This window comes from Megascapheus bottae, chromosome 15 (assembly GCF_031878675.1).
Source record: "Megascapheus bottae isolate mThoBot1 chromosome 15, mThoBot2.hap1, whole genome shotgun sequence".
In the NCBI taxonomy this organism is placed as follows: domain Eukaryota; kingdom Metazoa; phylum Chordata; class Mammalia; order Rodentia; family Geomyidae; genus Megascapheus; species Megascapheus bottae.
In genome coordinates, this window is record NC_143523.1 from 37,430,607 (window position 1) to 37,574,785 (window position 144,179).

Consider the following 144,179-nt stretch of genomic DNA (forward strand, 5'->3'; position numbering starts at 1 on the left):
GGTCAAATTATTTAACCTTGGTATTTTTTTCATCTGAGACATGAACCTACTCTGTAGTTAGGAGAAAGAACTAAGGGATGAAGGCTAGAGCAGCCTGGTAGACAGCAGGCACTCAGTAATGAGTATTCTTTGACTTTAAGACTCTTCAGAGGCCAGGAGCTTGATCTAGTGGTAGAGTGCTTGCCTAGCATTTATGAAGACCTGGGTCCAATTCCTCAGTACCACATACATAGAAAAAAGCTGGAAGTGGTAGAGCTCTAACCTTGAGAAAACCCAAGAACAATGCTCAGACCCTGAGCCCAAGCCCAGGACTAGCAAAAAAAAAACAAAGACTCTTCAAAAATCTTAAGTGTTAATATGAATTCAGAATAAGAAAGGAGAGAGAGAGAGAGAGAGAGAGAGAGAGAGAGAGAGAGAGAGAGAGAGAGAGAGAGAGAGAGAGAAGGAGAGAGAGAGGTCATATACCCACAGTAACAGAGAGATTATTATTATCCCCTCTCCTTTCTTTTTTTTTTTTAAAACAAATCCTATTTTCTTTAACAGAGTATCTCCAAGGATGGTTCAGGAACATATTTTGAAAACCCTAAAACAGGGAAATAAAAAGCCAAATGGCATGGCTCATGCCTATAATTTCAGGCAAAGTTTGGTGTCATCCAAGGATGGCTCTGGGCCAAATCACAATACTCTGAAAAATAACTAAAATGGAAATGGCTGTGAGTGTGGCTCAAATGGTAGAGCACTTGACTAGGAGTGTGAGACCTGGAGTTCAAACTCCAGTAGCACCACCAAAACAAACAAACAAACATACAAAGAAAAGATAATGAAGGCAGCTGGGTGCCAGTGGCTCACACTTGAAATCCTAGCTACTTAGGAAACTGAGATTTGAGGATCACAGTTCAAAGCCAGCTGGGGCAGGAAAATCCAGGATACTCTTTTCTTAAAAAAAAAAATTGTAAAAGTGATGTACAGAGGAGTTATAGTTACATAATTAAAGCAATCAGTATATTTCTTTCTTTTTTTAAATAAATTATTGTCGGGGTAACATATAGGGGGGTTACAGTTAGATTCATCAGGTAGTAGGTGCATTACTTCTCGCACATTGATACCCCTTCTTGTGTTTTTGTCCCTGTTTCCCTCCCTTTACCCCCTCACAATCATCTTTTTTTCCCCCTCTTCCCTTCCCTATCTTTCTTTCTTTTTAATAATATTTTATTTTATTGTGAAGGTGATGCACAGAGGGGGTACAGTTACACAAAAAAGGTAATGAGTACTTTTATTTTTGAACAATGCTACCCCTCATTTTCTACCTCTTCCCCCAAATTGTGAGGTGCATTTCCTATGTAGTGTCTGGTGAGTATCATGGTTGTGTTGGTTTCTCCTTTGTCTCACTGTTTCTGGCATTTTTCCTTTCCTTCTCCAAATCAGATAAAGTTACATACAAGACAAAGGGTACAGAAACAAAAAGTAATAACAATAGGGAATAAACCAAAGGAGGGAAAAAGAAAGAAAAAAGAAATAACTTATTGCCAATTAACTACCAGAAAACTGAAAGTGGAACTGTGGCTCCAAGTGTAGAGCTCCAGGGACAGCAACGAGATCCTAAGTTCAAGCCCCATAACTGACAAAAAAAAATAAGAAAAGATAATGAAGACCATAATCATGCTGGACCTTAAAAGAGGAGAATGAATTGATCAGATAAAATAGGATACAAAGCAATAACAAAGAGTAAAAGCAAAATGTTATTATAATTGAGAGCCGCAAAAAAAAATACTTTCTAAGGACTTACTTGATCACAGGACAAAAATGGACTTATTGACAAGTAAGTAGGTAGGGCAAAGCTACCATGACATGGACAACTGCTATTGCCACCTGCCAGAGCTGATTTCCTCTTTCCACATTCAGATGCAGATGTCCCTGAGAAAGCCGTAGAGGCAGAAATAACCTTTAAGTTGCTGAGGCTCAAGATTCCAAGTCTCCTCATTACACCAAACCTTTTCTCAGGCTTCAGGAAGGCTATGAACAATGCTGCAAGATTCTAGGCTTTCACACAAGTGAATAACACATTTAATCCCTGTCATTTGATACTTCACCTCAGTTGATTCAGACCACTGTCTTTCCTCATCTGCACTTAGCTGTGGGTCTGAGGTGTCTGCCAGGATTGCTGGCTTATTTATGAAAGATGAAGGGAAGTAGAGTTAGGAAGACACTGAGTTTGAGTTTCTGTAGATGTATTTGTGTGATTCATGGTCGCTTCTGGCCAAGATCAGATTTGGTATCTCTCTAATGTCATTCTGGATGCTAGGAATGCTGCCACTGTTTGTGACAGCTGCAATACTGTGTGACAAAAGACCCCATCAAACTGGTAACTCTTACCATCTTGTCCCTGGACAAGAAAGCTTGAAATAGCTTGAAATCTACCAGCTTATACATAGAAGAAACTGGAATGATCCCCCAAATTTCAAAACATACAGATAGTTAATAATAATTTGTGGAACTGAAATAAAATTTGAAGTTATTGACAACCTAAGGAAAAAAAACTCTGATGAAAATGAAAACTCTGATCACCCTGATCACCCAGAAAGGGCTAAATTATTTCTCTATTTTCCTTTAGCGATGATTCTTTGAAGTTATTATTGCATGAAGATGTGATTGAAGAGTCTTCAGGCATAAAACTAAAAGTAAAAAGTCTTGAAATGAATAAAAGGAGGCTTTTGTCATGATTGTGGTTCTTTCTTCTTTCTTTTTCTCTCTCTCTCTCTTTTTTTTTTTTTTTTTTTTTGTATTGTAAAGGTGATGTACAGAGGGGTTCCAGTTACACAAGTCAGATAAAGAGTGCATTTCTTTTTGAAAAATCTCACCCGTTCCCTCACTCTCTCCCAGTTCTTCCCTCTCATCCCTACACAAGCTGTACAGTACATTTCCAATATGGTGTCTAGTGACTACCCCAGCTGCATTTGTTCACCCTTCGTCCCTTCATTTCTGTGCCCTCTGTACCCTCCCAAAGGCAGATAAGCAAACAAATAAGACAAAAGGGAAGAAAAACTAAAATAGCAGCAAAGGAAAAAGCTTCTTATTTCCATTTCTTGGAGTTCATTTTGATAAATATTATTCTGTATGATCAGATGCACATAGCTATTTTCCTTTGTGATCCTCCCCTAAGAATATTCTCCTTTTATCTCATTCTGTGTGAATGCTTAGAGATCTGTATAATTTATCATGTCCCAGTGGTTATTTTTATTTTTTTAACCATGTAGTGTGTTGACTAGTAGATAGTATAGGCACATTCTAGTTACCACAAATGAGGGAAACCATACAACCTATGATTTTTGGGGTCTAGCTTTGCTTAATATATTTAATATATATATTTTTTTTCAAAACAAGGCCGCACTAAAGCTACCAGAACAACCATGTTCACTATAGCATTGTTTACCATAGCCAAGGTATGGAATCAGCCCAGATGCCCCTCAGTGGACCGATGGATCAAGAAAATGTAGTATATATCACAATGGAATTCTACAGATCCATTAGAAATAATTATATTGTGTCCTGTGTAGGGAAATGGAAAGACTTGTGTCTTATACTTTTGTGGGATTTGTTTGTTTGTTGGTTGGTTGGTTGTTTGTGAACTCTGACCCTACTCCTGGGCCTGGGCGTTGCCCCTGAACTCTTCAGCTCAAGGCTACCTCCATACCCCTACAGCCACAGCACCCCTTTCGGTTTTCTGGTGGTTAATTGGAGATAAGAGTCTCATGGAGTTTAGTTCCCTGGCTGGCTTTGAACCATGATTCTCAGTTCTTAGTCCCCTGAGTAGCTAGCATTACAGGCATGAACTATCATGCCTGGCTTCTACTTTTGTGTTTTTAAAAGCTTTTTTGATATGCAATTTGTTATTTCTTCACTTATCTGAAATGTTTTCTTTTGGTGTCAACTTTCATATTTGTAGTTTTCCTGTCCTTTGTTTGTTATAGTGAGAAAGTTTTTTGGTATTACAAATTTTGAGCTATTGAAATCCTCTGCTAGGAGAATCCTAGACATGTACTCATTATTACAAATGAGGGAAATCATGGCTCCTATGTTTCTTTGGCTTATTTCACTTAATGATTTTTTCCAAGTCTTTCCATTTCCTTACAAATGGGGCAATATCATTCTTTCTTATGGCAGCATAGAATTACATAGTGTATGAATACCACATTTTCTTGATCCATTCATCTACTGTGGGTTTCTAAGGCATTTCTATGCTTTAATATTATGTGTTTTTATATTTTTCCCTATCACCTTCTTTTCCTCCTCCTTCCTCCCATTGGTACCCCATCTTCTTCAATTAATTCCCTTTAGATTTCATATCTTTTCTCTTTTAAAAAAATTTATATTCAGTATGTGAAAAAAGAGAAAATTTTTGTGCTTCTGATTCTGGTGTGCTTCCCTTAATATAAAGAAAACATTTACTCATCCATTTTTCTGCAAATAATATGTTCTCACTCTTGTTTTAGGCTGAATCATTTCCTCTATTTATACGTACCATATTTTCTTTCCTCATTTATTTTACTTTTATGCCAGTCCTGGTGCTTGAACTCAGGGACTGAGAGCTGTCCTTGGGCATTCTCAAGGCTAGAGCTCTACCACTTGAGGCATAGTATCATTTTTGGCATTTTCTATGTATATGGTACTGAGAAATTGAACCTGGGTCTTTGTACATGCTAGGTAAACATTTTACCACTAGGCCAGACTCCCAATCCCCTCATTTTTTTTTTTTTTGATGGATAAGTAGACTGAGATATCTGTCTATCTGGTTATCTGCAGTTAGTTATTTACTGGTATATTGACAGTGAACTGCTTTTATGTTCTTTTTTTAAAAATTAGATTTTTATTATTTTTAAATAGTGGTAAAGGGGTTACAATTCCATATGTAAGTTTATAAGTACAATGCATCATGATCAATATCTCCCTTTTAATCTTTCTCCTAAAAATGAATCATGAAGAATGAAGCCAAGTGTCAATTCGAGGCCCTGAGTTAAAACCAAATACTATCCCCTCATCCCCCACACATGCCCCAACATGTAAAGAAAACAGACTCAAGTGCTATTAGAGATCATGTTTCCTGGGAGAACTCATTCTTATTTCCTCCCTCCCTCCATCCCTCCCTCCCTCTCTCCCTCCCTCCCTCCTTCCCTCTCTCCCTCCCTCCCTCCCTTCCTTCCTGCCTTCCTTGTTTCTTCCTTCCCTCCTTCTTTCCTTTCCTTTCCCTTTTTCTTTCCTTTCATTTCCTTTTTTCTTTCTTTTTCTTTTCCTCTTTTTTTCCCTCCCTCTCTTCCTTCCTGCCTTTCCGCCTGTCCTGGAGCTTGAACTCAGGATCTGGGCACTGCACCTAAGTACAACTTTTACTCAAAGAAAGCATTCTATCACTTCTGACTTTTTGATGGTTTATTGGAGATAGGAGTGTCATAAACTTTCCTGCTCAGGCTAGTTTTGAACCACAATCCTCAGATCTCAAGCCCTATGAGTAGCTGTAATCACAGGCATGCGTCACTGACTTGGGCTCTAGTTTCTCTGATAGAAGTATTTTATTTTACAGGCTGTCTGTCTCCATGTTAAAGTTCTGAACTAAATCAGTGGATATGATTATGAAGGAAAATCCAAGCTGCAAATCCCTCAGGAATCATTTTAAAGGCTGTTCTCATGGAGGGGAAGAAGCGGGACTAGGTCACTCATTCTCCAAGGCTAAATAGTCCCCAGAAACTTGGGGCCTTGAAGCAACTGTCTGCTGGCTCTTCTCTAAAAACTGCTCCTTAGAACATAACCCTGCCTGCCCCTGAATGTCCTGGGCCAGTTGCCTCTTAAGTCAGCCTTTCCGACATGGCTTCCTCTCTGTCCTACCAAGGAAAACTGCTTTTTTGGGGGTAAGAATGGTCTCAGGGTTCGATGGGCCACAAAAGACAAACATGTACTGAGAGTAAAATCTAATTAAGCAAACGATTTCTTATTTTGAAAGAAAATAAAACGTTTAGATTTTCTTGACACATTCTAGCCTGGCTTTAAGGAAAGGGTAAGGCTTCAGAATGGCCTTGGATGGAGAAAGCTGAAGAATGGTCTAGAAGCCTCTGGAAGTGGAGGTAACCAGGGAGAGCCAAGGAGGAGGATAAATTGATACCATCCCCCGGTCATGCTGACCTGTTTGGGAAAGAGAAGTGAGAAGGGAGGTTGGAAGTGCACTGTGACACAAATGCATAAATAAAAATGGCTGAGGCCAGGACTTTGTTGACTTTCACAAGCTCATAAATCACTAGGGATCTTGTGAAAAGTCCTTTCTGACTCAGCAGGACTGAGCGAGCATAAGATCCTGCATTTATTTCTAGCAAGCTCCTGGAATGCAGAGGCAACTGGCCCACAGACCATACTTTAGAAAGTGAGGGTTTAGGAAATAGAAAGGACACTGAAGGAATTCTTGAGGACTCTGAGTAGCTGTGGCTAGCTGAGGAGGGACTGCCTATTGACAGGAGAAAACACTTGATCAAATAAAATAATGGACCATCTGTTGATAGCCCACACAGAATTTGGGAAATCATGAGGATTTTGAGACAAAGCTACAAGGTATGAATCTCAAAGAGATGGATGTTTATCTTGTAAAGAACTAGGGGTTTTGAAGGGTTTCGGTTCTTCTGGGCAGCTCCTTCTTTAGTATGTTGGCCAGGGGCCTCTTTCATGCTTGAGAAGTAACCGAGGTGTCTTTGGAAATGGCTCATTGCCACCTTCCTGGCCAGGCTGAGGGATGCCTCCTATTCAAATTCATTTGCCCAGAAAGGGAGAATGGTTTGTAAGGCCACAGTTCCAGCCTACATTGTATTTCTGGATCCTCAGAGTATGGCTGCAGTGAGATTGACACATCCTTGGTGTCTGCATTGCCTCGTTAGAAATGCCATCTTTGACTCCCATCGCAAAGCTTCTAAATTAAATCTACATTTCAGGAAGATTCCAAGATGATGTGTGTGCATATAAAAGCTTGAGAAACACTGCCTTACATAACTCCTCGCCAACTCCTTTCAAGCTAAAGAAAGGGGATCAATGAATAAATTAAACAAACGCTTACAGGCAGTGTTCTGAGCACCTTTCAAATATTAACTCTGAGCGTTTGCCATCAGACACATCATTGCATATTTCCCTTGTGTAGTTGCTTGTGTTGGAGCCATCTTTCAGTGTGCAGGAGGGTGATAAGAATCACTGACATGTACAGCCTGCCCACTCATTTGTCCATCTGTGACGTTCCTGGAGCCACTATTTGGGGTTCAGTATAAAGCAAAACTTAGTGGGAGGTAGGATTTTTGTGTGAAGTAACTTTTCTGAACTAGCCCTTCCAATGCATCTTGGGAAGCTTTCTGGTTCTAATGGCAAGTCAAAGAAATGGGCTGGTAGGGTAGCTTCCATCCTCTCTCACTTCACTAAACCTGAGTCTATCACTTGCTAGTTGTATGGACCTTGAATTTGCTATGTACCTCATTTTCCTCATCTTCAAAAGTGGGATATAAAATACAAGAAGCACAAGTGGAGCCAAAAATACATAAATGAGGAAATATGAAATAAACAAATATAAGAAGGAATTTTTAAAAACAAAAAGTTTAAATTAATGAATGCATTCACACAGCTCAGCTGATGTGAAGAAGGGTTCAGTGAGTCCCACAGTATCGTTAACTGTGTTGAAAACATTGTGTGATCTGCTGATCATTTCTTTGCCATTCGTTTGGTGAAAACATACCTCCTTCAATGTACTTTGCCAAAGAAATGAAAATGAAAAAGGTCTTTTCAATGGTCAGGAGAGGCAGCAGAAGCTCTTGGTACTTAGAAGATGATAGTTACTATATAGTTGTTTGTGCCTTGTTGTAGGTTCATCCATGGTTTATACCAATTAACACTGCACACTACCCGATTTTCCAAATGGGGATGCAGAGGCTGGGAGAGATGGGGTACTGTGCATCTGGGTATGACATATTGTATTGTCCCTTTCCCAGAAAATAGAGCCCAACTGACTTTCCCATTCTGAACACTCAGTGTCCTCACTGGCATCCATTGTCACAAAGATATCTTGAGGATTCCTAGAGCTGGGAGCGGGACAGAGTGGACTCTAGAAGTGGCTTTTGCAGTGGCACTTACCCATTGTGGGGAGAGCTGTGGGATTATCCGGGAAAGAAGGTCTCCATTTACTATAGGGTCATCTTGAGCTCCATCTCACGACTTCATGGTTTCTAAGGTACTGTGTCCTAGAAACACCATGCCCTGCCCAGTCTGATTCCCAGTCCAACCTAGAATCCTTTCAGATAAGTAAATGAGAGCATCTCAAAATGTGTAAACCATTTTACAAAATCAATTCTGCACTTCTGGCAATAAAGCTCGTGGCATTAAGAAAATTGGAAGAGGTCATGAATAATGGAGATCACACTAAATGGCTGGGGAGAGAGCAACATGGTGTGGTGAGAATGCTGTTTTGTTATCAGAGCTCTTTGGAGTGAAGCATTCAATAATACAAACACACCCGTGGAAAGCCACTCCTGGCGGTGGTGGGGGCAGGGAGGGAGAGGCCCTCAAGGTGGCTCTGGGGACAGTGCTTTTGCACCCAGCAGGGAGCGCTGATCACTTCATAGAAACCAGGCAGTCTCCACATCTGGCTTCTACTGGAGAAGATCTCAGTGATCTTCCAATGGGCTTTCAGGGAAATGAGAAGCAAACTTGTTTAATGTAAGAAACACAGCTCTCCAGATCAGTGCAGAACTTCAACTCAACAGTCCCTCCCTAGGCCTCCTCTTCTTCATCTGAGCACCAGATGAATAATAGGTGGCAGCACTGTACCAAGTTTATTTTAGTTTTCATTTCAGTCTCCTTTGTCTCAAGGTACTACAGGCCAGGAATCTCTGGGTCAGGACTTCAACTGGAAACGTCAGGCTCCCATTCTCTTGTAGGCCTTTCCCTTGTCTGCCAGAAAGAGAGGTGTGAGCCATCTTCTGCCCTTGAGCTGGCTCTGTAGGCAGGGACTTAGGCCTGATTTTGAGCTGACTCAGGAGTCCTTGGCCCCAGCCGATGGAAGCTGGAATTATTGGGCACTTGACAGCAGTTGGAGTTGAAACCTTAACCTTATTTTAGCTGCTTCTATAATCCCCCCCCCACCAATTAGGACCTGAAAAGACTGACTAAACAATTCCTCAAGCATCAAGCAACTTTTGTGACTCACTGAGTCTGACTATCCTCACAAGAATTCTTGCAAGGGAGGCTCCTGCCACCATGGCTGAGAAGTGAATAGAAGTCATGTTCCTAGTGTTATAAGTGCATGTGACAGGACTACAATCCCAGCTATTTGAAATCTCAAATTGACTGTTTTATGCAGCTTCTCAGTTGAGAAAACAAACACTAAATAATTTACTAAGTTTGCACCAGGAGTACTGAAACAGGATTTGTACTTACCTCAGGATTCACCATCACTTCATTTGTACTCTGAATCTATTTGTTAAGACTCTGATGGCCATAAAATGTACGTGACTTACTGCAGGACACAAAGACTTAGGTAGGGGCTATTGAGTCCAAGGTTGGTTTCTATGGCTTATGTCACGTCCCTTACCCTCAGGTATGCTGGGTCGCTATCCATCCTAATCCCCTCTGATTATGAAGAATCCTCTGTCCCCTGCTTGTATCTGTATCTGCACACCATCTCTCTCATCAACAAAGCCATCTTATCACTACGTACACTGAACTTCAGCATCAAGTTTCAGGGTCCTTTAAGTGAAATGTGCATCACATTTCCACTTCACTGATTGGCTAAAGTTTACCCTGGGATGGAATTCTGGAGTCATCCAAAGTTCACTAGTGTAATCTGTGGTTACAGGATGCTAGATAAATGTTGATTCTGGTCTTTGTGGGCTCCAGGGCCTCATCTTTGCCATTTGTGGAGGGGGAAGAGAGAAGGAAGGAGGGAAGGAGAGGGGCAGGGAGGGAAGGAGAGAGAGAGACTGGCTGATGGTAGGTTCATTTTTATTAATCCTCATTTAGAAATAGCCCTTTGGGAGCAATGACAATAGCAGGAGATGCAAAAATTGGATGGAAGATCCTGGAAACTCACCCCTAGTCTTTTGGGAGGCATAAGTATAATCCAGTAGGAAATCCTAGGTCATGACGTTTGCAAGTAGGGCAAAGAACACACTGGAAACTCAGAGAAAGGCATCACAAAAGAAAGGCAAGTTCAAAGTAGAGAGACCTGCACTGAGAGATGCCTGAAGAATTCACAGGCACTGTTCTCTGTCGATTGTGTCCCTTATGACTTCTCCCTGCATACGACACAGTTGCTCTAAAACTTGCTCAACCACAAGACCCTGAGTTTTCACCTATGACACAGTGACAATGGAGAATTGCAGAGAATTGTGGCCACCATAATGGACTTTGTGATGATGAGTTAAGACTGGAGGTGAAATTTTGATCAGTAAGTTCCACAGAGCCACAAACAGACTATACAGTGCCCAGAGCTCCCAGCATTGAGAGTTTCATTACAAGATTCTGTAGGCATACATTGGGGGAAATAAAACTGAGAGAGATGACCCAAGTCTCTCTTCTCTCAGCTCTGGATTCCGTCTGGATTACAGTCATAGTGTAGGTGACAGTACAGTCATAGTGTGGGCGACAGAGTATTCAACCTGTCACTGTCCTTTCTTTCTTTCTTTCTTTTTATTTTGTGGGTCATGGGACTTGAACGTTGGGCCTGGGCATTGTTGTTGAACTCTTCAGTTCAAGGCTATTGCCCTACCCTTTGAGCCACAGTGCCACTTCCAGTTTTCTGGTGATTAATTGGAGATCAGAGTCTCATGGACTTTAGTTTCCAGGCTGGCTTTGAACCACGATCCTCAGATCTCAAACTCCTGAGTAACTAGGATTACAGGGGTGAGCCACCAAACCTGGCTTGTAACCCGTTTATAAGAAGATATAGGAGATCTTGGTTCTTCTCTCATAAAAGCCAAGAATCTAGCATCTGAAAACTTTTAGTAGTGCCAGATGCCCAAGAATGCATATGAGTTAGTGATTTCAATAAAAAGAATTAGGCTGCCTGCTTTTGGAAAGATTATCCCAGGAAAAAGAAGAGTTTTTTTTTTCTCAGCATTCCCTGTGGTACTCACCTCTGAAACAGGTCTTTCTAATCAGTGCCCTTGCCTACCCTTTCTCCCTACCATATCTTCTGCATACCCAATTCATACACCTCAGAAATAAGGAAAAGCAGAATTGCCAGAGAGTAGCTAAGGTGGCAGCCAGGTCAAATAGCTGGCACAAAAGTACAACAATGAGCACTGAAGGCTCACACCTGTAATTTTAGCTACTCAGGAGGTTGAGATCTGAGGATTACCATTCAAAGCCAGCCTGGACAGGAAAGTCCATGAGGCTCGCTTGCTTGCTTGCTTGCTTGCTTGCTTGCTTTCTTTCTTTCTTTCTTTCTTTCTTTCTTCCTTCCTTCCTTCCTTTCTTTCTTTCTTTCTTTCTTTCTTTCTTTCTTTCTTTCTTTCTTTCTTTCTTTCTTCTTTTCTTCCTTTCCTTCTTTTCCTTCCTTTCCTTTCTTTCCCTTCCCTTCCCTTCCCTTCCCTTCTCCTCCCTCCCTCCCTCCCTCCCTCCCTTCCTTCCTTCCTTCCTTCCTTCCTTCCTTCCTTCCTTCCTTCCTTCCTTCCTTCCTTCTTTCCTTCCTTCTTTCTTCCTTCTTAAAGTCCATGAGACTCTTATCATCAATTAATTACCCAGGAGTGGAGCTGTGACTCAAATTGATAGAGTACTAGCCTTGAGCAAAAGAGTTCAGAGGTAGTATCCAGGCCAGTTTAAGACCCACAACTGATCCCCTCCCCCTAAAAAAGGTGGAACAGTGAGCTTACCAAGATGCTATCAGGAAACTGTTTATAGAGCAGACAGGTGGGAGGCCAAGTTGTTGCTTCTTGTTCTGATTGAAACATAGACAAGCAATACTCATGGGGGTCATGAGAGAATGTTAAGGCTCAGATACCATCTCTTAGCAGAGATGGTTGCTTTTCTTCTCATTTCTCACATGAGTGCTTTGGGTGTACTTGGAATAGAAGGCTCTAGACAATAAGATGGTTTTAGCTAGCAACTGAAGCCAGTGGATTGAAATACCCAGGAGGAAGAAGACCACTGCTTAAAGCTTTGTGGTCCTTATGACAAACCTTGGACTAACCATCCATCTACACACTCATGCCTTTAATGTCATTTGGCAAATGAAGGACCTAAGAGTTGGGAGATTATCGTCTGACCAGTTACCCTGTTATTAAGTGGTTTGGAGCTGAACCCAAGCTGGATTCCTAAAACTTTCAAATCAACCCTATTGCCTCTCAGCATTATTAGGTAAAAAAGGGAACTATTTTAAATCCCATGGTTCTTTAACACCTGTTTCAGTTACTGTTGCTGGACATCAGGCAATCCCAACATGAATAAAAGAAACATTTTATTATGTTCACAGAGTCAGAAATCTGAAGAGAATACAGCTGCGTCAGCTTGGGACATTCCTTCATATTTTGGGTCTTCTGAGAGAAGGTTTGTAGCCAGTGGAGAGAGAAAGGCTAAAGTCATATTCCCATTTTGGAGGTGGTCCATGTTGGCTTTGGCTAAGCGAAGTTGGCCATAGGAATCTCTCCGCCATATGTCTCTGTGGTCTCTACTGAGATCACTCAGGGTTTCTTTCATGTTTTCTTTTTGTGCTGGTAGAGGGGTTTGAACTCAGGGCTTAGGTATTGTCCCTTGGCTTTTTTTTTTTTACTCAAGGGTGACATTCTACCACTTGAGTCACAGCTATACTTATGGTTTTCTAGTGGTTAATTGGATTCTTACGGACTTGTTGCCTGAATTGGCTTTAAATTGTGATCCTCAGATCTCAGCCTCCTGAGTAGCTAGGATTACTGTATAAGACACCAGTGCCTTGGTTTTCTTGCAGCATGGTTGATGGGTTCCAAACCTAAGTGGTCCCAGAGAGAAAGTAGAAATGAATGGTATGGATTGTAACCTTAAGTGTCATGTCATGCCACTTCTGCATTTATTGCTTGAGGCAGTCCATAGGTGCAGTTCAAGTTTCCTTTCAAAGGGAAAGAGTGTTCAGTCACCTGGTAAGAATAGCAGAACATGTGGATGAGGATATACTGCATATGTATTTGGTTGTATTACTGCTGTCATCTGCCCCAGAATTTTAGAAGTGAAGAATTTAATGTGTTTCCAGAGCTAACTTTTGATTTGAGAAGGAGAAGAAAAGTGGGTAAGGATCCTCAGGAGATGCTCTATGTTCATACAAGAAAGGAACTCCTGAAGTAGAGTCTGAGCTGAGAGCAAAGAAGGAAAGACCTAGTACTTTATTTCATTATTTGACATTGTTTTCCACATGAACTGCTACTACCAGAGCTTGCTGTCTGATCTTCCTTTCCAAGTCCTGCATTCACTCACATTTAACCAACTGAAGCTCCAATACCTCACTCAGGACTTTGGCTGTCCCAGATGGCTGCTTTTCCAAGTGGGGCAGTCAAGGGTGTTTTAGCATTTCAACAATCTGAAGATTATGGACTTGCTTGGCTGAGGCCTGGATGTTTCCTTAATGGCATTCCACATTTGAAGCAACCTGCTGAAAGCCTTGTCTTCATACTGTCCACACAAACTACTCAGTAGAGGGTTATCCGAATCTAACAGGCTTGGGTTCAACAAAGGCTCAAAAATAAAACCATTCTACAGAAATAACAATAGCAACAATAGCCACAGTCTTCAGAGAGATATTAGAAATCCTAAAAACAACACAATAGCCCTGCTGCCAGGATGTGCTAGTCTTATTGTACATTGGATCTTCTGTGATTTTTTTTTCCTCTCCACCTTTCTCCTTATCGCTCTTTCTCTGGCTATTGGATCCTCTTGACAAGCGTCTACTACACCAGTTGTGTTCTTGTATGTGCACTTCCCTAGAACTTTGGTAGCTGTCTCTCTGGGTGTTTTGCCAGCTTTACTCTCTTTGTTTAACTCATCTGGGGCGAGCTTTAGTCAACATTTTCATCTAGGTGTCCGCTAGTACAAGCCACAGTGTGTGTGTGTGTGTGTGTGTGTGTGTGTGTGTAAATTTTCTAATGTTTCCAGCCCCTAGCTACTGTGTCATCCCTGGCTTTCGGGTCTTAGTGGAGGCAGTGTAGGGATAACTAGCTCTGTTGTGTCTTCTGTAAATATTGAGTCACAATTCTCGTCTCTACTCAAATAGCACTTCCCCCCTAGAAAGAACACCTGTGGCTACCTTTGTCTATGATGGTATCCTTAATTATTTTCTATCTTCTCTTTTTAAAAAAATATGGTGATTATATTATAAAAATACATATTGGTTGGTTTTCACTGCATGCCCTCCACAATGGGAAGCAAATTTCATAGGGGTATTAGAGCTCAGAGAAGTGTCCAGCACGTATTAATGCTTTCTTTCCCATTTACAATGCTAGGGATGGAAACCAGGGTCTTGAATATGCTAGGCAAGTATTTCTACCACTGAACTAGAACCCTAGCTCCAGTGTAATGACTATTTGTGGAATGAATGATTTGGACCTAGATAATTTTCCTACTAGCTCTTTTAAATCCCTTTTCCCATAGCTATGTCCAGTGCTCAGGAATCGGCTCTTGAGTCTGACTGTGACTCAGAATTTCTCTGGACACAAGCATGCATTGCTGATTTGAATTAGCAGATGAGATGGAAACTTTTCCACATCTGATCTATAGTATTAATTTTGGTTTATTTTCTTGCTATTATTTGGGTGCATAAAAACCAGATACTAGATGTCCTCTAAAACCAGAGACTAAGTGTCTTACTATTTTGAGCTCATGGAAGTTCAAAAAGTCCTGGATCAACTGAAATGGTTTGTGGTAATTTTCAGATCAAGCTTTTGGCAAGGAAGGAGGAAGGCTGAGTGAACATCTGATCCCCAGGCTTCCTGAGATAAGAGGTAGATAATTGGCTCCGTGCTGGTAGGAGAGATTTCCAGGACTAAAGAAGCCACCTCCTGGCAAAATACAGTGGCTGACATAGTTCTGGTGCCAGAGATTTGGGGTCATAGAACATTCAGTTTGAACTTCTGTGGTGTTTAAATGTTGGAAGTTTTCTGCCTGCCTTGACAGAAAACTTCTTCATTTGCATCATCTGTTTACATGTGATGTTGGCCAAAAGGAATTTCTACATGATGAGGTCCAGAAATAGACTAGGGTGTGAGGAAGTGAGATGGGGAAAATGATAAACATATTCTCCAGATGTAAGAACCAAAGGGACCTTCAGGTATTCTCATTTAGGAAAAATGGTATCTTGAATTTTCTGGTCTCCTGGTTAAATTTTGGGTCATGGCATTATTTTGTTGTTATTTGGATTTCTGAGATCCTGTACCCTTATACAGTTCAAGTTGGCTTCCAATTTTTATAATCCTCCCTCTTCCTCCTGAGTGCTGGGATTAGAGAAGTGTACCACAATATCTGGCATGTAGCATAGAACCATTTCTTTTCTTCATGTCTGTCATCTGAGGGCTTTGCTTCCACCAAGTATTTTTAAGACAGTAGTGCTATATTCCAACTGGTGTGAATGCCATCATTTCTGCTTTAGGAATTACATAGTCAAGAAGAACATCTCCATTGAAAAAGAGATGAATTTCATTTTTGTAAAGAGCTAGTTCAATACTGGTAATCTTCACACATAGAAACATCATTTATACCTCTATTCAAAGATATCCACCACTCAGAAACAACCCAATCTGTAAAGAAAATAAAATGACACCATACCCACATGAGTTCAGTTATTTACTCTGTCTACTTTTTCTCAGGAAATTTCAAGATGATCCATGGATCAATAAAATGATTTTATCCTGCACAAGAATTTGAATAAAGTCAGAAGAAATAAGAGAAGATCCAAACTGGCCAGGTGTCGCGTCTTATGATTTGGAAAGTTGAAGGAATGCTCTGATTAAAAAATAAGAGTCAGATATAGATTCCAGTAGTCGAACTGGTAACTTAGAATATTAAAGTCTTCTTAAAGCAGACTCTCTGATCACAAGGTCCCTTTGATTCTCACAATATTCCAACCCAGTGGTGATATGACTAATACCTTGGATAGGGTTAGGTGAGACTTCCCGAACTTGGCTTCTTAACCTTCCTAGTCAGCTCCACCTTTGTTGATTGAATCTCAAAGTACTAATTAAATAAACCACTTGCTTATGAGTCTTCATCTAGCCTCTGAGCATCTCACTGCACTCACTGTAAAAAGTTAGTGCTGTGAGAATGGAATGAGATAAAGGCTCATAAAATGCTGCTAGTATTTTAAAATGCATGTTTAAAAATGCTAGATTTTGTTAGTATGGTTTCTTCACTACATTTTTGGGGGGGATGGTGGGTCATGGGGCTTGATCGCTGGGCCTGGGTGCTGTCCCTGAGCTCTTCAGCTCAAGGCTATCGCCCTTCCCCTTGAGCCACAGCCCCATTTTCCATTTTCTAGAGGTTAATTGGAGATAAGAGTCTCAGTTCCTTTTGTGCCCAGGCTGGCTTTGAACCATGATCCTCAGATCTGAGCTTCCTGAGTAGCTAGGATTACAGGCATGAGCCACCGTGCCCCGCTTCTTCACTAGATTTTTGAACTCTAGTCAAGTGGTTGAGACTTGGAAAACTGTCTATTCAGTTAGCGGTGATGGGGGAACATTTGAATGAAACTGAGTGAGCTTGGGATAGTATATCACCACATACTTGAGGTCTGTTTACCCTGGTATTCAATGCAAATCTAAGCAAAACAAGTCACTAGCAGTTACTGGAGATACAGTTTGCATAATAATAGATTGTCGCCATGTTTCACTAAGAGTTAAAAACTTCAAAGAGGTGACCATTTACACTGAACAACATATTTTTTTTTTCTTTTTATAGGCAATTGCTCAGATATATGAAGTGGGATGATGACTTCTTGATGGCAGTGACAGTGGGGCTGAAGCATGCCAGTAGGGGCAAAGTTTGAGAGAGAAATCAGTGGTCTGCAGAAGAGAAGTCCGTGAACATGGATGATGGAGGCATTCACTGTACTCTCAGGGGCAGGAAACTAGAAGAAAAGGAAGCATTATGTTCTATAGTACACCTATTTAGGACTTCTGAGGAACTGTTTGGACAAGCTACAGAATCTGTATTAGCAGGTTGCTTTTTCTTTAGATTTCACATGTGAAAGAATAAAAATAGAAAGCAACCTTCAGCACATGTGTGCAAATTCACTAAGGAGTTTCACCCAGAGTTTGGAAGTATAATTAATAATAAAAACTGTACATATTTATGATTTACCTGCATACATTGGGAAGAATTTGGATCAGCTGGTTCTTTTAACTGTAGAAAAGCAAGAGTCTTAACATTCAAGGAGCTCCTGAGAAGTTGTCTTGGCCTCTTGTCTTTCATGGGGGTCAGAAGATACAAAATACAAAGGAGAGATGGGACAGAACACTAACTCACTCCTATAGGTCACAACTTTCACCATCTTGAAAGCCTCTATGAGCCTCTCAGGTGGCAGAAAGCTAAACTTAGTTTCTCCTCTTGCTGCTATTCAGAGGACAGAAAGTCCTGGGCTAGGTCAGAGCCTGTCAGATCTTTATGACTTTGAATTCTGCTGAATCATCTTGCCTTAATCCTGGGGAAGGAAAGAGTTTTCCTAACAGAACACCTAGTCCAGTGTTCCCACATGGGTCTGTTACCTTAGAAGACTTTGATCCATTCCAGAACAAGAATCCATTTTTAGATCTTGACCCTGGGGCATGTATAAGGAAGTTCACTGTGTGGTCCCAAGGCTGGGAATTGATTAATGGCTCTATCACTAATGGAATGAGAAAAACAAATGTGCTAGATTTAGCTTATTGAACACTAGGCAGCCAGAGAAAGCAAAGGACAGGATGCATCTATTGTAACATAGATTTCCAAGCCACTGTGGAGTCAGGAAAGTAGATAACAGTGTGGAATTTAAATGGGGGCACCATTTGTGTAACTGTATACATATGAAACAAAACTGTATGAAGCATGCTCACATCTTTAAAGATAAATATTGAACATAATGCAGGAGCAGGAATTAGGGAAGAGGAGGAAGCAAGAAAAGGGGTCTTGCAGTGACTAAGGAAGAGAGTGCTAAGGGTTGAAGAGTGTGATGCTATGATTTAAGTGTCCCCCTCTCTACTTAATCTTCAAATTCATATTATTTTAAGTGGAGTCTTTGGAAAATAATTAGATAAGATTGGATATGACCACTGTGATGGGACTGGTGGCTTTGTGAGAAGAGGATGGGAGGACTGAGCTGAGCTACTACATACTGCTCTGTCTACATGTGGTACCCTCCATCATGTTACCCAGAATATGGTTATCTACTTATAGCAACAACAAGAAGAAACAAGCTAAGACAACCATTAACTAGAATTGCTATACCTGATCTTCCAATAAAAAATATCGATTGGAAGCTTTACAAAGGAAGTGTTGTAGGTTCAATCAAATTAGGCCTGATGATAGTCTAGCCTTATTAGAGCAGTGGAATTCTCTTCCTTTCCATGTTCTCATCCACAACTCTTTCTCAGCACCTCTCACTTTTTTCACTTACCTTCACTCCCCTCACCCTCAGCTCTCTTCTCTTCCTCTTTATTGGATTTTTGTTGAAACACTGTTTCACTGTATAGTCCTGACCTTGAAGGCAATTCTCCTACTTCAGCCTTCTCAGTGATCACATGCCTAGCTCTTTGCAAATCTTTTTTTTTACTTCAGTAACTTTCATGAAGCACTAAGGAGAATACTGAAGAGAATGGCAACAGAAGACCAAATTGTTGCATTCTGTAACTTGTCTGGCTGCCATCCTTTTGTTCTTGTCATTTTCATACCATGCTGAATACACAGGTTCAACTTCATTTGTTTTACTTCCTTTTTATTCACTATGGGAAAAAATAGTGTGTCCAGAGAACTCATTTGAAATCAGTTCTCACTTCCTAGAAGAGTAAAACACAGAGAGGTTGTAGATCCTTTCCTCACGATAAACATGTCTTGAGAGTATCAGTGTAATAAGGACCTTCATGAATCATCCAAAGAGTGCATGTCTCATATTGGGATGATATAAAGTATGTTCGTTAGCATTTTCCTTATTCATCACCTGCAAGATCTCATCATTTTTGCCTTTGGGATTTGGAGTGTACTTGGACTCCAAGAACTTAGTACTCCTTCCATGGGCCACATAGCAGTAGTTCCTAATTCATCTTGAGTCTCCTGGGGAATCTATGTTACAAAGATGTACTGTGGAAACAAGGGGCACCAGGAGTGAATCTCTGGCCAGTTCCTTTGTGTCCATTACTCCTGTTTATAGCACGTTCAAGTCTGTGGATGTGCAACTGTGTGATTAATTGGCTCCTACACAGGAATTACCTGTCCATAAATCATTTCCTTGTATTTTAGACAATAACTATAAATAACTGAAGAGCACCTGTACATTAACCCAGTTTAAAAAAAAAGTACCACCATGTATCTAAATGCCTTAAGTAAAAATAGCCAGTTTAGAGGCAATGTCAGCAAAGGATGAATTTGCAACTTCCGCCAAGTAAACTAACTTGCCTGGTCCAGAGCATTGATTTGAAGGACATACAGTGTGCCACACTAGCTCTTTCATTCACCTTTCTAATGCTTTTAATTGAAAATTCAAGAGAGCAGCTTCTTTATGAGAAAATCAGTTAAGTTAGGCTGATCACAACTCAGAGAGATCCGATCCGAAGGGAAAAGCCAGGTACCATGGTACATGTCAATAATCCCAGATACAAAAGAAAACCATAGTCTAATGCCAGCCTGAGCAGAATGCACAAGACCCTAACTGAAAAATAACTAAAGCAAAGAGAACTTGTGTGGTAGGGCAGCTGTTTGAGTTTAAAACCACTATTAAAACTGATATAGCAACTCAGATGCAAGGTTTGGTGATAATTTCATAATTTAGCATTCTGGAAAAGAATACATCTGTGGCTTAATTCTACTCTGTAGTTTGTCAGCATTCAATTAGGAGATCTATATCTATCTTGTCTGTGTGTCTATCTATCTACCTACTTACCTATCATCCATACACCTTAAAAAATCCTGAATTCAAGAAAAGGCTGTTAAACCCTCAACTTGCAGATAAGCATTCACTTAAAAATTACAAAACTTTTCAAGCTCTGGACTCAGTGTCCCCCCTGTCTGGCACAATTTATTCTATTTAGTCAATGCCACAGTGATGAAAACCTGAATTCTGACAAAGGCTATGTCATAAAATCGAGGCAAGTAAGAACAGAAACATCATAGGATTACTGACCTTTGGCATCTGATCATGTATAGTGAAAATATTTCAGTTCTATACCAGTAGGACTTTTGGTTTCCCAAATGTCAGTACAGGGGTGTTGAGTTCCCTGAGGACTGCCAGGGCCTTAGGAGTTACTTAGAACTAGGGATTTCTACAGGTTGACTCCACTGGCATGGACAAGTATCATAACTGAGGACACACACCTTTATAAGGTGTGGGAAACGTGCTACTAACCCATTGTCTTCCTTCTATGTCTTACTTCTTATAGTGGTCAACTCCTTCTGTACAGAGAACTTGTACAGAAAAGCTTTCCCCCATCTCCCCTCCCCAGCCCCCACTAGAGATCTCACAATAGTCTCTTCCTATTACCTCGAGCTTGGCTAGATGCATACCACCAAGAAGCCCAGACATTTTTACAAATCTTCCCAATCTTTCTCAGACTTCCTCTGAGTCCCCTAATCCAGACCTTTTAGAAATGCTCACCCTGCTTGTGCCCATTGCATGAGGATCAGGATGGGAAGATACTCGGACTCCCCCACACCAAGGTGACATCATGTCAAATGGGACTAATTCTACTACCCAAGAGCAAAGAGCCACATGTCTCACTGACTTCATGACACTGAAATCTCTGCTGACAATACAAGATGACTGTTGTCCAAGCTGCTTTGTCATTGAGCACACACAGGCAAGTCCCCATCATAAGAGTGTTGATCATTTTTACAGGTTTTATGAAATTATTCACATGATGTGATGTAGTCTTTGAAACAAAACTGGAGACATTGTATAGCTAAACAATTTTATTGGCTTTCTGTGAAATAAAAAACATGAAAACAAACCACCATGGTTAAAGGCCATAATCAGCATCAACCAAATGAACCAGCCATTTGGTCGCAGTAGCTGATAACAACACTAGTGGATATTATTGCTTATCCCCCATGTTCATTTATATGTCCATTGTATTTTGGCAAGATTACAATCAAATGGAAGCTTTGGTTGTATGAATTCAACTATTACTACTCATTGAAAACTCAACCTCTATCACTTGAACAGTTAGATGTCCATTCTCCCCGAGTCTTGACATTTATCCTCTATTCTGTTTCCTCCTTCCTTTTCTACTGTTCCCTCGCCTTGACATGAGGGGAGGATGAATTTGTGGCCTTCTCTAAGCTCTCATATCGCATTTCCAGTGTCAGGAATAAATGCCCACCTGTAATATAGACAGATTTTCAAATGCATATGACATTTGAAATAGTGTCCTTTTCTTCTTTTGCAAAGTTAGAAAACAAAAAACAAACAAAACAAAAATAGCCCTTAGCATCAGTAAGCTGACCTTCCAACAGAATGAGTTCCAGTGCCAACCCACAACATCCTGTGGCAGGAAGGGGGCTCTGCCCATTACAATGCTTTGTGTGTGTGTGTGTGTGTGTGTGTGTGTGTGTTGTACATTTTAATGGTCAGAGACACAACGATCTAAACTGCCTCCCAAAAGATCACCATTCTATGTTCTACTTTCTATTTTAACACTGAAAATTCAGAAAGACAAAGGGTCAGTACTAACTCACAATAGCACCATTTCCTAGACTCTTGGGATTCAATTTCTTTCTGGGTTGGAGAAGGCAGGGACCCAGCCTCTAGCTCTGGGCTTTCATAGGCCTTGCTGTATTGTCAGCAAAAGTGGGTGGTCTGCTTTGGTCTCTTTCTGCAGTGATGTGAATTTTTCCCTGGAAAGAGTTAAAAATATGCATCTTTATACAGTAAAGTGGACTGCAGGTCAGAGACCAGAGGAAGCCTGTTTCTGGCGGTGAGGGGTGATCAGCCTGTAGGATGGTGGGATGAGTCTGGGGACCTTGTCCTTTGCTCATCGTAGTTCAAGTCAGTGGAAAGTCTGGATGCAGAAGCATGCCAGGACCAAGGAGCTGCAAACCTAACACAGCAATCCAAACACCAATGCTTTAACTCTAGCATTTCTCACCAGTGAGTTTGCCCTGGCAAATGCTGGGATTTTATAAGCCCTTCTAATGATTATAAAGATTATCTTGAATCTACACATGTTAAACAACAGAATATTTGCTATCAGTATATTTTACATGGCACATAGAACCATATAATTACTAGCACTTACACAGCAAATATTGTAAATACACATTCTTGGAGTTGAGTTGGTAATTACGCCAATGTTATCCAGCAGCACAAAGATTAAGCACACTTTTAACTTGCGCTCTGGGGGATTTCAATCCAACCCTTTGCATCACAACAAAAGGATAACCCTCTAATTATCTAATAATGCCTGGCCTTGTGGGCAACTTCATGGTCAATTTGTGGCCTGTAAAATAAAGTAATACATAGTATTCTCATTTCAACAAAATACAAGAGACCATATAAAAATAGTTTCCAATTTGGAATCTGAAACATGAAAGCTGGATTATTTTTTTCTGTATAAAAAGAAACAAAATAACGGACTAAAGTTTATTAAGCCCCCTAAACAGAAAAATATACCTATCAGTTTAAGGAATGCAGTGAGAGTCAGTTTCCCTTTTTTTTTTTTTTTTCTTTCTTTCTCCAGGCTCATTGATGGTGAGCTTGTGCTTTGATCCTATGGAAGAGAAATGCATAAAAGTGGAGGATGTTCAGTGCCTGAAACCTGAACTACTGTCATATCTCTAATCAGAAGACTAATTTTACAGTAGTGCTTTTAAAAGTGGAGTATCACATTTACTGGGTGTCTTCTCTCTTTCTCTTCAGGCCACTGCTGGAGAGGAGTTCCAGAAGCACCACTTTCGTCTGGAGTGATGTTTATTCAATGCAATATCTTCCTTCTCCCTCTCCCTCTTCACTCGCTGGTAGTGGTCTTCCTCCTTTAGGTACCACACTGGAGGCCAGCGGTGCCGTTCGAAGTACTCCTGGTTTTCTGGCAAGGGAAAGACACTGATGGTCACTTCTGCCTGTTCCACGTGGGAGGCCTCAAGCTCTGTGCCAGTCTCACATAGCCTCATATGGTAGGGGGATAAAACTAGGATCACTTGCAGACTGTAACCCTCAAGTTTGGAGAGGCAGAATTCCTTGCCCATAAATCATGCATGAAGCTGGGCCATAGAGACTCAGAACTGTTTGGCCATCCATTCCTAGACCAGAAGGGGCCAAAAAAAAAAAAAAAATCTCTGCATGCTTGGTGGCAGGGCGTGCTTGGCTGATGCTTGGATTCTCCACAAGCTGACTGCTCAGAATGCTGTTCCTCCATGACCTCTCCCCCACCCCGTCAGGGCCACAGGGAGGGAGGGCATCTGTTAGAGAGGAGGAAAACTGGACAAATGTGAACCAAGTGCACATGGTCTTACCTGCGGATTTTGATTTGATTTCCTTGCGGAACTTGGAACACACACTGTTGTAGTTGGTACAGATATGGTGCAAACACCAGGCGGCCAATTGATTAGCATTGTGAAACTGCAGAGAAGGGAACAAAAGAGAGTTAGTGCCTTTCTTTCCCCCTCCCCCCTCTCTCTTTTTCCTTTCCCCTTCTTCTTCTGGTTCTGGGGCTGGAACTCAGGGCCTAAGTGCTGCTGTCCCTTAGCATTTTTTTTTTCTTTTCTCAAGGCTGATTCTCTGCTTACTGCAGTCACACATTTTGGTGTATAATTGGAAATGAGTCTCATGGATTTTCCTTCCCAGGCTGGCTTCAAAATAGGATCTTCAGATCTCAGCCTCCTGAGATGCTAGGATTACAGATAGGAGCCACTGGTGCCCATTTACATTTTTAAAAAATTGAGGCTTAAATCATTACCGGAGTTAAGAGAAAGAGCTATAGAAATCATTCATTAGACATCTTGTTTTGATTTCATGGGTTGACGCTGGCCGTAACTGACAGCCAATTAAGGGTAGTACCTGGCACACCCTCCTTTACTCCTCTCCCTCGTGATAACCCAAAATTATCCCTGTATCTCATCAGGAGTTTAAAGGACGCTTTACCCTACCCACCACTCCCTGCCACCTGGCCTGCTAGTGATAAGCCACGGTGCCCTCTGGAACACTCCAGCCAGCAACAGAAAGCAGCGATGTCATCTCTGTTTAAGGAAGCTTGGGCAATGGAATACTTCGTGTCACATGTCAGAGCTCAATTTGCTGGGGCCAAAGATGGGAAAGAGGAGACTGCAGAACACATGACTGTCCTATACCTGTCCTTTGGTTACATAAAAAGAGCTGGCTTAGGGGCAAGCTGGGAGGCATTCAAACACTTCACCATTTCTTTCTTGACAGATAGAGGCACAAAGACATGATAGCTGAGGTTGCTGTGACCAAAAAAGACTCAATTGCCTCCCAAACTCAAGCTAACACCCCCTTATCTTGTAAGATCTGGCAGAATATGTCTTGTGCCCTTCTCAGATGTTTCTTTGGTTAGGTCAGGTGAAATCCTGGAATGAAATCCTGTGTGGTCCCCCTGTGGTTGGCATCTCTACTGTGAAACCTATTCGAAGGAGTTGGGTCCCAAACATAGAGGCCAGTTTGAAGCTTATACTTCTAATTCTTTGCAATGGTGATCTGGGAAGGCTGGACCAGCTCCACAGAGTTGAGAAATAGCATGCGTTTCTTCCCCACTCTTTTTTTTTTATTGTAATTAGTAAAAGGGTTACATGATATTTGCCAGATAGAAGGTGCATTAATTCACATACATTGATACCCTTTCACATGTCTTGGTACCCGTTTCCCTCCCCCCCCACACCCCCCACCCGTCTTGGTTTTCCCCCCTTCCCTATCATCTTCCCCACTCTTCATTCAGTGAATTCATGTTGTTAAAACTGGCCATGGCAGGAATAGAAAATACAACACGTCAGGTTCCTTTTTCCTCCTAAGCAAGCTGTTAGAGCACATCGCTGGGGGACTAACAAGTGAGTGAGGACTTGAAAGATTACATCTGAGCTCTTCCTGTGAAGGCTTGTTAGGGCTTAAGCAAGTAACCACACTGCTTTGCAGGGTGCGGGTGTGGGCAGTGACAGGGTGAGAGGGTGGGAAAGATGGGAACACAGAGTAAACAAACACAACTGCAAATCTTCACCCCAAGTGAACTGGTACTATGCACAAATATGACTCAGTTTCCTTTTCTCAATGATGATGGATACTTACTGGGTATTGCCCAAGTCAAACTCTCAAATTTCTTGTTTTTAAACTTTATTAAGATAAAATTTCAACAACTGTTTAGAGATTTAGTCTCAGATATTGTAGTTAAAATGCTCACATCTCAGGTCATCGACCACTCAGGTTGGCAGGGCCTTGCTAATGCTTCCAGGTTTCACTGCAACCTGTAGACTAGTTTACACATTGGGTTTTTAATCATTTGTGTTTCTGTCACTGCCTGTGATTGCCTCAAGGGAAGAGAATCTCATTTGCATGAACATGTCTTCTGTCTAGGTGATCACTGATGGTACAGGGGAGAAAGGAACATTAATTGAGTGTGGATTCAGAATGAATAAGCTGCTCCAAGTCCTATTTCACCTTCTTCCTCCTTTGAATCTGGGCCATCTCTTATGGCCACAGTTGGCTGGTATGCCTCACACCTGCTGTGTTGCTACTTTCTCTAAGGAATAATCTCTTCTCCCTTGAGAAATATTGGCTTAAATTGCTTAAGAGTTAACCAAGGCCTTACTACACAGAAAGAATAAAGAAAGCCAAACCCAAAGGCAAAAGAAAAACAGAATGCATCCATTTCCTCAGTATGAACTCACTGGTCATCTGATCTACCAAGGATGGGCTCATTCTGCATGCGAACCTTGGACTATGAGAGGGTCTTCTCTTCGGGGCTCTTTCATGAACGAACTTTCTCCTTCATTTCTCCAAGTGTTCTGTAAGGTCCTAGAGGTTGTGACTCAGTATTCTCATTTCTTATGGGTAGAAACCAAGGCAGAGCTTAGCTGTGCCTTGAGAAAGTTACTTGATTAAAGCAACAACAACAAAAACTGGAGCTGGCTGGAGTTTGGAGCTACTCTAAAAGAAGAGTGTGTTTATGTCTTGGATTTGTTGATATTGATATGAACAAAAGCTAATACAAGAGCCCCAACAACTATTCATTAATATGGGAGTGCATTTTAGGGCTTCATAGAACTCTAGAAATTGTCTGTTCTTGGCCAAATACATGTCAAAGAAGGGAGAGAGAGAGAAAAAAAAAAACCCTGCTTCTCTATTACTGCAATGGTTTTCCTGTGGTTGTAGGCAGTGCCTTTGGAGACAATGGGACTGTTGTGGGGGTGGAGGTCCATGTGTTTTCAAAGGAAGCCCAGCAGGGTAAATGGTGCCTGAAATGTAAAACTCTCAGATCTTCTCAGTATACACAGGGGGCCTCTGTGACTCAGTGGTGACATCTTTATTTGGACAGATGCTACAATGGAATGTTTCATCAGCATTAATAAACTGGTTGAACACATTTCAGAGGTGACGGGAAAACGGCTACAAACCTGGGCCAGTTCCAAGTAGGAAAGCACTTCGCCATCGATGCCCACACCACTCACGGCGGCCTTGGTCAGCTCCTGAACAGCGTGCTGCTCTGGGAAGAGAAGGACAGGGAGGCTGTTAAACGGCACTCCATAACCCAGGCCTCTCACCTGAGGGGATCATCTGCAACTGTCTTCCTGTGCACAGAACTTGCCAAACTACTGCACCATCACCTTTGGGAGCTCTTGTCTGAACTTCTGAAGTAGCCCATATTCTTGCAGATCTGCACTGCCCTGGGACCAAAGGAGACTACTTAAAATAAATATTGAATAAAATTAAAGTTCGGTTCCTCAGTGACAACAGACATGGTTCATTACTCAAAATCCCATGTCTTCTACATTGGGTAAAGAAGGTATAGAACTTCTATATCTAGGCACAACATTTCTACTGGATAGTGTGGCTCCAGGTTGTCGACAGTTTCCTGGAATTCTGTAGACATGTTCATGGTCAATAGTTTTGGCATTCATTGCTTGATGAATTAAACATGTAAACCTATATATCTGTGTCAACAGTGTCAGCTGCACGGTATATTGTTCAACCTCTTAGGCTACAAAGGTTTCAATTGCATGTCACAAAAATCCAGTTGGGAGAACTGGGATTGCTGCTCACGAATCTGTGTCCAAATGTTATGAGCAGAATGCAGATTGTGATTCTTGGTGAAGCTCTTTCTTGCCTCTGTGGGGGTTGTCTTCTGCTTCTGGGATTGGCATGTACGAAGGCACTCTTGGTCCTGCATTTCTCATTCTTTAATGCACAGAACGTGTTCTTCTAATCTGACATTCATGCGCTCAGTTCAGTGCACTTCTTGACGGCACTGGGGATGTAATGGCAAGCCTGTGTCAAGCAAGCCTGTTCTTGCTGTTTTTTAAGCATGCGTTCACTTTATGTCTTAGTTTTACACATTGGTACTTGCTGCACTATTTCAAACACTTTCCTCATGTGTTCTGGTGTCATTCATCTAATTGCTTTGGGGCACCACAGACTGGGTCCATGGAAGATGGTGAACTGCCATAGATGCTGTTTCGCGCGTTCTGAGTGCTCAACTGATGAGCTTCTCCCTTAGTTTCTCTTCTTCTCCTAGTACCTCCTTATGAGATACAGTGTTGGAATTAGGTTAATTAATAAGACTCCTGGATTCTATGACTCTAAATGAAAGGAGGAGTCATATATCTCTTGCTGTCAGTCAAAAGCTAGAAATGATTGCAATTTCATGGGAAAGGTATTGTAAAAAGTCAGGACAAATTTAAGGCAAGGCCTCTTCTACTATCCAGTGTGGTTATGATTATGAAAGATAAGTTCTTGAAATAAAAAGTGCTTCTCCAGTGAACATACAAATGGTAAGAGAAATAGCTGATCTGGAGAAAGTTTTAGTAGTCTGAAACAATGATCAAGCCAGTCACAATATTTCCTTAAGCCAAGGGCTATTCTCATGCAAGGCTGTAATTCCCTTTAGTCCCTTGATGGCTGAGCAAGTTGAGGAACCTGCAGCTGAAAAGGTAGAACCCAGCAGAGGTGGGTTCATAGGGCTTAGGGAAACAGATGTCTCCATAATATAGATAAGTGCTAGTGTAGAAGTTTCAGCAAGTTATCCAAAATATGAAGACAATACCCTTGACAAATTGAAGGTAACTACAAGTAACAGATTTTCACTGTAGACAAAGAGCCTGAAATGATGGGATACCATTGAGGACTAGCTAGAGAGAAGTCTCTTGTTCTAAACCATCAGCAGACAAGCAAACTCTTTTGTCAGGGGGCCAGTGCAGCTGGTAACTTTACGCTGCAGTCAGTGCTCACTTTCCACTTGGAACACTATTGGACCCTCAAAAGATCTACATTGTCTGCTCTGCTTGTGCCCTATGAAAGGAACAGCAAAGATTGGGCATGTCTATTCACAACACAGCTTCCTGAGTATTTTAAGCCTGCGCTTGAGACTTAGTGATCAGAGTAAACTTCCCTTAAAAATATATGTGCTTAATTAGTACACATCTAGGACTCTTCCAGCAAAGTATTACTATAGCTCAAAACCTATTTACATAGGCTATATAGGATGAGAATAAATGAAATGAACTCTAGGATATGGAAACAAGAGGTTTACTTATGTGATTGTTGTTCTTAATGTACTATGTTATTTTTTTGTCCTTATGGTTAATCTCATGTTATTACTGTATCTGACTTTGTTACCTGGTATATTGTATATATGTTTGTTTATTTGAAATAGGGAAGGGAAGAGGGGGAGGGAAATGGGCACAAAAACATGAGAAGGGGTATCAATGTGTGAGAAGGCAGGCACCTACTACCTGATGAATGTAACTGCAACCCCTCTCTACATTATCCCCATAATAAAAAAGTAAAGGAAAGAAAAAAATGTGCTTATTCACTATGTACCCCGCTGTCTAAGGGCTCTAACGGAGGTGTTCAATTTCATAATGTTCATTTTTCATGCCCAACAAAACATCCATTCTGCAGTCATGGACTGAGGGATAATTTTATCTTTCAAGTCCTATGATTTAAGAAATCTATTTAAGTAAGGCTAGTTGCTGTAGGTAGTGGTTCCTCTGATGGAAACCTTCTAGAAAGCAATCACTTGACATGCCATTACCAACATTTGTGAGTCATGGGGAGAGGCTAAAGTATCAACATTAAAGGCATTAGGAAGAAGTTCATTCCAGTCCACCTGGAGGACTTCCAGACGTCAGTGGGGGAAGCAACTGCAAACTTGGTGGAAATAGCAAGAGAGTTCGAATGAGTACGAGAGCCTGAATTGCTCCCATCTTCTGATGCAACATTAACACTAAGGCATTGCTTCAGTCCATCTAGTCAAATTACTCTTGGATAAAATGCTGCAAACTGGTGCAATGAGATCACATTTGAATGTTACATAAGCTAAGTGTTAAGGAGGCAGGGTTAGAGATAAGGACTTTCTTTTTTGTAAAATATATGTTTATTGTAATTAATAGAAGGGTTACATTATATTCGCCAGATAGAAGGTGCATTACTTCACAAACATTGCTACCCTTTCTCATGTTTTCGTCCCCGTTTCCCTTCCCCCACCCCCTCCCCTCATCTTTTTTTAAAAAATGTACTGTGGCGGGGGGCAAGGGCGGGAGTTTGGCCTAGTGGTAGAGTGCTTGCCTAGCACGAAGACCCAGGTTTGATTCCTCGGTACCACATACATAGAAAAAAGCTGGAAGTGGTGCTGAAGCTCAAGTGGTAGAGCTCTAGCCTTGAGAAAGACCAAGGACAGTGCTGAGGCCCTGAGCTCAAGCCCAGGACTGGCAAAAAAAAATGTTCTGTGGGTGAACTACTATCAAACAGATTGACAATCAACAAGTCATATTTTGTGAAAAGTGAGGTCAATGGATGTGGCAAACTTCTAAGAAATTGGCATAGCCATAAGCTTTGCACCACTGCCTTGATCAGCCATTAGTCATAAACAAGACCCTTCATTAGCAAAAAGATTACAACTAATTGAGGGCTCAGACAATTGCTCAGAATTTTTATTTTATTTATTTTTTTATTTTTTAAAATTTTTATTGTAATTAGTAAAAGGGTTGCTCAGCATTTTTAAAAAGCAATTTTTATTTTATAATTGAAGGATATATATGTATTAGACACAATATTTAAGATGATATTACAGTATAAATGTCATTTCAATATTTCCTGTGAAATAAAGAAATCCTGACTCTAATGTGATATTTGCTTTATTGAAAACTGAATACCCTAGTTTGATAAAAGTTATTGTTTATGCAGTATCTCAGAGGTAAGTCTGTATTGTTCAAATCAAGCTTATTTCCTGCTCTGGCTCTATGCACTTGTTAGTCTTAAGTCTTCATCTGATCAGTATGGGAGTTAAAATAGAATGGTTTCTTTGCTGGACTTAAAACTATCTGGAACCCAATTTCCCAGAGAAGATACCAGGTTCTTTATATCAAGTAACTGTAACAGTCGAAATTCATTTTACACTAGCTTCTAAAACATTTTTTTCTCTCCAGAAATTGAAATATTCCATAAAGATGCTTTAAACACTATTCATTTAACAGTGCACCTCAAATAATATAAATGATGCAAGGAATCATTTTGGGAAGCTGCATACTAAATAATCATAATAGTAATAACAACATTTAACAAAAATAATAAAGAAGCCTAGAGTTCACTCAAGAAGTTTTTTCGGGTCAGTTATGATTATTAGTTTTTTTCCCATGGAGAACTCAATCCCATGTTATCCATGCCAGATGTAATATTGAAGCAAAAAAATGGTACAATATCAAGACTGGTCATAAATCCTGTTTGAAACACTTGCCAAAATTACTTTCGGTCATTTCAAATTATCCTCAAAGGACAACTACTTGTAAAATCTGTGGATGGTTAGATAGGCTGGAACTTCTACTTAGTAAAAAAAAAAAAGTGAATTTTTTACTGCAGTCTTCTAGAGTTAGTGTTTAAAACTTTAAGAGGTTTAATCATTTAGATGTAGGGTTCAGGTATATTGATTAAAAAGACCTAAAAGAATCCAGTAGTAATGTATTAAAATTTTCTATTGAGGAAGAAATAAGGTGAAGGACTTTGATTTCCAGTCAGTTTGTGAATAGTAGAAACCAGGAAGACAGGGAATTTCATTCTTAAGTCTTGCCAGGCAGTGAACAGTACATCTGACATGCTGGGCTGTTCTAAGCTTGTTTTTGTTTGTTCAGTTATTCAGTCAGAATTTATGGTGAACACACCTGTATATGTATAGGGAAAGGCCAGGGAAAAAGGCAGGAACCATCTCACTCTGTTTTCATAGTTACTAGGATCATTCAAATAGAGTGAAAATCACCAGTTGACCCAACTGGTAAATGAAGCAAATTTATTTTTTTACTTTTAAAATGATATTTAAGTACCTACATTCTATATAGACTTGCTTCTGCTTAACCAATTGAACACATTTAGGAATTACAGATGAGATTTTTGAAGTTAAGCCAAATCTTCCCTTTTCTCATTTTTCCTCTCCTCCAAAGCTGTAAAATAGCTTTAAGAAAACCACTTACATCATGCTTACTATGTGCCAGACACTGTTCTCAGGTCTTTATATATAACTCATTTAATCTTGCTAAGAACTCTATGGCAGCTAATATTATCCCCACTTTAAAGAGGGGGAAAACTGAGATGCATGGCTCAGATTAGCTAAAGACCAATGTTACCCAGCCAGGTACAGAGAAGGGTCAGGTCTGGAAGCAGGCAACCCGACGCTGTTTGAATCCATGGCATTTCCTACCTTAAACAGCATGCCCATGCAAACATTTTGAGGACACTGTGGATGTATAGTTTTCTTGAAATCTCCCCAGTCCACAAATGATCTCACATGCTATAGCATGTGCCTCTGTGAGGAAGCCTTGCATTACTTACTTTTGTATTTGCTTCACCAAACGGGGCCTGCCCCCACATAGGTGCTTATGAATGTATGCTGGATTAGATTGTCTGATACATCTGATCATCTTGTATCACCTATGTATGATAGTTCTGTTTGGGGTGGGGGGGGATGAAAAACATTTTTTTTTGCCAGTTTTGGGGCTTAAACTTGAGGCCTGGGCACTATCCTTGGGCTTTCTCAAGACTAGTGCTCTATCGTTTGAGTCACAGCACCACTTCTGGCTTTTTCTGTGCATGTGGTACCAAGGAATAGAACCCAGGGCTTGATGCATGCTAGGCAAGCACTCTACTACTAGGCCATGCTCCCAGCCCCCAAATTTTGATTCCTTAGAAATCTTAGTTTTTGTTTAAATGTGTTTTCTTTTCTTCCTGATAAATGTGACAGCCCAAGCCATCAGCCTTACCTGCAAGTGCAACCAAGTGTGGCAGGCAAAATCTGTTTGCCAAGGCAATTAGTTCCAGTGGATCCAGATCCAAGGTGGGGGACAATTGCTTGGTATAGAGATAATCCAACACTGCTTGCATTGACATCTTGTTTATGTTCGGGAGATATACCTGTAATATTGTAAGGAAAACTGAATTCTGCTGGAGAAAGTTTAGACTCTGTTGTTTATAAATATCCTAACCCTGTGAATCCAAGCTGGTGAGTCTCAGATAACTGCTTTGAGACTGAGCATAGAAGTCACCCAATATTTATGGGTGTAAACGCAACAGTTTGATTTGTAGATGAAAATGGTTGCGCAACCTGACAAAGCCTGATTTGGAATTTTTAAATGGCTCTCTGGATCTGTAAATCAGACAAATGGGCTGTAAATGCACCATGACATTGTGAGTCCTCCTTGCCAACTACCTGAGAACTCTCTTTTGTGGAGAAAGAAATTTCCTAGCAACATGACAGGTACTGGGGATGCTGCAAACCATGGGGGTTGCCAACACAGGATGAAACCTGGCTCTTTAAGATGTCCACACAGAGAATGAACAGCTGCCTCGTAGCCATGGTGAGAGGTTTGTTTATGATATCAGAAATACTAGTATCACATATACACTGTGTTATTTTTTTCCTACAACTGCATGGACTCAGAACTCTTGGACTGTGATTTGGTCTCAGTGGATTCATAATATTCCCAAGGACAGCTGGGGTTGGGTCAGTTGGATGGGATGTGTCATTGTTTCTAGTAGGATCCCGCAGGTCTTGTCCCTGAGTAGCTGGGCATTGTCTACATAAAGGCAGTGGTAGGGGTCGGGAATGCCTGGGAGGTTCAGTTCTAGATTGGTGGGCCTGGGTCTGTGGGATGTATGCTCTTTAATAGGCACTCTAGTTCTCTAACTGTGTAGGACAGACCTTGGTGCAGTATAGAATAATACCGCTTGCCCTTCCTACTGGAATGTGATGACTACAAAAGTTAACTACTTACTAGAAGGCCTCTTCCATACCCTAAGCTTCCATGCCAGGCTTCTTCCATACCCTAAGCTTCCACGCCAGGCTTCTTCCACACCAATGGTGCTAAGCTTTCCATACACATGAACTCATTTAGTTCTTGTAGTCTTCTAGGAAGTAGACTATTATTTTGTTATTTCACAGATCAGGACATGGAAGTTTCGGGAACACTAAGTCCTATTTCAGAGCCAGAAAGTGACTGAAATCTAAGCTCCTGAAGTATAATTCTGAGTCTATGTTCTGAGTAGTAGTACAGGAAGTCCTTAACAGCAATGGTTTGACTTATAGAATAATGAAATATTGTTTTAGGAATGGTTTTTAATATTTAGGTTCCTTCCTTCCATCCTTTCCACCCTCCTTCCTTCCTTCCCTCCTTCTCTATTCCTTTCCCTTCTCCCTTCTTTTCTCCTTTCTTTCCTCCCTCATTCCTTCCCTTTCTTCCTCCCTCCTTTTCTTCTTTTCTTCCTTCCTTCCTTCCTTCCTTCCTTCCTTTCTTCCTTCCTTTCTTTCTTCCTTCCTCCCTTTCTCCCTTCCTCCTGTTTCTGGATTTTGAAAATGATCTGAATATTACTTTAGGATTATTTGCTATGAGTGATTTCCAACTCATCCTTCAAAAAATAAATTCCCATTAGAAATAAAGATGTGAACATGGCTATTTTAAGTTAAAAAGAAGTTATTTTTTTTTTTTTGGCAACAGGAGATAACAGATTCCAGTGAATGGTCCTGCTCTAATACTTCCTGTGCCTTCAATGTTCTAATGTGATTTGTCACTACCTGAGAACCGCTGGTACCCTTTTTCTTTCACAATAGCTTTTGAAGCTAAGGCAAATAGTCAGGGACTCTCAACAGCAACCATTATAGGAGAAGAATGGAAATGTCAACCGCGACTGAAATTCTTAAGGTAAAATTAGCTGACAGAATTTGGTGCACAATTTTTGTTACTTGGTCCCATGGTTGGTCTTTTGAATGGTTTGAATATTCACATACATACCAGCCCCAGCTGTAGGTCGAAGTGAGGGACCTGGTCCTTATTAAGTAGGGATGCTGGATTTGGCTGGAGCCATCTTGGCCAGGTAATGGGTAGGGAACTGGGTTTAATGGGCACCGTCTTGTCCCACCTCCCAGTTGATGGATGTGTCTGAATTTGGAGAGGCAGGGCTGGGGATGTGGACAATAGATCATTTTGGTCGGTCAGTCCTGTGCTTTGAACATCAGAAACACTTGGGGTTTACTGTGACCCTGCCCTGACTCTGTTAAAGTCTCAACCAGCTCAGGGCAGGATGCCATGCCTTGTGTGCTGTGTCTTCTGGTTCTCTTGTCTCCGGCTTCTCCTCTGCTCAACATGGCATCTCATTTCAGCTCTCCATTGGAGCTAATCTGATGTGTTGGTATTGCTTTTCTGCTCTTTCTTTCCTCTCTGGCTCTCACGGCTCAGTTTTCTGGCAGTGTTTTAAGTGTATCATGGGGTTGGCAGGTCTTTGTGATGAGAGAGTCCATCTGCAGTTACCAGCTTTCTAATAAAGACTCCCAATTAGACCTCTCAAAATATGAGAAAATGTCTGCATTCTTGAGGTACAATCCTTTCAGGTGGCACACTACACAGGTAGCCACCTTCAGGAGAGTAAAAAAAAAAAAAAAACAAACCAAAACCAAACCAAACCAAACCAAACCACGTGTACATTCATGTTTGTTGCCAAGTTTTTGTTTTGGTCACCTCGAATGCAGAGTTTAATCTGGAGAAGATTACAGTCCATTCTGTGAAGGGATAAAGGGGATTAGTATACGTGAGGTCAGTGCTGACAGTGTCCCTTTGTGCCTGTGTTCCTGACCTTGATCAACTTTGCACAGTCCAGTAGGCTCTCTGCTGCGCCATCAGCAGAGACATTTCAGTATGCTGGAATAAGACCAGGAGCTAGCTTTCTAGATCTTTGTCTCTGACAACTGAAGTCAATCAAATACAATTAGAGGAGGTTTTACTAATCAGTGGTTACCACAAATTTTTCTCTGAAGTAAAAGGAAATAAATATCATCTGCATTAATCATGACTCGTGGCAGACACCATTTACTTAAGGCTTAAAAGTGCTTGATAAGTACTGACTTACACACTGAGGGGTATTACTGGGTCTTCCAGATGGAGATTGGAGCTCAGAAAGGTTAAGTCAGTTATCTGAGGCCACCAGCTTATAAGTGAAGGAGTTGTTATTTAAGCTCCACAGTGGCCACACAGAGCTGGGCCACCTAAGTAATAAAGCCCTCAGTGCCACTGACCATACAAGAAAGACTCATCATAGTTACAAGTGAGAAGCTCCTGATTTATAGAGCTTGTCAGATGTCAGAATTAGTCACTGGGAGAATTCTAACATTTCTCCTTTAAAACAGCAGACAGCCCTGTGATGGGAGCTAGTTTAGGAGAAGCTAAAGTTTGTTCTGGAAGCAGGAGGGTGCCCTGGTGACCTTCTCTACTCCAGCCATCTCAGGCTTGTGATTCTAGGATTGCTTCCCCACTTGGAGATGCAAATGCAGGGTTCCCAGGTCACAATGTAAGAGCTCAGATTTCCCATGAGTACCCACTTTGAAAAGTTAGCTATTGTTTTCTGTATTTCTTTTGAAAGTTCAGAGAGATGCTGAGATAAGCAAAATAAGCCTCTTAGGACAATAAACTTGATGGGGTGTCCCCACGTTTTTTTTTAAGAGGTTAAAAAATAGTTGCAAAAAGTCCTATTGGCTCTTAGACTGAAGTTAGAAGTGCTTGAATAGAATTGTTTTCCAGCAGAGTTTGTAAAAAGATAAGGACAGAGTTTCTGAGATACTGCTTGCTCTGTTCTAAGATCACAAATACTTTTGGAACTTATATGGCTGAAGAATGCTTTACTTTTGTGAATAATGGAAAATAATCTCTGTCCTTTAGTGTTCTGGAATTACATTTTTTTAGTACTAAGGATTGATCTCTGGGCCTCACACTTCTAAGTACTCTGTCTTTTGAGTCGTACCTTTGGTTGTTTTTGAGTTTTGCTTTCTGTTGTCTAGGCAGGGTCTTGAGCATTTGACAAGGCCTTCCTCAGACTGAGATGCTCCTACCTCTGCCTCTCAAGTAGTTGGGATTGGAGGCATGTATTACCATGTCCAGCTCATATGGGATTGTTGATATTATGTTGTGATTCTTTGTGGGCAGTACAGCTGACCATGACTCATGGTTGAAGAGATACGTGAATATAAAAAGACAGGCTGTATGTAAAGCACATATGTGCTCAATATAATAACCAGGAAGAATACATAGCTCCTCAAGCTACAGCATTAAAAAAGCAATCTATTATTCAAACGTGGCTTGAGAAGCTATTCCATGGAAGTAGTTGAGAAACGGGAACATCTGGATAAACACTTCCTAAGTAGACACACACATTAGTAAGGTTGCCACCAGACATTTACCTTACTAATGTACACCTACCTCACTTTTGGCACTTTCCACAAAGGATCCCCCAAACATGGCAGCCATCCACTCACAGCTGCAGATCAGTAGTGGCTTGTGGGCACCGATGGCTCCATCATCCAATGTAAATGTCACATCTGCCAAGAATCAAGGAACCACAGCCATGAGCCAACTTTGATGAGATCTCAAGCCACCACTTTCTGTTCTACACATCCACTAACCTCTTATCTCTCACTCTCTTCTATCTAATGGTGCTAGCCTCCACTTTGGGCACAGACAACTCCCACATTAAGGAGCAGACATTTCAAATTATATAGCGGGTCACAACCAATGTTTTCTGAACCCAAATAGGAACAGAATAGGAAAAACTTAAGACATGAAGAGCAGTGGAAAGACTAATACAGGTTAAGTAGTCCTTTTCTGAAATGCTTGGGATCAGAAGAATTTGGGGATTTTGGATTTGTTCAGACTCAGAACATCTGCATATACATAATGAATATCCTGTTGATGTGAAATGTTTAAATACAAAGTTCACTTATGTGTCATAGCCACATAGCCTCAAGATAATTGAATTAATTAGCTAACTAATTAATTAATTTGACTGTAATAAGTTTGGAAGTTAGGGCCTTGTCCTTGATCAGCAAGCACTCTACCATGTAGATCATCATGTTCCCAGTCCCTCAAGGTAATTTTAGACATTATTTGTGTGTGTGTGTGTGTGTGTGTGTGTGTGTGTGTGTGTGTGTGTGTGTTTATGTGTGTGTGTGTGTATCTGTGTTTGACTGTGACCTGTCACATGAAGACAGGTAGAGAATTTTCCACTCTTTGCCTCTGAGAAGTTCTGGTCTTTGGAACATTTCTGATTTTGGATTTTAAGACTAGGAATATTCAGTCTGTATAAGGACTATTTATCCATTGGTCACATTTTTCAGTGTTTGATTTAGGCATATGTGGATAGATTTTTTTTTTGGCCAGTCATGGGGCTTGAACTCTGGGATGGGAGTTTGGCCTAGTGGTAGAGTGCTTGCCTAGCATGCACGAAGACCCGGGTTGGATTCCTTGGTACCACATACATATAAGAAAGCTGGAAGTGGTTCTGTCTCAAGTGGTAGAGCTCTAGCCTTGAGAAAGCCCAAGGACAATGCTCAGGCCCTGAGTTCAAGCCAGGACTGGCAAAAAATAAAATAAAATAAAATAAAATCCTACTGAGTTTCTAACTCCACATTAGCTTTGTCTGTGCATCCAGGAAAGGATGATATATCCAATTAAATTAGTGGAAGTAAGTGGCTTGATTTCCTATACATTTGTAATATATTCATTTGATTAACTTCCAGGACTGCTTCTATACCCCAGTAGGAAATATTTGGAGTAAGCTTTACTCATAAGCTTTAAAATTAATGAAGGGGTTCACACTAACCACTTACAAAATGTACCATAACAAGGACTGAACTATAAAGACAAAAATGGAAGTGTCTGTAAAAATAGAAGTTAGGAAGTTAATTTTTTTACGGTGATATTCACAATCATCCACACCCAGAGGACAAATTTAGAACAAAAATACAAATGTATAAGACTGTACTGTTTCACAAGCCAGAATCAGTCACCCTGACTTTGTAGAAGAGTATGTAAGTGGTACATGGAATCATTATCAAAGACAAAAGGGCAGAAAAATGATGGAGGAGTTGGGCCAAGGAGTGGAGAACGGAAGAGGAAATGGGTGGAAACAGACAAGGTACCCTTCATAGAAATGGAAGGGCTACCACCATGCCTCCAGCACTTCAGTAGCCTGAGGATCTGAGATCACTGCTAAAGAACCAAAGGAGATGAGAACTGGTCACGAATGGACCCTGGAAGAGAGTTTCAGGGCTCAGTTAGGGTGGGGACAGGCACAGTGACATCTGATCCACAGCCATGATGATTTAGGGGCCCGATTTCTGCAGCCACAAAAGCTTGGGTTCAATGTTCACTCTACTATCTATTGCCTGTGTTATCATGTACAAATTAATGTCTTTGACCCTCAGTTTCTCTATTTGCAAGCTGGAGAGAATAGCCTGAAGTAGGATAAAAATTTGTTAAGATGCTATCGATAGCTAGAAAGGTACATGGGGGAAAAAGGCACTTGTGTTATCAGCAATATCCTTTCCTCTGCTCATTTTGGCAGGGCTTGATAAAATGCCATTGAAGGCCTTGGTGATTCCGCCACAGCTCCTGCTCACCTGAGAAGGTCCCCTTGCTGAGACACTCTTTTATCCGGTTTGCTTTCCTGACATGAAAGGCTTTCGTAATCTCTTGGTTCATAAAGGCTTCCTTGTTCATGATGTTTTCCACCATCATCCTCAAATCAAACATCTCTAGAATCTCTGCAATTTGAGCTAGCCCCACTAAGTCCTTTTCTTTTTCATCCAGTTGCCCTGTATATAGAAACTGGAGCAAGGTCCGGAAAGGGCCTGACTGTACAGATGAGTCCATCCGGACTATTGTCATGGTGCCCACCCGCTTGGAGATGGGATTGACTTGCATTTCCTTGTGTATGCTGAGGAACCCTTTACTCCAGCCTGACAGATTCTGCATCTCAGCAGTGGTGCCTTCTGCTTCTTGTCCCAGACTTTCAGACAGATCTTTGCTTGAGAACATCCCTTCATCAGACTGTGATGTCCTTGGGGGGCCTTCCTGCCCTTCATCACTGGGCTCCAGACTCGGCATCCATTCCTGGAAATCCCTAGTCTGCATCTCTTGCTCATGAACTCCCTCACCCCAGTTTGGGGATTCTCCACATTCCATTAAAAAAAGGTCATAAAACTTGGAAGAAGAGGTAGCAAGGTAAATTCGATGCGCAAAGATGTGCTCCTGGTCCTGAAGAACGAACAGGACATCGGCACACAGAGGATTGTCCAGTAAACAGGCGGCTTCATTAATTCCGGTGGAAGGACAGTCTGGAATTTTGATGACTGGTGGAGGGGCTTTTGGAGGTAGGAAAGGTGCCTGAAGTAAGGGTTTCTGGACTTTCTTTAAGTGAGATTTCCAGAACTGCAGGTGCCGTCGTGATATTAGTGCTGCGCGGATTGCATTGTCAAACACATCCTTGATTCCAAACTGGTCAAATACACTTGTCTCATAATATGGTATACCAAGTTCCTTGGCTACCTCTCGGCCTTTTTCTGGGGGCAAAATATCCTCTCTCTTAATGGGCCTGAAAAAGAATATTAAAAAAAATTATAATCAGCCTTACTTTAGGGAAGAAGAAAACTAAGTGCCTATCCAAGCACCTAATTGAATTATGCATTTAAAGTCTTATTCAGACATTTGATAAGGCTCTTGAAAAGTCTGTTGTGTGAATATAAGCCAATTAAAAAAAAACCCTATTGTGAATCTCCGGTCTTCCAAGTAAAAATTTATAACCACAGGGTAAAAATGATTTCAGTATTAACCACAGGAAGTAAAGTAGCTATTTGTTCTCCAGTAGTTTACTTAGCATCTTTGAGCCTTGCTTTTCCCATTCATAAAATAGGTATAATAATAGTGAGTAGCTGTACCTTATATAACTACAAAAAGATTTAAGTGAGAAAAAAGTCTTGCCTAGTTATTTGGTTACTGTGCTCCAAATATGTTATCATCATTATCACACTATCACCATCATCTCAATCATTATCATCATCATCATCTTGCATTTAAACTATGCTTATAACCTTGAAATCCCATAATTTACATATTTTTATTTTAGCTTCAAGATAACCCTATGAGTTATTATTTTCATTCTATACTCTGCAGGAACTGAGGCAGGAAGTTAGAAGGGTTTGCTTAGAGCCACATTTACAAATCATTGTAGATCTTGATTGGAGTGTTAGACTTTCCTATACTTGATAAATGATCCATATCCAATAGGCTTATTAGGTTTTCTTTAGGCGATTCATGAATTGGCTTTCATGTTTTTTTTCCCTTATTCTCTTCTTTGACTTCCTTCTTTAAGTCTTCATCATCTTTTGGTTAAAACCTTGAAGTTTTGGCTAAGAATACTCTTTGCTACAACAAATGTCCTTAAATAACACAAGTATGTATTAGCAATTCTGAGTTAATTTCCTTTGATTTTACAAAGCCTGTCGCCTTTCATCTGGTATACAATGCCCACTTACAATCGCATCAAAGCTAGTAAAGTCAATTCAATCAATCTGTCTAGGACTGGGATTATAAAATAATCAGGAAAAGGAACAGCTAGATTCCAAAGCATGGAGAAAATGTGATTTGTTGTTATAACTCCTGAAATATACATATGCTTGATTCTGAGACATTGTCCTAGGAACTGATTTTTTTTTTGCCAGTCCTGGGGTTTGAACTCAAGGCCCCAGTGCTGTGCTTTGGGTTTCTCAAGGCTAGAACTTTACCACTTGATCCACAGCACCACTTCTAGCTTTTTCTGTATGTGGTACCAGGGCATCAAACCTAGAGTTTTGTGCATGCTAGGCAAGCACTGTATCACTAGGTCATGCTACCAGCCAGGAACTGATATTCTTACATAAAACTAGCTGAAATAATCCTCAAAGGCTTGGCTTGAATAGACTGCTTCATAAAATTGCCTGAGAATTGCTCTGTAGCAGAGAATATCTCGTCTCCTTTCTTTACTGGTCTGCCATCTTCCTTCAGTCATCTACGTACCCGTGCAGCTTTTACTACAGATTTAAGACTAGAAGGGCTGTGAAAACTGAATCAAAGGGCTTTCAGAAATTTCACCTAAAACATACTGACATACCAGTATGTTCCTTTCCTCTAAGTGCATAGACAAATGGTGTCCCTAGAAAAATTTGTGACAAGGAGGTCAACATCAAAACAAAGTATTAATGTCAAAATGTTTTGAAAAGTTATGTTCTCCAGAAAAAATACACATACACTTGGAAAATGAAAGTCTGTTTTGTACAATGGGAATCTGAGACACAGAGGGTTTCAAAATATACTTATTTCTTCCACAAAATTAATATTCACATTGTATAATAGCAATACAAATCAATCTTCAACTATGTTTTAAAACCATGTACCATTTTATACATAAAATGGCTAAAGACAGTTTAAATGTTTTGTCAGCTTTTTTTGTGCAACTGTAGGTTCAAAATGATTTTTAGATTAGACACTGCCATCTTGCCAATGAAAAACTCTTATAGGTTAGGCTCATGAACATGAGGAAATTTAAAAACACAAGTACCTTGACATTTCTTAGGGATACACAATGCCTGGCCACCTCTGTGAGCATTAATTCACTTTATTATAATTGTGATATCAAAATGACATTACAGACACGTGACATTTCATATACTAGTTTTATACAGCTGAGAGCATTTCTATCATATAATTTCAGATACAGAGGGTTCACTTAAGCACTATCTAACCATATTGCAAAGATGATTCTGATGGAAGAAATCAAGATGAGTGTGAGACAGGGTGAGTGTATTTCTTCAGTTTCAACCACTTGACTGAAAGCATATGACTAGCAGATCTCAGAACCATTGACAGACAGAGTATAGGGTTCCAGAGACGCTTGCTCCCTCGGATTTTAAATTTGAGCAGCAAAGTACTAGCCCTTGGCTTACCTTGCTAATGGGCGTCTGGCTCGATTAACAGCCTCCAGATCAGCATAGCGGAGGTCAAGCTGGCAGCCAACTAAGACAACAGGTGTGCGGGGGCAAAAGTGCTTGATTTCTTGATACCACATGGTTTTCACATGATTTAGGGAATTAGGATTAGCGATGGAAAAACAGAGGACCACAACATCAGACCTAAAAGGAAACCACAAAAGAAGCTCATAATGCCTTTTCTTCTCTCTGTCTCTGTCTCTCTCTTCTCTCTGCCCCCCCCCTCTCTCTTTCATGGTCCTCTCCCTCCTCTACTCATCTATGCCAGCTTATGTCCCAGTCACAAAAAAAAGACTAGATATTAAAACACATTTCTGATTCATGCAAACAGCCTGATAAGCTCCCACATTTCAACACCAACACAGCCTAATGGTCCATTTCCATATCACATGGCAAAATGTATATATGCACTGAGGTTTTTCCAGTGAAGTTACTTCTAGAAGAGATGGTTATACCAACTTAACTCAGTCCTGAAGTCATGATATACTGAACTATTTCTGCTCACAAGAAATAGTTTCAAGAGAAAAGAAAAATGATTTAAAAAAACCTACCTTTTACTCATTTAAACACAAAGGTGGTGATGATTCAACCCAATGAGATAAAGCAAACACTTTCCACATTGCTGAAAATGTAATGAGTATTTGCTGCAAATGGTCAGCAAATACGCAGAAGGATTTCTGCCCTTCTTCTCACATACTCACACGCACAGAGCACAATCACTGAACTGTTTCCATAAAGAAAGGTCCTGAGTTTGCAGGAATTTTGACATTTTACTAGGTTATAAGGCAAGAAAGTATTATTTGAGGAGGGGGTGAGTCGTGGGGCTTGAATTTGACCTGGGCACTGTCCCTGAGCTCTTCAGCTCAAGGCTATCACCCTACCCTTGAGCCAAGCCCCACTTCCCATTTTCTAGAGGTTAATTGGAGATGAGTCTCAGGTCCTCTTGTTCCAGGCTGGCTTTGAACCTTGATTCTCAGATCTCAGCTTCCTGAGTAGCTGAGATTATAGGCGTGAGCCACTGTGTTCAGCAAGAAGGTAGTATTTAATATACAATCAGGAAAAAGAGTGAGGGAGGGCTAAGATGAGAAAATATTGGAAGCAGATGTCCCAAATGTTATATGTGCTATATAGCATGTATAAAGAGTGGAGATACATTGGGCTATAATCACTTTTTATGTTAGGATCTTTTAATATTTACATAACTTGTCATTCTAGAACCCAAAGAATGGCTGCACTAAACAGTTCTTTAAATATGGCATTTGAAGGACAGCTATTAAGTAGGAATTGTAAGCCATGTTTCTAGATTAAACTACACTGCATAATGACTTTCAAAGAGCAGAGGGGCAGATACACAGTAAGAATGGTTATATGCAAGAATTCAAAATGATCCTACAAGCTAAGTTCAGAAATAAACTTCTTTAATTTTATTAGATGTTAATTTATTGCCTTTATTGTTTATGTAATCAGTGGATGAATCAAAATACTTCTTTTTAAATCATTTATGAGCCTTTCCCCCTACATATCAATGAAGACAAACAAATGTAGGCAGGCAACCATAAAATTTCTAAAAATAGCCATTTGCAATGCAGAAAACTGCAGGGTGCTTATATTAAAAGCAATTCCCAAGTCGAATGTTTAAATTTATATGCAAGAAAAATTATATCAGACTTCAGCAAGTAGAGGGGAAAGTCCTGAGCTTAAAATATTTCCAAATTATAAAAGAAAACCGAGGCTCTAAAGTTGATGAATGTATTAGTTTGAATGGTTAAAATCTTCTGGATAAAATGGTATTATCAAAGCTTCTTGGGTGTTGGGGTAATATGTGTAAAAATATGCATAAGTCTATAAATGAAAGGGGAGCATGTCCTGTCTTTAGGATTCTAATGTAGTTGGTGGAATATTCTGTGTTTAGTCTTCCTTTCAATCAGCATAAATAAAAGCATCAAGGAATGGCAAGAAGCTTTGACTTTTACATTATTTTACAGCCTGAGTTTTCTATTATTCATAATTTGATTTATATTTGGTATCAGATGAAACTCTGCTATAGCCTTTGTCCTGATCATAAACTAAAATCATCACAAATTCTGGCACAGTGAAAATAGTATGACAATAGGTGAGGTCCAATTTCACAGACAAAGAATTGGGGAAATACATCCAGTACCTAAATATGGCATAAGATATATTTAAAAAATTTGTTCTTACCTGTGCCTTAATTCTAAAATTTTCGTATTAAGGTACAGGACTGTGAAGAAAGTCTTTTTCAGAGCTTAATTTATATGACAGACATGTAGCTAAATGTCAACTGTGCTATTGAATTTTATGATATAGCATGTGAGGTTTTGAAAGCAGAGCTGGTGTGGTTGCCAAGGTTACTGTGATAACACTCATGTCACTGAACACACTAGTTACTATCTGAATGACCTGTAAACAAGTGCAGACAAGACCCTGGGGGTTGGCAAAGAAGAAATCTTGTGAGGATAGCAATACAATGCCATCACAAGAAAGAGGTGTAAAGAACTTACTACTCAAAATTCTATGTGTATTGTGCAATGAAGTACCTTTTGCTTTCTTTCATAGTCTCATCTCATTCGTAGGAGGATATAGTTCCTTTGTTTTACACAAAGGCAGTTAAAAAAAATAAGATCACACATTTTAACTGACAATTGGTCTCCTGTTTAATTCAGGTAGATCTAAATACAAATGCAAGCTAAAGAAATCAGATTTGTAGATTAAACACAAAATCTGCCATAGGAATACAATATCTGAAACCCAATTTTAACCTAGAGGCTAAAAACAAATGGACAGAGATGGAGCTATAGAAAGGTGCTGCTTTGACCTGGTCCTTTTGTACATTCTTCCTTAACTCGCTGCTTATCAGTATCCTCTGTGATATAAACATCTACACAAAAAGAACCTGTTTTGAGAAGGCAATTTAGCCCCTCAAGATTTTGAGCCACTTTTCTATCTAGTCACAGAAGGAGCAAAAACTACAGCTAAGAATATTTCCAGCTTTAGGCAGAATTCCAAGGATCTAGAGATATTAACTTTTAATCAAAACATCATTCCTGAGTGGAGACTGTTCAGTGACTGAGATAAGCTCTTGTTTTAAAATGCCATTCCTAGGAAAGATAAAAAGGAAAAAGCAAGTTCTTGCAATTCCTAGTTCCAAGGCTTTGTTACCTCCTTGCACATATATTTTAAAGAGTGAGTTTAAGAATTATTGGGGAGGGCATGATGAGGACATTTTCACATATTAGGCAGAAGGAAGAGTCTAGAAATGACCTCAGGGGTCCTATTTCAGCTGTAAAAAGACTCTGATAGGATTGAAATGCAATCCTATAGTTATTGGAGCAGAAAGCACAAGGATGTAAGAAGAGAGCCAGAGCACTGGGTGGAGAAGACTCTGAACTGCAGGACTTGAATATTGAGAAGGGGGAGGAAGGTGTTTAGAATGTTTATTTTACTGGTTTTTATTTAGAAAAATTCATGACTCGGCTGCATGGCTTTATTAGAGAAATACAAAGAACTAACAGAGAGCATGGACCAGTTGCATGAACCAAATAAACATGTATTATTTTTTCCTTAAAGGAAAAACATGATTTCTTGTTCCTAAGGGGAACTATTAGTATAATAGTTTCACTCCAGTACTAACATCAAATAATGCCCATGAAAATAATATTTTGATTGCTTAACAAAAGAATCCAAAATAAATCAATGTGTTGGAACAACTGGGAATCTCCAGTTTCACAGGGGAATTAGGAGGGGGAATCAAAAGAAACTAAGGCATCCAAAAATGCTGGTGCTGGTAAAGCCCAGCTTGGTTATATCTTTTCTTTAGATACATTTTTTTTCTTAGTTATCTTTCAAGGGGGGACACTGGCCTGGCCAGTGTGAATGATTGGCAACAATACTTGGAGAACTTAAGGGATACATGTAAAGTTGGGACTAATCTTTATTGGCAAATTAAAGAAAAAAAACACATTTGAGAAAAATGTCGCTTACCCACGTAGTTTGGCATAAGCCAGACTTTGACTAGCAAGTACCATACATTCTCAAAGCCTGCCTTTACTGTGTGTGCAGTGAAGTATAATAAATTAAAAGTTGGTGGCAAAAGACTGGCAAAAGAAATCAGAAGCTAAACTTTTTCTCTAGTGTGAAGCACTGAATTCATCTTTGAACCACAGCCCCACTCTGAATTCATCTTTTCAAACAAATTGATGGAGAAAAGGAAGTTGTCACAGAGAGGAATGAATTTTCTCATGGCGAGGAATAAATTTTCTAAGTTCTTTCCTAAAATGTTCTCTTTCCTTATCTGTGTCTATCTGTAGTGTCTATCTGTACTGTCTCGATTATCCGGCTGTGGGCCTTGGGATTTCTTAATTAGCTGAAGGGCTATTTCTGAAATTATGCTCTATCTACAAACATCAGATCAAGCTTGTGTGGTAGACAATGCAAAGGGCAGCAGGCTTGATTGGCCCTCCAGAGAGCAAATATGGGAAAAATGCTCTTCACCAATGCATTCAGTTTTGACTGGCTAAAAATAAGATAAAAGGTACATTTGAGTTCTACATGGAATCCTGTTTTTCAATGTATAATTGTACTTTTAAGGCTCTCTTTTCCTCAGCAGGAGAAATTTACTTCTGTCGATAGGTATTAAAGACTTTTATGTGATGTTAGGCTTCATTATTATGCAACATTGCATACTCTTAGGTTTTTAGAAAAGATTCTCATATCCTTTATATTGACAGATATCACAGTTAGTTTTTTTTTTTTTTTAATGGATCCTGGGGCTTGAACTCGGCCTGGGCACTGTCCCTGAGCTCTTCAGCTCAAGGCTAACACCCTACCCTTGAGCCAAGTCCCACTTCTGGTTTTCTAGAGTTTAACTGGAGATAAGAGTCTCAGGTCATTTTATGCCCGAGCTGGCTTTGAACCTTGATCCTCAGATCTCAACTTCCTGAGTAGCTAGGATTACATGTGTGAGCTGCCCTGCCCAGCTACAGTTTACATTTTTAATGGGACATTTTTCTTCGTTGATGGACATTAAAGGTTTTCCTCTGGTCAGAATTCAAGGAGTCCTTACCAACCGACCTCCCCTTTTCAGGGACTTCAAGTTCCTTCTCCTGGCTGATAACTGAGGTAGGTTCTTTTACAGAAACATCTTTAAAGCCATTCATGTGGACAACACACAGTTTCATGCAAATAGTCTCTGACAGTGCTATGCAAACAGACACATCAAACAGCACGGAACAGCTGGGGGCATGGCACAGAAAAGAAATGTATGACATGGGGCTCGGGAAGGTTTTAGTAAGGGAGCAGCCCAGTGTGTATATGAGATGCAGAGGGAGTTGTCAGTGATGGTGTACATGAATGCCTGGAGACGGATGGCTGTGTAAGCTCAAACTCATGGAGGATGGAGCGGCCTGTTGGGGAGCACCTGGCTGGAGCTCTGGGGGAGAGCAGGGCAGAACCATGCAGTGCCCTAGCTTGTGAGCAGAGAAATCAAGTTAATACTTTACCAATAGCAGTGAGGCTTCTTAAGTACAGATGTTATATGGGGAAAACTGTCAAAACACCCTGAAATATATCCAGATTTGGGAGTTGTTAGCATGCGCAACTATTTCTTCCAAGCTTGCAATTGCATTTTTAGTAGGAAGCAACATTGGGTTTGGTTTTTGTGTTGGTCCTGGGGCTTGAACTCAGGACCTTAGACATGTCCCTGAGCTACTTCTTGTTCAAGGATAGCACTCTATTATTTGAGCCACAGCTCCACTTACAGCCTTTTTTTTTTTTAAGTGGTAGTTTACTGGAGTCTTCATAGACTGTCAGGCTGGCTTCAAGCTGCAATCCTCACATCTCAGCTTCCTGAACAGCTAAGATTGTAGGTGTGAGCCCCTGGCACTCAGCAATAGGAAGTAACATTTTAAACCAATATCCCCTCACCCTCCAAAAATAGGGCCAAAGCAATGTGTGCTCTTAAGTACAGGTAAGCTGCATCAATATTCCACCCATCCACCAAACTTGAAGGCAGGCAATACTTGACTCTTAAAAGTAGTTGCTTCTACCACCACATTATGGGGAACACTGTGATTTGTCATCCGATGCTGTTATCATGTAATACCATTACAATCTTCCCATACCTTATATTATCACCAGGACAAGCAGGAAATGAAGTTGGGTGAAGCCCATTCCATTTCTGGAAATACTCTGAACCATCTCATTTAACTTTTGACCAAGGAACACAGGATGTTCACCAAGAGTAAAGAGGCAAAAATTAAGTGGTCTTAAATTCCCTCCCAAATCTACTTTGTTCTTGCTCCTCTAGCTGTTCCTTCCTATGGAGCCAGTGTTCTCTTCTGAAGGCAACACTAACTGAAGACAGAGAAAAATCTCAATGTCAGGTAGAATGCCAGGTAGGAAATCTCCCGAGAGATTTGGTCTCTATCTTATGAGACCACACTGTCAACCAACAAGACCATTTGATCACTATGAGAACAACTTCAGCCAGGCTTTTTAACAATGCCCTTTAAACTGTAAAGGTTCCAGACTTGTCCTATTTCCTATTCAGTATCAGTCGACAGTCACTGAATCACTTCTTCCAGAAATAATGAGTGATAAACCTCTACATATCAGACTATGGGGACAGAGATTTAATAGAAAACACAAATTATGGGTCCTCGTCATGCCTACATTCTAATAGAAGATAGAGACAGTAGATGAGGCACAGAAAACAGGTAATGCATTAGGTGGTGACAGGTAAGAGACAGGAAATAGAGCATAGGAAATGGACAGACAAACTGGGAAGTAGAAGCTGCTGTTGAATATAAGATCACTGGAGGGCCTCATTGAGAAGGTGTCATTTCCACAACGACCTGAGGAAGAAAGAGAGAGGTGACATACTAACATATGGAGAAAAAACAAACAAAAAGCAGTGCAGAGAAGAAACAGCTAGTACTAAGGTTCTGAGGCCAGAGCATGCTTGGGATATTTCTCTGATAGAAGACAAGAGGTCAGGTTGATGGAGTAGAGTGGTGAGAAAGAAAACAGGAAAAGCCAAACTCCTGTAGAGGCAATTGCTGGGCCAGGGCAGGTAGAGACTTGTGGATTTATGGTTTTTTGCTTTGAGTGAACCAGCAGTGTGTTTGGCCAGAATGGCCAAAGCCTCTGGTGAGTGCCTGTGTTTTGTACATATGTTGAAGGGAGAGCAAACCAGGGCTTGCTGAAGGGATGCACAGGATATGGCCAACCAAAGTCAGGAATGACCTAAGACTTTTTTTCTTTTTTTGCCAGTCCTGGGCTTGAGCTCAGGGCCTGAGCACTGTCCTTGGACTTTCTCAAGGCTAGAACTCTACCACTTGAGCCTCAGCACCACTTCCGGCTTTTTCTATATATGTGGTACCAAGGAATCGAACCCGGGTCTTCGTGCATGCTAGGCAAGCACTTTAACCACTAGGCCAAATTCCTGGCCCGACCTAAGACTTTTTACCCCAGTACTTCTTTCCTCCAAGTTCCCGGAACCTGTATCTTTTGCTCAGCATTTTAAACAATGAGTCATGTTGAACTATGTTACAGTCTTCCCCGTTGTACAATGAGTTCATTTCCAGGTACTTTGGTCCTGTACTTATTGGTTTCTTGCCAAGTCAAAACACAATTTGCACCAAAAGACAGCCTCAACAAATACTTATCAAATAAAAGGCCTTTTGAACATTCGAAGGTCAAGCTGCAGACACAAATACGCTTGCAAAGTCAAAGTGTAAAAAAAAAAAAAAACCAAAAATGAATTTAGACTTAAAGTAAGGTGGGCAGGGAGTTAGTGTGGGTTTTCACAAAGAATGAATATAAAAAGTGAGCCATTTTATTTCTTATTGCTGAGAGACTGCCATGTGATCGATCACTCTGGTATCTGACAATGGTTAGCCATTAATGTTAGTTTTTTAGTAATTTGAATTTATCTAAAAATATCCATTTACCCTTTCTAATTGGATATGTTCATTATATCAATGGATTAATGACTTCTTCCAGGAATTAGATTATCTCCGGAAGCTAAGGAAATATAAAGAGACAGGCAAATTACTTTGAGGATTACTTCTAGTAAGTCATACAAAAAATTAAGCCTAAAAGAGGCTCTGGATTTCACCGACCATCTTGCTTCCTAAAACATATACATACCCCAACCAAACAAAGGTTGCTGAAGAGAGCCAGGGTAATAAATTTCAAAGAACATTCACTATTTTCCTTTATCTTCCTGGAATTCATTCTTTTTTATTGGGGGGGGGGGGGGGCAACATGGGGCTTGAACTCTGGCCTGAGCGCTGTCCCTGAGCTCTTCAGCTCAAGGCTACCAACCTACTCTGGAGCTACAGCCCCACTTTCCATTTTCTAGTGATTAACTGGAGATAAGAGTCTCTCATCTTTGTATTGCCTGGGATGGCTTTGAAACTTGATCCTCAGATCTCAGCTTCCTGAATAACTAGGATTACAGGTATGAGCCACTGCACCCAGCTAGGGATTCATTCTTTTAACTACTGGCTAGAGTGGGGAAGAAAGCATTTCTTGGGGAAAAAATAAAGTGTGAGAACTTTGGAAATCTAATAATGAGATAATGCTAGGTGGACTGTTGTGAAGATTTACTAAAACATATTACCTGTGGGGTTTATGTATAAACTTAAACTACCAATTTTTGTCTAATATACCAAGTTCAAATTCACCAAGAATGAATCTTGTATGTTACAATGAATGCAAATGGCAAAATATTTTTTATCAAGAGACCTTTCCCCTCCGAATACCAGAACTAATGAGCTAATGAAAGAGAGCTAACAATTAATTATCCACTGAAGCCTTCTGAATTACTCCCCAGTCTCTTTTTGCCACCTAACTTAAAAGTGAGAACTCCTGTGCTCTTCACCAGAAAGTTCCAGTATAGAAATATAACAAACTGGTGCTATTTTATTTTATTTTATAAAGCCAATGGAGTTAAAATTTAACCCAACTTTTCAAACTTACAATTAAGAAGAAATGGAAAAAATGAGTATAAGACATTAATGTCACGAACCATGTGCACATTCTTCATTCTCTTCACCATGCTAGTGGGCTCTTGTGCTCACTAGCTCCATCAATTCTTTCCCCACTAAAACCCAAATAATGATTTTTCAATTCTCTAGACTATTTCTGAGGTAGAAGTCAAAACCTTCTGGATCTTAGAACATGAGTCAGCTACAGGTGTCTGCCAGGCTCTGATGGTGCTACACCTCACTTGGCACTCCTCTCCCAATGCCCCCCCTCCCCCAAATAGTTCCATCTTGGGCACTGATGCCTGGGTCAGTATATATGTGTATATATATATATATACATATATATATATATATATTTCAAAATTAGACCTGTAAATGTCTTGGAAATTATAGCTTGGAGGGAAGAAGTCCCTATAATTGGTGAAAATTACTAATACTAGTAATTTTCTCTTTAATAATATTCTTTCTGATTATTACTCTCCCCCCTCCCCAAAAATCACAAACCCAAAAACTTGGAGTAGAAAAGTAGGTTTGAAGTTATGGCTGGCTGTAATTTCCTTCCTCTTCTCTCACAACTCATCTTTCTATTTGTTAATGCATTAAGATGTAGCCAGGTACCAGCATTTACCATCATCTCATTCAGATTGGTACAACTGTTATGATTCTTACTATAAAAGTACACCCAGAATTCAGTTTAATAAGAAAAATTGGAATATTTAGTAAGAATACTTCCTTGTTAGTACCTTGGATGATTCTGGTATATACGTGCAGGGGACTGATCAATGGACTCATTCACTCTTTTGATTAGCAATTATTAAGGCTAGACCCATGCAGGACTTGCCAGGCTGCTGTATGGGAATATAAAGGATAGGTACCTCATTTGCATTCTAAAGGTGACAAAAGATGACTAGAGTTCAGAGAGCTCCTGAGAGGATGTGACACTTAACTCTCTTTCTTAGAATGCTAGTAACAGTTTACTGGCTTAAGAGTAGAAAAGGTAGGCCAGGAGTTTGGCCTAGTGGTGGAGTGCTTGTCTAGCCTGCATGAAGACCCTGGTTTGATTCCTCAGTAACACATACATAGAAAAAGGAAGGAAGTGGTGCTGTGGCTCAAGTGGTAGACTGCCTCTAGCTTTGAGAAACCCAAAAGACAGTGCTCACGCCCTGAGTTAAAGCCTCAGGACTGGGAAAAAAATAGACAGGATGGAGCATCATTACTGAATGGACAAGAATGTATGTTTGTGGGCTTTCAGACTTCACTGAACACAGACCTATGAACATTTTGTTGTGTCTGAAGCAAGACCCGAGGCTGGAAAGGGAAGGTAAGACCCAGTCCAGAAACCACAATGTTAGACACACCGGGTCATACAACTATACACACAATTTCCAGCCAGGAGAGCTGGGTACAAAGCGGATGTCATTTGAAAGCTTTATAGAGGTTTCCACCACATGCTAGAGCATTTCAGAGTGCACAACGATGAGAGACAAAATTGATACTATTTGGTGGAGAAACAAAGTGTTCACAGATCTTAGTGTTCTTGTTTGGCTGCCATAGAGTACTTGATGAAATGAATCATCTTAGAAAAAGATACAAACACAGCCACAGACAAAGGGCAGGTCATATGATCTGACAATGACCCACTGAATTGAGGGCTTTTTCTCTGAGAGAAGATTTTTGTGTGACAATATGATAGTGTTTCCTCATCAGCTGTGAGACTGTGTGTGTGTGTGTGTGTGTGTGTGTTTGTGTGTGTATTCCAGTTCTCATATTCAGTAAATAAGGCTTTGCTTCCATTTATTTCCCCTGAGTTCCAGGATGATTTATGTTTTCAGTGAGAATTAATTTAAACTTACATAAATAATTGAGACTTATAAAGTCTTCCATGCAAACATTTCCTCATAATTTATCGATTACATTTTCTATGAAAATATTTCTCATCATAAACTTTTTATTGGGATACTGTTGAAATATATTAAACTTTGCATATTTAATGCCTTTAATTGGATTAGTTTTGACATCTGTATTTCCCCTGAAACTGTCACTGCACTTAAGAAAACAAATGCCGGGCCAGGAATTTGAGAAAACAAATGCCGGGCCAGGAATTTGGCCTAGTGGTTAAAGTGCTTGCCTACCATGCACGAAGACCTGGGTTCGATTCCTTGGTACCACATACATAGAAAAAAGCCAGAAGTGGTGCTGAGGCTCAAGTGGTAGAGCTCTAGCCTTGAGAAAGTCCAAGGACAGTGCTCAGGCCCTGAGCTCAAGCCCAGGACTGGCAAAAAAATTAAAAAAAAAATAAACTTATAAAAAAAAAAAAGAAAACAAATGCCCCAGCCGTTCTCCCGTTTCCACGGGTCCCTCTGTACTTCATCGTTCTCTCCATCATCTTCTCTTACTTCCTGCGTTTGTTCAGTTGTTATAGACTACACTGCATGTTTGTTTGTTTGTTTTTTTCCGGCCAGTCCCTGAGCTTGAATTCAGGGTCTCTGGGTACTGGCCCTGGGCTTTGTGAAGGCTAGCGCTCTACCACTTGAGTCACAGCACCACTTCTGGCTTTTTCTGTTTATGTGGTACTGAAGAATCGAATGCTAGGTGAGCACCCTACCCATAAGTCATGTTCTCGGCCCTATGCTGCATTTTCTAGAACAGTGTGTAAATGACATTGTACAGTGCATTTCCCCTCCCCCACCCCCTTAGTGGCCTTCATTCAGTGGATCTCACTGTATTCTTCAAGGATGCCTCCTTTCTATGTTCAGTTTGGTTAAGAAAACAACAAAAAAAAGGGCATCATGATAATTCTAGGGCATTGTTGACCACTGTGTGGCTGAGTGTCGTCTTCTTCATAATCATCTCAGTACTGGCTAAAATCAGCTGGTTCCTTTCTCTGGAGGTCTTATCACAAAATAAGCACTATGCATGAATGTACTCAGGTATGAGAACTAACTACCTTAATATATCCTCCTAGTGAACAACTATTCCTGTTTCATGGTCCAAGTAATGAGTCCTTTTATGTTTTTCTATTTTCTTTCAGTAACCTGAGCAACTTTTTGTTCTTTTTGTTACTGTAGCCCTCAGGACTGAATCTTTAGGACATGACTTTATTAGCTCTCACAGACCTGTGGGTATGAACACCTTAAAAGTGTAGTTTAGATTGCTTTTCCACAAAGTGTAGGCACCACTATTAACTTCCTTCCTTTTGCCACTTCCTGTCCAGTGATAAAGCCAACTGTCAGGACAAGGGCTAGGGAAAATGTGGGAAAGTGGTTATCTCAAGTGTGAAATACAGGAGGGACCAAAAACACTTAGTAATCCAGAAGAAGAATGTATTTTAAAACATGAACAAAGCCAAACAGAGGATCAGTAATGGTGACAAACAGCCTGGAGTAGAAGAAAAAAATAAAACAGCAATACTGACTTGACTTTTAAATTTTATTTTGATTATTTTTTTTTAAGTTCAAGATGATAGGCTCACATTGCCCAGTCCTGGCCCTGGTTCACCTCCCAGAGTTCATGGTATTTTCAAGCCATTTACTATTCTGAATCATTAGAATGCTACTCTGGCCTCTACTTTATGTTGTACACAATGAAAGCTGACTTGAAACACTCTACTTTCATTGTTTCTTATTCCCCCACTTGTTGGCATTAGCCACACCATAGGAAAAGACACAAATGCCATCACCCATGGCTTTTAATGTTTTAAAGATCCTCAATTCAGCATTCAAAAATGGGGTGTGTTCTGTATTTAATTACATAAGCCTTCCACATGAAACCAAATCCATCTTATCTAAACAAGAGACACAGAAACCACAACTCTGATGAGTAATATCATTTAAAACACATACTGTACTTTTCATAAGACCAACAATATTAAAAATAAAACCATCAATATGGAAGAATAAACTGTAAAATAAATTGGTCTCTACCAGAAAATATGTCTTTGAAAGTGTTGAGGATTAGGGTAAGCATAGTGATTCTGAATCCTTTAGTTAAATGTTTCAAGGGAAATATGTCCTCTCTCCCCACAAAGCATCTAAGATTTCAAATCACTCAAAAAAGTTTGCTTGAATGTATCATCATCACTGAAAATGGAAGGACTCATGCATGTTTAGATGATAAACATGCATGTGAATATTAGGCTATTTTCTATGAGTTAAAGAAATTGAGAGAAGAACTGGGATATTTGGCTAGAAAGAGAGGCAATGCGAGCCGGTTTTCACTGTCTACATAGGGCAGTGCAAGGCCAAAGCTGTATCAAGAGGAAACTTCAAGTAAGTTTGTCACCAGCTACATGGTATCACAAGATAGGAGCAGAAGGGGCTTACAGGCTTTAACAGATGGACAGATTCAAGAGGTAAATTCATCTCCACTCTTTCCAATTCGTCTGTCCTTGGTCTTCTCTATTATCTCCGCTGTGACCCAACTTTGTAGAGTTACCACGAGCACGAAACAGGACAGGCCTGGCTTAGATGAGTGCCTTGATTAAACTATAGCTGTTATCATCAGTAATATCAGCTTTGGAAAGTGTCTGGAGATTATCTGACCCTAAGAGAGGGCAGTAAAGGAGTTTTCAAGGACAGAAGGACAGAGAGCAATATAGTGTTCCACTGATTTGCATGTGGCATGACTAGAAGACAAAGGCTGAGGGTCTTGGATGTTTAGCCCATCCTCTTTGTCCACCTTTTCAGCTCCAGGTTCTAAAGGGTCAATTTTTCAGTCCTACATATGTTCCAGGATGACTGGTTGCATGCTATCCCTTTAAGTAGAAGCTCCTTACTTGCCAGAAAATGAGCAGCTGATCACAGCCATGGTTAGTGTGGACAGTTTCGGTCTTGACATTTCAGAAGATCCAGAGAAGATCTTCAAAAGATCATGCAAAAGTGGATGGAGTAGGAGGTGGGAGGGAAGGCTAGGGTCTAGAAGATCTCAGATGTGCTGAGTGTCAGAATGTTGATGCTACCCTACTCCCTTTCTGCTCCCTCTAATGGAAGGTAACTTTCAATCCTGAAGGAAAACAGTCAACTGGATGAGGTTTGAGATCTCTAGTTCTGAGGCTTTGCACAAATACGGAAGAACAAACAGAAATCGAGCTCGCTGACCTGAGGTTGTTTCCAGTTGCTTGCTGTTTGAAACGAGTTGGAGGTATGATGGCACAAAGAAAAGAGTCAGGAATCCAGAGATCTGGGTACGAATCTGCTTCTGAGACTCACAACTGGGCCAGCCACTGTGGTTCAAGCACTCAAGCTTCTTGCTGGTTAGTAGCACTTTATCTCTGCCTTCTAGTTCTCCTGAAGGGATTAATTAATGCTGGCAAAGCTGTGGCACAATGTAGGCCTTTGAAACCCTGGAGCCACCTTCCTGATTGGCTAAAAAATTGATTTGCTCTCTTTCAGTTATAAATAGAGCAAAAACAAGGGCTGGGAGGAGTTTGGCCTAGTAATAAAGTGCTTGCCTAGCATGCACAAGACCTGGGTTTGATTCCTTGATACCACATATATAGAAAAAAGAAAAAAGCTGAAGTGGTGCTGTGGCTCAAGTGGTAGAACTCTAAGCCTTGAGAAAACCCTTAGGCCTGCTCCCCACCCCCCAAAAAAGTGAAGTGAAGCAGAGCAAGCTATGCATAAAAAAGAGAGAGCAAAAACATTGTGGTTGTATGTAAATCACACTAGGAACATTTCATAGTCAAGCTGGCAGAGAGCCTACTATTGATAATCCTCTTGACCCACAGATCTACTCTGGAAATCAGAGCTTGCTACTGCCTAAGAAATGCCCAAAAATGCTTGAGGAGTGACTGGTGAGCTTCTTTTGTGCTAAAAAAACAGAGGAAACACCTAATAAGCCTGAGGCATCTTGGTATGAGTCTGGTTTCTCTCACTGTCACTGAAAGAATCTAACCAAACATTTTCAAAGGTTTCCAAATACCTTGTAATATTTTACAGGCCAAAGGTTTATGAATGTCATGCATCCCCATGCCTTACAATTAAAAGAAATGTGAGTCAGAAAACAGTGTGAACCAAACTGATGATCAGAGACAATAATTATGATCTGTCACCCCTTCACCACGCTAAAAATGGAAGCCAGTAAGGAACTGAACAGTTGCCCCCTAGCAAGGAAAAGAACTGGCGAAAGGTCTACAAAATAAATAAAAGACATGACTTGCTGCTATAAAGAATATTTCATAAATCTAACGTGGGCACTATTTGATTGTGGAGTTACATGTTGAGCATTTTCAGGAACACGTTTGGGGTGAACAGAAGAGCTCTGATTTTTGTTCTTCCTTAGTAGTGAGGTCTGTGGCTGGGAGCATGGAGCCTGTGGAGAGTCGGAAAGGACTGAGAAAACACAAGGCACAAACATCACACAAAGTGTGGCTGCCACGGGAGCGAGGCCAGAGACACAGGAATGTTTCTCAGAGAATCTAACTTGGCTTGAGGACCACTTCTTGTTTCCACCTAATAAGGAACAGGTTACAACGGACGGACCCTGACACCACAGACAGGGAACCAGAACAATTGCACTTTGAACTGAAGGAGTCACAGGAAAGAGAAGCTTATTTTTATTGGGCATGGACAAACACAAGTATGACATGTTATAAAAACAACCCCGGCTATGTCAGGGAGCTGGAAGAGGCCCAGCACTGATATGTGTGGACCACAATGTCACTGAACAGGAATGCCATAAAAATAAGGCAGCCTTTCTGTCACCACTTCGACTTTTAGTGGTGGGGCCATATTAAAATTTGTTGTTTCACACATGTACATTTCAAGTGGCCACAAGCCATTTGGAATACTTGAGAAAACCTAAGCCTAAATGTCTTGGTGAGCTCATATCGTCAGACTCATCTTTGCATGACATTTTTCAGAAGTGGGGTTACAAAATGTCCTTGGACAATCTTTTCATCTATTCTCAGTTCAAAGGAGGATATTATTCTAAAATCATGTTTCCATGAAATGACACATGATACAAACCTGACTGCGTAAAATCAGCAAGCAGATGTATTTATTATTTTTATGTAGATCAACTGAACTAAGATATCAAGAACATTCTGGAAAGAAAACAACAACAACAACAAAACCCCCAAGATATGTAGGAGATATGAAACTGGATATCAAGTTTAAAAGCCCTTATTACAAAAGGACGATAAAGTGATGTTTTACTGCCATAGGTCTCTTTTTCTCCAATCTCCTTGAACAAAATGGTCTAAGTCCCAGGCTCTTCCAGAATGATTTCCCACACCAGCAGGGAAAACACTTTCAGCAATGGAGGGGTGGGAGTGGGAAGGCCTCAAGCTCTCATTAGCTTTTGTGTTCAATGGTGCTCTACTTCACTTCCACCTCTGGCCTTTTGCTAGTTAACTGGAGATGAGTCTCTCGGATCTGTTACCTCAGTCCTCAGATCTCAGCCTCCTGGACAGTGTAGATTAGGGGAGTGTGTCATAGGTACCCAGTCAGCTTTTAGAAGTGTACTCTCAATACTTTAGATCACTTCCATAAATGTCTGACAATCAGTTTGGTTTACAAATCAGGTTTTTTTTTTTCTATAGTTGTGTGAATTGCCTTTTTCAGAGAGCTACCAGTTTGAAGAAACAAAGAAGTCTCCTAATACTTATTTCAATATTAAAGAATAACTCATGATCTTTGAATAGCTAACTCAATTCTGTGAGGTAGCATGGTATTTAATGTTAAGAAGGAACAACTAAGCAGAACACCTAAATTCTAAACTTAACATATAACACATTAGCTCACAATTTTCTTCTATCTAGAGAATGGAAAACAGCTATACTGTAACCCATTCACTAAGACAGATTCCGAGAAGTTGCTAAGTATTTTAAGGCACTCTGTTCCTACCCATGTAAATGTCCTTTTACATGAATCTTCCCTTTGCTGGATTTTTTTTCTTTTCTTTTCTTTCCTTCTTTCTTTCTTTTTTTAATGAAAAATAGACATTGCTGCTTTAGTTCATTTTGGAAACATGCCTTGTGAAGGACTTCAGAGATATTTATCTTTCTTCGCAAAAATGACTTCAAATTAAAAAAAAAGAGTCTTTTCAGATAACACAAAGCCCAAAGCAAGAAATATCAGACTCTTGTTAATAAGATCATGAAAAAACAAAACAAATAAAAACACAAAGAGACCATCTGAAGTGGGGCAAAGTGCTAAAATAAATGGAAACATTAAAAAAAAAAAGCAATTGAAAGACCACTCAGAAAAGCAGCAAAGTGGACCATGGCTGGAGGGGAAACAGAATCCTCACCTAGTAAACCTCCCAGCTTCACAAAAACTTCTTTCTGAGTGACGCCGTGAAGTTTTTCTACACTTCAGGAAACCCTATCTTCCTTTATATTCTTTCCTCAGATGTAGCTGAACCCAATATACAAAAGGCCCTATGATGTGGTTTTTGTTGATTTGCAAACCAGCTGCTAGTTTTGCAAAGGAAACTGTACTCAGGCTTAAATACGATGCACTTGTCTTAGTTTACCTGCCATATGCAAAACGCCTGTCATTGTGATGATCACCAAAAGTATCCCAAAGTCTAAGAGAAACGCTTACTTCATCGACAACATCCCGGGAACGTTCTAGGACCTGAGAGGGAGGGAGGGAGAATAAAAGAGAGGTTAATTGCAGCCTCCCCTTTAGGAAGGAAGTCTCTTACCCCTCAGCCCACTTGCATTGAGTTTCCTCCCTTCTGAGAATTCTCAGGACTCAAACCTCATTTGGTTACCCCAGCCATACCCCCAAGGTTGCACTTTGCTTTTGTTTTCTCCTGTGGCACTCAAAGGATTAGTTTTATTTTGCATGGAGTTTAGCCATCCCTCTGCCAGAGCAGCCGACAGCAATAATGGCCCAAGGGTTCTAAAGACATTGTGTGTATCTTACCTCCTGGCAGACGCGGTACTGGTCAATCGCCCACACAGTTGGTACATGGGTGGCCAACAGCTGGTACTGCGTCAGCGTGGTATTACATGCCCTGGCACAGATCAGGCGTGTCTTCCCCACGGCATTGTCCCCCACAACCACACACTTGATGGTTTCAACATTGGGCCTTTCGTAGTCCATGTCAGTGTCCATTTATAAAACCCTAAAGGAGGAAGATGGATGCCACGTTAGACACACAGAAGCTTTCAAGAACCATTTAAGGCTGGGAGGAGCTCACAACAGTTTTGCTTTTGTCCAGCCACGTCCTTGGAGGTAGGCAAGCCTAGACAAAGAAGCTTGAAAATTCATATGAAGCCTAGTTGAAACTCAAGCTTTCTTTTTATATCTCATCCAAGAACAAAAACATCAGACTGTTATTTTGACCCCAAACAGTTTATTCCAGTTAACATGTTATTTTCTCCTTGGTTTTCTCTAAACATAACCTGCCTACTGCAGATCTGTCCAGGCGCTGTAAGGACAGCTGGCACACATTTATAGCTCACTAGCTACTCATGGTCACATATAGGTTATCATCTGAGAGGGCACAGGCTGTGCTGGCAATATCAGTACTCACTCCACCACTGTGATCTTTCAATTATCCAATGTCTGTTGCTGAAAGGCAGTCTTGTAGAAGTGTAAAACTCTTAGATGACTTAGAGGGGAGCCAAGAAAAAACATAGGCTGTAAGATCGCTTGACTTTCAGAAAGGATACACTGAACGGACACATTGAATTAAAACTCTTTTGTATAACTACTTAAAGATATGTGCCCAACAGACAAAGAGTAAACTTAAGTCTGAATCCTGAAATATTAATCAAATTAACTTACATTTATTCATTTACTTACTTACATGAATCAAATCAATAAAAATATATTCTTAAGAAGGTTCATCATTATACAGCAAGATTTTTTTAGGCTTTTTCTTCTTTTTTTTTCCTTCAAGAAATCTGGAACATATGGTAAAGAATACTTTTGCCAGGAAGAAGAGCCAAGGAAAGCTAAAAAGGGGTTGGTGAATATGAAATGAGGAGGAGGAGGAAGAAGAAAAGCCACTTCATCCATGCTCTCCTGAGGAAAGGCTCCACATACACCAGGAACAACATCAGTTCAGGTAGCATCTGCATGGAAGACTGAGGTTGTGATCTATAAGATGTTAAGGACCTAGGGCCGGGAGTTTGGCCTAGTGGTAGAGTCGTACTTGCCTAGCATGCATGAGGACCCAGGTTCGATTCCTCACTACCACACACATAGAAAAAAGCCAGAAGCGGTGCTGTGGTTCAAGTGGGAGAACTCTAGCCTTGAGAAAGCCCAAGGACAGTGCTACAGTGCTTAGGCTCTGAGTTCAAGCCCCAGGACTGGTAAAAAAATAGATTTTAAGGAGCTATAATGGCCCTTTTGAGAAAGTCTATTTGATGGAGAAAACCAATAGATGGTCATATTTTAAATATATTTTTATTATTGTTAATATAAGGGTTATGTTAAATTCACCAGACAGAAGGTGCATTACTTCACAAACACTGAAGTAGAGTGACCCCAGGAAGCAGATGTGATTAAGGTTAGGATGTGATCTGTGGTCCCTACATGTGAACAGGCTTGAAAATAGGTAGCTAGCTGTGGCCCAGCTGGCAATGCTTTTCCCGAATCTTTTGGGTGGAGTCTTACACAAATCTCTAGTTTGGATAATCAGTCAAGTGTAGTGACGGCTAAAGTTGAACCCTTTAGCATTCTGTCTTAAAATTCTGTGGCATTTTCATTTCCCTAATGGTATAAGTAGTAAAAAGCGTGAATCTGGTCTTAGACTAACGCTTCTTAAATACACCCCAGGGAATATGGATAATGGAGAAGTTTGGTTGTCACAATTTGAAGGGTTATGTGAAAAACTACAGGCTATTAAAAGATGCTACGGTTAAATATCTCTCAATGCACATACAACCCCTCCACCCAACCAAAAGTCACCCTAATTTCACTCTCAGCTGTACTGCTAAGAGTGACAAACATCACTTTACATGGATGACAGTTTGAATCCTAACCGCCCCACATTTCCAGTCATTTGATTTTGGGTGTGCTGTACTTTCTAGGCTTCAGCTTGTCCATCCGTTAAGTGGGAATTATGATACTATCCATCAGCTGAGGTAAATAGATCTCTGGGTCCCTCGTGCAGTATCTGACACATGGATGGGCTTCAAAAACTATAGTCACGGTAGTGAAGATGAAGGTTTTTAGATAACAAAACTGACCCAGGTGAGAAGTCAGGATTAGAGGCAAACTCAAAAGGCTTAATGACAAAGATCTATAAAAGGAGGCAAAAGTTAAAAGCACTAACAAGAGTAATTCACTGAAAATTGAAGAACACAAATGCAAGATGGAAAATACATGACCTCAAACAAGGAAGAACAAGCTTCAGATGTAAAAAAAGATTAATAATAAGTAAAAAGAAAACACAATAGGAAAGGAAGCTAAGTATATTTTTATATGGCATTTCCAGATTCCAGAATATGCTAATTGTTTGATAAATAGCAGTTGCTATTAGCCCAAATAGGGAAAACAGACTCCACTTAGGGTCTGCGACTTGGAAGTTAGCTATAGTATTTTTAAGGTCCTAAGTGGTTAAAAAAATCAGTTCTTTTGAGAGTAAACTTGCTTTTTAAAAAATAAAGAACGCACTACAGAAAACTAAGCCCTAAACTTGGAGGAATGTTTAGATTTAGTAAACTTTGAAATAAGATACATACTAAGAATATATATAGCGCTGGTTTCCTTGTGGGCAAACTAGCTCTGATTACTAGAGAAGATCCTCTAAGTAATTTTCTTCACCAGAAAATGGATGGAAAAGCCCTATAGCTCTTACAAAAGACTTTGAGAGGGACAGAAACCCTCTTGGTTTGATGCTAACACTATGGTTACAAAAACTACCATTAACTTCACTTATTTTTAGACATATTTCCTGTAGTTCTAAGAAAGAACTCTTGGGACAAAGGTGAGACGAACCTTCACAAGTCTTCTAATCTCTGGTAGTATGATCTAGACCAAGGTGAAAGCTACAAGTGCTGAGCCAATACATTTGGGACAACATGTGAGGGAGAAGAAAAAACAAAGTAGAATGAAATATTCATAGCCCACATCACTCCCTGCAAATATGGCATTTTCAGAAAGCCTCACAGAATTGCCAAATACTGAAATTCTTTTACTTGGGAGTAGAGAATTTCTTTTTATCTTCTTGTGGTAGTCAAAATGCCATCACAGCAGTATGAAGTCACAGGCAATGGTGTAAACTCATGTTCTACTTGTATTGTAAATCAGTTGTTCATCTGCTATACATAAACAAGTAAACATTAAATTATGGTAACAATTATGAAAATGTGAATTATTTCTCCTTCTCCACTCATTATGGGCTCTCATTTATTCATATCTAGCCCTCTTATGGTTGAGTGAGCTCTTAGGGCCATCTGGATAACAACTATGTGGCTCTATGATTTTTATTTACCTAGAATGAGAGGGATAAATACTATTCATTTAACACAGTTAATAAATGTCACTACCATAAATTCTGCTAGAGGCCCGTTAGCCTTTAGATATGCACCCAGAGTGACAGGAAAGGTAGACAAGAGAAAAGTGAAAGAACAAGCACTGTCAACATGTTACAAGGTCAGTGCTGGTATCTTCTTACTCCAAACTAACTTGAACTTCATTTTTGTGGCTGAGCCAATGCTTAGCCAAGAGTTAAAATGCGTCTGAAAGAATCTGCCTGCACATTGTCTGAATGTCAGAAGCAGTAAGCGTATTTGCAAACCATGGTCAAGTGGCTTTAGGTGGCTAATGCTCTTAGTCCATGATCTCCATTGTTATATAGAGCCAAGAAGCATCCAGCCAGGGGTATAAGGCCAGTAACATCATTTCTTTACTTCTTTACGTAATAAGACCTATGTTTCTCTCTGGCTGCCTGAGGCCTGTCCACCTGTACTGATAATTTTATATGACCTATGAATTATGTAACTGTCTAAGCCGCCCTTGGCAGAAAAAATGTAGACTCTCACCTTGTCTGCCATAATTGTTGTCCTCTATTGTACCCAGGCACCTCCTTCCCATTCCTTGCCAGCTCAGTGTTTATAAAGTGTCCATGGGATGGTACATCCCAAATCCCCTCCTCACAGTTCCTTTGTTTCTTCAGTGCTGTGATTCTCACCACTCTCTGCTTCATCCATTCATTCTTACAGCCATGTGTTGGATACAACTGTCAACCAGACAAATGCCTGACCAACATTTTCTCTCTCAAATAACAAATTTTGGGATCCCACTCTCGGAACGCCAGCTGTTGTAGTCTATTTCCCTTCTGCTTGAACTTGCTGACTGCCTGGCTCAGAAGAATGTAGTGGAAGGAGGAGCTATGTAAATCCTCTGGAGGTCCTAGACTTTCACTTTCTTCATGCTCTTCTAATGCTGCCTTTAGGCGAGCAGGCAGAAGCTGAGAACTCACATTGAGGACCAAGACAGCCCAGCTCATGGCCACCACTAGGATGTGTCATTATCCTGGCTTTTCAGCCTAGTTGCCAGTCTATCTGAATGTAGCTTTATTAGTAAACCCAATGAAGCCAGCAGGGACCCATCCAGATTTCTGGGGATCAAATAATGTTGAGAAATAGTAAGTTATTGTTTGGAGATGCTCCTCTTTGAGGTGGTTTATTACACAGTAGGTGTTAACAAAACACACCCATAATATCTTAGAAAAATCTGATTTTTAAAACATCATTTGGTAGTTTCTGGGAATTCATGCCTATTCTCCCAGGCGGTAAGGAGGCTGAGATCTGACAATAGAGGTTCAAAGCTAGCTACGGTGAAGAAGTCCCTAAGACTTCTTCTTGGGACTTCTTCTTCCGTTAACCAGCAAATAGTTGGAAGTGAAGCTGTGGCTCAAGTGATAAAACACTAGCATTGAGCAAGGAAGAAAAGCTCAGGAACAATGCTCAGACCTTGAGTTCAAGCCCCAGTATTAGCACATAAAACAATACAACAAGTAAACATTATTAGATAATAGGCCAGGCTTGGTACATGATCTTTTCCAACAAAGGTAGAACATATGCCTCAACATATACTGCATGTGTGGTAGGCAAAATGGTGACTCCTCAATGCCCATGTCCTTGTTCTTGGAATCTGAAAAGATGCTTAGGTTCCATGGCGTGGAGGAGCAAGTATTGCAAAAAGAAGTGAGATCGTTAATATAAGGCTTTAATATAAGGAGATTTTCCTGCCTTTTCTATTTGGATCTAATGAAAACACAAAGTCCTTGTAAATGTGCAAGAGGCAGACAGTGGATAAGAGTTTGACTATGAAGATGCTTTTCTGGCTGGCTTTAATGGAGGAAAAGGCCAGAATCAGAGAATTCATATGATCTCTTGAAGCTAGATAAGGTAAAGGAACAGATTTTCCCCCATACAGCCTTCAGAAGGAAAAAGGGAATACTCTCTGCTGATGTTTTAAATCCAGTGACATCTACTTTAGACCTCTGATCTTTAGAATTATAAGTTAATGCCCATGTGTTACTTAAAAACATTAAGTTCTTGACAAGTTGTTATAGCAGCATCAAGAAATTAGCATATCATGCTTTAGGTACATGAATGGCTTCCTTGAATTCTAAATGTTTATTAGACCTTAGTACCTTTGCATACATAATTTCTTTTTTTTTATATATTTTTTTTGTAATTAATAGAAGGGTTACATGATATTTGCCAGATAGATGGTGCATTAATTCACATACATTGATACCCTTCACATGTCTTGGTCCCCATTTCCCTCCCCTCCCACCCCAACCCCTCATCTTGTTTTCCCCCCTTCCCTATCCAATTTCAAATAACCAAATAAAATATATCCAATATATCAGATAACAAAGTGAGATACTGTAACAATATGAGATAACCAAGGGACAGCAAAAGAGATGAGAGATAACATAGTACATTAAGAACAACAATCATTCATTATATGGCTTATGTTTCTATAACATCATTTCTTTCTTACCAGGAATCCTCTATGTTTTTTTGTTTGGCTCAGAATTCTAGTGTTTTTTTTTTTTTTAAGCCTTATTTAGTTATCATCTCTCAAAACTTTTCTAATTGTCTCTACAGACCAAATTTATTTTCTCTCCTGACCAATAATGGTTAGAGGAATTTGTGAATTTTTTACTTTTAATTTTTATTTAAAAGTTGTATCTTCCAAGTGCCATCTCATCCATACTTAATGATTTAAAATATTTCTGGAGTATATTTATGTGCTAAATCCCCCTTTTTCTATAAAGACTTCCTTCCTCCCTCCTCTGGTTCCAAAGTCAGTTAATTTACTAGTGACTTTCTCTCATAGGGTCCAGCACAGTTTAAAATACAGTGATGCTGCTGAATGAGACGTTAGCTGCTCTGGTCTGTTGTTTACATCTTTTCTCTTCCTGTTCTGGTACCTCCTTCAGTTGATGGCCTTGAAAGTATCTGGTGTCTATTTTATAAGCAGGCTTCTGGAAAAGTTCATCCATTCCTTCACACTTTGCCATTACATGACCTTTAGAGTCCAGGTCCCATAATTCACTCTCTGGGGACACTGTGGTATCTAAGGTGTGCCTGTGTTCTCAATAGGTGGACTTACGTATAAGCCCACCTATTGAATTCAGGTGATTGTAAAGGAATTCTAATATCAGAAGGTCAGACATAAGGGATGGTGGGCAGGAGTAGATGTCTTGAGGTACTTCAGCAGGAGCTTCTGGTCCCTTATGAATCATGTGCCATTGGAAGATGCTAACTTTTACTATGTCTCTTGTGGTATTCCTTATTTCATTAACCGTTGTTGATCAAGACATGGAGAGCAATTTAAGGCACATAAAAGTGTCTGTGCATTCATAGCTTCAATTAGCTGACACAGATACTCTGCGTGATAGTATATTGTATCTGCACTAGTTAGCTTGTTCCTTCCAAAAGCATATAACCTAAACTTCAAGAAATAATAGAGTTTGGTTATTAAAACAGTACCAGTGGAACAAATTTTGGAGTATTTGAAGGGTTAGTTATGGCAGAAAAGCTGAGAATTTTATATTATTGACAGAAGCAAAAGGGAAATGATAAGAGTTGAATAATAACTAGCTAACAGCCAAGTTTCAGTTCTGCAGATTCCATTAGCTTGATCTCTTAATCACCAGTTGTAGGCAGCAGGGAGCTGTTTTACATATAAAATAAACATCTTGTCTAGAATGGTGAATGCATTCAGAGCTGGGAAAGAGACAGTAAGGCTAAACTGGACTTCCCCAAGCCTCACAGAACTAAATCACTAGGATCAAATTTCCTCCCTCTACTTAAGGCAACAGAATTCATCATTTCAATCAACAATATCTTTTTTTTCAATTGAGTGTTCTGATTTTAAAAGAAGAAAAAAAGTAACAATATATCGTATACAAGTTCATATATGTAAGTCGCATAGAACCATCTCTTGATACTCATAAGCACTGTTTTATACATTTACTCATGATCCTCTCTAGATCCCATGATAACTAGATGCCTACAAGGTCATGCTCTCTATTTTATTTAGAACTCAAGGTCAGCGGAAAAAGCAATCCAGGATTAGAAATATGCTTTCTTTTCTACCTCTCATACTGCCCCAATAAAAAAATGAGAAAACAAATATGAACCACTGGATCAGAATAAGACTGATGGGTTTTAAACACTGAATGTACAGTAACTGATGTACAGTCAAGATATTTCCACCGCAAGGTTTATGCTTTGAGTAATCAGCACATATTATGTGCTGCTGTGATTTGGGGGAATGGGAGATAGAAGTTAAATCTAGAAGGATGTTATTTTTTTGTTCATTGTATGATTTTGTATTTTTAACATTTTTGTGTATATATAGAATTGTTAGAGTTATTTTAGTCTTTACACTGGAAAATCAATTACTTTATCATTTTAATTAGCATTTTAATGATGAGATTTGTATTTATTACATTGCAATGGATTCAATAGACAGGCCAGTGTTATCCTCAGGGACTTTAGAGTCAATTGGGGGAGACTAGATAGAAGGCAGATGAATACAAAAACCATAGATTTGCTAAATTCCTTGAAGAACAATAAAAGGCTGTGGTGAGAGAAAAAAATCACAGGTGGAGGCAGGAAGGTCAGATAAGAAAGCTATCTATAAGGGAACACTCTTTCTGTTTACCCAAGCCCAAGAAAGATTAGAGGCAGAGGAGCCACCAGGCTAAGCAGGTTCGAGTGAGGGAGGGGAGGGAGAGATGAGATTGGAATGGCAAGCCTGGGTCAGATCATATGTAAGGGCCTTTATGCCAGAGCCAGAGATCTGGGTTTTATTGCAAACGCAGTGAGAAGTGTTGAAGTGTTTCAGCCAAGGAGTGGCAGGTTCTAGATAGCTTTATAAAAGTATCACTGGTTAGCACTAGATTGCTGTGCCAAGAGGATACTGGGGGAATGAAAGGACTATGGGCAGGATGACCAGTTTGGTCATTTTAAAGTCTCTAGTTTCTCAGGGACAGACAAGATGGTGGCTATGACCAAGGTAAATGAGGCAGAGGTAAAGCTAAATGGACAGATTCAAGTTACATTTCAGAAGAAGAAATACTTCAAATATCCTTTACACTGTCATCAAATGCTGATTTTTCCAATGCTGATTGGTAAAGCAGACAATTACCCACACATAGTATATAGTCTATTATATATGTATATATGTATATAGGCATATATACTGTTTCCACTTGAGATGATACATTCTTGATGAAATTTTATTTTTCAATAGTCAAATATTTTCCTATTTCCTATATATTTGCCTTGCCTCTTTCACTACCTTCAATAAATATTTGTTGAACCTGAAAACAAGCGACTACCCGCTTGACCTGGGAAGCCTGCAGTTATGGCTGGCAGAGGACTGACTCTGTCTAGTGACCGATCATCAAACCCTGTGGCATCCTGGAGCAGCAGCACGTGGTGAAGCCTTTAGTTGAAGAGGGAAACACTTGAGGGACATGTGTGTGGCTCGTCATGGGAGCCGTGTTCAACAGACAGCAATACACCAGTGATTGCTCCCTGACAGGAAGTGTATTGGTAACCCTGGGAACCATCAAGGACCAGGGACCAGGTTCCCTCACTCATTGGGAAGTCAGGGGGCAAGACAGAGTGCCAAATAAATGTAGGCAGGATGGAGCAGGGAGTCTGTTGTGAGAAGCAGAAAAGAATGTGATTGTTTACTGTGCTCAAATGCCTAGAATCAATTGATGACTCTCAATAATATGTACATATTAAATGATCACAAAGTTCTCATGCACTTTTAGACCAGCTCAGGGTAGTTCCCAACTTTTCTTAGTGAGCCACCACTTGGCTAGAAAAGAGAAAATGGAGGCTCTTGGAGAAACTACATATGGCGAATGATTTATAACTGGCGTGAGAATCTTGAAAAGAGTTCATTATAGCTCTAAAGGAGCCAGGTTGTAAAATGCAATTAGCCAGGCTTCAGGGCAAGATAACAATGAATACACAGATGTCTTGGACCCCTGTTCACAAATTACATCAGTGAAATTAGCCTCATTTTATCCAGATAGAAGACTCCACAGAGAACCAGAAACCAAAAATTAGAACTAGCCAGAAACTGGAAAGGCTGTGGTCCAAAATCAATTCCATGGGGCCAAGAGAGAAAGACACTGAAAACCAGCACACTAGTGCTTTCATAGGAAAAGACCTGGTTCAAGCCCGTGACAAGTCTTTGCCACAGGTGCTCATATTCTAGAGTCACTAATATTGCATGGACTTGGGGGATAGAAAGTTCCTGGGAGACTGGCAAGCTTCCATCAATATGCAGTAATTCTGACAAGGGCTCCCAGATGAAATGGACCAGTGATAGATACCTGAGTATGGAATGAGCTCCTTTTGTTCTGTCTTTGTTTTCCCTAGTCTGTTCAACCAGGTCCTCTGTATTGATAGTGTGACACAAACGACTGACATCTATGTGGCTAATGCATTAAAGGCTAGGTAGCAGTATGTAGTCCCTAACAGGACAAACATTGGGATATATTCTATGCTGGTAACACTTTTCACTACTGTCCTTATGTCTCTCCACCAACTCCACATTGATTAACTTTATTTATTTGCTCTGGAATTGGGTGGTTTCCTGGCCCTATCAGACCCTGACAGAGCCTAAGTTTAGCCAAACATTTAGAGTACACTTCAATCCTTGGACAGCATAAATACTTTGTTTTATATGAATGGAGTAGGCAAGTGCCATCCAATATGTGATCCATTAAAACACTGAAGCATAGAAAAAAATGAATCATTATCTAAAGGCAGGAGGAATGATCTTCCATTGCAGTAGGTATATTGTGAGCAATAACAGTACCTTAAAAAAAGAATATCTGATGTAAAAAAAAGCCAATGCAGTGCTGGGCATGGTGGCTCATGCCTGTAATCCTAGCTATTGAGGAGGCTGAGATCTAGGACCTGAGATTCTTATCTCCAGTTAACCTCTAGAAAATGGGAAGTGGGCATTAGCTCAAGGGTAGGGCGGTAGCCTTGAGCTGAAGAGCTCAGGGACAATGCCTAGGCCCTGGGATAGGGTGGTAGCCTTGAGCTGAAGAGATCAGGGATAGCGCCCAGGCTGAGTTCAAGCCACATAACACACACACACACACACACACACACACACACACACACACACACACACACAAAAAGAGAGAGAGAGAAGCCAGTGCATAAATATAATAAATAGATGGTGAGGTAACAGGACCACGTATGAATGAAAATGAGGTAAAAGACCATGGATGAATGAAATACAAGGTTGTCAAGTTAAACACACACACACACACACACACACACACACACACACACACACACACACACGGTAGCAACAGCATACTACAGACTTAAGAATGTAGTGAAATTACATAGTGAAGAATAGGCCAGACATGGGAAAGTCTCTCTAAATGCAGAAGTAAAGGTCATCTGAAAATGATGTGACAGGGGATGATGAGTAGAGTAGTTGTTCTAATGCAATCTCCTGGACTGTAAGTTAGGCAGGGAAGAAGGATTTAATAGAGTAAAAACTTGCCATTTCAAAAGAACAAGGAGGAGGAAGAAGAGGAGGAGGAAAAAGAGAAGGAGAGGAAGAGGAAGAAGGAGAAGAAGGAAGAGGGAGAAGAGGAAGAAGGAAAAGAGGAGGAAGAAATGGAAGGGCTTTGGAGAATGAGAAAGAACAGTAAAAATCAAAACAAAACTCCAAATGTACATATCTTTCTAATAAAATGTATAAGTATTGATGGCAAAAAATGTATATGGATTCTATAGTATATTATTAAAACATCTTCTAAAAAACTAAAGTCCAAAAACATACCGTCTAAGGAAATAATAACATGGGCAACCATAAATATCACGAATAACTTTTTAAAGATAGCAAAATTTATACATTAGATCAAATGGATATACATGTGAAGGCAACCTAAATTACATTTAGATATTTGAGACTAGGGGCAAAATCACAGGTCCTTGTAAGAAATGAAGTTGTTCAAGTATACTAGATCAAATGCACAGTGATAATTGGGGGAAAGAGCTTTGAAGTATGGAACTAAAATCAACTGAAAAGGATATAAGATCAATTTATACTAGTTACTTTTCATTTGGTTATAAAATTGTATGAAAACTATCTGCAAGAAAACAAGGAACACAAAAAAGGGGCAGCTTTTGGTAGTAATAATGAGGCTTAATAAGCCAATACCATAGGATAAGCATGAAGAAAATCTTTAGGAGTAGAGAGAGAAATTCATGGGAACAGCTGAGATACAGAATATGGGGTGAGGCCGGGAGTTTGGCCTAGTGGTTAAAGTGCTTGCCTAGCATGCATGAAGACCCGGGTTCGATTCCTCGGTACCACATACATAGAAAAAAGCCAGAAGTGGTGCTGAGGCTCAAGTGGTAGAGCTCTAATCTTGAGAAAGTCCAAGGACAGTGCTCAGACCCTGAGCCCAAGCCCAGGACTGGCAAAAAAAAAAAAAAAAAAAAAAAAAAGAATGTGGGGTGAATAAAGGTCATACTGAGAGGGCACAAATGGATCATAATATATAGAGGATTTGGATAATTAGTAATGGGTTAAATTAACAGATACTCCATGTGTTCCCAGACCAGTAAGAATTTTCTTTCTTTCAAGATGTGTTTGACACGCACTGCATTAGAAGGACAAAAATCCCTTGTAATGGAAATTGTTGAACCAAATTCTCTGACCACTAATGAAAAACTGAAAGGAAACATTTTATCACCACCACTAACAATTACAACAAAAAACCACCGGCAGCAGCATCGATGCCACCCTTAGACATTTCAACAATACTTTCTGATAAATCCATTTAAGGAAACAACTACAAATGGTAAAGAAAAAAATATAGAGGACACTTTTTAAGCAAAAGTGTTTAAACACATGATAGGTGGGGCAGTAGTTAATTAAGGCACTTGCTATGACATCGAACAAATTACTTAAACCCAAGCCTGTGTGTCTTTACCTGAACTCCTTCAGTGGGTTCCTGGGAAGGCTAAGTTAGATAATTCTCATAATATACTTTAATCACTGTGCCTGGCATTAAGAGATCAGTAAGTCTGATCTACTGAGGCTGTCCTTTAAGTTATGTAAGGAGATATGTTCACACTGTACTATGAGAAAAGAGCAGAAATACAGTGGACAAGCCACATAAGTCAGATGAACACATGTCATGTCTATAACACTGAGCCACCTCCTTCCTTCATAGGAAGTACCAGCTCAACACAGGAACACAGCGAACAGACACAAATAGAAATCCAAAAGCTATGAAGATGGTGTGTGTGAATATTTACCTTCATGTGTGTCTCTCACGCATTGTGCAGGTCAACTCCTGAAAAATTCTCTGTGATGTTTCTAGCCAGCATTCTCCCTCTTGTTTTGCCACCTGCCAATCTTTTCCCCATAATGTTCTTCTCCATCCCCTTTTGAAGGGGGACTACTATGTGTGTCTTCTCCACATTGCTCTTTATTATTCTCTTTCTGCACAAACTAAATGGATCTACCCTGTGAGCTACTCTTTCTGGGGTTGGGGGACAGGAGGGTGCTAATGAATGCTCAATTGCTGGAATGCGCTAATGAAACAACGTTTCTGTCATCTAATGAGAAACATCACCATCTTCCCCTGCAACAATCACACATAGGGTTTAAAGATCAGAACAATAACTTGTTCTGAACTTTGCCACTTTAGTTTACATATTTTCTACAAAACACCTAAAAGGATTCTTTTAAAACGGAGACAAAATTCATCTGCTATAAAACTTGACTTCTTTAAAGTGCAGTGGGTTTTTTTTCTTATGATCACAAAGTTGGTCAAGTAGACTCAGTAGCTAATTACAGAATATTTTCATTATTCCATGAAGCAGCCTTGGACTCACTGCCAGCCACTCCCCAACTGTCATCTCCTCCCGCGTCCCCCCCCCCCCCAAGCCCTGGCAACCACTAATCTGCTTTCTGTTTCTGGACTTGCCTATTCTAGACATTTCCTACAGAAGGAGTCATGCATTCTGTGGTCTTCTGAATCTGTTTACTTCCACTTAAGTATAATGTTTTCAAGTTTATTCATGTGGTACTATGTATCTATACATCATTACTTTTTCTGGCTTAGTAATATTCACCATAGGGTTTCATTGTGATGTTTGCATTCATACATGTAATGTATTCAATTGTACTACATTACTCTTTTATTCCCTTTTTTCAGTTTCTTTCTTTTTTACAGATCTTTAATGAATTTTATTATTCTGTTTTCAAACAAGTACATATTTCAATCATTCATCTCCTATCACCCTCTCCTTTATTCCTCAGTCTTTCTCTTCCTGGTTTGCTTCCTTCCTCAATAGTCTCCCTTTTACAATTATGTCACATGGTAATATTAGTATTCCTTTTATAACAGGGAAACAATTCCACTTTGTAGAAAAGCAGTACCTACATAAGTCTTACCACTGAATGTTAATTTTACCAAGTATATGTTCATATAATACAGTAATAGTTTATAATGTGTAAACTTAAAAAAAAAAACCAGATACCTAGTAAAATAACATACGAAGCCTGACAAAATTTCTTTTTTCGGACTCAAGTAAAAAACTAAAGGAATCCAAATGACATTTTGTACACCACTCTAGTTTGCGCATGAGAAGAGAAAATTCTTGCCTTCAAGATTCTGAGTAGTCCAAGGGAACATTTATGGTAATCAAAATGACACATGCAGTAGAAATCAATTGTAGTTGAGTTATTTTTATCTTAAATCAATAATACAGTATATAATTCAGCTTTACATTTATTAAGAAGAATCTAATTCTAAGCAAATACATGCAAGCCGTGCATGTATTTGTCTCCCTGAAAATCACAAAGGCATCAATATTGGTACATATGTATGTACAAACTTAACAGGACAATTATTGCTTGGAAGGACAGACTTCCATGTATCTGCAGATAAATCAAAATGGACAGTAGTTAACTTAAATAAATAATGATTCAGTAAAAAAAAAATAAATTCAAATTCTGAGCAGGGTACCAATGGCTTGAATTTGTAAGCCTACCTACCAGGTGAAGAAGGTCTGGAAGATTGTAGTTTGAGGCTAGTCAGGCCAGAAAAGTTTGCTAAATTCCACTCACAACATAACATGCAGGGACATGTTCAAGTGGTAGAGTACAGCAGAGCTAGTAAGCTGAGCAAGTGTGAAGCCCCAAGTTCAACCTTAGTAACTCAAAACAAAACAAAACCGGGGGGCAGTTAAATTCTGTAAATGACTCATCTCAGACATAGAATTCAATGTCTCAATCACATAGTGTGTGCTATGGAATTACCAGCAGAGGCAAGGTGCTGGCAGTTTTCTGGCTCTTGGTTTAACTGCAAGTTATGTAGGAATGTTAAGTTTGCAGAACAATGCATCAAACTGTATCTTTACCTTTTGTACAAATTTCTCTGTATGTGGTTTACAGTTTCTTCTTCTTTTTTTAAATAAAGCATAAAAGGCCTGGCATCATTAGATCACAATTATAATCCTCGCTACTTAAGAGGCTGAGAGCTGAGGATAAGGGTTCAAAGCCAACCTGTATAGAAAAGTCTCCTTGAGGGCTGGGAGTTTGGCCTAGTGGTTAAAGTGCTTGCCTAGCATGCACAAAGACCCGGGTTCGATTCCTTGGTACCACATTCATACAAAAAAGCCGGAAGTGGTGCTGAGGTTCAAGTGGTAGAGCTCTAGCCTTGAGAAAGTTCAAGGACAGTGCTCAGGCTCTGAGCTCAAGCCCAGAACTGGCAAAAAAAAAAAAAAAGAAAAGAAAAGTCTCCTTGAGATTCTTATCTCCATTTTACTCAGAAAGTGAAAGCAGAGTTGTGGCTTAAAATGGTTGAGCACTATCCTTGAGCAAAATTGCTCAGGGACAGCATCCAGGCTCTGAGTCCAAGCCCCACAACTAACAAAATAAAAATAAATCACAAAGGATCCTATACACTGTTTTTTGTGCCTAGATAGTCATGTAGTCATGATGGGCCTTAGCTAAGGGCTAGATCAGGAGTCTTTGTCAAATATTGATAATAAAGTATTGGTCAAATCTCTAAAGAGCTGTCAAAGTGGTCTCTGAGAAAGCTAAGGTTGAGTGTGAAGAGAACAGATACTTAAGAACCTTCCCTGGTGACAGAAAGTCTCCACAGTGCTTTGAGGGAAGTTATTCATTGAAAGAATTCTCTAGAAATGTTCTAGAATATCATGGAGACCACCTGCTGTGATATCTGCAGATCCATGGACAATCAAGCTGAAACATTTTTGAGACTATATTATACCAGCTTAAGCATAGACTGGGCAAATGAAGAAACTGGCATTTCTTCCCTCTATTTCCCCCTGCCGTCACTCTTCCCCTGCCCCAAGATTTCTCAGCTTAGTTAGAACCATGAGTGCATGATATACGTATACAGGACAAGCTAATGGGAATATTTCCCTAAACTGTTCTGACCAAGTCATAAAACTTTAAAACATTTCTGTTGTCATGTCAAAAGACAGTCCCCGATATACTTCAAATGGAGTTTAAAAATACTAGAAACTTGAAGTTTTCTAGGAGTCTACTGGTGATCTTTGGTACACACAAAGAAAAACCATTTTCCTTACTTGAAAACCTCTTCTCCGAAGCTTTAATGATGGACTGCCAAATTTAACCTTTGGTTCCATATTCACAGTATCTATTCCTTCCTCTGCTTATTGATGTGAGGCCATAGCATATCTTACTTTAGAAGGCATAGCTGGAGATGTGCTGAAGGGAAAGGGAATTGAGGAATTTGTGAAAAAGAACCAAGAGAGGAGAATATAATAAGTATGGCCTCGTGCCGTATGGAATGGAGAGTGCATTCACATGAAGGAATCAATGGCCTGGGTCGTGTTATGTGAGAGAGAAGAGAGGAGGGGGTAATGGGGTGATAGAGAAGACAGTGAAGAAATCATTAGAATCACCAGGGAATTTGCTTAGTTTGGAAAAAAAATACCACTATGTTCTTGATAGCTCTGTCCTAAACGGCCACTGAAAACAAGTCATCAATAGCAGAGTGAATGAATAAATACTAAGTCGACATCTGTTTGTACAATGGAACATAATACATCACTAAAAATGGATTCATTACTAGTACATGAATTATGGATGAACCACGCAAACATACTAGTGATAGAAATAAGCCATGCACAAAAGAGTGCATAGGGTAGAATTTCTATAAAGTTCTAAAACAGGCAACATTCATCTGTCTTAACAGGCTAATGAATAGATAAGAGTGTGAGTGGGAGTTTTTGGTGCTGGTAATACTCTGTCTCAGTGTGGTTATGTAGGTAAACTTAGTTTGTAAAAATTCTTTGTCATACACTTATGATTTGGGAATCCTGTAAAACAGAAGATACAGTTCAAAAAAGCGTAATATTGATCCACTTACACTCTTGAGCAGTAAGGAGTGAGGAAGGAAGGAAGTGAGAAAGTAAGTCCCTCAAGGTATCTCACTCAATGTACAGCCGAAGTGGAGAATGACTTACATTGCTAGGAATCTTGGAGCCAGTCTCACTAGCCTTAACAATTGCTAAAGTTTTAGGAGATTGGCAATCACATTAAATAATGTCAGTGTTTTAAATTACATGATATAAACTTAACATTAAACAAGCTACAGCAAGGATAGAGTAAAGGTACTCAAAACGGATGGTTTTGCATCTTAGTGTAAGGGATACCTTTCGTTTGGGGCCAGTTTTATGTAGAGGCAAGACTTTGCCATGGTGTGCTGTGTGCTGTCCCATCCCATCCTTGTATGGAGTCACATCATGAGCTTGAATGGCCACAGAATCCGGCCACCATGCTAAATTATGGCTTGCTTAATTGTTTCATTGATTGTATGGACTTAAGAAAATAAGTTTTAAAAATTCAATAATGCAGACTACATTCTAAAGTGTGATAAACAGAAATTACATTGTAGATAGCGCATTTGAAATAAACCTGGAATTAAAAGAAGAAAAAAATGATTATCCACTTTGGAAAAAAAAAATTCATTCACGTCAATGGTAAAGAGGAAAAGATGAGGCATCTGTCTCTGTCATTCAGCTTTTGTCTTCTTACTCATCAACACCGAAGAAGGTATTAGCCAAAACTTCCACGGAAACTCCTCTGCCAACTGTACCATATATTGACTGTGGGTAAAAGTTTTGGAAAAAAAAATGACAAAAAGCTTTCTGGGAGACTCAATTGGCAGTCTGAAATTTATAATATGCTTTGTACATTTTGGTAGTTTTTTTTTAAATAAATGATGTGCTACCATTTTTATGTCAGCATCGTGTATGTATTAAGTACGTGCTCCACCCAAGTTGTAGCATTTATCATGGGTGTGCTTAGGCACGCATATGCATTCTTTTTATTTGCCCTGTTTGCCCTGTTGAGTTTGCGGATCTGCCAGCATATAAGTGGCTACATTCCTTCCATGTTTAAGATTCCATGACTCCCTATTATGGCTTAGGAAACAAGCAAACGAAATTAGGCGAGTCTGGCTAGTGCCTTTAACAGAGTGATTTTTGGCATAAGATCAGTAAGAACGCTCCTTTGAAACCTCAGCAACTCAGGGCCATCAGCAGTAGAGCTGAAATCAGTCAGACTCCACCCCACAAGTCCTAAATTAGGATCTACCGTTTAGCAAGATACTCATTCTTGTTCCTGTGCATTAATAAGGTTTGTGCTTTCCTTGGTAAAAAATGAAACTTATCTAAGAATCAATCTGAAATTAGTAATAAGATTAAGGATAATCTTGGCCGGGTACCATCGGCTCATTCCAGCAATGCTATCAGGAAGCAGAGAAGTGAGGATCAAGGTTGGAAGCCAGCCTGGGCAAACAAATCCAAGACACTCTTATCTTCAATTAACCAGCAAAAAAGCTGGAAGCATGGCAAGCCTTGCTTGGAGTGGGGAGAAAAGAAGATTTGAGACAATCTAACAATTGGTGATTTCTAAGCATCTTTCATAGCACCATAAAACTATCAAATGTTAAAAAAGAAAGCCACTGTGCTACCAGGAGAATTGAAGTCTATTTGATGCCACCTGACTGTTACTAAAAGAAGAAACAGGCCTGAGGAGGAACAAAAACCACACCATGTCTACCCCCCCCCCCCCGCCATGTCTGTGATGAACAGGATACACTGCCAAAGACTTGCTTCCAAAAGCCCAAAAGCAGAACAGCAAGTGCCACAAGACAAAGCATGATAGCTGGGGAAAGGAGTGTGATGAAATGCTTCCCAGAGGTGCAATTTAGGCCAGGCTAGTTATAAAGTGCTGAGGGAGAAAGGGGAAATGGTGGTGTTTATGCTGCTCCTATCAGAGCCCATGTCAGCAACACAGAGAACAGACAGCAGACCCTGGCAGGCAGCACTTTGGTTCAAAAATAAAGACGGAGACATAGCGTGTGCTTCAAAATTGAAAGCCAGAGTTTTCTACTAGCAATAACATTCTCTGGAAATATTTCTTGGTTATTTGACTGGAGATATAATAGCTCCTTCAAGATGCAAAGGTCTATGTGAAGAACACATTAGATACCTAAAGAGTATCTGAAAGGAAATGCGAGGCACAAATCTTTTGAGGGGAAACATGTTATTAGTTTGTGGTCGAAACTAAAGCAATAAAAAGAATCCAAGTAAACCTGGCTACCCTTGAATACCAGGAAAATAAATGCAATTTTGACTGTGATGCTGGTGCCCAGAGAGACTACTGAGCTGATTTTTCTCAAGGGGAAGAAAAAATGATTACTACCAGAACTTAATGCAGCTAAATGTAACAGCAAATGAATGTGACTACTCAAATATGTTAAAATTTTCCTTCTAGAATACTCACCTAACAAGAGAACTAACTTTATTGCATACCCACCATGTGCTTTGCCTGTATGGTTTCACACCAGCTTCATAAGGCTCTGAGGGAGGCAATGTGGTTCCCATTGCAGGTAAGGAAAATAAAATTCAAAATAGTCCCTCCAAATCACATAGCCAAAATCTCAAAGGAGGCGTGGTGAAGGTGTTCAAAGTACTTTTTGTGTAAAGATGAAAACAGAATCATGAAACCTCGAATGGTGAAAAAGTTGGGGAGAAGAGATAAATAGAATGGTGAGTTTGATCAAAGCACATTATATACATGTATGGATATTTCACAATGGAACCTCTGTATAAGAAACACATGAGATCAGAAGTTTGGCCTAGTGGTAGAGTGCTTGCCTTAGCATGCACAAAGACCTGGGTTCAATTCCTCAGTAGCACATACCTAGAAAAAGCCAGAAGTGGTGCTATGGCTCAAGTGGTAGAACTCTAGCCTTGAGAAAGCCCAAGCACAGTGCTCAGTGCCCCAGGACTGGCAAAAAAAGAAAGAAAAAGAAACAATTATTTGTGTAATTGAAAATGGGAGGGTAAGCGAAAAAGATGAGTGGGAGGGGGTGGAGGAAGGGAAAGTGGGAGAAAAACATTGAAAGGGGTAACAGTGTTCAAGAAGTAATGTACCCAGTGCCTGATGAATGTAACTGTAAACCCCTCTGTATATCACTGCAACAATAAAATAAAATTTTATAAGAGAAACATATCCCAGTTAAAAACAAAATGCAAACCAACAACAACAATGAAATAACATTAAAGTTCCCCAAGGATCAGTCAACTAGAGCTCCTGGAAGGGATCAGAATATGGGCTGTTATGTGTTGAAGAAGAGAAAGGCCTGCTCTATGTTCATCTATTTGAAGATAAGATTTCTCCTCCCACTGCCCTGCCTCCATCCTGCTGCTGGAATCCTCTTATCATCCCTTTCTGGATATGCCTTAAGTTTCAAATGTATTTTAGACTTGCTTACTTGTAATTGTGGCTGTGTTGTAGGATTCAGACAATTTGGCATTTTTCAGACAGTGTTATGTAATGGAATGGAGCCTGGACTGGGATTTGGAAACTTGGGTCTAGTTCAGATGTCACTTATTAACCATGAATGTGGTCAAGTTACATCACCCCTCTGGGTGCCAGGGTTTTGGCTTCTGCTTGTGACTGAACCAAGTACCCAAAGGAATTTCCTGACTCCACAATTCGAGTCTTGTCGACTCAACTGTTTAAGACTGTGACTTCCATCAAAATGTATTAGAGTAACTTCTGTGGCTTAGCAATTTATTTAAACAAGACTGCTAGGTAGTTCATAATTCATTATATATAACATGTATATATGCACACATGTATTCACATACATATTTAAATACACACATATAAGTATACATACATATATGTGATAGTTATACATAAATATTATTTAGCTCCAACACACTGCTATCTACAAGTGTAACATGGAATAAAATAGTTGAAAGTGGTGTGTGTGTGTGTGTGTGTGTGTGTGTGTGTGTGTGTGTTTAAAACAAATAATCTATTCAAGTTTTTAGATTTGGATACAAATTTAAGCTTTGCTTCCTTTTTAAAGTTTTTAATAGAACATCTCTGATTTTTTTTTTGCTAAAAAAACAGAATTGAGAATGGATATTAGCCGTAATTTAGCAAATGATCTAGGAGGAGCCTAAGCAGTCCTGGTTGTTTTTGATCACGGGGGTCCTTAGAGGTGTTACCATCTATGAATTGGAAAACAATTCAAAGAAAATCCCTGCATACAGGGATGGAGCCTAAGATCATATCCTCTTAATTTTTCTTCATTAACCTGTGTCTGTGCAATAAATAAACTCAGGGGCAGAATGGAGACCTATAACCTCTCTCTCCTTCTCTCTTTCTCTTTCTCCCTCCCCATCCCCCCTTCTCTCACTAGCTATTTTACCCTTTAGTGGATAAAACTAATAAGAGACATGGATATATTTGATGGCCCAACCAGAGGAAGCAATTGAAGACATAAGTGTTCTTGATATTTAGAAAGAAGCATTCTCATGCTCGTGTTTAGTTTTTAGTGCCTTTATTGGTCCATATCCCTTCCTGCCCTATGTGCATTAGAAACAGAAGTGCCAGGAGAGGAGGAGGTGAGGTAACATCATTTGTGAACTCAAAATAAAAAATACAGGAACCAATATTGTCTATTGGACTGACTGACTTCCCTGACAAATTAGACTTCTCTTCTCACCTCTCATCCTCTACTCTTTTCTCCCACACCCTTTTTAGGACTTATTTTTCCTTCCTTTTCCAAGGTTTGTTTTGGTGTTGTGAGTTGTGACAGTACAAACACACGGATTAGATTCAAATCACCCACATGCTGTAAATCCCGCTATGCAAAGACAAAGGGAGGCCTTCATATCATGAGGCTGAACTATTAGTCTTCCCAAAGATCAATAGAAGATTCAAACATTTGCCCGTTTCACCATAAGTGAACTTACCAAGAAAAATTGCACATATTTCTAGTTGTTTTGTAAGAGAAGTCCTGCACCTATTAACCAAAGTCTTCAATAAAGCAAACAAATGATTGGTTGTTCAGTAAAATGATTGTCATTAGAGATATCATGCTAATCCTCCTCTGACTCCCCCACTGCTGGTCCTGGGTCCTGAACTCAGGGCCTGAGCACTGTTCCTGAGCTTTTTTGTCCAAGGCTAGCTCTCTACCATCTTGAACCCAGCTCCACTTTTGGCTTTCTGCTGGTTAACTGCTGGTTAACATCTCATCGACTCTCCTTGCTTGCCTGGCTTCAAACCTCAATCCTCAGACTTCAGCCTCCTGAGTAGATAGATTTACAGGTGTGAGCAACCAATTCCTAGCTAATACTGCTTTCTTCTTGTGAGTTAAGAGTATAACTTTAAATAAATTATAGATTTGTAGTCACTATATTGATATATTTATGACATACTATTTATCACAACTAGCTGTATAACAGTTGAAGATAAAGGTCTGGCCTGTAATGAAATCTTCCTAATAAAAAGTGCTCCCTTTAGAATATAATCTATTTTGCAATGAATGATCTAGTATCCAACAAGGTTTATAGGATAAATCTCCATTAGAACAGGATATAAAAATCCTTTATTGCTTAAAAACATCTGTTGGAAAAAACAATACCTGTTGACTATGTTTAAGCTTTCAGAGCCATTTAGTTGAAGTGGAGAACCAGTATGTTAAAAAGGTATCATTTTAATCCTAAAAATGATGTTCCTTAGGAATTTTTCCTTTATTCTATTTTTTATTTCTATTACTTGTTTTTATTATTTTTGTTTTATCATTTTATTTTTTTCAGAATTCCTAAAAAGTATTAATGATTACACCTTATTCTACAAAAATAAAATAAAGTAAAGAAGCAGGGAGGGAAGGAAGGTCAGAAAAGATGCTAGGTCAGGCACAAAGTAAAAACTGTCCGTCATTGAGTAGTGTTGATTTTCAGAACTTGGGTGAGGGTTTTTTCTACTATATTTCCAACCTTATATATTTGAGGTTCTAGAAGGGTTCCAGTTTGTTAGGCACTATGCGAGATTATAATGCTTTCGCAAAGATGGCTCATAGACTTAGAGGGCTTACAGGTTTATTGCAATACTTTTGATGCAATACATCTTTGGGCTGTAATCTACTGATTCTACTTAACAATATGACCTTTCCTTATTGAGTCGAAATTCTACATTTCATCTTTTCCCAAATTCTCATTCACTTTATCTATCCAGACAAAGGGCATACTTGGATTTTTTTCCCCCATGAATATAGTGAATTGCAAAGTAATCCAGTCAAGTGGAAAATGTAGAACCTCCAATACATGTAGCAATGACTCTAACTTCAGCCTTCTAACATGCAAGATGTCGATTTATTCTCTAACTTTTCATGCACAAATGTTCAGTATTTTATCTCTTAAATCTGCACATAAAGTTCCTAAAGCCAGAAACTCCACACTGAAAAGCTTTCTTATCTTTGGCAGTGGCATGTCAGAAAGTATATAAGAAGACTTATTTCACTGATTTTCAGAAAACCAGAAATCATTCTTGTGCAGTAACTAAACATTGAGTGTCATTATATGAGCTGCAATCACCAAGGTTTTTTTGTGATTGTTTTTTGTTTGTTATTTTTGTTGGTCATGGGACTTGAACTCTGGATGATGTCCCTGAGCTCTTCAGTTCAAGTCTACCACCTTACCCCTTGACCATAGCACCATTTCCAGTTTTCTGGTGGTTCATTGGAGCCTCATGGATTTTAGGGCCCAGGCTGGCTTTGAACTGTGATCCTCAGATCTCAGCCTCCAGAGTAGCTTGGATTACAGGAGTGAACCACCAGCACCCAGCAGCTTTTTTTTTTTTTTTGGTGCTGAGAACCGACCTCAGGACCTTACAATTGCTAGGCAAGCACTCTGCCACTGAGCTAAATCCTCAACCCTACCAAGTTATCTTAAGTACGTCCACTCAACCATTACTGGCTTCAATTTCCCTATTTAAAAAGAATTTTCAAGTAGGAGTTTATGTCTTAGATAATTTTTTTCTTGTGGTACTAGGTTATTGAATTCAAAGCTTCACGCTTGCTATATAATCATCCTATCACTTCAGGCACGCTACCCATCCCAAGTCAAGACAGACCTTTCAGAAATACCCTACTTGTGCCATTTATTGGAAATACAAGTTCAACCAGTGATCTGAGGCTCTATGAATTTTCAACTCTTCATCTGTAGTTGGGGAATCAAGAGAGTGGTCTCACCTAACAGTAATAAATGCATACATACACATATATACACATGCATACACATATATACATGCATGCATATATGCACATACATAAATATACATTTATATTCCACACATATACACACTTGTGTATTTATTCTGTCTCATTTTACTATAAACTCTTTCTATCTCTCTGTATCATTTATCTGTATCTATGAAGCCCTGAGTTATTTATATATATATGTATTACATATGCATATATATGGCAGAATGCATATACACACATGTGCAGGATGCAGGATGCAGCACGGTATCCTGATTTTGATTCATGATCCGGAAAGAACATCTATCACCTGTCAACTTTCTCCCAGCTCTAGGGACCAAGATTAGAAAAGAAGTAAAACCTCAGTTATTGAGGATCAGAATCCTTAACTGTCCAGTGTCATCTTGATCCCCAAAATAAAGAAAAATGTTGTAGAAAGACCAAGCTCATTTTGGTATCATTGTGCTCACAAAAGAACATAGAAAAATTTTCAGTCTATCAGTGAACTTGTAATGTTCATATACTTCAATATAAACGTGACAAAAACTAATGCTTTTTGAAACAAATGACGGAGACAGCCATTCTGCAGTACATTCTCAGAAACAGATACACGATGTCACCAATCTGTGGTCGGAGGTTTGCACAGACACTGACCTGACTCACTGGAAGTGAAGAAATGATCACACTGCCCACAGCTGGAGTCACCTAAATAGAAGAAGAAATACCTGATAAATCCCATGGCCTGTCGAAGCATACGGGCAGTCACTACAAACTTTCAGTCCCATTTCCCCTCATCCCCACGAGAAGGGGAAGAATCTGTTTTTTTTTGTTTTTCTATGCATCAAGTTAAAAGTATAATTTCAGGGGGTCAAATGGATCCTGAAGCAGACTCATATTTGGAAGCATTTGTGAAAAAATACTTTTAAGCATTTGGGGATGATATTCAACCCCCCACCCCCACCCACACACACACTAAAAACAGGAAAAATCACCTGGTGGTTGAGATGCAACTGTGAAAACTTTATCCGCATTTTCCAACACAAGTTACAGGGGAAACATGCTATCTCTCTAATATGTCATTTTCCAGAGAATATAACTCAACCAAAGTCATGATTGGCTTTCCTATCGTATTTCAATAATTAACAAATTGTATCATTGAAGCAGTAACATTAAATTGTCACATATGCTTCCATTTCCTCCTCTGTAGTCACACACAACTCTATTTCCACAAAATTTGTACTACCTTCAAAATCTTGGAAGATGACAAGAAACGCGTGAATCGATTTCCTAAAGATTTTTCAAAATTTTCCTCAAATGGAATCAGGGATCTCAGAGAAAAGTTGGTTCCACACAATAATTTACTACTCACTCTACCTGTGGAGCAGTATGCAGATGCTATTTATACTGAAAAGAGCCTGTGTTTATTTTCCAACAACTGCTAACTTGCTTAGGCATCTGAAAGGTTACTGGGAATGAAATACAGTTCCAAATTTTGAGCTGAGAATTTGTAAACAAACTCATCAGCTGCCTTAAAAAAAAAACCCTATCTGCTGACAGCAAAAGGTCTTATGCAAAGATGAAAACCCCTAACTTGGTACCTTTTGGAGTTTAGAATATGCTTCTTGTATGCAGCACGGTCCTGGTTGGGGTGTGTGAGAAATCTCCAAACAGTAAAACCACTAGCTGAGAGTCTGGCTGTGGTTCAGCCAGATTCCCTGAACAGCACAGGTTGGGGAAGTTCAGAGCCAGGGCAAACCCTTCTGGTCTTCCTTTCCTAGAGTTGCCTGGGTCTGTGTGCAATGTATCACCCTCCTTCATGCCGCTTTCCCCTCCCAGCAAATGTGTTCACTCAGCTCCAATGGCACAGCTTGTGTGCTGACGTACTAAGCCAAGTCAAAACCCTGCGCTTGGCAACTCCCTTCTAACTTTCTGGCTTGTCCAAGTCTAAATATTGACATTTCTCCTCCGTGGAGATGGTGGATACTGCCGGGGATGGAAACGGCGCTGCGAACGGGGGGGATCTGTGATAGACTTTTCCATAGTTGCGCCTTCCTTCCACTTCTCTTTTTTTTGTGGGGTGGTGGGGGGTAGGGGTGGTAGAGGTGGAAGACGAAGGTTGCATTCACACATCCAGATCTCAGTCCGTCCCCGCCACCCTCCTTCCCTCCCCACCCCTCCCCAAAGCTGGGCACGCGGAGACAAGTTAAAGGTGTGTGCAAGCTCCCCCCCCCAACTTCGTGGCAGCTGCTACTGTTGTCATAGCAACTCACAACAGACTCCAGAGACACGGGGTGTGGGGAGGGGGCGGGGAGGAGGGTCAGGAATGCCACAGTGGGGCTAAGAAACTCCAAAATACCCATTTTGGAGTGGGGGGAGTTGCACGCTCCAAGGAGGAGATACCCCCCCTTTCAGGATAAAGGATCTTCTGGTGGGCACCACCCCCTTCCCAGGGGCGGCCAGCCTGCTCGGAGTGTGAGGAAGGGCGCGGAGGTCGGAGGGGGGTTGGGGGGTGGAATGCCCCCGAACATTAGCTCAGCTACAACTTAGGGGCGCGGCTGGGGCGGGCGCTGCTACGATCTGGCCTCCCGTGCCTGTCGAGAGGGTTATCCCCTTCCCACTGGGGCTCCTGGAGAGGTGAGGGGGTGGCTCCGGGGGCGTTGTGGCTGCTTGGCACAGCCGGGGAGGGGGTCCCTACATGCCAATCCGCGGGGGTGGGGAGGGTGAGCAGGGCGGGTGGGGGAGGGGGCTCCGCGGCGGCCGCTCCCAGAAGTTTCGCAGCCCTGGAGCACTCACGACCCAGAACCTACCCTGAAGCCGAGTGAGATGAGCGCTCTCTCCGCCTTCCAGGGGCCGGGAGGGGGGGCGGGGGCGGCGGGCCTCCCCCCCCCTCTCCCCGCCACTCAGCAACAACCAGGACCGCGCGCGCTCGCGGGTGTGCGGGGCCCCCGTGCGCGGCGCGCCGCCCGCCGCCCAACTTTGCACAAAGGCAGCATGGCACTGCCTCGCCGGCAGGCTCGGCCTCGCCGGGTCCCCGCGCCGCGGCGCTCTCCGGGCCCCGGGCGCACGCCGAGGGCTCCCCGCCCCTGCCCGCCCGTCCCCACCCCGCTCCCAGGCGGGGCAGCCGGGGCGGAATCCGGCCCCCACCGCCCCCCCCCCGGGCCCCCCGAGCTCCGACGCGGTGGCGGCGGCGCCCAGCGCCACTGTGACGTTAGCAGCCTCGGCGGCTATTTATAGCCCCACGATTGGGTTTCATTCATGAAACCCGGGCCTGCGGTCGGTGCGCGGGGGACGCGGGTGGCAAAGGTGCCTCGGGCTTTGCGCAGAGCCCAGGGTCCCCCCCCCACCCCATCCCACTCCACCCCGGGGCAGGGTGGGGGGGGGTCCGGGACGCACGAGCGCAGAGCGTGGGGAGACCCTGGCCCTTGTGCTCAGCGGCCTGGCGGGGGGGGGGGGGGAGAGGGAGGGTCTGAGCCACCTGTGCTCCCCCTTCCTATCCCCACTGTCCCCTCCCCACCCCGCCCCGCTCCTCCGTCCATCGGCCGGCCCTCTGTCCCAGCTTCTGGAAAAGTAAGTTGGGCCACTAACCGGCTGGGCAGCATGGCTTTCTTCCCCCTAGGAACTGACCGGCCGCGGACTCCGAGGGAGGACATTGGCTTTTGTTTCAAAACCCGAGCCCAGCTGCTGACTAAGGGCTGCGCTAGCCCTGCCTCCTCCTCCCCCGGGCGGCTGCACGTGCTGGCCAGCTCCCCCCACAACCCTTCTCGGTTACCTTCCCTTAGCCACTGGGCTCCTGCCCCCCGCCCCCAACCCACACCCCTAGGAGGGAAGGACACGCCCCTGACCCAGTAAAGAGGTGATTGCCAACCGCAGACAAATTGCCAGGAAGAGATGCAAGGGATGCCTGGCCTTTCTCCTGTGGTCTCAGGAATTCTTGGAAGCTCAAGACACCCCTTCCTCCCTCCCCCTCCTGCCCGCCCTCCCTCCAAGCCACTCTCCTCACTCCTCCAGGATCTGGATCTGGGAGCTCTAGGGAGCAGAACCCAGAGGACTTTTTTTTTTTTTTTTTTCAGGCCCTTATAGTAACAAAGGCTCCTGGAGTGACGAGGGCACAGCCTGTTAGGCTACAAGAGGAGGCGGGAGTGAGCTGGACCAACCCAGCCCCTGCCCTCAGGGACCTTTCCGTTCACCAGCACAACTTCTGTCTTACTCCGCTCCACCCACTTCCCGATGTGTGTGTGTGTGTGTGTGTGTGTGTGTGTGTGTGTGTGTGTGTGTGTAAGGTCTTCTCGGGTTCCTTTCATTGAAGGGAATTAATCATTTAAGGCACATTTATTCTGGAGGCTGGATACGAAAAGGCAACAAGGTCTCATTGGCCTCGAGCTGGGCTCAGGCCAGCTGTTTCTGAGACACTGAAAGGCTGGGGGTGGGGGGGAGTGAAAGAGTCATATTTTATTGTGATATTCTCTCTTTCCCTCTCTCCCTCCCCCTCCCCCTTAGGAAGCCAGTTAGTTCCCTAACTGCCTGTCCTTCTATGAAGATTTCTAGATGAATTTCAATATGCCATGTATTCCTTCTACCCTCTTTTACCATGGTATTAGCTATGCTACCTTCTTTGGAGGCCGCAAAGGCCTGCGTGGTGCCCGCTGGACTCCACTAGAAACTCCTAAAACACTGAGAAATCCAGTGTTTCTGCATGAAAGGTATCGTGGGCAGTATTGCTTCCTTTTAAGCCATCCGGTTCTGGTTCTGTTTCCAGAGGGAGTTATCAAGGGACTAATCTTTCCTACCAGGAAAAGTTAAGTACAGGTGTCAGCTCTAAGAACTGTAAGACGGATACTTGAGGGTGTGATCATTCATTTGGCACAAAACTGACTTCCCTTAGTCTATTTAAAAATAACTCCTCTTTGAAAGGTTTAATCAATATACATTCTTTTCAGGAACATTTCCCCCCTCTTCACCCTCCCCCAGGGAAAAGTTAATTAATCCTGTTTGCTGTGAGCAATCAGACCTCTTCATCACAAGCTATTTCTTTTCACACTGCCCTGGGAGCTACAAAATAGGATAATAATTTAAACAAAATGAGAATCAATCTGTATTATGGCCTTTATATATGACAAGCAGGACTAGATAGCTTAAATCACTTTTTTTTTTCTTATTTGGTTGCCAACGTTTTTATTTTTTTCCTCCTTATTTGGTTGCCACAGCTGAGGTTATTGTTGGAACCAATTTACAGATGAAGTAACAGACACAAAGAGAAATGGATTTTCTGATGCTAACAGTTGCATTCTTTTAGATTTGGATCACCAGTGCAGAAATCTTATCACTGGCCTTGTAACATCCTTCCGTACCTGGTTTTCTTCCATTTTCTCAATTATAGTTAAGTGACATACTTCTCTTAAGCAACAAGCCAGTTCTGAGAGCAGAAGTGACCCCATTTGACAGGCTTACTTTTCGGGATACTGCCTGTCCTGAGTTCTGACACATACAGGCTTACAAAAGACACTTACAAAGAGAATATAGAAGCAATACTCAGAATTACTGTGCCTTTCTAGATATCTAAGTCTGAAGGGAAATGGATGGGAAGAACATGGGAGGAAATCACCATCAACAGTAACTTAGATATGGCAGAGGAAATCCGTTGCCCAAGCAATCGGATTAAATACAACAAGTTGCACAGATACAATGGCTATCTGTAAAGGAAAAAATAAAAAAAAACAGAAACTAATAACTTGCAGAAGTGCTGTCATGAGCCCATCTGTTCTGATAACCACTAAAGCATGCACCTTTTTGTTCAAAAAAACATTCCTTGCTAATAAAATCAGTAAAATCAATATCATTCTCTTTAAACATTAAAAAAAAAAACAACCCCAAACCTTTGGTACCTCAGTGGAATTGACTTCCACAGTTTTGTCTTTAAACATTTTTATATTTGTATTACACAAGCTGTTTTGAAACATTTTATATTTTACCGGGCCATTGGATTAGCAGAATCTCCAAGTGATCACACAGAACTGTTTGATAATCACAATAGAATCCTCTCTTGCTACTACTTTTGCAAATAAATAACTCAGAAAGCAAATGGGGAGTAATTGACTAAATGGAAACTATTTTTCCGAGTGCCTGAGTCTTTTACAATCCCACCTGGAAAGTGTAAATCGTCTGTATGTCCTCACCAACATTTGGTACTACAATATTTGAGAATAATTGTGGATTTATGTATGTATTTATTGTGTGCTTGAACTCAGACCCGGGGTGATATTCCTGGCCTTTAAAAAACTTTTCCTGCTCATGGCTGTTGCTCTGCCATGTGAGCTCCACTTATAGCTTTTCTGGTGGTTGTCTGGTAATAAGAGTATCATAGACTTTCCTGTACTTGCTTGGGTTCTCAGATCTCAGCCTCCTGAGTAGTTACGAGGCCTGATTACTGGTGCCTTGCTCATTGTGATTTTAATTTGTATTGCCCTATAAGCTAATGATATCTAATGCCATTTCATGGATTTATTAAACAACGCCGTCACCTTTTTGCTGTCATCTTTCATGTCTTTAGATGACTTTTATAGTTGAGATTGTCTTTTTAACTATCGTTTTCAGATTTTTTGGTTTACATATATTGCGGGGAGCAGTGGCAGGGAGAGGAATCACTATTTTCAAACTGCAAACAAAATTCATTAATAGAGTCTCAAGGAGTCTCATTCTTGTTCAACGTTCTTGTTCAACGTGTCCTTAGTCGTGTTAGATGAATCTACTGCCAGCAATTGTATGGAGATTATTCTTGAGTAAAGTAAGTACTTACGTAAAACCCGTATACAGAGAATCATTTCAGACTTACTGTGTAAGTCCACATTTCCAGGGTCAGTAACCGACGCTGGGAGTCCTGCCACGTGGAGCTGAGGCATGGCCTTCGCGCAGGCGCAGACGCCCCTTCCTGTCTCTCACACCTCCCACTCTATGGTTTTGGCTGCCGAACCTAAAGGGATGTTGGTTCCTTCAAGTGAGATGTGGCATTTGGTACCTCTGTTCGTTCTTTGGGGGCTAGGAGTTCTAGGAGCTACAAGAAGTTTCATGAACAAAAGTGCTCAGGGTTTTGAATACATGGAAGGAAAACAAAAGTATGTATATGTGTGACTACATATATGCACGTATGCATGCATACATATATGGATGTATACATACATGTTCCTATACCCATTTTAAAGAGTAGATGTGTTTGGTTAAATGGTCTATTGAAAATCAGCTAGTGATCAGAAACATATATATATATATAAAACACACACACATTATATATATAATGTGTGTGTGTGTGTGCCAGACTTGGGGCTTGAACTCAGGGCCTGTGGCACTGTCCATGGATTTTCTCAAGGCTAGAGCTCTACCACTTGAATCATAGCACTTCTTCCAACTTTTTCTGGTATGGAGGAATGGAGCCTAGGCCAGAGCTCTACCAGTAGGCCATGCATCTGATCCATATAACACATGTCTTATCTAATATCTAATATCTAATATGTGGGAACTAGATCTAGAACACACAGGATATAACAAATTATGCAGATCCTTAGGCATTCACATACAATGAGATCAAAGGAGGAAACTCTTAGGAGAGGAATGTAAAGGCACAACAGCTATGTGCATCTGATCACACAAAATAATATTCACTGAAATGAACTCCAGAAAATGCAAACAACCGTTTTGGGTTTTTTTCTTTTCTTTTTGTCCTGTACATTTATCTGTCTTTGGGGAATGTAAGGGGAGGCACAGAAATGAAGGGACAAAGAATAAAGAAATGCAGTAGTGGTACTCACTGGACACTATTGTTGAATATAAACTATGCAACTTGTGGGTAAGGATAGGAAGGAAAAACTGGGAGAGCATAGGAAGGAGTGATATTGTCCAAAAAAGAAATATAGTCTTTATCTGTAATTGTAAACTCTCTATTCATCATTTTTATAATAATAGAAAAGGAAACTATGGAATGGAGTTGTAGAGTTAACACTGAAGCTTTTGTAACAGCCACCAACACTGTGGTACCCAAAAGGCAAAGTGTCTGGTGATATGCTGCTTCTGTTCTAGCCTTTGAACAATCTGGACTTCAGAGCAGAATGAGGCTGGGGACTGGATTTAAGCAGCTGTTTCCTGACAATTTGTCTTTACAGCTTGAGTTGGAAGCTAGCTTTTCTAGTAACCCGTTGAACAGTGGGATAGGTTCTGGCTAGTAATGTGGGGACAACTAAACCTGATTCCCTTCTTGGGCTCTTCAGCAAAATACTGATGGGCCAAAACAGAAGATGATCTCCACAAGGGTGAACCAGGAACAGGCGAGCTCCTGTACTGCTGACTAGGTGTAGCAGGGACAAGGTCAAGCCCAACATCCCACACCGCCCTTTCCCCAGCTTTGGAGTTGTCAAGTCAACAGTGTGGAATCAGTTACTGCCATTACCCTTGCTGTCTCAAGCAAGGCTTTGCAGGAACTCAGTTCACACATCTATCACTTGTGTAGAAGTGGAAACCCTCTTGGGTGTGTGAGATCTACCTACTAAAAATCTGTTGCAAATGTTATTCACCCGAGCTCCTCTTCTCTTTTTGCTCTTCTTGGGAACAAGATTTTGGGGAAAATTGAGAGCCATGTACTTTCTCTGAAAGGTAAAAGTGGATTTGGACCTGTATTCCAGTGTGTATCACTCTTGGTCCTCATGTAACTTTTAGGATAAGCATCTTTTTAATGAATTATTTTGGAAAAAATGTAGGAGAATACTTAAATCCAGTAGATCTAATTTTTGAGTTTCCATGATTACTCATTGAAAGGTAGAAGCATTAAATACTCCATTTAAAGAATTGCTAGTTTTGTGAAGGCAGAATGGCAGTTCCTTTTTTACTTGGCACCAATGAATGAATGTTATGTGCTAAAATTAGGCAAAAAGGTGATCTTTATGTAATGTTAAACAGTGTAAACGGGCATACTGTTTTGTATGGATTCATTCATAAGGTTTTCTGTTGGAATAGGATATTTGGTAAAAATATTCTATTTTTTTTATTTTTGTAAGCTCAGCCATTCTCACTCCATTCCTCTACCTGTCAAAAATCTCTTCTACCAAAATGATGTTTTAGTAGTCTAGCTCAGCAGGCATAAGAGGAGAGAGCAAATAGCCTTTACAATCCTCTGTCTGGTTTTTCTCAGGTATGGCATTATAGATTGGAAAACATGTATGTTACAACTTTAGAAAGAAGAAAAGCATAAAAGCTTATTGTTCTGTGTGTAGCTCTCGCTTTTAAAAAGTAATAACATGATTCTTCACTAGGAAAAAATGATCTCTGTTGGACAGGAACATTTATTTCACAAATGTACTGATATTAATATTCATTCTTAAAAGTACAAAAGGTGCTAATGATAGATTTAATTATCACGTCATTAGAAATAAATAACATTTATGTGTCAGAGCAGGCTTAAAGCTGCCTTATTTCATATAATACTGCTGTCACTAAACAAGATGGCAACAAAATCTAAACATATGTTAAAGTGAGAAAAATGAAAGAAAGTGAACTTAACTGTGCACTGGTCATTTTTGGCTCTATATATTAATTCTAAGCTGAATCATAAGACATTTCTTGAATAGGTACCATTAGTCCATTTATAACAGTTCCTAAAGTAGACACACAAAAGACCTGACTTCTTGCCTGGGACTCAAGAGCATCAGTTTCTATGCATACAACCTCAGGGTCTCTTATACTTTAACATTTCATATATTCAATAGAGGCAAGAAGAATAATTTGTAGAAAGTTGTTGAGGACTAAATGAAATATCTGTGGAAAATGTCTTGCAAAATGTAAACTTCCAAAATCGTGAATAGAGGTTCATGTGAAGGCCATTTGCAAATGTTGTACGGCCCAGGCTAATACCAAAGACTAACTATATAGAAACTGTAATTTTCCCACAATTCATTCTCCTCCCAACAGACTGGAAACAACACACACACACACACACACACACACACACACACACACACACACACACACACTACAAAATCTGGAAGGCAGAAGTTTAGAATTTAGAGAGTTTTTTCCTCCTCTGTCACAAAGTTACAATTGCTAACTTTTCCCCTTCACCTACAAAAAGGAATTATACCACAATTGTAAACATGCCTAAAATCAGTGAGCTACAATTGTAGACACATATATTTTAGAAAAGGATTTGACCTATAACTTACATTGTCATTTCATTTTCTGGATTGCCGGGCCTACTAATCACTTTTGCTATGAGTCACTTAGCCTTTGAGATAGCCTTGAGGATCATAAGCCCTGGTCAAAGAAAATGGGGAAACGATGTTCCCAGAGGATAGTCAAAGGGGAACCAGAATACGGACTAACTCAAAACTCAGACTGTCTGAATAAGTGGAAGTACTCTGAAATAATTTAGTGTGTTGTATACTAACTTTTGAGATTTTAGAAATGCCAATGCTCTGAAAAGATGATTAACAGTCTCTAGGAGGGAAAAAGCTAAATCATGAGATTTTTCTTGAATAGGTACCATTAGTCCATTTATAACAGTTCCTAAAATAGACACACAAAAGACCTGACTTCTTGCCTGGGACTCAAGAGCATCAATTTTCATGCATATAACCTCAGGGTTTCTTCTTAGCTCTGTAAATATTTAGGTTCACTTTCATGTCTCACATGAGTGATTAGCACTTGGTCAACTCCCATTTATGGACCCATAGTTAAGTGCATCACATGTGGTTGACACAAGCAGTTTAGCACTCCAGGATCAACTTTGTGGCCCTCAGCTTGTAAACATAAGCCAGGGACTCATGGGATCAGAGACAAAGTCTTATTTCCCTTTTCAATACACATCTTCCAGGGTCTAAAGTTTCAGTGAGAAGCCTAGAAGCTTCAATGACACTCTTCCCACTGTGCTATGAAAAGCATTATGAACAGGCAAGCCCGGAGTAAATAAGTTTTTAATACAAGATGAAATCCCTAATCTGAAAAGACAAAGCATTCCAAACTCTGAAAATTAGGGAGTCCTGATAAAAGTGGAAACTTCCATAGTGTGAACTTTTGTGAACCACATTACTAAAAATGTTATACACCCAAGTTTGTGTAAAAGGCCTATGAAACATACATGAATTTCATGTTTACAGTTGGTCCAGTTCTTGATATAGCTTATATGTATATGCAAATATTCCAAACCCAATAAAAACCAGAAACCAAAGAGAACATCTTTCCAAGATTGCTTAGTTCTAATGTTCTGTAATTGCTCTCCTATCTATATGATTTATGATATTGCTGCAGTTTTAAAGGAAGACCTTTCATTTGTCCTATAGTAATCACCATTTATCACTTCATATAAAACACTTAGAGATCTAAAATAAGTTTCCTAAAGAGTTGGTACTAGTGTGCAAAAATAATAAACATTAAGATCACCACATGAGGCTTTTATCTTTTGTAAAACAAGCTAACATTATTAAATGTTCTTATTAAAAATTAGAACCTACTATGTATTGGGCAAGGTCCTGAATGTTTTTACACTTAGGAATGCCTCACAATGACTTTGGAGAGGAGATACTGTGACCAGTAAGCCAAAGATGAGAAAGGTCAAGTCACTTCTGGTAGGTTAGAGGTTGGGAAGGAATTGATATTTATTAGATGAGATACTAGATGAGGGCCCAGCACGGGTTGATTGGGTGCCAGTGAGTACTTAGCCCTCAGTGCTACCCAGTTCAAAGATACAACACACTACTTAGTTCATTCCTTTAATTAAGATGCTAAATTATTGTCCCATTCCAGAATGAAATAAACAAGGTACTACAACAGGAAACATGGGTAAGATTTGGACTGGGGTTCACAGTCTATCACTTGTTCTTAGGTAATTGAGTAAGAGTGTTTCATAGCGAGGTACCATGGATTCATGGTATTTGGGAGGCTGAGATTGAGAAGATTGTGGTTTCAGGCCAGCCTGGACAGGTATGTCCTTTGAACTACATTTCATTGGAAGAAGCTGGACATAGTGACACATGCTTGGAATCCTAGCTATGTTAGAAAGTCTAAAATAAGGCAGATTACTCTCCAGACATGGGCTAGGTAGGTGGTAAGAGTCTATTTCAAAAATAACCAACACAAAGAAAGAAAAAAGGAGAGGAGAGCTAGAGACATAGCACCATGAGCCTGCTAGCAAGTGTGAGTTCAAACCCCAACACCACCCAAAGTAAATATTTCTCTTTTTTTCAGAAATATTTCTTGATGGTTAAATATTCATATCCCTCTAGTGTAGGATAAAGCTATACATATGAATCCATTTGCTTGAATGAGTTCATAATTTTTTTTTTGCCAGTCCTGGGCTAAAGCTCAGGGTCTGAGCACTGCCCTTGCATTTGCTCATGGCTAGAATGCTACCACTTGAGTCTCAGCACTACTTTTGGCTTTTTTCTATGTATGTGGTACTGAGGAATTGAACCTGGGCTTGCTAGGCAAGCACTCTACCACTAGGCCATAATTATTTTTTGAAGTAATTATACAAAACGGTCAGTTCAAAAAGTCAGATTATAAGTACAATGCATCTTAGTCAATGTCATCCCTTTGGGTGTTTAGTTACTGGCCAATATAATATCCAACATCCCTTTTGAAGACCCAGTGTCCTCTCATTCTCTTCTCCAGGCTGTCTGGCACTTGAACAGTGATATTTGTATAAGATACATACTGCATGAGACATTCCCAGGAAGAAAAAAAATAATTGGCATTTAGCAGTTTTCAGTACTGCAATCCAAATAGCATTCTTGGTAATAGTAAAGGGAATACATTGTGTGATGGGCTTATGAAGTGTTTAGCTTTCTAGAAGAAGCAACTTGCCAGAACTGTCTGGTTACTTATGGAATGTATATTCCTTAAGTAAAACATTTAACATGATGGTTATCCTGAATAGGAGTTTGTAAACAGAAATACTCTTGTATTCTCTTTAAATGTATAGTATTTTTGTATACAGTAATGATGGACTAACATACTGGATGATAGTGACATGCTTCATGCTTCCCCCCCCCCAAAAAAAAGCTACAGCCAACATAATTTAAGCTTGACACTTTTTATTATTTTTGGCGGGTTGTGGAGCTTGAACTCTGGGCCTGGGCATTGACTTTGAGCTCTTCAGTTCAAGGCTATCACCCTACCCCTAGAACCAAAGCCCCACTTTCCCTTTTCTAGAGATTATTTGGAGACAAGAATCACAATGTGTTTAGTGCCTGGGCTGGCTTTGAACTACAATCTCAACCTCCTGAGTAGCTAGGATTATAGGCTTGAGCCACTGTGCCCGACTTTGATACTTATATTTATGTATCATATCGTATTGTGACTTAATTAAAATGGTGAACCTGACTAATTATATCTACTACTTTTTGAAACATGGTATTTTTGGGGTTTTTTTTGGTGGGGGGTATAATCAGGCTTGATTTCAGGGCCTCATCTTGCTCATCTTGTATGCTTGTTTGGTTCTTTACCACTTGAGCCATGTCACCAGTTTGCTTCTTGCTGATTAGTTAGAGAGGGAATCTTGTGGACATTTCTTTCCTCACTGACCATGAATCTGGTATTTTCCAGATCTCAGTCTCTGAGTAGCTAGGGTTACAGTTATGAATCTTCAGTGCCTGGCTTAAATATGTTTTTTTTGACCCTTCAAAATACAGTAAACAATAGACAGAGCTTGCACTGTTTAAGTCCAGGCCATGAGCCTGCAAGTTAAGTAATGATATTTGAGTCTCGTGGGAGAACTTTTTTTGGACAAGGCATGTCATTTGACTTGCGATAGAGCTTCTTCCTCTGCTCAATAAGAATGCTCCGACTAAAGAGATTGTGGTAGGCTAGTGTTCCAGACAGATTGCACTATTCACTTAAAAATCACTGTAGAAAAATAGAAGAAGATGAAAAGGTCTTAAAAATGCTTCACATTTTTACTACGGAAAAATTTAAAAGCTTACTCAATGAACATGGAGTGAATTTTCCCCAAGTGTTTATTATTAAACTAAGCTGACAGTTTCATTAATTGTTCACTGGTGGCTCATTTGACTTTGTTTTAGGATTGCCAGATAAAATAGAAGACATTCAATTATATTCTAGTATCCCATGTGATATCTGATGTTTTCTTATAGTTAAAAACAATTCACTGTTTATCTAAAATCTTAATGGTAGTTTTGTCCTCAACTTTATTTGTCTAAAACAATCTTCTTGACTTAGAAAAGTTGAGAGAGAGGAAAAAAATTGAATGGAAGGAAAGTAGACAAAAATCTTTAAAAAAATCTAAGTAACAGATTTTGAATAACTAGAATTAGCCAAGTAGCAATTTTCAAAAATACATTCTGTTGGGCTTGTCTTAATGAAATGTCTGATATCAAATGAGGAATAATCCTTTACTTGAAAAATAAACAGTCAAGTCAGGAAATAGTTTGCATGTAATTATCTTCTTAAAGAAAACTGTATTTCTAACTGTAAAACTTTATATGTGAAAGTATAAATTACACATTTGGATGAGGGAGACAGTCTATGCTGAGTTGCCCATATATATTTGACAAGGAGATCCTTCTGTGGGTCTCTAAAATGCCTATCATCAATGGATACTATTTAACCAAACGCTGTGAACATCAGAGTAAATAATAGGGAGACAGTGCACAGCCTGGATCAATCAGGTCAGACATGTAGCGAGGATGCTTCCTTCTGATTGGTTAGGCATATAGGTCACTGTGGTCAATTATTCAAGGAGTAACTGTCCTTGGCTACCCCCCAACTATCATTACATAACACAAGTACTTGCATTCAAGTTGCTGGTGTGTACCAGTGTTGGAGATTATAAAATACTGCAATGATGGTAGCCTAGAAATAGCTGACTCTATATAAGAAATTATTGGCCTTTTCTTTGGCTTCCATTTGTGATCTGCTGAGTGGCAGTGATAGGAATCCAGAGTTTCCTACAAAGGAAATAGAAACTCAGATGTCCACACATAGATTAAAAATGAATATGTCACGATCATGAAACTGAAGGTTATGTGAATGTGGCTAATTTTTCCTTTAAATATTTTGGTTAAATTTATAATAATTTTCACCCCGAATGTTCTCAGTGGCCACAATTATTATCAGGTGTTGTAAGTCTACAACAGTTTTCCAGTAGGCCTCTTTTGTTAGGAGACTGGTGGCACTGCTCGAGTCACTGGTGGAGTGACTTCTATTGTTCACAAACAACTTGGTATAGGTTGTAGCCACTCCTGTACCTAAGAAGTCAATCTAAAGTTCTCCCTTTTCTCATCTTTAAAACTAACCAATTGAAATCAAATGCTGAAATATTAAAAGTGCTAAATGGAAAAGCCAAATGGTGAGCAGGAGGGGGAGAAGATCACGGTGTGGGGATATTTTTCAAATTTAGAAATCTGCTTCTGAGTAACACAAAGGGTATTTATGACATTTTGTTCAAGAACAGTAATAATAACATTCAATATTCATACAGATGCTTACTCCATAGCTGACACTGTGCAGTACTTTGCATGCCTGATCACACTTAATCCCCATGACAATCCTGTTGTCATTCTCATTACAATCCTCCCATACTGCAATCACTTCTGCTGGAGAGATAGGAAAGCCTCAGTATGGAGAAGTTAAGTCACTTGTACAAGATCACATGTTTAGAGAGGGATGTTCAAGGATTAAAATTCTAAATCAGAACTAAATTCCCACCCACTGTACAATGGTGGTAAAAGTAGAAAGACTTACCCTGAGTATATATTCTGTGCTTTGTTAGACTAGATCAAGAGCTGACTGATTAATCTGATTAAAAGAGTCAGTGATTAGGTCCTCAGGACATATGGCTAAAAGACTAGATACAGGCCACAACAGTCAAAGGATCCTAAACTAAAAGAGATAAGCAGCTATAAAGGACAGAAACCACAAGGAACTTGACTTGCTTCATTTTTGCATGTATAAAGTTGAAATGCAGCATTTTTATAAGGAATGCCCATGAAATCCTAAGGTTTTTTTTTAAAAAATGTGTTTATACTAAGCATGTCGAACTTTCATTTGTTCTAGAAAACTAAAGCTTCTAAGCCTGTCCTCTTGCAAAAGAAGCTCACCTTTAAAAGGGGTTGGGATCGTGCTATTGCACAAGTCAGAGGAATGATTTAAAAAAAAAAAACTGATGTGTGGGCAGAATTAGATCTATAATCAAAACCTAGAATGAAAACATTGAATGGATATGGGTTTTAAAATTATTAATCATCAGCCACATTTTCACCACAGGGAAAGAGTGGGAACTTTATATAAAATCAACTTTCTTTTCACAATCTTTATGGCATTGACCTCACAGCATTAGACAGCAAAGTTGGTGGCTTCCAAGGAATCAGGACTTGCTGTATGCCTGCCTGGCCCTTCCTGGTCAAGTCTGGTACACTGACTTTCTTTAGCCAATCAAGTGTGGCTGAGGAAAAGCCATGTCAGTTCTGGGCCCAATCATCTATGAGATCTAGCAACTCTGCTTTTACCGGCTAGAGGAAGCCAGTAAAGTCATAGAATTGTGAGCAAGGAAGTGAAGTGGTTATTATGGGCTAATGTGTAATGTAGCCATACATTTCCATAACGAGGCTGGCCTTTCCCCTTGGCTATCCCTCATTTTCGAGGAAGAACTCCATCACTCGTCCATTCATTATTCATTTACTTTATAACAACTTTACTATGTTCCTATGAACTTCCCCTTGTACTGGATAAAGCATTCATTCCTCAATGTTTGCCAAGTATGCCCGTTGGATACTATTGAGCCTTAATTATCCAAAGAAGAACTCTTAGCTTAACAGAAAAGACAGAAAAATGGAAACATTATCATCCATTTCATGTGTGTGATTAAACTCCGGTAATGCCAGAAAAGGATTACATCCTTCTGCCAGTGACTGAAAAGTATTCAGATTTTTTCTAGAAAATGTCTTATCATTTTAAGTTTCAATGGTTGAATGAAATCCTGCCAGGTAGAACAAGATAGATAAAGAGGAGAGACAATCCATCCAGCTGCAGCTAAGTTTTGACATGGGTATGAAATAACATGGTAGAGATGTGTGTGTGTGTGTGTGTGTGTGTGTGTGTGTGTGTGTGTGTGTGTTGGTATTGGGGTTTGAACTTAGGGACTAGGTGCTGTTGCTTAACTGCTTTTCTCAAGGATAGTGCCCTACTACTTAAGCCACCATTACGCTTCTGGCTTTTCAGTGGTTGATTGGAGAAAAAAAGTCTCACAGACTTCATCCCTGTGCTTGCTGGCTTTGAACTGTTGCCCTCAGATCTGTCTCCTGAGTAGCCAGTATTATAGGAGTAAGCCACTGAGACCAGACTAGCATGGTAGTTTTTTGTTTGTTTGTTTGTTTTGTTTTGTTTTGTTTTGTTTTGCCAGTCCTGGGGCATGAACTCAGGGCCTGAGCACTGTCCTTGGCTTCCCTCAAGGCTAGCACTCTACTACTTGAGCCACAGCACCACTTGCAGCCTTTTCTGTGTATGTGATACTGAGGAATCGAACCCAGGTCTTTGTGCATGCTAGGCAAGCACTCTACCACTAGGCCAAACTCCTGGTCCCTAGCCCAGGTAGTTTTGAAGAGCTGAAAGTATTCTCATGTGTAAGGTGAAATTATAAAAGTGTCTATCTTCCTGAGCATGTTAGAAACATTGAATGCCACCCTAGTGAACTGGCGTTTAGGACAATGTAAAGTCATCCGAATGACTCCTTTTTAAAAAGTTGTACTTAATTTTCACATTGTAAGTTCAATGACTTTTTATATATGTAAATACTTGAGAAATTCTGATGAGGGTATTGGGGATAGAGATCCTTAAGTCTAAGCCAAATACGAACAATTCGAATCTACAACTTGTACAAGGGACAGTAATACCTCAAGATCAGGCTGTCAGGAATGCATGATTGTTTTAACATTCAACAATCAATAATGTAAATAACCATATAAATACTCTGGAAAGCCATGTAATCATCCCAATAGACACTAACAAACAATTGATGAAATCCAACAGCACTCACCATAAAATACATGTTTAGAACATGGAAAGCCATGTCAGATGGAGAGTTGAGAGTAGGTGGCTTTCTGTAACAGTCATGGTTCTTGTTCTTGGGATAGGGAATTATAATATGGAATCCTCCGGAAAACGTTTTTAGAGATAAGGAAGAAAGCAAAAGCCCACAGATAGCTCCTTTTACCATTTGAAGAACAAAGCCAAATGTTGATTGCTAAGTGAGCAATAAATTTACTCCAGATCACTTTAAAAGCTATGCAGACAAGCAAGGACAGACACAGAGCTCATTAAAAATGTGATTGCTGCACACATCACAGGCCGTGGCATTAATGGATATTGCCTACATGTCTCTAAGCCCTGCTGCTGCTATGCTAAAATGAAAGTGGGACGGACAAACAAACAAACAGCTGACTAGCTCAGGTTTTAGAGTAATGGCTCATGGCAATTAAGACAGCAGCAGGTAGATAGCAGGGCTAGCTTTGTTTCTGCCATCTTCCAGTTATATGTACTTTGGACTTTGCATCTGTATTGGCAGCCACAAAAATAAGTAAACAGGACTGGGAATGAGCTAGGACTAGGATTAAATCTCAGCTCTCTTCTTTACTATCTACATGGCCAATGCCATGGTCTCCACATCTGTGTAAGGGAAAGAAACTTCTATATGCTTGGAAAATGAAATAAGATTATGTAACTGGAACACCTCTTCACTGCACATATTGTACTACTTATGGTAGGTAGATGTGTTAATGTTTTAAAGAATGAGCTATATGCCATAATTATCAACAGTAGATCTAAATGCCATAATTATCAACAGTAGATTGGAAATATCAATTTGTTCTGACAGGGAGACTGGTAGGTGCAGAAAGCTTTGAATTCTCCGGTCTCCTGCCTATCATTCCAGGTGGTACTCTAAGTATCTTGATAATTTCAGCAGGAAGGGAAACAGAAGGGGAGACAGTCTTGTGCGATTTAATCTTGGGAAGGTACCAATGGCTTCATTACCATGTGCGACAAGCTCCAACGGCATTTCTTGTACTCTGAGAAGTCCTAAGTGAAAAATTTAATTACATTCTTTCAGAGTTTCCATAGAATGTAATTAATGTGACAGGCAGAACCCCCAATTGATTATACTGGTGAATTTAATCAAATAGTATATTTATGTTAGTAATACAAGGGAGTCTGATGTCTGGAGTCAGGTTTGTTTTTCTTTTCTTTCTTATTTTTGCCAGTTGTAAATAAGCTAGGCACACAAACAAAAAATACTTCCTTGGAGAATTGGAAATTTAATAATCTGCACGTCTGTTGTCTCAAACACCATTTTTCTTGAAAAGAAAGTGATTTTTTATAGTACCCATCTGAGAATTTGAACTCTTTGGTTGGGGTGGATATTTATACTGGAAATATTCATAAGCAAGGTTTAACTTCTGTTATTTTTGGACCATGCTCCTGCTGCATACCTGATGCTTTCTTACATGTGGACAAATCCTAGTGTAAGTCATAAAGGAGCTACCGTTGGATTGCATGTTCTGGAGCCTTTGGGATAAGTGCTGGCAGTTTGGCCATTCCCTGGGTGCCACTGGGTGTTAATTCTTGGTCCTACTCCATTGATTTCGCCTTTGAAAAATATCCACGAGCTCGATATCTTCACTGTCTTCATCAGCAGGATCATGGTCCTTTCAAAACTCTCCTCTTCTTTAGCACTTCCTTTGCTTATTGACTCGGGCATGGGAGGTGGCTAGGGGTGTTGCCTACAATGTACTCAGAGAAATTGACTGTGCAGATAACACCCTTGCATGGAGTGCGTGGCAGGGCCCACAATAATAGCACCATTGTGAATAGTTACATTATCATATAACTAGGCTATCCTGTGTAATAAAACAAATACAATGCTATTGTCAATACAACCTCACTGAAAAGTTATAAAGAGCAAGAAAGCCTCTCTGGAAAACAGGTGAGCAATTCGCAAATTACATGATCTCAAGAAAGTGTCCTGATCCTGAAAGACAGACTTAGCCACACCTGTCTAGAGTCACTGTGAAGTCCAACTACATTGCTGTGTATGTGCAAATGCTTTATTAAGTGACAAATTCTTGACAAATGAGGTTATTATTCTATTAATACATTCTTAAATTGCTAATCAAGGAAGTGAACATTTACAATGTTTTTAAAGAAACTGGTGATTTTTTTTGTACCTGAGATATAAATGGTAGGACTGTTGTTGAGTAGAAATTATGAAAATGAGCCACAAATTAGAAACGGTCTGCTGATTAGAAAGCTTATATGCAGTTAGCCATCTGTAGTTCTTTGTTGGAGCCAAAATTAATTGTTTGATTATCTGTGACTCCTGATATAACTTTTCCCAACAAAAAGGGACACATTTCCTAGGAGACATAATACACCAAAATACACATGAGGATCATATACAACTTTAAACCTAAGTGAATAGAAATAATGGAAAATTGAATAGAAATAATGGAATAATGATTCTGTAGTAATCATTTTGAACTGCAAAGTAAAAGTCAGGGGTATTCAGAAAACCTAAGTTGGCTCACATACATAAAGTTATGTTTTTTTTTCATGCAAGACATGACAAAAAATAGAAAATTAGGGCAATTTCAGGAATAAGCAAATTGTGTGGTATCTTTCCCATATACAATAAATGTAAATGTCTAGGTCATTTTTTTGGCCATACTTTTCTCATTTCCTCTAAAAGCATTTGCTAATTGAGAAATATCTAGAAGCTTTTGTACTCTGATAAAATCTTACCATCCTTTTGGTCTCGTTTATCACAATCCTGAAAATAACAGCTGATTTGGTCAATTTGGGGGGAAATAAATACAAAACTTCTTTTTTTTAATGCTGTAGTTTCTGTCTCAGTTATAATGATTGTGTCCCAATTCCCAAGTCAGTTCTGGTGCCATAAGCAAAGTATATTCACTGGCAATTCTATAAATCTCCTTCCTTTAACACTTCAAAGCAATGCCACTTGAAATACCAAGCAAATATGTCAGTCCTAAGGTAGAATTAGACAAGTTGCTATCAATGCATGTCCACTTTCTAACATCTGCTGTATAGGTTGACAGATTTTGCTGCCTTCAGCTCTAAAATCCAAATGCTTTAATAAATAAATACTGAGTCACAATTCTGCTATTATTAATCATTTTCTTTGCATACTCAAGGTTTGCATCTTGCTCTCTATTTCATGAGAAGAAAGTGAATAAAGAAGTTCAAATAATGCAAATACAATAAGAGATGTCAGAAGATAAACTTACAGATATTATAGGAGGCATTCAGGGAAACTTTGCAAAAACAGGTTTTTTTTTTTAATTTAAAATTGCATTCGGTGCATAAAAGTATCTGAGCAGAGTGAAATATTTAAGCAGCAACATTAACTAAAAAAGAGTCTCAGCATTGTGAAAGTGTACAATCAGAGGCAGTCTCTTCCTTTGTCTATCTAGGAAGCTTTCTGTGATCTGCCATCAACTTTTAAATGTGAAGACCTGTGTTCCATGGAAATAGACAAACCATGAACAGACCTGAGGTCCATCGAAAGGGAGCCAACACATTTTGAAAAAGGAAGCCGTGTTTTGTTCTATTTCAGAAAAAATCCCCAAAGTTTGGGTCTTCTGCCATTCTTCCCTATATCAAATAATTTAGCATCATCTTCTAAATGGCAAGAACAAATTCTTGCTAAGTTTCAATTTCCCCACTAAGCAACAACAACAACAACAAACTTGACTTCCTTACCTTGGCTATTTGCCACCATTCCCTAATCACCACACACTATTTTATACCATCAAAATACATAAAAAAGAGAACAACACCACACATATACAAACAAGAAAAGGGCATATAAACTAAGGCATGTGTGTAGGTCTCATATACAATGTAAACTGTAGACAGCACTGTTTCCTTTTCCAATTTTTTTTCCAGCTGCAAGTGTGCTGTTCCTAATATCTAATGGTTTTTCAAGTCAGGTACTTAGAAATAAACATGTCCCTGGGAAGGGACAGAAGGGGAAGCTTGGCGCCAGGGAGGCTATCAAGTGCTGAAGGGCGTACCCTTGGTCCTGTGTTTTGGGCCACTGCTGCCCTCTAGGGGACATGTGGAAAAAAGAGAAGTCAAGCTCGAAATGTGAGACCTTGGTAAATCACTCCTTGTCATCATCAACTTTTATTAAGGAAGACAAGTGAAAAGTAATTAAATTGCTCAGTGGATATCACTGCACCACCATAAAAACTTCTGGCGACATGATTTTCGTAGGATCATCTAACTTAGAAACGATTCTCATGGATGAGATGTTTGTTATTTGGTCTATCCTAATTTTCCTGTTGCATTTGAAACATGTTTATTCTTGTTAGGAAACAGCTGCTTACCATGAGTAATGTGTTAGTCACCGTTTACGTGTTTGGCTTTTAGCTTCTAATGCCCCAGAAACCAGAAACCGCAGTTCCTTTAGTCTTTCTTTATCAAGTCTGTTTGTACAGAGAAAAACAAAACATAAGCAAACATCCAGAATTGCCAAATGATTACTTATTTCTAAGCAAAGAAGCTTCACTCATTTCAACTGGAGAGAAAACATCAATTCAGCATCTTAGGTTCTGGATCCAATTGCAATCTACCTTGTTAAAAACTTAACAAAATTAGGGATGCTATCTATTACATAGAATCGATACATATAACAACTAAGGCATTTATTAACTAATGTGCTTATTCTTAAAATTGTAAAAGAATTCAAATAAATAGTGTTGAAGTCTCTAGGACTCAGTGGCTTGTTGTTGGAAGAGAATTTCATGTCGTCAAGGTGATATTGTGGGGAGTGAGTTACTTATGGTCTCTCTACTCAGCTCATCCATTTAACATCTGCTGAGATTGTCATTAGCAGGCAGATTCTGTGACAGAGGTCATGAGAAGTCAGAGAAACCTAACCTTTCAGGAGAGAAGCTAATAGTACAGATGTTCTCTGGTTTACAGTGGTTCCACATAGGCTGTTTGGATTATTATTATTGATGCCATTATTATTATTATTTACTTCATAATGGTGTAAAAGCAATAGGCATTCAACTGTCATTGGATTTTATGGATTATGATCTTTTCTTGATATAGTGCTGTGTGTACAACCATGTTTTCTTTTAGGATGCCGGTCAGAGGCAGAGAGTTGCTCCACTCAAGCCATGTGTTCACGAAGTAAATGACGGCTATACTCCATGATGTACTTGGGTATGAAGTTATGGTATTTGATAAGCAAAGTGCACAATAAGTAGATTTTCAATCTCTGATGTTTGAAACTTGTGACGGATTTGTAGAGCCCTAACCTCATCACTGAAAGTTGATGAGTATTTGCATTAGAGTAATACATTTTTGCCAGGTATTATATTTCATTACATTCAATATGTAGTGTTGAAATGACTAGCTTTCATAAAAAATGGGGGTTTATTTGTCTTATATTTGTATCACTGGGAGTCTTCAGTGGTTTAATTTTCTCAACCTGGTAATAGTCGCTTAGGAGGAGGATGAAGAATTGACCTAGCATGTTAAACACTAGCATGACGTGATATAAATACTGGAGCATCTGCACTGTGGAAGTTAATTCCTTCCTGCTTATGTGTCTGGCACATAGTAGGTTGCCAAGAAGTATCTGCAAAGGAATTGTTAACTGGACTTTCCTCAGCAGTATAGTTTTTGCTTCCGTGTTGGTGCAGCAAGTGCCTCATACAACATTTGGCACAATGCAGGTTATCAATAATTAACCACTGAGTAAACAATTGGAAAGCCTGGAAGGATTTTTCTTATTATCTCACTTTTCATAATACATTTATAATTGTGGAATAAAGTCATAAGACCAAATCTGACAAGTGTTTGCATTATGAAAGCTTCTAACCATCTGTTCAGGGATTCATTTTTCAGCTCAACCTAAGTCATCTGACAGCCCATTGACTTGTCTTGTTGGCGATTTCAAAAAATGGAGGAAGTGAAAGGGGGAACTGGTATTTTAAAAAATCATATTCTTGCTCCTGAAGGGGAACTTGTTCACGTAGAAGGAAGAAGAATCTGACAGAACAATAGACATGTAGTTTAAAAACTTGCAATAGGGAAAGATCTGAACAAGTCAGGCAAATATGGCAAATTTATAAGAACAGATTTTTAAAAGTTCAGAGAACAGATTAAAATAATTCCACAGCACAAGGATTTGCAAGAGAAAAACGCATTAAAGTGATAGAGAAATTTGTAAGAATTCTAAACATAAAAAACTCAGCACTAGTTTTCTCTAGTCTTACTACTGTGAATAATTTCTTTAAAGTTTTATAGTGGTGTGTGTGTGTGTGTGTGTGTGTGTGTGTGTTGGTCCTGGGCTTGAACTCAAGGCTTGGGCACTATTCCTGAGCTGCTTTTTTTTGCTTCAGGTTAACATTCTACCACTTTAGCCATAGCTCTACTGTGTTTCCTTGACTTTTAAGTTCAAAGAACCCACTTTTCCTGCAAACGATGTACCTGTAGCAGAGTGATAATGGTAACATGGATGGGTGAAGAGGAGTGTATACTCTAAGGTTGTAAGTTTTGTTGCCTATGTCAGAGAGCAGCATTTTGGGGATGTGAATATTGCTGAGAGGAGAGAAAAGATGAATGGAAGAACGGGGGAAGATTTTCACATGTGCAGTGCCTTCCAAGACCTGCGGCTGAGGGAGTGGGCTATGTTTATAAGTACTTTTTAAAGCAATGTCTTCAGTATGTGTCCCCTTGCAATTCTCTCTTCCTGGCTTGACTTTTTCTCAGAAGGCTAGCAAAAGGCATGGGGCAGGACATGTGATGATGATGGAACAGGGTTGGATACTAAGAGAATTTGTCTTTGCAGGAGGGAAAGGGGAATAGGGGAAGCTTAGTGTTTGGACAACAGAAAAGTGAGGTCTACAAGGCCTCATTACTTGAACCCTTCCAAACCTTTGCTCTGCCTTCCTCTTATTTTATTCAATGCTCTCATGTCTTCCTCCTTTCTTGCTACCAATTCAAAGAGAGCTCCATTGTAGTCTCCACAGGAAAACTCAACATTTAAAATTTCTCCACAAAGACACACATAATCTTTCTGGAAACTTAGAGTATGTCTTAAAACTGTAGGAAGAATATGTGAGGGTGAGAGTGTTGAGTGTGTTCACATTCAGTTCACAATTCTAAAGTAGAATAGAAAGAAATTTTGTCACCTGACATACATAAATCCTCCTTCAAAATCTTTAAATATGAATACCTATAATATCAAGATTTGAGTATTTTGAGTCTTAAAAATAGCAGGATATATACCTCTGCTGTTCCGAGGACGGTGTGCAGGGCAACCAATAAGCCAAGGTCTTTGCTGATATGAAACATACAGGTGGCCACTAACTAGTAGGAGTAGTTGAGGAGCCACCAAAAGCAGGAGAAGTATGCACAAAGTAAGGGCTGGGGAACCTGGGTTTGATTTTCAATGGTGGAAGAGAAGCAGTTTCTCCAAATCTACATATCAATGTTCAAATGAAAATATACCTGAAGTCTATGAGCAAAGCCAAAGACAAAGAACCAGACATGTGGGTCCAAGATGAGATCCATGGGACTTGGATTCAGTATTCATAGACACATTTATACATTAAGGAGTTCTTGCAAATATTAAAGAGAAAGAATGGCTTAGAATGATGCTATTACTAATTGTATTTTATCCTGATGAGCAAGACCACAAGCATGATCAGAGGGAAATGAGAAGGGTGTTGAAAGAAGAAAAGTAGAGGATATGAGACATTTGAAAATAAAAGACATATTCTTATAGGAGAAACTTATATTTACTAAGTCCAGATCTTATAACTTTATAAGTAGGAGGCAAGATGTATAGAGGGATGCATTCTGCCTAAATCTGAAGACTTTCTGTATGAATGAGAATATATGAAACTCTGGAGACCAATAGATTCCCCTCATTTGTGATGCTTCTTAGAGTTATCATCCATGAACTCCCAAGCTTGAGTCATTAGTTCTACTAGCTTTGTTTAGTAACCTTGTCTTGCACAATGCTATTGGCTTAAGTATGTGTCAAGGGTCACTTTTATGCTGTGTTCTTAAGAGTTGGGGAGATGAAACAACAGAGGCTCTTGCAAACCCTTAGCCCAAGGTGAATAACTAGAGAGGAAATGGGGAATTTTAGCAGACTACTCCATCCCAATTTTGATGTCAGCAAGAGCATGAATAACTGAACACAGCCAACTGAGCAAAACCATGAACTGGAAACTGGGTTTCTAGTTGGATCTCCAACTGCACCTGGTCGAGGGATCATCCAGTGCTATGGATCACCCAGTGCCTCCTGACTCTCCACAGAAGATCACAGTGATCAGGGCTGTTTGTTAAATTTGTCCCTATCAGCCTTTCTATCAGTGTTGTAACAACACCACACAACCAGGTGGCTGATGGTGACAACTGTATTCCTATTATGCTTGGTACACAGACAACACCTCCTAGCTTTGAATGTCCTTAGGTAAGGGGTAATGTACTCAGTTAAAGTGAGTAGCAGTAGTAGCTTATATTTAGCCTTACCTACTCCTGTCCTCTACAGGTATGTAAGCTCACTCTTCCACTCATATACTGTATATTTATTAATGAGACGGGACTATCAATGAGATTGGGCACACTTCCCTCCTTTTTTCCTCTTGTGTCAGTACTGGATCTTGAACTCAGGGCCTTGTATTTTTGCTTGGCATTTTTTTCTCAAGGCGGGTGCTCTACTGCTTGAATCATACCTCCACTTCTGTTGTCTTTTTTTGCTGGTTAATTGGAGGTAAAAGTCTCATGGATTTGTCTGCCTGGGATAGCTTTGAACTTCGATTTTTAATTCTTAGCCTTTGAATTGCTAGGATTGCAGATGAACCCCCAGCACCTGGCTAGATTTCTTTTTTTTAATACCTTATATTAAATATTTGCTGAGCAATTAAGTTTGGATCTATACTGAATACTACTTCTATATATTATGGTAATTATATTAAATTCAATGCTGCACATTTTACCTAAGGCACAATAATATTCCTGATTAATAAAAATAGTTCACTATTAAATTTCAGAATAAATTTTGACCCTCTTTTTGCACTTAAACTAAACACAGCAACAAAGTTAACAAACAACATAGGAGTTAAATGTTTTTTTAACAATGCCAACCTCAGAAAAGTGCTTACATAGCATTTTTTCTGCTTGCTTTACATTTATATTTGTGTCACAATACAAATAGGGCTTTTACAGTCCAAGATTAATGCTATAGTTTTCTATGTTCATTCTATATCATCCAAACAGCAGTTGCACCAAGCAACAAGAAAAAAAATCAACTCAATACTGAAAAACTCACTGTAAAAATATTCACAAAGTCAATATTAGAAAAAAATTGAGAATATAAGCATAATTCATCATTTGTATTTTGATAAAATGTCAGAGAAGTGTTATGATAATTTAATAAAAAATGATACATGCACAGCTTTACTACAGATTAGCTTAGGGAAGCTAATTTTACAGAATGTTCTTAGCATATCCCAACTTACTAGAAATTATATAATAAAATAAATCAGTACCTGAATATCAAACCAAGCAGATCAGCTTGACTCATGAGTCATCTATTGTTCACTGTATGTTTGTAAAATTATTTCTAAAAATTTCCCCTGATGCAAAAATAGTAGGTTAAACCCAGGAAGCAATAGCTCACACCTGTAACCCCCACTACTTAGAAGGCTCAGATCCGAGGATCATAGTTCAAAGCCAGCCCAGGTAGAAAATGTATGAGTCTCTTGTCTCCAATGAAACATCAAAAGCTAGCAGTGGAACTGTGGCTCAAATACTAGAGCACTATTCTTGAGCAAAAAAGCTAAGGGGCAGTGCCCAAGGCCCTGAGTTCAGGCCTTATTTAGTACTAGAAGAAACCATAATTCAGAATCCTTTAACTATGTTTATAGGCGCAATGAAGGCAAAAATCAAGGAATGATTGCCTATAATTAAATGAGATGTCTGATAATTTTTCTTTTATGATTTTCTTTAGATTTAATGATTTAATATGGGCTGTCTCGAATATAAATGCAAGCAATTGTTTAGAAAATCACTTTTGAGAACACAGGCAGAATCTTCTCTGAATAGTTTTTCATCTATTAAACATGCTCATGTTTTAGGGCAGATTAGCTTTTCCTGTTAGTTGAAAATGAGATTTAGAAGCAGCGAGGATCATAGTGCAGAAGGGTCATCAAGATCTTAGTTCATCTTCCTGTCTGCATTCAAATCAGCACCTAAAAGAAATAACTGTTCTTCTGCTTCTCCAAAATTGCAAACACAGACTGGATTTCAGCCTCTTTAATTTTTTTTTTGCTTTTCTCTGTAATAAACAGTTCATTTCAGAAGAAAATTTGAGAAGATTGGGGGTTATATTCTAAAAGCATCAGAGCCTTAATGAAGAGGATAAAACCCTTTGAGTGTGTGTGTGTGTGTGTGTGTGCGCGCGCGCGAGCGCGTGAGTGTGCGTGCCTGTGTGTGTTGATAGAGACTAAACCCAGGGCCCTGTGTATGTGAGACAGGCTCTCTAGACAGTGTTAGTCCTCCACCCTCACCATTTGGGTTTTCTTCTTAGGTGAAACAGTACTGATACTGAGAGGGTGCTGGCAGCAACGTGAAGGGCACGTGAAGAAATGCCCCACTAAAAGGAACCTGAAGGCCTGGGAGAATGGGAAAAGAACATAGATTCAACCAAGCCTTAAAGGATGAGAAAAAAATTGCTGGATGTGGTAGCAAACTCCCGTAATCCTCACATTAAGAGACCTGGGCAAAAAGACGGCAAGTTTGAGACTGTTTGGCTAGGCTGTGAGTTCTATGCCAGTCTGGACTAAATAGGAAGACTTGTCTCTAAAAACACAAAGCAAAACAAGAGGATCAGAAATTCAGCAAAGTCCAAACGAAGCAGTGTTATGTGATTTTCAGGAAAGCAGGGACCATTTGGGAACGGGTTCACTTATATGTCATGGATGTTTTCTTCCACGTGAGGAAACACACTAAGCACAGAAGTGAGTTCCGGATGGAGGCTATACAATTGCAATCTCTGGTGGTGACCTTTTCTTTAAAAAAAGAAAAAAGAAAGTTCTGTTATTTTGAACTAGCACAGGGAAATAGTTTACCTGAGGGCTTAAAGATGACCTTTTTAGAGGGGCACTGGTGGCTCATGCTTGTAATCCTGGCTGCACAGAAGACTGAGAGCTGAGGTTCTAGATCAGCTCTGGCAGGAAAGTCCATGAGACTCTTATCTCCAACAACTCAGAAAAAGCTGGAAGTGGTGCTGTGGCTCAAGAAGTAGAGAGCTAGTCCTGAGCTCAAAGAAGGTCAGGGACAGTGCCAAGGCCCTAAGTTCAAGCCCCAGGACCAGCAAAAACAAAAACAAAGGACCATATTAAATTAAACCAAAATGATCTAATAAATGCCCTTTGATGCATATAATTCCTTAAGATGAAGGAACAGAATTATCTGTATAACGCGAACTACAAATCTCCTAATATCTAAAGACAAAATCTGAAGAACTTTGTGAAAGTATGGGTAAATAAGCATATACTTAACAAAAATCTATATTTCAGTTAAGAACGTAGAATAATGGGACTGGAACTCATAATTATTTATATACTCAGGCTAAACAAAGGGATAAGAATAGGTATGCATTTTTTTGGGTAAAACAGCTCATATTTTTCTCTTTGCTTTTCTCATCCCAAGACAAGAAATATAGATTTATAAATTTACTATATCTGTAGAAATATAAATTTACTATGAAAAAAGGCCTTTTGTTCCCATTGATTAAAAAAAAATTGAACTTCAAGCTGGGTGCGGTAGTTCACACCTGTAATCCTAGATACTCAGATCTGAGGATCTCAGTTCAAAGCCGGCCTGGGCACTAAAGTCTGTGAGACTTTTATTTCCAATTAACCACCAGAAAATCAGAAGTGGCTCTGTGGCTCAAGGAGTAGGCAGTAGCCTTGAGCTGAAGAGCTAAGGGACAGTACCTAGGCCCAGAGTTCAAGCCCCACGACTGAAAAAAAAAGACTAGACTTCAATATATCTATATCTATATCTACACACACACACACACACACACACACACACACACACACACACAAAATGTAGTTTTATTGGACACAGTTTCTCTGCATGTCACAGAGACATAAGGTCTGCCACAGAACATTTATTCCTGAATGTGATATTTAGGTCTGCCTTTGTTCAGAAGCAGAAACTGGCCTCAATATTTAATCTCTAATAGTCAAAAAACAAACATCTGATTCTCCTAGTCAGAGCAAAAATTTTGTTGCTAGTAGTTCATTTTAAGTAAAGATATAAATTTGCTTAAAGGGCCCGAGTTTTACCCTCACCTTTAAAAAATACTTACTGGCTGGGTGAACCCAGTCAAATGACTATTTCTCTGAAGTTAGTTTTGGAGTATAACTTCTTACAGACATTTTTCCTAATGTTTGGGGAAGGCATTATGGCTTCTACATCTCCACAAGACTATAATTTAGAATGCAAAGTGAATGAGAATCTGGGTGCAAATAGCTCAATCATTATTGAATGTGTATGTGATTGAATTAATCTCATTGATGATATTCACATTAATTAAAATGTTATTTAGAGCAGATGCTATTATATTAATTGGCAACAAAATACATTTCTCAAGCTAATAAACTATATTGATAGATGACTTGATACTCCCTATCCATATAAGTATATGGAAAAGAGACTTGTAATCAGTGAATTTGTTGCCAAATAAGTCTAGGTTCAGAACCAAGAGGACAGGCTAGAAGGTGTAAATGACCAATGCATTAAAGCCATGACAGTTTAGTTCATTCTTATCTTCCCAGAACATATTTTCATAGGGTCCCAAGAAAGAGTCCTCTGTTTGGGTGGATTCCTCTTACCTTGCAAGTGTTTGAAAGACACAGCTCATATTTATCCCTTTGAATCTCTCCACTGTGCCTCCATTACGTAATAAACCAATTTCAGATGGAGGAGGATAATTACTCAGGTGAATTTTAAATTACATTTAGACTAAATGCTGAATGTACACTGTAAGGTTGAAATAGTGTTTGTTTACTTGCATGGGCAATGCTGAGTAGTAACTGTAAATGCTGGTACTTTGGAGCAATATTGGGTCTTGGCAACCTTGTTCATGTGCTTTCCAGAAAACCGTGAACACCTGATTAAATGGAAATTCTCTCCTTCCTAGAGAACATAGTGTTTTCATTTGGTATGAATTACTTCTTTTTTATTTCCTTTCAGCTTTTCCTTGTAAGAAGTTCACTTTGAAATGTTTCTTTCTGCCAAAAGCTACCAGGATTCTGTACCAAGATGATGATCAATGAAAACAGAAATACTATAATAATGGGTTCTGGGATTCTGAAACTGTGAATCTGGGACTCATGCCCAGTGGTTCAGCATTGACAAGAATGAAATGCTCCCTTCTAGCTCAGGTTCTATGCAAATGGCTGACATTGAGGAAGTGGAAGAAATCTCATCAGGTTCCCTGCCTATTGAAGTCTCTGATGGACCAGAACATGTAAATTCACAGATCTCCTCCAACTCTAGATAAGAACCAGAGTTCTCAGAGGAAATGACCTCCTCAATTCAGGAGTTGGATATGGATCAATGAAAAGGATATGGAGATAGTAAGTGCTGTCAGAAAAGTCTCAGATCAGAAAAAGTTAAGGGGTACCATATATTGGGGTATACAAGGTAAGCTAGCATAACAGTATTTGGCTATTTTATCAACCAGAAAGGATTTTTTTCTTGCTAGCCCTGAGTCTTGAACTTAGGTTCTGCAGGGTGTTTCTGAGCTTCCCCTCCCACCCTTTCAGGATTAGTGCTCTACCACTTGAGTCACAGCTCTACTTCTAGCTTTTGGTGGTTAATTGGAGACAAGAGTCTTATGGTCTTACAGTCTTACAGACTGCCCGAGCTGGCTTCTAAACACAATTTGCATATCTCAGTCTCTTGAGTAGTTTAGGATTATAGGCATGTGCCACTAGTACTGAGTGTGGACAGAATTTTTTTTTGCCAGTCCTGGGCGTGAACTCAGGGCCTGAGCACTGTCCTTGGATTTTCTCAAGGCTAGAGCTCTACCACTTGAGTCTCAGCACCATTTCTGGCTTTTTTCTATGTATGTGGTACTGAGGAATTGAACCTGGGTCTTCGTGCATGCTAGGCAAGTACTCTACCACTAGGCCAAACTCCTGGCCTGGACAGAATTTTTTAAAGGATACAATTTTTATACATTGTATAATAAATTTAGATTTGAAATATTTCTTTTGATCACATGTATATTTTTCCCAACTTTTAACCTAAGTAAAAAAATGGATGAAATGCCCTTAAGTGTAAATACAATATAGGTCTTTCTTGTATGAAAAATATTCCACAAATCCCATGGAAGTTTAAGCCAATGTAATTCTTTTTTTAATGTTTTTTTATTGTAATTAATAAAAGGGTTACATGATATTTGCCAGATAGAAGGTGCATTAATTCATATACATTGATACCCTTTCACATGCCTTGGTCCCCATTACCCTCCCCTCTACCCCCCCATCTTGGTTTTCCCACCTTCCCTATCCAATTTCAAATAACCAAATACAAATATATCCAATATATCAGATAACAAAGTGAGATACTGTAACAATATGAGATAACCAAGGGACAGCAAAAGAGATGAGAGATAACATAGTACCTTAAGGACAACAATCATTCATTATATGGTTTTTGTTTCAATATCCTAGAGGTCCTTTCAATTAGCTTCATACTATATGGCCTTATGTATCAAGGTTTTGCTCTATTGCAAATCTCTGCTAGTAGAGCCCAAGGTTTCTACTGATTATGACAAATGAGGGAAACCATTGAACCTAAGTTCCTTTGAGTCTAAGCCAATGTAATTCTAAATTGCATACTGGATTATGGATTCTTTCACTCCTGCTACAACTGTGCTGGAAGCCAGAGGAAAATAACGATGTGACAGTTCTCATTTAAGTGACAGAATCATTAAAAAATCATTTCTAAAAAACCTCTATGTTCTGATGAAGTAGATGTTTTCCAACAGCTTTGAAAGCAAATCATACAAACTCAAAGCAGTTACCTCATAGTAAGTCATCTTATTGGTAGATCCAAGGTAATAGACGTTACATTTCAGTGGGTACTGAAGTTGTAATAACAACACTATTTTCATTAAGTTCTTGTCAGAGCATTTCCTGGATTTGTAAGTACTTCCTACTTTCAAAATACATTTAAAACTTGATAGAAAATTTCTTGATTATGGAAGACTTTAAGTATCCAGAACATACAATGTGTTCCACATCATCTGCCTTTTGACAGTTAACATGCCAATATTTAGACTTTATGAGAAACTTTTGCAAGTGAAATTACAACAGGGACTCTTTGTCATGAATTTTTTTAAATCCCGGTTTTATTGGCTCAACTTAAAGAGTCTTAAGAACATTAAGTAGAAGAGAATTATATGCTGTGAGTTATCGTGAAGAGAAAGCCTATTTCTAATTAATTTAAAACATTTGACAGCAGAAAAGGATTGAAGTGCTTCCCCCCTCTTAATAGTGGGATTAAAGCGGAAGGATGACAGGCGCATTAGCTGGGTGTGCTTCTGATGCTGGAAGAGACCCTTGGACTCTGAGAATCATGTACACTGGGAACAATCAGTTGGAGTCACAGCATTCTGTACAGTGCAATATGGAGAAATAACGCCAAAGCACAGGGGCAGAGATGTGAGTTTCACAATGACAAGTCAGCTCACACACAGACGGGATGCATTTCTGTACTCTTCCAGGCTCATCAAATGTAATTAGTTGCACTGACTGGTTGCTTTTACACTTAATATTTTAAACTCTGAAAAAAATCTCATACATCTTGTCTGTATCCCTTCCCAGACACCACATGGTCATGTTTTAGAGGAACAGTTTCTCACCCACAGGAACCAGAAACAGAGATTGGGGTGGGGGGAGTTGATTTAAATACCCTAACTCAGAATTTACTATGGATTTAACATCTCTGACTTAATGTTGCAGTAACTACTGGTGGCTGCTTTACTGCCTTTAAAACATGCATATATAATTGGATACTGTAATGCTCTGTGGGTAAAATAAATAGCGACTCACACTAAAATAAATACTCTGCACGATGAGGTTCATGGAGACATAAATTAATCATTTACCAGTTAACCAATATGCACAGGAAAGAAATAGATCACTTATTAAAGGTTACCTCATCTATAAAGTGTAAAAAAAGAAAATGCTGATATATTTTTCCAGTGCTGCTGTGAGAAAGAGCGTATAAAATTATTGCTAAGCAGTTTATAAACCATAAAATGCGGTATGAACATTAAATTAATAATATTTGTACTAATTCAGATTCAACACCTTCTGCATTAAATATATCTTTCTGCCTATTGAAGCATACACGGAACTAAGCAGAGGCTTTTTATTTAATATTTAATGGTGTCTTCAGAATTCTTGAAAGCATCACAGAAATTATAGCTTATGTTAAAAACTTTTCCCTGGCTCCCTCCTCCCTCCCCCATCTCTGTTTCTAAGACAAAGTTCTTGGTTGCTCGTTATCCCTAAGTTCTGTTTTTTATTTTATTTTATTTTGTGCAGATGCTGGGGCTTGAATGCAGGGATTTGGTATCATCTCTTAGCTTTTTTTTCACTCAAGGCTCGTGTCTACCGCTTGAGCCACAGTTCAACTTTTCAGTGTTTTGCTGGTTAATTGGAGGTCAGAGTCTCATGGATTTTGCTGTTTTGGGCTGGCTTTGAACTACCATCATCACATCTCAGCCTCCTGAGTAGCTAGGATTGCAGGTATGAGTCACTAGTGCCTGGTTCCCAGACTTATTTTTACAATCTTCTTCCAATAGATTTTATGTCATTCTCCTGCAGACACTGAGTAATTAAAAAGGGAACATGAGATGTGTGTGTGTGTGTGTGTGTGTGTGTGTGTGTGTGTGTTTTAATGTTTAGTCCTGTTATTGGCATGTCTGGGCATTGTCTTAGTGTAAGTTATGGATGTTGATGGGAAGGAGATGTTCAGTGAATGGGGACTTATGTCTCTGTACTGCATCAAACAGATCTGCAGTGCAAACCTTCTGCACTGGGCCAGCATCATGATCATGAACCAGCAGGGTCTCAAAGCCTGCAGATGGCCTGGGAGATAAATCATGCTTCTCTTTCTTAGTTCTCTTCTCGAAACCCATTCAAGGGAACAAGGGAGAACTAAACTATAAAGGACATAGTTCTTTTATTCTACTTCTGTTGCCTCTTATTTTAATGGAGAATTATTATTTAGACAATCAACTTGTAATCTACTCAGGACATTTTTAACATCATCAATGTCTCTTTGATTATCAGTGATAAAACATATCAGACATCTTTCCACTTACTTCTTTTTATAGAGGCCATTCATACAGAAATACCTCTTCTCCTTCCACTATGAAATGATAAATGGCTGGCTGGAGATGTCTGAAATATCACCAAATCTTCCCTATGTGTCATGTGTCACCAGTGGTAATAAACAGTGACTAATCTTTGGTCATGAACTATATTTATGACTTTCTCATCACGGTGAGGTAGGTATTTTCTTGAATCAGGTTTAGGGGCCTAGGGACAACATTCTCAGATTCAAAGGCAACTGATCTTTACACTTTCTTTCATTTCAGTATTTATGGAGTTTGGAATTTTATTGTCTACCTCATGTGTAAGGTTCAACCAGGACTGTTTGATTCAGAAACTCTTTTCTCTCAGTCAACAACTTACTATTTTGGTGAGTCCAGTGTCCTTGTCTAGTAGGGAAAATAGTAGAAGGAAAGCTGTATGGCTAAAAGTTGAAGACTGGTGAAAACACCTTCACCATCTCTTGAAAGCAACTGAGGTATCATAGATCCCCCAAAAGAATTGTAAGAGAGAACAAGTGAAGGCTTTAAGCAAATTGATATAAGGTCAGTATGGAAAGATTCTGCATTGACTCAATATCAATTAATATCTGTTAGGCAGATATCAGGCACTAGAGAAGGAACTTGTGATATGTCAATCCAAATCAACCGAGTTGCTGCTCTCATAGACCTTACCCAAGGAGCAAGTGTCATGTAGACAGGGGAGATCAGGTAAGAGAGGCAAAGAAAGAAGAGAAAGGGTTGTATTTTGAGGAAATGATCCTGCGCAAGCAAGCGTAATTAACTCTAAGTAATCTAGAGTGTGGCTGGAGTAGGGTAAAATGAGGTTGGGATATAGAAAAAAAATGAGGTTACTCAGGTCACAGTTACTCTGCAGGAAACAGGAAGCCACTAGGGTGATAGAGCCAAAACAACAACCAAAAGTTAACTAAAAAAATCTGACTTGTACTTTAGTGAAAACAGACTGTATGAGCAAAGATGAGGGCAAATGAATCAGCTAATTAAAATCAATAGGTCAATGCTCCTCTAAGAAAGTTTAATCAATACAATTTAGAAATTAATAAGAATTCAAAATCAGATACAAATACATTAAAATTATTATGTACCAAGGTAGAATTGCTTAGAAGAGAGAATTAAAAAAGTCAATACATTTCCAAAGAACCAACTGGAAAGTTTGAGTAAATTTTAACTAAATTTATGAACACATTAAAAAAATCTGTAAGCTATGTGAAGATGAACATATATTGCTAAAAAACCAGATTTTAAATCTCCCTCCTTGACATCAGCTGGAGTGTAGAACTTCAAATAGTGCCTATTATTTGGCATGGTAGCTAACATCTGTAATCTCAGCTACTAAGAGAGTGAATCATTGTCCTGGGAAGCCCTGTTAAAAGTGTGAGACTCCATCTGAAAATAAACTAAAGCAAAAGAATGAGGAGGCATGGCTCAACTGGTAGACTGCTTGCCTAGAACATTCAAGGTCCCAAATAATCAAACCCTAGCACTTACTAAAAGAAAGGAAGAATGAACAATGATTGGATTACCAAATGGACTTTTCTCTTATCCTACCAGACTCTTTAGCATTAGAACAAGTTTTGGAGTTGCAAAGTGTAAAAATTCACAGCAGGCATGCCAATTCTCTGAAGTAGGTTACTATATTCACCTAGGGAAATTTTGATTGAATTATAATTAGATGACTAATTAAAAAGGGGATTATCAACTTTATTAAAATATGCAGAAAGACATGTGCATCATTTATTCTTTAATTTTGGCAATCCAACTTCTTTAGAAATTCTCACTGGGAAATTCCATGTTTAATATGTAAGGCATCTTCTTTCTTCTTAGATCAATTTTAGTGAACCGAGTGGAAGATTTTTGTTTATTGAGGTGATGGTCATAACTTGAGCCTCTTTTGTTAATAAGAATCTAAGCATTACAGTTATTCTATACAATAACAGAATAAGAACAAGAACCCAGTAGTAATGCCAGGTCCTTGGAAGTATTGCTTTTGAGTCAGAGAAATAATGATTAAAATAATTACTACTACTTTTATCATTGCTAATATACATCAAATGTTCTGTGTTTCATTTAAGTCTCCCAACAACAAACCTATGCACTAATTTAGGCCCAGTAACAGAGGAGGCAGATGAGAAAACTGAGCTCAGGGAAGTCGAGCCAATTATTCAAGGTCAATGGGTTTGAAAGGTATATGTCTAAAATGCAAACTCAGATCTTCTGACCTCAAAACTCTTGAATGAAGCAAGAATCTTTTGTCTAGTTAAGAGCCTTCTGTTGCATTCAACTTGTTTTAAAATTGGTAATATTTATGTATCATAAAACCGTCTAATCAGGTCTTATATTAATCCAAAGACCACAGTTCTTAGTTGAGTTGTCCAAACATGCATTTATAAAACAAAAACATGATCATCAGGAAACTTCAGATTTACTATTAACAGCTGAAGTTAAAATGTGACAGTCACCTGGCAAAGAAGTAACTGTTTTACTTGTCTTTTCCTATTTTGGCTAATTTCTAAGAAGATACACATGAAATGACAGTTCCTGAACTTTGTACCATTCTAGCTTTGGGTTGGCTGGTTTAGGTATGTATAAAGGAAGTCTGTTTTCTCCTAGGGGCACCTAAAAATTGACTATTCCATATAAATACTTAGCAGATAGACAAGCCATAGGAAGACTTGGGAAGATGAAGAAGACTTGAACTGCTCATGGTGATCAGTACTAACAGCATGTTGGGGATGTGGAGTTCCTTCTCTAACACATCATCACTATTATGTATTATTATCATTATTGAAGGATCAATGGAAACAGGTACTGTGTTAATTACACAGTATCACACTTTATTCCAGTGTCTCTCAGTATATTTTAATCTTTAAATGGTATGATTTTATTCCATTTATACCGCCTTGCCTGACGACTCTTTGGTGTTTTGTACATCTCTGCGGAGGGGTGGGGGTTTGACAGCACCCCTGGTCACTAATTGTGACAAAGAACACATCAATCTCTTCTAATTGTGACAGGAAAAACTATTTCTATGTTAAAGAGTATCTGAGGTGGGAGGAAAAATCACTTGCTTCCCTCCCATTGTCTGTTTTCTCTTCTCAACAACTTTAGGAGGTTGAGGTTGATATTGTTTTACTATTATGCTCACAACTGGTGAGTTGAGTAAGCATGACAGTTACAGGCTGCTGCATGACTTCTTTTTTTCCATATTTTTTAATTGTAATTAATTATTTAATTGTATTTAATTGTAATTACATTATTTTCACCAGATAGAAGGTATATTACTTCACTAACATTGATACCCTTTCTCATGTCTTGGTCCCCATTTCCTTCCCCCAACCTCCGCCCCTCATCTTGTTTTCCCCCGTTCCCTATCCTATTTCAAATAACCAAATACACATATATACAATATATCAGATAACCAGGTGAAATATTGTAACAATATGAGATAACCAAGGAACAACAATCACTCATTATATGGGTTTTGTTTCCTTATCCTGGAGGTCCTTTCATTTAGTATCATACCATTATGGCCTCTTGTGTATTTAGGTTTTGTTCTATTGGAAATCTCTGTTAGGAGAATCCAAGGTTTCTACTGATTATGACAAATGAGGGAAGCCATTGAGCCTATGTTCCTTTGAGTCTGGCTTACTTTACTTATTATGATTTTTTCTAAGTCTTTCCATTTCCTTACAAATGGGGCGATGTCATTCTTTCTGACAGCAGCATAGAATTCCATTGTGTATAAATACCACATTTTGTTGATCCACTCATCAACTGAGGGGCATCTCGGTTGCTTCCATATCTTTGCTATGGTAAATAGTGCTGCAACAAACATTGTTGTGCTAGTGAATTTAGTATGTTCTTGTTTTTGGATGATTGGGTAAATGCCAAGTAATGGAACTGCTGGGTCCTAGTGGAGCTCTATGTTTAGTCTTTTGAGGAACTGCTATACTGCTTTCCATAGTGGTTGAACGAATTTGCACTCCCATCAACAGTGTAGTAGTGATCCTTCCTGGCCACATCCCCTCCACCATCTGTTGTTATTAGATTTCTTGATCATGGCCATTCTAACTGGAGTGAGGTGGAATCTTAGAGTTGTTTTGATTTTGATTGCATGACTTCTGAAGAGTACTTTGGGCTGGAAATACAAATGGACCTTTCACTTGCCCCCTTTCCCTGTTTCTGTCCACCCCTCACTCCTGTGCTTTCTGGGGTGATGGAGCAGTGGGAAGGAAGGGACATACATGATATATTGCACAGAAAGTTTTTATTGTACTATGCTCTTTTATTCAATAGATTAATACCATTTTAATTGGAATTCTGGAAACTAATGAAAAAATTACAAGTGTTAGATGGTCTATTCTTAGGGTTCTTGAATCTGTCTGATTTAATTCTAACCAATTAGCATGCCATTATGGAGGAATATTATACTGAGAATCAATATTAAGCTAAACACTAATATTTTATTCAGTATTAAAAATTCATACAAATGCTAACACAAGCGCTTTATCCCTACTTTCTCTAAATGAGAAGAAATGCTTCCTCAAGGCAATTCTAGCAACAAAGAAAATCATCTTCTTAGGAGACTATTAGAATTACACTTTACATAGATCATTGCTTCAATGAGTCAATAAGATCTAATTGAATGGAATCTGTTTATTTTCTTTTAAGGTGTCCAAGTTTTTCAGGGTGTCAAAAAGGTTTTGGTTCTCCTACCTATAGTATAATTCTATGTTAAGATGATAAAAATAGATTAGTGTCTAATACTGGTAAAAAGAACACAGTAAGTGTAATATTCTTTCTGATGTTTGGATATTATTTAATTCCCCTTCCTTCCTTCCTTCCTTCCTTCCTTTCTTCCTTCCTTCCTTCCTTCCTTCCTTCCTTCCTTCCTTCCTTCCTTCCTTCCTTCCTTCCTTTCTTCCTTCCCTGCTTCCCTCCCTCCCTCCCTCCCTCCCTCCCTCCCTCCCTCCCTCCCTCCCTCTCTTGCTCTTTTTTTCCTTACCATGTAGTCCAGTCTGACCTTGAATTTCCAATCCTCTTGACTTAGTCTCCCAAGTGTTAGGATTCTAGACATTTTGCTACCACAACTAGCTTGCTTTATTCACTTTTTCTCATGGATTCTACGTTTGTTTTTGATTCAGTGAAACTCAGGCTATATAAGCTACTAGTAACCACATAGATAGACTTTGATTAGTCAAAATTTCAAATCTGCTTCCACACTTTTTCCAGATTCTCAGATTTTATATTTTATATTCCAGTACAAGTAAACAGACCCATAGTACTTTCCTGGCTCCTCTCCTGTTGCTTGCTTCTATGTTGCTTCTACTTTCCTATTTTCAGTATTTTGAAGTAGGGTTGACTGAATGATTTCTAAAGAAGACATTTGTAATTTCTGTCACTTGTATATTTTAATGCCCGAATTCCCACATATTTGAAAAGTTTTTTGGAAACTATACCCTTTAAAACATCTCTAATGGTAAATTAGACTCCAATCTCCCAAACTGGGTAGTCAAGATCAATCTGTTCAAATGCACATATCTTGAAAAGAACGCTTGTAATTCAAAGAGCAAACTGATGTGGAGAATAAGGTGAAAAGAAATCACCGACTAAATCAAGCCAACTGAAACATTCAAAATTTGAGACTTGTTCAGTAATCACAACTACAAATAGAAAATGTAAGCTATAAAGACTTAATGGGTTGATTTTTCTAATACACTGGTGGGATTTCATTTATAAGTGTTTAATGTATATCTCTGCTCTGAAAGTAACCTTAAGAAATGAAAGACTTAATGCCTTAATGAGACGTATTATTGTGTGAACATGTTTGAATTTGGCTTATAAAAATTAGGTTTGAAAATATGAAATGTGTGCATGAAATGCAAATGGATTTAATTAACTGAAAACCCACAAGACCAAACTTCCTCAAATAAGCATTTACTTTGGGGACTAATAGTATAAATAGGATTCTGATTCATTAGCACAAATATCCAAATGAGAGAGGAATCAGCACATTTTATTCTTTAAGTTATTTATGCACAAATGGCAATATCTCATTAATTTGGGGCTTCAGTAAATTTTAAAGATTTTGATAATTTGATCATGGGCTGGGTTGGTGTTTACCTTTGTTTCAAATATACTTCATTTACACGTAAATAACATACGGTATTTTAAACTTTCATTTTCAGCCGTATATACACATTCTGATGCAGAATAAACAATTTCAGAGGAACCTCAGGCATTTTATAAGCTCTTACATACATCCAATCTATATGCTAATAATAAAATGTTAACATGATTTATTATAATAGATTCCCTTAAGGACTTCTACTTTGTAAGGTTTGTTGAAGTCACTCTATGTAGTTCAAAGTAATAAAAGCCACATTTGCTTAAAAGTTATCTATAACTCAGCCTTCCTACAGATTCATCAATGTATACTCCCTAATCCATTGAGGTAAATGAAAATTTACAATATTTGCAAATATACACAAGGGTTTTTTTAAATAGTTATTAGAATATATATGAAGAAAAATCAAATAAGTAGTGAAAATAACAAGTGATTTCATCTGCTCTGAGTAGACAAAAGAGAGAATACTATCCATTTAAAATCATTTTAAGCCCTTTATGAACCATACCCTGGAGAAAATCTTCAATAAGGTGGTCTTTCAAAAAAATGATTGCTTACTTGGGAAGACTCTGGTTCTAATCACTTTAAGTCTGATAATATATTTTTCCAATTACAGAGTTAATACAGATACCAAAATGGATGAATGCTCATGCCTGTCATCCTAGCAACTCAGGATGCTGAGATTTGAGGATTACAGCTTGAAACCAGTCTTGACAAGAAAGCTTATGGGATTCTTACCGCCAATAAACTACAGAAAACAAGTAAAACACCAGAAATGGAGCTGCAGCTCAAGTGGTAGAGGGATAGCATATAGGCCTTGAGTTCAAGAGCCAATTACTGAAAACAAATGAATGAACAAAAACCCTACTGAAGAACTTTGATTACAAAAATATGTAGGAGAGCTATGTTACTTTAATGGTAAGTATTTCTATGCTGGTTAAAAATGATTCAAATTTCAAATTACCAGATAAAACACATACAATTAGAATTTGTAAAACTCCAGATTGAATTTAATTTCATAAAACGTCATAAGAAGAAATCTAGCTATTCCTCATTAGGTATGGCATTGTAGCACAGGAAGTACTTCTACTTTTATTTTGGGCTAAATATTGTAAGAATATTATCCAAAGAGGAAAGCCAATTCTACTCAAAGTAGCAGTTACGTACCATACAAAAGCATGCAATAACCTTCATTTCCATTTTTATAGCTTAACCAGGGATGCTTGATGAAGAAGAATCCTCTTTCAATCTCTTCTTGATTGTTGTATAACCTGAAGAAGAAACATGACCTATGTCACCGGTAAGAAGAACATTATTCAGTGTTAGTTTCTTATGCTAGCAATTATTGCTCCTTAGAACAATAACTACCTCTACTAGGTAGATGCTGCTTATAAATCCCCCAGTTGCCTATAAGAATTACACCAAGAAAGGCTGAAATGCCCACCACCTTTGGAAACAGACTGTTAAGAATTAGATCCCGCTCACACTATTTGAGTGAACTTCAAGTCTGTTTTCCCCCCTCCCTCATGTGGAAGCCATACTATTCATTATTCAGTGGAACAGTTCTCGTTATCAAATGAGATGGTGTGTGCAAAGACATTCAGATAGCAGTAAACGCACTGTTGAATTAAAATGAATTTGGCCTACAACAGCCTCTGTATATTAATATAAATTTGGACCAAAGCAGCCTTTGTATGTAGTAAACTGAACCCTACATTGATCTGTAAATAGAGTGGGACCTAATCTAAGAGCAAACCCTGGCAACAGAGTAATCAAATCTTGACCAATCACAGCAGTTAATCCCCCAGCCAACCAGAGACTGAAAACTGTCAAAATATGACAATATAAGGCATATGTCAATTTTAGCCAATCTTTTTTGTATATGTCAATTCATTTCTTCTGGTTATAAATATAACCCATCTAGGTGGAGCATGCCTGTCCATTTTTGGTCTAGCAAGTTCTCTGGTTTATGAATCTTTTAGTTTGACTAAGTAAACTTAAAATTCAATAAAGCTATGATTACCATTTCAACGTATTCATACTTCCAGTAAAATGAAAATATAATTTGTAAAAATAATTCCTACTTTTATGAGAAAACATAGCATTTCTTCCAACAAAACCAATAGTTTACTCTTCCTGATATGAAATTCATTGATAAATGTTTAACATGCAACATAATGCAGGAACTTGGAGGCAAAATGGACCATGTTAAAAATGGTGGGGGATGCTGAGACCAGAATGATGATGAAGAGTTTCTCTGAGTTAGTTACTATTTGCATAAACTTGTATTATTTCTAGAGACAGACTTGAAGGTTAGGGCAGGAAAATCCTAAGTACAATTCCAGTAATATCCATTTAGCAAATCATCTGGTTCTCCTTCCTTTCTGTGCCTCCTGAACAAACACATAGTAGCTCTGTTAAGTCATTTCTTGCATACTGAGAAAGAGTTGCTGCAGAAAGCTAGTTGTTGCTTATTAGTAAATAGGGGGTAGAAGCTGTGAAGATAAAATGTGAACCAAAGTGAGGGATAGCACAGACAACTTCACAGTTCATTCTAAATGGGAAAGGAAGAAAAAGGAATAAGAAGGGAGAGGATAAAACCACATGTTCCTTGCAATGACTGTCCTGGCTCAGGGTCTTTCCTTTGAAATTCATGCTTTTCCCTGGCTTCTATGACACCTCCCCTCCCAGTAAACTTCTCACCTCCACTTCCCATCGCCCAGAAAACTCCTGAAAAATTTCTCCTTCTCTCTTACTTTAAATGTAGGTCTTATATAATGTTATCCACTTGGCAGTAACTTCATTCTAAGGAAAGCATCTGGCAAATCTTAGTGAATGTTACTCTGAACTAGTACCTCATCCTTCTCCCAAACTTTCTTTTTTTTTTGCCAGTCCTGGGCTTGAACTCAGGGCCTGAGCACTGTCCTTGGACTTTCTCAAGGCTAGAGCTCTACCACTTGAGCCTCAGCACCACTTCCAGCTTTTTTCTATGTATGTGGTACCGAGGAATCGAACCTGGGTCTTCATGCATGCTAGGCAAGCACTCTACCAGTAGGCCAAACTCCTGGCCCCATCCATACCAAATATTAGTGGCATTGCACTCTCCTTGATTCAAAGGCTTGGTATTTTCTTTTTCCCTTTCTACCACAAGACACGAAACCAACTGATAATAGTTACTTTGCGCACAAAAAGATCTATTTCCATTTACACATCCATGGCATTGTCAAAGCTCATCGACCATCTCCTATTCTAGCAAATGTCTCCATATAATGTGCTCCCCATTTCTAGTCTTCATCATTTTCCAGTTGTTGGGATTATTCCAGTCTTCCTCCTGTTGCTTCCTTTCTCATTTTTAATTAAAATAAATTGCTAAGCATCATACACCAAGAATGTGATGTGGAATTGGTTTGGTCTTTGGTTCTAACAGCTATCCAACAGATTGTATGGGATCAACGAAAGCCTGTCACAGGAGTTCCTAGATCTAAGATCAAAAACCTTGCCATTGTAATCACAGCCTTCCCCCATAACCTCTTGCTATACTAATCTATCACCCACACTGTCATTCCCTCCATGACGTTCCTTCCTGCTTCCCTGATTTTGGTTAATAGCATTTGCTGTGTGAAATGTTCATCTTTTAGCCTCTAATTCAAAGAACATCCCATTCTTGGATCTTCTCTAGTCTTTGAGTAAGAATTCATTACAACCTCCTCTACAAGCCACTAAGTATCTTTTTTCTGTACCCTTGCTATGAAAGTTGTACTTATGCTACTGTGGTTTAAGTTTGGCCAGTTCTATATGCAGGAATGACCTTGCTCTTAGGACGTTTATAATCTTCTAACTTCCATGCCCCATATTCAAGGCTTAGGCATTGTGGGTGCTCTGTTATGTAATAGATGACTAGATGACTTCCAGAAATCAAATTAGTACCATGAAAAGCTTGAATATAGGTTTAAGGGCACTATTTTGGAAAGTATTTTCTGAGTCATTGGTAACAGTAGTAAGACTGCCCAAAAGACAAGAGGAATGAAATGAGAGAGGATGAGAAGAACCAAATAAAAAGAGTATAGAGGGATATGATATTTTTCTCACCTTAAAAAAAAACAGATTTGTTTTTGCCATTATATAAAAATCAAGCTAGATGTTCATATCCAAGGACCAATGATGCATTTGCTTCCATTAACCAATCATAAAACCAGTTTGAGATCACCACATACACACACCCCGTGGCTTCAGTAGCTCTGTCTTATGGTAGATCTAACATGAGGAACAGAAAATGTCATTTTGGAGTCTATGCCAATGCCTGGCACATATAAAATAGCATTCTATTTGTTGAATGAACAAATGCTTACTCAACCACTTTGATTCCCACCTGATTCCCAGTCTCTCACTACCCTTTCATAATCAAACTCCTAAAAATAATTATCCATGCTGTCATCTTTCTCTCCCTACCTCCCATTCCCAGCTCATTCCCCTTCTATCTCACATCTATGCTATTACTGCGTTCAGTGTGCTCAGGTACTGACTTCCATACCACTTCTTCTCTGGGAGATTCTAAGCATCTGTGTGGCATCAAGAGCTGAGAGGGAAACTAAGGATGTAGCTCATTCCAGAGAAGTCACTGAGCATGTGATCGCTGTCATCTCAACCCCTGACTACTTCTCTATGGCAAAGCCAACCAGTGGGAGAGGTAAGACAACACTGCGTCAGGACAAGAGCTTGATATTTACCCTAGTCACAAAAAATGTCTCTGATAGGAGAAACAGGTGGGGTTTGACTCATAGAATACCCTGGCATGCAGTACCAAATTTTCTCTCTGATTCAAGCCCCAGAACTTCAGACTGTACTTTCTCAGATCCCACCCTGGCTTGGCTCCATTTTTTAAATATTTTTTATTGTAATTAATAAAAGGTTTACATATTTGCCAGATAGAAGGTGCATTAATTCACATACATTGATACCCTTTCACATGTCTTGGTACCCATTACCCCCCCACACCCACCCCCCCATCTTGGTTTTCCCCCCTTCCCTATCAAATTTCAAATAACCAAATACAAATAAATTCAATATATCAGATAACAAAGTGAGATACTGTAACAATATGAGATACCCAAGAGACAGCAAAGGAGATGAGAGATAACATAGTACATTAAGGACAACAATCCTTTCAATTAGCTTCATACTATATGGCCTTATGTATCAAGGTTTTGCTCTATTGCATATCTCTGCTAGGAGAGCCCAGGGTTTCTACTGATTATGACAAATGAGGGAAACCATTGAGCTTAAGTTCCTTTGAGTCTGGCTTACTTTACTTAATATGATTTTTTCTAAGTCTTTCCATTTCCTAACAAATGGGTGGATGTCGTTTTTTCTGACAGCAGCATAGAATTCCATTGTGTACAAATACCACAACTTGTTGATCCACTCATCAACTGAGGGACATCTAGGTTGGTTCCATATCTTTGCTATGGTGAATAGTGCTGCAATGAACATTGTTGTGCTAGTGGATTTAGTATGCCCTAGATTCTGGATGGTTGGGTAAATGCCAAGTAGTGGAATTGCTGGGTCATAGGGGAGTTCTATGTTTAGCCTTTTGAGGCACTGGCTTGGCTCCATTTTTGTGGTCACAAACACATCAGCATGATTCCAATATGCCTGCTCTCATGTATTGTCTTCGAAGCAAATATAAAACATGAACCTGTACAGTATGCTCAAATAGGTAGAACCATAGACAAAACCAGTTAATCCAAGTCACATTTTTGGTACATGATGCTTAGCAATTTATTTTAATTAAAAATGATCTCTTGATCAGTAGTTGACATCCTTACTTAGAAAAAAAAAAAGACTCAAACACAACAATCAACCAATCAACCAATCAAACAAAACAATCCCTGGCCAAGTTTCTCACAAACTATTCTTTTTGTTGTTGTGGTTGTTTGATTTTTGAGACAGCCTCATGCTATGTAGCTCAAGCGGGTGTGAAACTCAGAAATCCTTTAACAGTACCACCCCAATGCTGAGATTGCACATCATGTACAGCAAAATCCAATATTTCTGTTTTCTTCCTTTAACATGGATAACCATTCTTACCTTCCTGGAATCCATACCCTCTTGCTCCATTACGACCCAATAGTCTCCTGTTCTAATTCTTCTCCATTTCTTCTTTCAACCTCTAGGAGTGACCCTTGATAGCTGAACTACCACAGGTTTGATTTCCTGAAACATTTGGTTTTACTGTTCTGTTTTTCTTTTTTCCTACCCACTTCCTAATGTTCCTATAAGCAGTCATATCCACATCCAGACCAAGAAACAGCAAGATAAGCTATAGGTTCATGTCCAAACCTTAGTTCTCTTTGACAAGCTCCACATCCAGGAACCCTGTGAGAGTTGAGGACATCTCAAGCTCAAGCACAGCATGTCCAACACTGAATTTCACAAGCATCTTCTGTCTTATGTGTTCTCCAAAACCTCCTGAAAATCTCCATCTTTCTACTTTATAAGATGGCTTGTAAGTTTTATTTTCTATTTTTCTATTTTCTATTTTCTCTTGAATCTACTCACCTTTCCCAACACATTGGCTCTTCACCCTTCCTGTCTTGTGTTTAGTTATCACTCTTCTGAAAATATTCATCTGGTCTACATAAATTTTGACCCTTGCCAATTTCACGTTATAGCCAGAAATAGTTTTTCAAAATCTAAAACAATACGTGTTAAAGTTTTCCTAATAAACAAAATGAGAAACAAAAATACAAGCAAAGTCCAATTTCCTCACTGGCTCTAAGATTAAAAATGCATACCCCTTAATATAGATTTAAAAATTGCCACTAATGCTGGATATGTAGCAGCTCAAACCTGTAATTCCAGTTTTGTGGGCGGCGGAGATCAGAGGATCACTGATAAAAGCCAGTCCAGGCAGAAAATTTCATGAAACTTCATCTCGATCAAAGTCTAGGCATGATTTATCCAGTCTTCCAGAAACAAGGACAGACTAAATCCACTAGCACAATGATGTCCATTACAGCACTATTTACCATAGCAAAGATATGGAACCAACCCAGATGTCCCTCAGTTGATGAGTGGATCAACAAGATGTGGTATTTATACACAATGGAATTCTATGCTGCTGTCAGAAAGAATGACATTGCCCCATTTGTAAGGAAATGGAAAGACTTAGAAAAAATCATATTAAGTGAAGTAAGCCAGACTCAAAGGAACTTAGGCTCAATGGTTTCCCTCATTTGTCATAATCAGTAGAAACCTTGGGCTCTCCTAGCAGAGATTTACAATAGAACAAAATCTAGAGACATAAGGTCAAATAGTACGACACTAAATGTAAGGACCTCCAGGATAAGGAAAAAAAGCCATATAATGAGTGATTGCTGTCCTTAATGTACTATGTTATCTCTCATCTCTTTTGCCATCCCTTGGTTATCTCATATTGTCACAATATTTCACCTTGTTATCCAATGTATTTTATATGTTCTTAATTGGTTATTTGAAATTGGATAGGTAAGGGAGGAAATCAGATGAGCGGTGGGAGGATGGGAAGGAAATGGGGACCATGTCATGAGAAAGGGTATCAATGTTTGTGGAGTTATGCATCTTCTATCTGGTGAATATAATATAACCCTTCTATTAATCACAATAAAAATAATTTTAAAAAAAGTCTAGGCATGGTGGCCCAAATCAGAGATAGAGGAAGCTCAATGTCTGGGCACACATCTGCTATCCTCAGCCATGCAGGAAATGAAAGTATGAAAGCAGGAGGATTTCAGTATAGATTCATAGCATACAACAAACCTCAGCCTTGAAAATAACTCCATGTTTTTCTGGTCTGGGATTTAGTAGAGAAGACAAATGACAGAAAGTGAAATTACAGACACAAGTATGAAAAAAACAATTTAAAGAGCCACACAAGAGGGACACAAGAGCTCAAATGAAACACAGAAGCCCACTAGACCAGGAGTACAGGAAGAGGCAGGATGCATGGGGAAAAAAATCCTCAATAAGTAGAAGAACACAGGCAATATGGCTAACCTGAAAATAACCAATCACTAAACCATAGGCCATATCAAGGAGGAACACATCTGATGTAATTCATGATAGTCTAACAATGTCTACACATAACAGGTGATCAAAAAAGAAATTATTTTTCCTGAAAATACAGTTTGAAAATTAACAGTTAATTTTATTTTTATGGTGGTTATGAAAATGAAGATAGCCATAAAGATTATAAAAGTTCCGTGAGAAAACTTTTACTCAGAGCCTCAGCTTTAAAAATCCTGAAGTTAGCACAGTGTTGAGATGACTGAAAACAATGGATGAACTAAGAAATCAAGATAGGAGAACTTCCTTTTCATTCTTGTTTAGTCATAGGTGATAGTGAATGGATATGAATGATAGTGATAGGAATTTTTTTTTATTTCGTGGCCCTGAGATTTGAATTTAGGGATTTGTGCTTGTGAGGCAGATGTTCTACCACCTGATCATTGATTCCAGCCTATTAGAGAGATTTTTATTTTTAAATGACAATTTCTCCTGGGTAGAAAAGACCATTTTGATTGGATACGAGATGTGTCAGGAAATGAAGGTAATATTTCCAATGTTTTTACCACTGTTTCTCTTGAGCAATGGCTCTTGTAAAGGGAGGGAGAAAGGACTGGCTCAGAAATATACTGAAGAGACAAAGAAAAAAAGGGATTTTAAAAAATATTTAATGTCTTGATAGTGACTATTCTGCTGTGGATGCCTTTTTATATCTTAGGTTTTTAGAACGCTTGCCATCAAATGCTATATAATTGTCTCACCTTCCATATGGTGAAAGAATTCTAACAACTATATCAGGATCTCAAATAAGGAAGCAACACTAAACTGTTGCATATGTTATTTTCCCTCTGCTTCATTTCAAATACAGAATCCCCCAAGTTCCCAGTTCATGAAAGACAATTTTTGCAAATTAGAATAGTATCCATTCTGAATGCATTTTTGCAATGATGAGAGTAGCAACATTCCATGTTGAAATAAGAAATTCCATCTAATCTCGATTTAACACATAGGAGGGTCGGGTGCGGGGGGGGGAAACACTTAAGAATGAAAAATAAAGCTGTCAGTGTGATCCATTTATAAGCCCCTTGGAGAATGCTGTCAGTCGACATAATGTTCTAAGAGACTAGTTATTGTATTTGCTTCCTCAGAGAGGGAAGGTATGGAAGTCTCCAGTGAGTTTCTATTTAAGGAAACTAAGGTTAGCTGAAATTATAAGTTGCAATAATCAATGTCCTTGGTGCATGTCTCTTTAAAAGAAGAGTGAGAGCTCCCAGTGTTTTTATTAAATAGTGTGGAACAATGAAAGGATGGGTGAATTGAATGGAATTGTCTGTTCTTGGTAAAAAGAAGGACTGTAAGAAGAACTGTTGTCTTTAAACTTTCTCTAGGCTCCTGGCTCCTGACTGAAGGATGACTTTTTCCAAAGATCTACTGCTGAGAAAAATTATTGTAATCCGTAAAGCTTTAATTATAATCTTGTTTTTATTTTAATAGCTTATTTCAGGCTCAGATATATAAGCACATGCTCCAAACAAAATGTTAGAAGTCATATCTCCCTATTCCTTTTTACTATATTCATGTTTCCCTTTTGCCACAAAGTATTTTTTATTAAATTACAGATACATGAATTCATATATAAGTATTTATAAAATATGACCCCCCTGCAAAGCATAAGTGGTTTTTTTCCTTTGCATTGGCTGCTAAAGAACTGAGAATAAAATTTGTTACTATCTTCTAGCAAGGGTGTTGAATTTCGTGGCATAAATTTTGAGCATGAATCTCTCTTGGCCCTATCTTATGTTGGGAGCCTTATTTTTTTACACTCATTTTTTTACCTCTTTGGAATATATTTTATATTCTATACAGTATATATTTTTATTAGCTTTCTCTGTAAGCCATAAATCTTTCTCAGCATAGAAGTAAAATATTTATAGACAGCTTCTGTTCTCCCATGGAAAGCTAAAAATATTTTCAAAGGAACATATAATTGATTACACTAGGTATATGAATATTAAGATGTTGGTATTTATAGTAATTAATTTTTTGTGATGTTTCATTTACTACTCCAACTGGACTTAAAAATTTCTTTTGACTTCAACATTTTTATACACATACTTGTAGTTCTAGGAGTCTTAGACGAAGCACCACACACTCTTTCATATCCAATGTCCAAAACTATGTATCTGATTTTTTTGAATTAAGATTTAAATATTGTGAAAAGTGAATGTGAACCAAAAGATGAAAAACTACAAAAGAGGGGCCGGGAGTTTGGCCTAGTGGTAGAGTGCTTTGCCTGGCATGCACAAAGACCTGGGTTCGATTCCTCAGTACCGCATACATAGAAAAAAACCAGAAGTGGTGCTGAGGCTCAAGTGGTAGAGCTCAACAGTGCTCAGGCCCTAAGATCAAGCCCAGGATTGGCAAAAAAAAAGAAAAACTGCAAAAGAATAATCCTGAAAGACTAAAAGATTTTTGTCTTTAGTCATTCAACTAGTTGACACAGTATTTGCCGAATACTTACAAAGTGTCTGGTTCTTAGCAGATGCTATGGAGATAACAAGAAATGTGTTGACCTGAGTTGTGATCTCTAGTCATTGCAGCAAGAATAGGAATTGACAAAAACAACTAGGAATATATTACAGTAAAACAAATAATATATTATACATGATAATACATATCATGCATGATCATACAGGGAATAATAGCTTACAATGGAAAAGTGAAGGTGATTAGATGGCCAGAGAAGATCTCTCTAGGATGTGATATCTTAACTAGGCCATGCAAGGTTAGAGGACAGAACTTTCTAGAGGGAAGAACTGCATAATTCAAGGACTATAGTGAAGAGTGCAATACATAGCTTCCAGAAGAGATGAATGGGAGATGTCCAAACTTCATTTTCAATTCTTTATTCTTGAAATATTTTCATGATCTTTTGTTACACATTAAGTTCATTCAATAGATGTGTGATCCTGTCCTCTTTAAGGCACTATGAAAGGTATCCTCAAGGTACTCTGTACATACCAAATTAAAAGACAGCTGCTATATGTAAGCCGTCATGTGCCTTGAATCAGCTGTGTATTGTTCTGAATTATAAGCTTATGTATGGGTCAGGTAAAATCTAGGATCTGGATGCTTTCATGCACAGTTTGAAATTCAAAGTTCTTCAGAGAGCCACCAGGTTAGCCAGGATAAAGTAGAAGATGTACTTGTAGGAGAAAGGAACACAGAATGAATATTGGAACTAAAATTTTCTTCAGAATAAGATCATCATAAAACTATGGCTTGGAAAATGATCTAAACAGCTCTGTAGTATAAATCAATAAAGCAAAGTGTGACTAAAGATTGCAAGCAGCTTCCACGTTATTAGATGATTTCCTGAATTAAATTTTTCCTGGATATTAAAGGATTAATACACCAGTTAGATGTTGTTGCTGCTGCTGCTACTGAAGTCACAGAATTCTCCGCCATGCTGACTCTGCACCTCATAGAAACCTGTGCACACAGACATTGAGGTAGAGAGAGTATCAGCAATTCTATTTCAGATAGGGAGAATCTAAGGTTGGCTGAAGCAAAGTGACTAGTTTGAGTGACAAAGAATTCCTGCCAGAGAAGCCAGCAGGGGTTGGAATTTAAGTTATCTGACTTCCCCAGATACCATCTCCTGCACAGTGGATTAAACCTGTCACTTACACCTGGTTTTGTAGATCTCCTCCTCTTTTCTTTTCTCCTTCTCCCTTCCCTCACCCTATCCTCTCCTCTCTTCCCTTCTCCCCTCCTCTTCCCTCCCCTCCTCTCTTCTTTTCTTCTCATTCTCTCTCCTTTCTGACACATCAGTGCTTGGTTGGATTTGAATTGTGGGAATGGCACGAGATCTTACTCTGCAGCTAGTGCTTTACCATTTGAGCCACACCTCTAGTCTGGCACTGTGTTGGTTACTTTGGGATGGAGTTTTGCAGATTTTTCTGCCGAGGCTGGCTTTGCAATTCAATCCTCATATCTCAGCCTCCTCAGGAGCTCAGGAGTAGGGGTGAGACATTGGTGTTTGGCTTCATTTATTTCTCCCATTGATTTTTGATAATAAAATTTCAATTTGGAAAAGGGAGATTTTTAAGCTATATCCAAATGTAGAAACCAAACACTGACTTTTTTTCCTCGTCACGGGGCTCGAACTCTGCACCTGGGCACTGTCACTGAGCTCTTCAGCTCAAGGCTACTGCCCTACCCTTGAGCCACAGTGACACTTCCTGTTTTCTAGTCGTTAATTGGATATAAGAGTCTAACAGGGGCCGGGAGTTTGGCCTAGTGGTTAAAGTGCTTGCCTAGCATGCATGAAGACCCAGGTTCGATTCCTTGGTACCACATACATAGAAAAAAAAGCTGGAAGTGGTGCTGAGGCTCAAGTGGTAGAGCTCTAGCCTTGAGAAAGTCCAAGGACAATGCTCAGGCCCTGAGCTCAAGCCCAGGACTGGCAAAAAAAAAAAAAAGAGTCTAACAGACTTTAGTGCCCGGGCTGGCTTTGAATCATGATCCTCAGGTCTCAGCCTCCGGAGTAGCTAGGGTTACAGGCATGAGCCATGACCTGACTCCCAAACACTGACTTTCTCCATTTTTACCCCCTCAGTCCTCTGAAAGTGTTTGTGAGGCTGCCAGGGAGATGAATCCCTTTTGAATAATGATAGCATATCATATTGTTAATTGGATATTTCTGTAGTATTGCACATTCTGCAAAGCACTATATAACTTCATTTTATTCCCACTGTGATCCTTTTCATAATTTCTCTTATTCTTGGTTAGCACCATAAGATGGAAGCCCGAAGCCCAAAGAATTAGCCCACAGGTCACAGCTCTTTTGGCTCCTAAATGGAGGAGAAGCTGGTTCCTGGCTTCCTGACTTGAGCTTGGGCTGCATGTGATTTCTCCATACTTCATATTCTCCCATAACTGACACATTAATTGAAGGCACACCATTGCCTAACATGGACGCACTAAACTTTTTAAGAATTTAAGGACAACAACCATCTGGACTTTTTTTTTTTTTTTGATCTGCCCACATGAATTTCTCCATATTTTGCTCTAAATACTACCTACTCTTCAGGCCTAAGGGAACAGGCCTCCTCTCAAAGCTTCAGATGTTTCCCTCCACCCACAACCCAGCTACTTTCTATGGCTCTTAAAGACCCAGTTCAAATTCCACTTTTCCAAGTTGCCTCACTAATCTCCCCAGCTGATGGCTTTGCTTATTCACTCCTACATATGAGTCCAGTGTCCCAGAGCTTCAGCAGGCTGGAGTTTAAGGAGGAGTATCAGGGTTGTGTTGGAATGTACCACTGGGCTCTTGGTCAGGCACATGTCCAGAGGATTTTTTTTTAAATTATTAATTCAGTTTGTCTATAGACACTTATGCAATGAGACTAAAGAAGAATATTCTTAGGATAGGATTATAAATGCACAATATCTATGCACATATGATCATATAAAATGTTTATATAAATGAACTTCAAGGAATGGAAACAAGACTTTTTAAAATTTTTCTTTCCTTGTTGCTACTTTTTGTTTTCTGTAACTTTTGTCTTGTCTATAAGTTTATCTGTTTCAGGAAGGGTAAGGGGGGCACAGAAATGGAGGGACAAAGGAGGAACAAATACAGCAGTGACACTCACTAGACACTATGTAGAAAATGAACTCTATATCTTGTGAGGGACATATGGGTCAAAACATAATGTACTCATTACCTGACCTTTTTTTATAATAATTTATTTTTTATTTCAGTGTATAGAGGGGTTACAGTTATATTTACCAGAGAGAGGGTATGTTACGTCTCACACATTGATATCCCTTCTTATGTTTTTGTCCCCATTTCCCTCCCCACCCCCCTCATTTTCCCCTCCTATTTCAAATAGACAAGTAAACATCTATATAATATATATAATATATATAAAAAGTGGGATACTGTAACAATATGAGAGTAACCAAAGGGCAACACAAGAGAAGAGAGAAAAATGTAATACATAAAGAACAACAGTCACTCATAATAAGCTCTTGTTTCCATGTCCTGGAAGTCCATTAATTTGGCCTCATCCTATATGGCCTTATGTATCTAGGATTTGAGCTATTGTAATTCTCTGCTAGGAGAGTTTTAGATGTATTCTAATTATTACAGATGAGGGAAACCATTGAGCCTATGTTCCTTTGTTACCTGACCTTTGTAACTGTCACCTCTCTGTCTATCCTTTACAATAACAATAAAAAGAAAAAAAAGCCAGTTTGTCATTTCTTTTAACAACAACTCAGCATCCCGCTCCCATATTCTAGAAATTAATGACATCAAAATGCTAATATTTCCTGAGTAGCTTTGACATGGCTAGCAAATTAACAGTATTACCTGAGACACAGGAAAGCATGAATTGTGCATTTGAAAATGTGTATTTATGTGGACATCTTTTTACCTGATCTGCAAGCTGAATTCTTTCCTCGATTGATCTCTCTCAGCTATACTGACTATCAGCTTTCGGGAATCAAAGAGATTTATTACTTCCTCAGAGAACTTAACTCTTATCACTAATAAATGATTTGTGTGCTTCCAGCAAGACACTGTGATGTAGGGTGCTGGTAACTGACACTTGTCATCTTAGCTATGCTAAGAGCTGACAACCAAGGTTCAAAGTCAGCTTGAGAAGACAAATCTGTGTGACCTTATCTCCAATTTGCAAGCAAGTACTCCAAGCCCCAGTATCAGCATCAAACAAACAAAATCTCACTGTGCAACCATCTTCAACTGGAGCAATATCAAACCTACTGGCTGCATAATATATATATATATATATATACATTAAATGAATTCATGTATGCATACACATATATATGTACATATGTGTATGTGTGCATGTGTGGATATAGGCTTGTTACTAGGTAATAGTATCATTGTATCCAGTAACTCAATCTGCTCATTTCTAGGTTTGAGCACATTGAAACCTTTCTATACATCATGTTAAAAAAGAAGTAGCCTCTTAGGACGAATCTAAGGAAATTAGAAACATACCAAAATTAGTATTGGACAGCAAAGGGATATCATCAGAACAGTTAATTGAGAGATCACTAAAGGTACTTGTTAAAAATGCAATTATCTGGGTGTAATTTCAGATCTCTTAATTCAGAACAGTGCAGAATGGCTCCATGCGACCTAGGTTTTTTTAAAAAAGCCTTCAGGGTGATAGTTTCATATTCTGTAGTTTAAGAGCTGCATGGTTATGGATGTAATACTCTAGAAAGGATTGCTTTCTAAGTTAGAGGAGAAAAGTTGTCATTTTTGTTCTTAAGTTAAGCCACTGTCATTGTGGGTTTCAGAAACCTATCAGTCATCTTTCAAATATATTTTGAGTCTCATATTTAAATACATCATTTGGCTGGAGCTTCTACACATTTATGAAGTGATAAGTTAATGTTTGGTATTAATGAGCTACATGTTAGTTCATTAATATAGTAACTGAATTTATAGAGGACAGAGACATTTTAAGATAGACTATTCAATCTGGGTGCTGGTTAGTTCCTGCCTGTGAGCCTGAGTAGAAGGCAGGCTGAGAATATTGGGATAATGGTTTGAGGCAAGCTAGCCCCGGCATAAAGACAATTCACAAGACTTTTCAACAAAGAGCTGGATCCAGTGGCACATTCCTCTTTTTCTTAGCTACTGGGAAGGCTAACGTCGGTGTTTCACATGCAAAGGTGTACCCAGACAAGAAGTGAGACCATATCTCAAAACTAATCAGCAAAAATCAGGCTGAAGGTATAGCTCAGTGATATTTTTCATACTAGTGCCTCCTTAGAAAAGTGCAAGGGCCTGAGTTTAAACCTAGTTCTAGATTTCTATTTTTCTTAGATCATCCACATCAGAATGTTCTAATGCTGCTACCCAGGATAGCCCAGGACAATTTCAGTCCCTTTGAAATTTCTGAAAGCATGTCATTGGCTGAAGTTCCCTGCCCTTGGTGACTGAGTGATCCCTAAGACATTTTGGCCTCTTGAGAGAAAGAAGGTATAGATGTTACAAGTTTTGGATTATAGGGTCTATGTGTTCAGTTGTCTCATTAATAAAACAAGGGCCTGAGAATGTGTCTGAGTGGTAAAGTGCTTGCCTAGCATGCATGAGGCCCTGGTTTAGATAAAATAATAATAATAATAATAATAATAATAATAATATATCTAGTAGAACTGCATTTCTATTATAACTCTGGGGTTGTTTACCCTGCCACATATTTCTATGAGTTTGCCATGATGCAGTGTGTCCGTTTGTCCTGCCTGTCTGAAGGCAGCCCTCTCACCTCCATCTATATTTGCTCACTCTCTCTAACATTGTGAGACTGATGAAGCTTCCACAGAAGGGACAGCCTGGGCCATTCACACATGTCCTTTATATGAGACAATTATTAATTCAAATATTCTTGATCAATTCACAATCATGTGTCATTCATTATCATGCTGGACCCTGGGAAATCCCAGAATGAAAATGGTCAGACAAGGAGAGGCCTAGCCTTATGTCATCTAAATTCTGAGGCAGGAGAATGACACGGGAGAAAATAGCTTAGCCAATCACGAGTAAGATTAGACAGAGTTAAAAGAGCTTCCATTTGTAATCAGTGCTAGGAGACCATGAAGGCCTGCAATATGGAACAGAAGAAGGAAGGGTATCCAGGAAAAGCCTCTGGGAGGAGGTGAGATTTACTTAAACAGAAAGGAAGAAAGGATGATAAGTTGGGGTAAAGGATCAGGGTGCAGAAAAGGACAGGGCAGGGAAGAGCTTGTTCCAGAATTCCGTGGGAGGACTAGCGTATGTGGTTGGCAGCTAGAATTCTGTAACAGTCCTTTTCATCTGAGAGATAATTTAAACCAAAACTAGAGAAAGGAAATTCTCTGGTTTCCCAGAACGTTTAAGGGCTTTGCCTAAGAGGCCAAACCACCAGTGAGTTAATGGGAGAACACAATCATGCTCTTAGGTTCAGTCCTTCTTCTTTCTTCTTTCCTCTTCCTCTTCTTCCTCTTCTTCCTCCTCCTCCTCCTCCTCCTCCTCCTCCTCCTCCTCCTCCTCCTCCTCCTCCTCCTCCTCCTCCTCCTCCTCCTCCTCCTCCTCCTCCTCCGTCTTCTTCTTCTTCTTCTTCTTCTTCTTCTTCTTCTTCTTCTTCTTCTTCTTCTTCTTCTTCTTCTCCCCTCCTCCTCCTCCTCCTCCTCCTCCTCCTCCTCCTCCTCCTCCTCCTCCTCCTCCTCCTCCTCCTCCTCCTCCTCCTCCTCCTCCTCCTCCTCCTCCTCCTCCTCCTCCTCCTCCTCCTCCTTCTTCTTCTTCTTCTTCTTCTTCTTCTTCTTCTTCTTCTTCTTCTTCTTCTTCTTCTTCTTCTTCTTCTCCCCTCCTCCTCCTCCTCCTCCTCCTCCTCCTCCTCCTCCTCCTCCTCCTCCTCCTCCTCTTCCTCCTTTTATTATTACAATGCAGCAGACAGTACTAGCCTCCCTTGATTCAACTCTTGGGACTTTTTCTCAAAAGCCATTTGGGCTTGAGCATGAGAGCTTTTTGAGCCTTAGTTTCCTTTTGTATTCAGTAGAGTCAATGTCTGCTGCACAGTGCTGGGTTAGAGATTTAATGAGGTAATATGGCTCAATGCCTGTCATATCATAGCAGCCCAATAAACATAAGCTCTTTTATTTCCTACCTGGCGCCCTTTTGCTCAGGCAAAGCTAATGGAAAGTATGGCAAAGGTTAAGTGATTGGAGTA

The 144,179-nt window shown here is 39.4% G+C and overlaps 1 protein-coding gene and 1 long non-coding RNA gene across 8 annotated transcripts; both read right to left on the reverse strand.

Moving 5' to 3' along the window:
• Positions 1 to 21,096: 21,096 nt before the first annotated feature.
• On the reverse strand, positions 21,097 to 91,643 carry Rhobtb1 (Rho related BTB domain containing 1). 7 transcript variants are annotated; one of them, XM_090346386.1, is made up of 12 exons: positions 91,563 to 91,643; positions 85,424 to 85,474; positions 85,011 to 85,099; positions 60,571 to 60,772; positions 60,173 to 60,276; positions 42,645 to 42,830; positions 39,285 to 40,258; positions 37,087 to 37,205; positions 32,608 to 32,758; positions 26,758 to 26,846; positions 23,653 to 23,758; positions 21,097 to 23,225 (listed from the first exon to the last, which is right to left on the reverse strand). In XM_090346386.1, the coding sequence occupies exons 4-12, from the start codon at positions 60,760 to 60,762 to the stop codon at positions 23,056 to 23,058; spliced, it is 2,091 nt and encodes a 696-aa protein (XP_090202512.1). In that variant the 5' UTR covers positions 60,763 to 60,772; positions 85,011 to 85,099; positions 85,424 to 85,474; positions 91,563 to 91,643; the 3' UTR covers positions 21,097 to 23,055. The 7 variants fall into 7 exon arrangements, with proteins under 7 accessions (XP_090202512.1, XP_090202513.1, XP_090202509.1 ...); XM_090346387.1 differs by lacking the exon at positions 91,563 to 91,643 and adding an exon at positions 87,577 to 87,844; XM_090346383.1 differs by lacking the exon at positions 85,011 to 85,099.
• Positions 49,316 to 50,752, reverse strand: LOC150054172 (uncharacterized). Its single transcript, XR_016537837.1, has 2 exons — positions 50,657 to 50,752; positions 49,316 to 49,558 (listed from the first exon to the last, which is right to left on the reverse strand). It is a non-coding gene; the product is annotated as an uncharacterized LOC150054172 (long non-coding RNA).
• Positions 91,644 to 144,179: the final 52,536 nt, after the last annotated feature.

What these genes read in the sequence shown, in the direction of transcription:
- Rhobtb1 (XM_090346383.1), bottom strand. Translation starts at nt 60,762, where the DNA reads ATGGACACTGACATGGACTACGAAAGGCCCAATGTTGAAACCATCAAG. An exon ending in AGTACCGCGTCTGCCAGGAG is followed by an intron (nt 60,277 to 60,570) that starts GTAAGATACACA and finishes CCTCCCTCTCAG; the next exon opens with GTCCTAGAACGTTCCCGGGA. An exon ending in GCCAGACGCCCATTAGCAAG is followed by an intron (nt 40,259 to 42,644) that starts GTAAGCCAAGGG and finishes ATTCTTTTTCAG; the next exon opens with GCCCATTAAGAGAGAGGATA.